The 121,896-nt window shown below is 41.5% G+C and overlaps 1 protein-coding gene and 1 long non-coding RNA gene across 2 annotated transcripts; one reads left to right on the plus strand and one right to left on the minus strand.

Annotated features, from left to right (window-relative positions):
* Positions 1-11,396: 11,396 nt before the first annotated feature.
* LOC136992210 (uncharacterized) lies at positions 11,397-15,179 on the plus strand. The gene is made up of 3 exons (XR_010884298.1): positions 11,397-11,505; positions 14,239-14,356; positions 15,128-15,179. It is a non-coding gene; the product is annotated as an uncharacterized lncRNA (long non-coding RNA).
* Positions 15,180-41,803: 26,624 nt separating this feature from the next.
* Positions 41,804-120,638, minus strand: DNAAF9 (dynein axonemal assembly factor 9). The gene is made up of 37 exons (XM_067297262.1): positions 120,535-120,638; positions 108,821-108,900; positions 102,505-102,624; positions 101,523-101,647; positions 98,035-98,131; positions 96,920-97,026; positions 94,342-94,419; positions 91,708-91,806; positions 90,986-91,041; positions 89,771-89,906; positions 88,086-88,167; positions 86,598-86,634; positions 83,846-83,933; positions 83,364-83,440; positions 83,030-83,074; positions 82,493-82,538; positions 82,034-82,145; positions 80,811-80,881; positions 79,968-80,018; positions 79,056-79,143; positions 75,223-75,326; positions 71,618-71,764; positions 66,700-66,788; positions 66,369-66,467; positions 66,005-66,119; positions 64,129-64,217; positions 62,537-62,695; positions 59,732-59,857; positions 57,634-57,671; positions 53,380-53,515; positions 52,955-53,041; positions 51,758-51,864; positions 50,975-51,049; positions 50,611-50,813; positions 48,743-48,808; positions 47,992-48,085; positions 41,804-46,030 (listed from the first exon to the last, which is right to left on the minus strand). The coding sequence occupies exons 1-37, from the start codon at positions 120,636-120,638 to the stop codon at positions 45,918-45,920; spliced, it is 3,546 nt and encodes a 1,181-aa protein (XP_067153363.1). The 3' UTR covers positions 41,804-45,917.
* Between the last annotated feature and the right edge of the window lie 1,258 nt (positions 120,639-121,896).

Below are 121,896 nucleotides of genomic sequence, written 5' to 3' on the forward strand. Positions count from 1 at the left end.
GCTTATGTCCTGAGCTGCAGTTATGCCGTGCATGGCCTTCTGGTACGCTGGTCCAGACTCATGATCTCCAAACGGGAACAGGTACCACTCTTCCCTTGAGGAAACCCATATGAAGGTACAAACCTTAATGTCAGTCAATGGACCTTGGGAAGTAGGGACTCTCGTGGTTACACTCATGTGAAGGTTCGAATAGCAAGTCTCAAGCCGTTTTAATTGCACAAATCATCACAATTTCCATTCCCACTCTGTCACTGAGAAAGCCAAGGAGTGTTTCATTTAGCTTCACTGCAGATGGAGTTTTCCTGCTGGTTTCAGGTTTATCAAGACTACAGCTGCTCAGGAAAATTAAGTTTTCTCAAGATTGAAATTTTCTCTTGGGAATCAATCATTTTGCCAGAAAAAAAAAAAAAAAATCTAAAGGAAGACTCCAGCACCTAACAGTCCATCTGGGAAAAGGGTTGGGTGCTGACTTCAACTAGGACTACTCCTGCCTGCCTGGCAGTCTGGCTCCATATCCCTCTGCTTTTATTTTAGCCTGAGATCAGTTTTCCACAATATTGAAAGCAGCTGCTGCTCTAATGAAACCTCTTATCTGCTTCTCCGAGGTGTGTCTTGCTGCCGGAATGGAATTGTTTGACATGTTGAATTAGATGGTAAGAAAGGCTGGTTTTTTTATAACATTAAGAGTAAATTAAAAGAAAAGATGAGGCTGATTTCTTTTAGAGAAGCTTAATATCAATCACCCAGGCAGTCGTTCAAGTATTCTAGGATAATTTCTGAATTTTAATTTCAGGATTCCTGTTTTCCTAAGAGTTGGTAATTCTGAATCACTGTTTTCCAGATAATCAGACTTTCCAGCAAAAAGGAATTTCTGATTTTTGCCCAGTGCTAGTTTTAATGCAAAGGCACTGCTATCAATTTTCATGTACTCCAGGGATCCTACAGATTACAATGGTGTTTATGGGTCCATGGAGATCTATGAACAACAAGAGTTAAGATCACAGTGCTGCTTGTTACACTAGCAACAACAATTAGCCAAATGAAAATAGTCCTGGGATGTGTATATTGGATCCTCAGCTGGTGCCAGCTGGAATCAGTCTATTGCCTTCACACATGAAATACACACAGTCCTTCTGACAGAGCCAAAACCCCCTGGAAAAACTAAGCAGCATCCATGGGTTCTCACAAACCATACATAACCCAAGAGAAGAGCAAGGAGTTACAATAAACTGAACTTCATGCCTGTGTGAACAACAAGGAAAAAAGCCCTCTGCTCAGTTTGTTGGCCACTAATTCTCTGTCCCAAGTTTTCTGGACGCTGATGGGAACACCAAGTGAACATCATTTTGGACACATCTCAGTCCAACAATGCAAAGGAGTGTGTGTGCTATCCTTCATCATCAAACCAAGAGCAAGTCTCTGGATTCAAAGCAAACAGCTCTACAACTCTGAGCAGAACCACTCAACCATGGTCTTCACTCTTCTCTTGCATCCAAGTACAACAGCAGCAAACCACTCATTGCTAAGAAATTACTCTATTTCGTTGCTCCATTTTCCCATGAGGGCTCAACTGAGGTGGTATTTATGGCGAACTTCCCATACTAAATGGTGAACCCATTTTTTTTCTTCCCATACTTTATGGGGAACTTCCCATACTGTACCTTTGCCCTATAGTTATACAATAAAGACAAGGTCCTTGACTACCCACTTGCTCAAGATGAAAGTGAATTTTTGAGCCAAAACAGCCAGTATGTTTGCAGTGGTGTATCACCCAAGCAGACAAAGCCAGCTTTTCTCTCTTCCTACAGCTCTCCAACAGATGGCATCCAAGGTCCCTTCTCTGTTATTTCGGGATGACCAGGCCATGAAGGAAACCCAAAGTTGACATCACTGTCCAAGAACAGCAAAAGCCTACCACACTGATAGGTAAGCTGTTGAGAAAGGTAAATCCCTCTTCGTAACTCTTGGAGAAGGGCTGGATAGCTGTCTCAGAGCTCTTCCCCTGCACAGCAGTAGTATCAGGGATTAGAAGCTGTGCATTTTGCTCGCAAAGCCACCTCTGAGCTCATGCGTCAAATCAAGACCTAAAAGCCACGGTTGCTGATTTTCAACGAAGCGTTCACATTAAACTATTGTTTATTTTCTCCCTCCCTTTGAATCTGCAATAATAGATCATTTGTTCTTCCCACACATTCCATCCTTGCAAAGCAGGGACAAGTGAAAATAAACAACAGTAGAACATTTCTGGGAGTACACATCTTGCAACAGTCTGCCCTGTCCGTTCTTTTGGGGAGAGGTCTGCAACTCAGACATGAACCACAGTGGGCTAAGAAGGAGACAAGAACCAGTGTAAAACCAGAAGATACAACACAGCAAACATTGCTAACGCAGACTGGAGACATATTTACTGTTACGCACCTGGGAGTATCGTGTGGCCTCTTCGACTAACAGATCTGCCAGCAGTGATGCAAACCATTTCATTTTACAGACTTTCACAGCCCAACACAGTGTCTGGAAACCTGCTGTGGGAGGTCCACCATGATCCTATGGACTCCATGCCCTTCTGTGGGGAACAGACCTCAAGGACTCCAAGGTTTAGTCCATAATTTTCTCCACCCTGTCCCTGGGACTCACTTTTGGAAGCTTTTCCAATACTGAGAGCCTTACTAGATATCCAGTACACCCCACATCTGTAGGGATACCACACGGTCCCTTCGCAAAGTGCTTCATGGTGCACCAGCTCCTGCATGTTCCTATGCATTGGTTGACCCATGGTAACTTTTTATGTCACCAGGTAAATGATCACAGTCAAAACAACCTTACCGCTGTGTGTATTACCAGACCTTCAGGAAATCCCATAGGCCATGGTAAATTCTGTTTGCTAAGACATACAACAGGGTAACATTGCATGGAAACGCACCCAGGACTGTGCATGCTACAATCCTTGGCTGTGTTTCCCCGCTATTCCAGCCTTCTCTAAACAAAAAGGTCACATACATTGTTCCCTCACTTTGTCTGCAGCAGTTTGACAGCTTCAGCACAATGATACCGGGCCCAACTCAATGATGTCAATTAAATACTTGTCCGGGCTTCAAAGATTTTGGTGTCAGATTGGTGCCAGGAGGCGGGGTGCAAGAGGGGACGGCTCTTTTCAGCATTATTAAGAGCTCATCAAACACATTGTCACTGTTGCGAGATGCCAGTGCTGTGAGTTCATAAAGCAAAATGTGCCCAGTCTCTGTGGGATTTTTGTCTTTTTGATCAAAAAAAGGAGTTGACTCATTTCTGGTTCAAGTATTCACCTGAAAGAAATAACAAAAAAAAAAAGAAAAGGAAACTGTGACGGAAAGGAACTGTCAAAAGCCCTGTGTTCTTCCTCAGTCTGCAAGAAATAACTATTCATTAAAAGAAAGCACTTGAAAAAGGTCGTCAAAGACAGTGATGCATAAGATGTGGCGACTTAGTGACAGACATGTCTGATGTATTATTTCCTTTATTGTTCCTTAAAATGTACCTTTGCACCATAGCAACTCCAGCTCTGTGCTGCAGATAGGTGAACTCTACTGAAGAGAAGCATATTCTCATCGAGAAATCTTTCCATGACATTGTAGATATGTTCTGGGTGCTGCGGTAACACATAAAGGTCTCTCCTGAGATCCGGGCTCCCATGTACCAAGCGGTCAAATGCACTACCAGAGATGGAGCCTGCAAGCCCAAGCCCCAGCAAGCCTGCAGCGAGAGCAGCTGAGAGACCAGGGGCATTATCACCTGTCCTCACAATTTGATTAGGACACACCAGGTCTTCAGGGTTTATCTCATAGCTCTAGTCATAAGGCAGGAATCTCAGTTTTCAATTTTTTTTTTCTCTGTATATCATGCTATCATGGCTGCTGAAAAAAAAGCTTTAAAATACAATGTTAGAAAGACATCCCAATCAGAAAACATACTGAAACATCATCAAAATATACTGTTTGTCTCTCTGTTTGAATCTCATGATCTTAAAGGCAATCTCAGAGCACAAATCCTTCCCTAGCTGGGATTGCTGTGAACTACTTGGATCTCAGAAGCATCACTCTTGAGCACTAACTCCAATATTAGGTGTTGTGCAAATATAGGACAAAAAGATAGCCCTGGTCCCCAAAGAATACAAATTTAGGTCTATGGCTTTTGAACCAAGCAGCTAGTTAAGTAACCAGTGTCCAGTGGTGGTACATCGTAGACTGGAAAATTGCAGATTTCAAGTAAAGCACAAATTTTTAGCAGCAAGAACAACTCAGTGTTAGTTTTGGAGTGGCTGGGGTGAATTCAGCCCCACCTGCATGCTCTGATTTGAGGTGGGGTGCCCTCCTGAAAGACATGCTGTTATTTGAACACAGAGCACTGTGCTGGTTGCAAAAAACACTGTGAATTTCCCTGCCTACTCTATGCTTAAGATCTGCCAGGCTATGAAGGCTGCTAGCTTGAAAAGCCAGCCCAAACCTAGGCTAGGTAAAGGTGCTTGTCTGGATGATTTTAAAACACTGCCTTAGCTCTATTTCCATGTATTCATCCCCTCTTTCCAGGGAAATAAACTGGAAAAACGGCTCGCAGCCAGTATCTGGAGAGTGAGCAATTCTCTCTTGTCTCTTAAATTCTGGTTTCCTGCTGAGTGCTTTATAAAAAAAAAATACAAAAAATAACCCCAAACCCAGCTCCCAGCTTTCGAGCCAAGAGACTCCCTGAGTCTGGAAGGCTTCACAAGTAAAATAAAACATTACAATGAAAATTACTTTCTCAACCAGTCTCTGCAACCAGGACTGCTGCCACGATCCTTACGTCTTGGTCAGGGCCCTGCAGCTGGTCCCTTTTGGAGGCAACACACCGGACTCCAGTCTTGCAAATCCCGTGTTCCTCATGGATCTGCAGAAGTGAAGTGAATGGCATGAGACCAGCCTTATTTGAGAGATATATACTTGTAAGCCGGCCTGAATTTTCTCCTCACTCTGCAATATTAGCAATGCCGTGGCCCGGGGATGGATATTACAGCAGCCTGAGGGCTGCACCCCACCCAAGGGGCAGTTTTATCTGCCCAAGCAACTGAGCTGGGAACAGCCTGGCATATAGTTGGAAGGAAAGTGCAGTCTCAGACATGTTGTGGTAGGGCACAGCACAGCATAAATATGTCCATCTTGGCCCAATCTGTGAATATTGACCAGCAACTACAACTTAATATAGAAATTGGCCTTTCCTGCCATGCGTGGGAAATTAAGATCAAATCTGTAGCAGCTTCAGTTGGTGTGGGCAGTTTTTCTTAAATAGCTGGAGCCTGCACTCTTCCCACATGGCATTTCAAACCAATGCCCTCCCCTGTCCACCCACACAGCCCACGGGCTCATCAAAGCCCTTGTTGTTTCCGCACAGGGTTATTGCCACAGCCTCTCTTCTTGGCTTCGCTGATGCAAATTTGCCTTCATTGCACATGCAAAATACCTCTCTGGAGGAGTATTTTTAGCTCCTTGCATGGGCCTGGTCAACTCTCTCTGCATCCTGATTTCTCTTTGCACTGATTCTCCCTTTGGAAGGAAGGGATAAGTGATCTTCTGTTGCTATCGAAGGCCTTCGTGCCTGCTTGCTTCTCGTCTCCTAACCCGATCCCATCTCCAGGTTTACCTGGCTCCTCCTCTACTTGCTGCTGAATTTCCAAGCAAGCAATCTTGTGCTACTTTCCCTGGCTGTCTTCGTGCTGAGAGGAGCCCCCAAATACAATCACAGCACAAACTTGTCCCTCTCCTTTAAACCTTCTCTGAAAGCTCTCCTTTTCCTGCGACACCTGAAAAAAACCTTTGCCTCTGTTGGATGGTCAAGACGGCTGCCTGGTCACAGTGACTCATATTGGCTTATTGCTTCTTCGTGACTCCCTTGCTCTGTCTGTTGTGGGTTTTTTTTCTGCTATTTCAATTGCAAACACTTTTGTTCTACTTTTGGACAGCACTTAGCAAAAGAGTCCCACAGCCAGGACACTGTGACATCTTACCATGTATCAGAGACCAAAGTTCAGCCCGACTGTAGTTGCCTCACTTGGCGAGCACGACTGAGCTGAACCTGTTTCTGTAGCAAATGTCACTCCTGGAAGGGACATGGCCAGCACCCAGGTGAGATGTCACTGATTTCCCAGCCAAAAGAAGCAGGGTCCCGTTTACAGTGGTCTCCACCATGGCCAGACTGCTGTCCATGGCTCTGGAGAGAGTCTTGAACTCATGTCTTGGCTCCAAAGAGACAACTGCATTTGCCAGAGGAGTTTAATGGCTGCTAATGTATAAATAATAAACCAGCAAGATGAAAGGAGTAGAACACAGCGTGGGATTAATCAGGTATTGCCAGAGGGATGGTGCCAGACAGGCACTTCTTGTGATCCCTTGCCTTACAGAGCCTTCTTGAAGCATTTCAGCAGGTCTCTGGATTGGGTAGAGACCAGTGGAGGGTCACTAATTGCAAAACAGAGCCAATAATGGTCACAGACAACTGGAAACATCTTTAAGCTATGGCATTTCATGCTCTCTCCCCAAAGACCCACAACCTTCCTTTGCCAGCCTCCCGGTGCCAAAACCCAATCGCTTTGAAATTTTCATTTTGAAACCATTTTCCACAAACTAGAAAGGTCTCGTTGCTCTGACCCAAATGACACGTTGTGCTCTCCAGCAGCTGGTGTGGTATCTGCTGTGTCTGAAGCAAAGAGCCGACCCTGGACCCAGAAGGGAGCACTGGAGAACCTGCAGTATCAGTAGGCTGCGATTTCCCTACCTGGGGAAAAGAAAGCAAACTTGAGGGACTAGCATCTGGGCAGCGTTTATACGCCATGTTTTGCTCCTCTTTTCCAAAGTAATGTCTTTCTCTTTTTTCTCCCCACTTTCAGCCAAAGACTAGGAAATTTTCTTCCAAAAACATTTTCCCAATCAGTTGGCAACTATTTCCCTCCCTTATCCTTTCCTTTCTGTTTGATCAAGAAAATTCTCAATATTTGGAGATGGAGTTAAGATGAGTGAACAGAAACAAGGGATATGATGCCCCTTAGTGGAATACAGTTAGATAATAATAAAGCACAATATTCCAGCACCCATGTTTCACATTTTTGGTCATCTCTATGAGATGTCGTTCTTATTCCTGGTGTGCACCAGGGACCTCACAAGGTGCCGAGCTAGAGACAACGGCTGCAAATGTGGCCTGTGCTGCACAAAGCTGGAATAAAAAGTTCACTTTCTTTTCCTGCAGTTGCAGCCCTATGGCGCAGGGGATTTTGCAGAAGAACGGGAAAACCAGGGATGCAAAAAGTTCAGGGCAGATGCAGAGGATTACAAAGGGGTTGTGAAATGCGAAATGAGCATCTTGCAAGACAGCAAGCCCTGGTGCTCTGCCAAGCAGCGCTGACGAGCAGAGGGGGAATGAGGACAACCCTTGCTGTGCCCCTGATAAATCTGCTCTTGACTTTCCCCACCAGCTCCCGACTAGAGCGCAGCCAGGATGGCGAAATTCGAAGGCCGGTGACGATTCAGGACGGTGAAATTCATTCGCGGTGAGACGGCGAGAACAAGCAGGCGCGGGAGCATCATTTTTTGAAAGCAACACGGGAGCAATGCCCAAACCCTTTGGATGCACTACGTCCCCCAGGCAGCTCCCGTCCCCGGGCAGGGGCTGACACGAGCCAGCTGGACAGATCCAGCCAGTGCTGCCCTGCCGAAGGCTGGCCGCTGATAACAGAAAGTCTCTTATCTCTCCCCTCTCCCTCCTGTAAATACACCCATACGCTCTGCAGACGTGCCAGGCCCGCGGAGGCTTTGGTCGGCGGCAGCGACGTTACCATGCTCGCTGGAGCTTTATGGTATTTTTAGCCCTCCTGACATTAGCAAGGTGCAAAAAAAAAAGACAGCGCTGATTTGGCACGTGTATAAAAGGGGTCTGCGGACCGCTGGCATTCGCCTGCCCTTTGCAAACGGTGGGGAGCCGTGGCGGCACGGTGAGCAGGGTGAGTAGAAACGATTCCCTTTTTCAAATGTTTTGCTTGCTCTGCCATCATCTCACGTGCACGGTGGTTCCCCAGGGAAACCAGGCACTGCACAGACCCACCTGAGAGCATTTCCCAGGGTTTGCTCGCTCTTCTGCTTATATCCCCTTGGCTCTGTTCATTTCCATGCCAGAACGATACCAGAATGAATTTCCACGTCCGCATGCTGGGGTGGCCAGTGTCCACCATGGCTCTGCTCTGGTGGCCTCTTGTGGTCCTCACCCATCCACTGATGACCTCCACCTTCTCGCCTCAAACCCTCTGCACCCCAGCAGCCTTTTTGCCACCTCTGGGCTCCTCACTGCATTTCCCTTTCCCTTTCCACCCTCTGCCAGGCCGATTACCCTGTGAGAGATGCCACAGAGATGCCAGATGGTCTCTCTGCTCCTGCTGTGAAGGTTTTGCATTCGACCCACTCTATTTCTGAGCTGCCGCCGTTACAGCGTCTAAAGGCGAGCCGCTTTCTGCTCTCCCGATATTGAAACTGCATGTAGCTGCCCGTGATAACGTTGCCTGGGGTACTTCAAAGTTGCATGGGGCTGTCCTAAGCTAACGGTCTGGAGCCTCCTGTTTAAGGCAAGGGGATAGTCCATGCAGTTTCAAGGTGACTGAAATTATTCCTAAATCCGGGCTGGATTCAGAGATTAAAAATGGGAATATTTTTAACAAAGAGACAAAGTGCTTCATGTGAAAATTTCATAAAAGAACCCAAAACTGTTTAGGCTTATGTCAAAGTGGAGCTTTTGCTTAAAAAGGAGCTATTTTTTTAAAAGGCTCAAATATGGAAGCGACACAGAATTGAAATAAAACGTTTGGTTTGAACCAAAGGAAAAGCATTCAGATTGAAAATACAACGGGACTAGCGAGGACTGTAGTGTTGTCAGTCATCTGAAGCAACCTGAGTTGCTCCAATATCTCTGACACTGCGGCCGAGTGCCGAGTGTGCAGCTTCCACTGCTTCCCTGAATATTCCCCTCCCAGTCGAGAAGTGGCAAGGAAACACAGAGATGTGCTCAGGGCAGCAAAGCAAAATGGGGCTTACACCCCCAAAGCCCCTACGCCGTAGGGTGCACTTCGCAGGGAAAAGACCAGGCAGAGCAAGCAGAGAGAGGCTGTGATTCCCAGGGTCCGCTGGGATTTATTTTTCAAGCCACCAAGCCCGGTTCACGTCAGGTAACAACCGCGGAGGATGCAGAAGTGGCCTCTCGTTGCTCACTCAGCAAGCGGCAAGCAAAATCCCTCTCCGCCCACGGCAGCGGGTGTCTGTGCCAGGGGATGGGAGAGCAGCCCAGCAGCGACCGCAGCTCGCACGCACGCACGAGGACAACTCGAACGTGTCAACAGCTGGGCACGAACAATTCGTCTCTTCGTGCTCAGATGTGGTCGGCGAGTAAATATAGAACGTAGGGCCTCCGCGGGCTGCGCCAAGAGCCAGCGACGGCAGCGCGGCTCGGGCTCCGGCGCGGGCTGCCCTGCGAAGAGCAGCATCCCTCACACGCCTGGGGAAGGACCTACCTGGGAGAGGTTCTTGCATCGGGGCGCTCTCTGGTTATTGAACCATCCAGCACAAGATTAACTCATTGGTGCTGGTTGCAAACGCTTGGTGTTCGTGCACGCACGTATGTGCTAATGGAAAAGCGTTTTGGTGAGCTTGGGGTAGTCACAACCTGCCTTATCCCCTCCTGGACAAGGCTGTCCTACGCTTGCAAGGCTCCTCCCCAGCAAGGAGGCAGGGAAGCAAGGAGGCAAAACAGGGAAGCACGGAGAGAGCTGAGTGACATCCCGCTTTCCAGGAAGAGCGAGGCAAGCGCCCCAGTGCAGCTGCTGAAAGCCCAGCCTGCCTCTGCATGGGAGAGGCTGGATGAATACAGAGAGTGACATTTCTGGGCTATGCTAAGTGACTCACAGCAGGCTCTGCTATTTGCATTGCACAAATAGTCATTTTATGATTAAAAACAACAACAGCAAATAGGAGCTAAACCGAGATAAAACTAGCAAGCGCTGTGCAGATGTTCAGGGCATTCAAGAGTTGTCTCTACCCATGGCTTTAACTCAACAACCTCATCAGTCCTGGATTGTACCTTTCATTCCCCCTTTTCACCCCTTTCCTCCTGCAGCCTTTTCAATCAACTCAGCTACATTTCAAGTGTAAAGCAACAAAACAAAGAATGACATTTTTCCACAGAACCTGGACAGCAGAGCGAATCTGAGCACAAAAAATGAGATATCGAGTGTAGGGGGTGGGGGCTCCTCCTAAAGAAAATATTTGCCTACAGAAGTATCTCTCTGAAGCAAGAAAATGCTAATTATAGTAGCTCTCTGTTCTCCCTCATTCCTGGCTCTGAAGGTGAAGAGAAATACTACGCAATTAGTCCTAGCCGTATGTAGGGAAGCAGAGGCACTCATGCATTCCCTGCACCCACTTGCAGACCTTTCCAGTACACAAAAACGTCTCTCTTTGCCCTGATTTCTTCCATTCCCTTCCATTGCAGAGACACAATTGCTGATTGTCCACCAGTAAATCTGTAACTGTTCAAAAAACATATTTGCACCTGGAAATAGCACAGCTGAGGGCTTCTCTGTGGCATTGTCATCCCACCTTTCTTCTGGAATTGGGAAAAAACAGTACTTTTGGCTAAACTCAGTTAACCAAATCCTGATTTGCTGTAATTAACCATAGGGACTTTGCTGTAATTAACCATAGGGACAGGCAGACAGGCAGGCTCCGAAGGAATCTGTACAGAATATTTTTTTTTTTAAAAAAAGCATCTATCTTTCCATCCACAGACTGCCATGGTTTCTTTGCCCCCTTACCAACTGCATGGATGAAGACCAGCCATGACGGAGGCAAGTCATCCAAACCTCAGACTATCAAGCAAATGAACCAATTTTCCCCCGTTACTTCAGGAATGCCAACCACTATGGAAAAACAACCCACCCAAAGCACGTGGAGACGGGCCCATCACAAGGACCACAGAGAAAACGTGATGCCAACCCATGCAGATAGCATCTTGCCTGGCCGGAGGGGAGCTCAGCCGTCAGACGTCTGTAACGGCAGCTTTCCCCTGGAACGCGCTTCTGAACAGATCGGCCGCCAGACCCCAGAGGAACTCCTCCACCGAGTCACCAACGCAAATGGGAAACACAAGGAAAGCGCGCTGAAAAAAGTCTCAACAATGCAAAGAGTAAGAGATGAGCCCAAGGATTCACCCTCCAAGGATGTTTTCCTGTTTTGGGCAAACAAAATTAACAACAGCAGCAAAAAGGCTACTTTCCAAAAGCTACTGCAGAACTCATCCGTGACTGTGGAAAGCCGTTCTCCAGTCCTTTTTTCCAAGGAAGGGCTTAGCAGCTTGAAAGAAAGGAAGCAGGCCAAAAATGCTCAGAGAAAAACCAGAAGAGATCTCTTTCCCGACTCAGAGGTTTTCAGTCACATAGACACCCATGTCCTACGTGTGAGCCAGCAGGTAGGTACTGGTGTCCTTCAGTACGTACACAGATGGTGCCACTGGTAGATCCACATCCTAACATTTAACTTTTTGCCTTATGCTCTGATGACAACAGAGGCAATGTGGTGCCTTAAAGCAAAACTAGAGGACCTCAAGGCCGTGGGATGTGAATGTGTCCTCACCACGGCCAAAGATCCCTGCACTACGCTTCTGCAACACTCCGGCACTGCTGCAACAGGCAGCGCTGGCTGGCAGGGGACAGGGACTCACCGGGCGAGACTAGGCAGAGGGGCTGGTTTCCGGGGCTCATCATGGGACAGGGTTTTTCAGAGGCCCAGACGGCATTGCAGCGGGTAGAGGGATCCTGGAGACGCCTCTGCAAAAAGTACCGGGGGACTGGAAAGGAATCAGACCACAGGATGCCCCGAGGTATCATTGCGTGTGTTTACTTAGCCGGGGAGACGGAGAGCCAGCATGCTTCCTGCCCGGGAAAGCACGCAGAGCCAGCAATAACCGCACAGTCTGGCCATGTCCTGCAGCCTCAGTAAAGAACCCCCTTCGTATCCATTACAGCCCTGAGTCCTCCTTCTTCTCAAGCGGGAGGCCTCTGCGGTGTCCTCTTTTCAAGCAAAGCCATCTCAAACCAGGGGCAGCTAGCCGGGTTCGGACACGGGCCAGCCCCTTGCTCCTTTCGCAGCGCGGAGCCGGCAAGCGGGGCCGTGCGGAGCGGGAGGTCTGTCTGCCGTTACGCAACGCTCCGGCTTTCTGGCTGCTCGGGAGCCCGGGAGGCGAGCGCCCAACTTCATAATTCCTTCCTGTTACCTGAAACACATGCCGCCTGTGTAATTTTTCCCCAAGGCCAGCACAACTTGTCTAAGCGCCAAACGCTGAACCAGTGCAGCATTCGCTGCTTACACGTCAACTCGTTAGAGGGAGCGAAGAGGCACAGGAATAACCGAGCTCTCCGTTAAGTTGAAACCTTTGATTTGTACCTAGCCTGAGGCTAATCTCCCTTGGGAATTAGGATGCTCCAAAATTTCAGGGCCTACCTAGGCTATTAAAAAGGGGAAGAGAGGGGGAGGGGGTTCGAAGACGTTAAGAAAGAGGGTAATAAACAACTAAAAATACCTCCAAGGCAATGGGGAGTCATGGGAACAACTTGTTTCTGTGTTTATTCAAAGTGCTAAGCTGTACTAAAATCTAGCGCACTTAGTTTCTTCCCCTTAGCCATGAATTATTAGTGCCAAGAGCAGCAGCAGAGCAGTCTCCTGACTGCCAACAAGTCGGGTATTGCTTTTCTGGTGGCGGTTGCTGCTTAGCTGATGGAGCCATGGGGATACAGGATTTCCCCCTCTCCCAGGCACCAAGCCCTGCTGTCAGTCCCCAGGGAGCCCCTGGGAGAGCCCCACGTAGGGTAGGCTCAAAGCTGAGCATGTTTTCCAGGCTTTTAGGAGTAGTCTGGGGAATGCACGCGTGCATCCGTCTTGAACGTGTGAAATAGACTTGGTAGGATCATTGCCTGGGTGATTTTGGAGAGAACAGCCTCATCTGCCAGCTCTAAATACTCCAGTGGAGCAAGCAGCTACTCGTGACCCAAGGTGCTCCAACCCGTTTCTTCAGGTTCCCCAGACACAGTGAGGACCTGGATTACGTGGGAATGTTGCGGATCCCTGACTTGCTTTTTACCATCTCTGACTGAAATAGAGAATAGAGTAGAACTGGGCTGCAGATCAGCTGGAAAAGAGCTGGCAGAAGCCTGACCACTTTTCACCGCTGGGAGAGTCCTCCGTACTGAACTTGCACCAAGATGTGCCAACAGGGAAGCAGGGAGCTAGATATTTAATGGCTGAGTATTTTTTTGCCTTGAGAATAATTGACATTATTTGTTTGCCTAGCAGCTGCACACTCATAACAACCTCATGACAGAAATGCAAGGGACCAGCAGGAGCACCATAATCTTGACATAAGTGCTCTCCTGGCTGCACTGTATTTTTAAATGCAGCATCCCAAGAAAAGTCTTTGGCCATTACAAATGCAACATTTCCCACAAGAAAAAAGAAAGAAATTTCCATCTATGTGAAACTATCTGACAGGCGGTTTAGGGCGGGAAAATCATTAGGGAATGAAATAGCAGGGGCAGGAGATTGGAGAAACAAGCCAGACTAAATTTAACCCACTGAAAGAAAAGCCTGCTGCCAAAAATGCTTGTGCTAGCACAAAAGAGGGAAGAGCCCAGAAATGGACATGACTGAATGGGAGGAAAGGGGCAGGAAGGCTTTTTTGGGGTCAGGGATGGACTAAAAAGTTGGAAACATTTTAGACGTAGGGGCAAAAAAATCTTCTTTCCGCCCATCTTGGGTCACAGGTTTGACTAAGGTTCCACAGCCTCAAGAAGAATATCTGAGGCACCAGGCTAATTTTCTCCCTTGTAAATACACGGGGACGTTAATCAGTGCGTGGCTGGAAACCCACTGACCCCAGCTGAAGCGTCACGGAGCGGCTCCATCAGAGACTTACCTCTGGGCAGAAGATCTTCTGGACGAGGGGACACGTTGATCCAGACGGAGGGACCTGGGGTGGTGTCCGCTGTACGTCCCAGCCAGCCCCGTGTGGGAAATGCCTTCTTCAGTCCCTCAAGCTTACGACTCCAGGCCTCTAGCTTTTTATAAAACACAGCTGGAAAAAAAACAGGATAACAGGCAGCGGTGATGCCCACGGTCCATTTAACCTCACCCGTCCCCTCCATTCCAGATGAAATCTGGGCAGGACAGGCTGTCCATCCCGGCCATCGTACGCCTGGTCACTGCCAAATCCCAGAGCAAGCTGGAGACGACGCGGGCGATATGGTTCTGGCTCTGCCACAACATCGGTAAGTCCGGCCCCGCGGCTCTGCGGAGATGGGGCAGAGCTGAGACACCTTTCCTCGCGCCTGGCCTATGCCACCTCCCGGATTTAGTTTCCCTCCGGCTTCACTTCCTACAGAGTAGAGACTCCCCAGGCAACCTGCTGTAAACCCCATATTCCTCCTTTTCTGCAGCCAGTGCTGCAATAGCGCTGAATTCCCCATCGGGAAAGAGCCGAGGGCAGGAATTGGTCCCTAGAGTGAAACCCTCCATCCTGTACAATACACCTGCTTCAGGCCAAATCTACAAACGTATTTGGGTGCCAGACCCCCCACGGACACCAGTAAAGGTCACGCACCTCTGTTGCACTCTGCTTTAACACATCGGAGGCTATTTCCCTGATAATGCATGCACGGTGCAAATTTGACCAAGCTAGACTACACCTGGCAGGAGTCATCTGGGGACACAGGGATCTCAGCACAATGCAGCCGCTTCGTGCTGCTTTACCCTGCTACGTCCATGCGTGCAACACAATACGAATGCCCCCGTACCTCGCTGAATGGCACCACGGCTGTTTACATGCTCTGAGAACCCAATTCCCCCAAGGCTTTCGTAATTCTTTGCTCGTATGGGGAATTGGCAGACTCCTGAATAACGATGGATGGAAGAGCTGTCATGGCTTCCAGGGTGGGTTAGCAGAGAAACAGGGCTGGGCAGGAGAAGGCATGAGATTGTTTTGGAAATAATAAGGCCTTATTACACTGGCCTGGAATTGCGCGTTTTTCTCCCTTTCCTAGAATATGACGTGGACGGCTTCCTAGGGCTGTCTCAGAAGATCCACACGCCAGAGCAGGTCCTGCAAACTGGACGAGCCGTGTGCTCTGGTTATGCCCATTTATGCCGGGAAATGTGCAGGTAAACCTCACCTTGCCCTTGCAGCTCCTGCCCCCTTGAAGATTTTTTTTTGGGGGGGGGGGGTAGATATATAGCTGGTCCAGGGCTTGCCACACAGCCGGCATCATTTATCCACCACAGCAACTGCCCTTCCCTCCCTCTCTGCTCAGATGGGGGGAGTAGATCTGGGCTCAACAGACTGCCCCACCGCGTTTTCCTAATTCACACGTTAGTCAGAATCAGAAATATGAGGTCTGAGGCTTGGCAGTGGCTCTGCTTGGTCCCCTGGGGAAAAAGCAGTAAGCTGGATGAAAGCTGAATTTGGCCAACAGCTGTCACAAGCAGAGGGGGCAAAGGACCATAAGAAGGAGTGAGCAATGCTGGTAGTGGGGTCGTGGCTTTAAGGATAGGGAGGTTGATCTTATTATGCTGTTTGGGGTGGTCAGCAAAAAGCAGGCACAAAGCAGTGTCCAGTCCGTGGTTACCCTTCCTGCTGGCTGTCCCCGGACAGAGAGGCGGGTTTAAGCTGCGTGGAGGTCCCGGGATACGGCCGGAGCCCAGGCACTCGCGGAGGCCGGCAGTGCCAGCAGCAGAAGTCCAGCCACATGTGGAATGCGGTGGAGCTGGAAGGACAGTGGTGCCTCCTGGATGCCTGCTGGGGGGCAGGGACCGTGGATGCAGAGAGCCGGTTGTTCATGCCCAGGTGAGACATCCCGCTCCCCACCATCTCGGGAGACATGGTCCTCAACACAAACGGACAAGGCTCAGCCTGCCCTTGGTGACCCTTGGGGTCACCTGGCTTTGGACCTCCATTTCAGATACACCCTCATGGGCCATTTACCAATGGTCTAGAGAGCTACTCCGCTCACCTTCAACTAGAGCGGGCGCTCACTGATCTCACGTGAACGCAGACCCTCTGCACGTAAACACCTACATTCAGCATCTTAATCCATGAGCTGCGGTGATAACTTCTCAGGTGACAACTCTCCCTCCCCCCAACTTGTTTTAGTTTGCAAGGACCGTCACTTTTTAAGTAATGAATCCTCATTTCCACAGCAACTTTGCTCTAATGTGGCTCTATATGTAATTACTTGAGATGTCTCAACCCATGCTAATAAGACTCTCGTGAAAGTTATTTGTACAATTTAATAATTTCCATTAGCTGTATTATGGCATTGTCTTTTTAATTTTTTTTCTCTCTAATAATGCATAATGAAATAGTCATGGAATTTCTAATGAGTAATTATTTTACTGAGAATAATTTAAAACACCAGCGAGTCTGCATTTTTTTAGCTGTGCATGGGAAAAGAGTAGAAGCAGACTGAAAGATCACCAAAAGCAAAAGGTAGAGGTAACAGCTTGTTGTGGGTCCAAGCCAGTGTCCACTGGGTACTTGATCCCTGTTGGACAGGCCCAACAAGCTTTATCCTGCAAGATGCTCAAATCTTTCAGGTGAAACAAATCTTTCAGAAGCAACAGGGCTTCACAGGATCATCCCAACACAAGGCCGATCCTACATCTGCAGATTGACCCAGTCAGCAAACGTCTAAGCAGGGGCAATGTTTAGAAAGTCAGGTTAGATACATTCCAACTAGAACCAAGATACCTTTTTTTTTAAATCATAAGTAAATTCTCCAAAGAGCTTTAAACCAAGAGCAGAAGTCATATTAAAATATGTAACAGGTTTTTGATAGAGGAATCACTCAGTAAAATCATCTGCTATGCAGTGTATGTGGCCACCTTAACTAGTCATAAGAGGTCTGTTAAAGGGCTGTGAATAGCGGTTTCAGTTCTGGGCATCTCAAGACTGGAAAAGCAGAAAGTAAGAGGAAGCTGAAAAGGCATGAGCATGAAAAACTGAGCAACCAGATGTACTCATTTGCAAGGGAAGGATGAAATGCAAAGAACGGGAGCTCTGAGGAGTTGTCCTCGATCCCAAGAAGATGAGGAACTAGTTTTAGGCTAGTTGCAGGACTGGGAGTGAGGAGACCTGACTTTAACATAGGGAAAAATTGCTTGCAAATGCATCTGGGCTAGACAGAAATGCTGGAGGATCCTCCTCAAGGCCAGATGAGAGCCCCTTCCTCCCTCCCTGAAGTCGGTGCAGCTCTGATGGGATCAGCGAAGCATTACTGCTAGTCATGCTAAGGGTTTTCCACCACTCTCACTCCTCTTGTCTTGCAGGTATGATGATTTCTTCTTCCTTACTGACCCCGAGCACTTCATTGAGACCCACTGGCCGGAGGACCCCGAATGGCAGCTTCTGCAGCCCTCTATCTCACGGGAAGACTTCGAACAGAGAGTTTTTAAAACTTCAGAGTTTTTCAGACTGCAGCTCTCCCTCCTTTCTCCAAACACTTCCCTCCTCAAAACAGGTAAATGCAAAGCGAGGGCTAAATCCTAATAATATTTTTCTTGCTTGTTTGCTTGCTTTAAAGAAATAAGCCTGGGGCTGAGGAAAACATCTCTCATTCAAAAATGGCCCGTCTGTCTATTTTTAAGCACGTTTAACATCCAGTAGAGCAGAGGCACATATTTAAGCAGTTTCTGGAATCACTGCCTTTGGGTGATACTGTGATTAATAAACTGGGAATTAGGATTCATGAACTGTAGTTAATTGAACCAAATCACTTAAGCCCTTTTGTGCCTTGGTTTTGCCATCTAAATTCACCAACAGTAGCAAAATAGTTTCAACGTCCTTGAGACACATTCATCTTCATTGTGTTCACAACTTGGGGAAGGAAATCACCAGCTAAAGCATGGTCTGAAATGTTCATCTCCCGTTTCTAGAGAAAGAAGGAGAAGTGAGGGTGGAATTGTTTTCCTTGGTTGTAGTTTTATGAAGATTCTCCAGGTTGGATACGCCATGATCTTTATTTACCTGGACACCCTTAGTACATCCATCCCCATGAATGGTCTCCCAAGAACATATGGATTTTTTCTGCAGTTTATCGAGAGGACAAGCGAGGAGATAAAGCTGAGGGGAGCTGTCAGGGTTATTGCATATGAACGGATAACAGACAAGGCACACCGCAAAGCTTTTGACTGAGAGGGGTTATTACTTACCCAGAAATCAGAATCCTCCAGTATTTCCAAGACGCTGGAGCTTTGCCGAAACTGGCTGTAGTGCACTTTTTGAGAAACGAATGACTGGCAAAAAGCAAAAGGCATCTGGGAATGGCTTAAAAGTCCCTGCTGCCTTGTCTGCAGGGAGTTCATGGTGCTTTGCCAGCGCAGAGCAGCAGAGCACCCCGGGGAGGGGACTTCGTGCACCTCCGCCCCGAGGTCACGCAGCACCTACGTGGCAAACGTAGGAACAGGGACTTTGAGAACCACTTTCGGGCCCAAGCCACCAGTGAGGCTCCAAGGCATAGAACCAAGCAACACAACGTCTGCAGACTCAAAGGAAAACAGGAGATCTATAGTCCAACCCGCCCCTTTAAACACGTGCCAAAGTGATAAATTGCAAAATATAGACTCCCACCACACAGCATTAGCATGGTACAACAGCCTAAAGCAAAGAATGAGGAAAAATAAGTATTTCATTATTCCCCCTGCCTCTCAGTTTTTTGATAGCCAAAAGATACAGGGATGGAGCCCAGAAGCAGCTCACTTCAGAGCTTTGGGTCCTTGCTGGACCCCAGCCCCTAGCCAGAGGCTGCCACGAGCCATCACGTACCTGGGGAGAGGCGCTGGGGAAGCAAAGCAGCTTGGCACGTACGAGCCACATCCCTTCTTTGCACCCGCTTGGCCAGAGGAACTCGTGTACCCCCAACCGCAAAACTTGCTGGGTGACCTGGACTGCAGGCACAGTTTCCTTTTTCCTCCAAAACTGAGATGAAAGGAGAGTTTCCCGTTAGAAGAGAAGAAAAAATTGCCAACTTTTTTTTTCTTTTCTCTCTGTGAATTTCTCATCTTGAGGAGGGAAAGAACTGTATTTCTGGACCTGACCTGAATGATTTAACTACTGCAACTAGCCTCAACAGTCAGCTCCATATCAGAAGTGTGCTTAAAACACCAAATTGCAAACCCAGATTATGAACTGAACCAGATGTCTATTTTTGTTGATGCAAAGTTATGGTTATATTGATCTAGCTCAATGGAAGGAAGCCAGCATCTAACAGGGTGTGTTTAAGCAACCAGGATAGTCTCAGTGCAAAAGCACTTGGGACCTTTGATACAAAATCAGCCCATTTTCCCTCTTCAGCTACTGCGGATCAATTCCTGCTCTATTACATTTGAGCAGCTCCCATCTGCTTAAAATGCTTAAAAGCTTTCAGCCAACATTCCTCCCACAAATCACTATCTGATGGGAGCTGAACATGGGACACCTTGCAAAAGGACCTGATTTTCAGGAAACGCCTGGCACCCGTCCTCTGAAAATCCAGCCCTTTTAATTGGTAGCGTTGCCCGGGCCGTTAGGGTTGGTAAGAGCAGTGACTGTGTGCATTCAGTCCTGTGGAATTGGGACTTTGTAAGATTTTTTTTTTCTATAGAAAGCCAGTCATTGGGGGCATGCTGTAGATACAATAGCAAGGGTGGGAGAGGGGAAGGGAAGACGTTTAAACAACTGAGAAATTGGAAACATGCTTGTATTTTAATGGTGTTTTTTTCCCCCAAACAATTAATGCAGCATGCACTGACCTCCTGCAGCATTCAGCGTGCTGACATGGGAACACGTCCCCACCTTCACCTGGCATCCCTGTAAAAGACAGGAATCTTTACCTCATGGCTTGAACTAACTCAATAAAACAAACAAATGTTTGTTTTAAACGTAGCCATTAAACATCTCCTCGGGTCTCCTTCCCAAGGCGAAATGCATTGCTGGCTTCCCTATCTCATCATCGCTGGCTCCGCTGCATACAATGTTCTGTTCTTTTCTTTCTTCCTAAAGATCCTAATACGATGCAGCCGGCCAGGCCAGCAGCTTCGGAAACTAGCATAGAGCGAATTTAATAACAAGCAAACCTGCAGTTAATAAAGTCTGTCATCAGTAATGTCTCCACTGAACACTTGCCAGGAGAGAATTGTTTGCACTTACTGTGTGAGCCAAGTCACAGCTTTAACAGGCAAGGCATAAATAAAACCCAGCCTTCCCATTCTTTTCACATTGCTGTTTCGACCTACCAAAAAAGAACTGTGGGGGCAAACAATGAAAAAATCCAGATTCAAACAGGGGGGGAAAAAATAAAAAATCCCCCCCCCCCCCATTATTCATTAGATTATGAAACACGTTTCATAATCTAATAATTAGCAAGGGACAATTTTTTCAGCATGAATCTGGACGCTTTTGTCATTTCGTGTTAGCACCCAAAACAAATGAACATTGTGCACAGCGCGGGTGCCGATACCAGTCGCGGGCTCCCGCAGTGCCGTCGCTCGGTGCCGCGCTCTCTCTCTCTCCAGCGAAAACATCGCTGCGAGGCCAGGACGCTGCAGAGCAGCCGCGCTCTGAACGTGAGACGAGCGAACCTCGGGCGCATACCGCAGAACCTGGGTAATGAGGAGCAGGCTTGACTTCAACAGCTCTCGGGGCGGGTGGGTTCAAGCACACATTGCAGCACGTCTGCGTGCCGAAGTCGGGGCCCGAGATCCTTCAGGGGTAAAAGGACTCCAAGCCTTGCTCTCCACGGCCATTTTTTTTCCCATGCTTTCACCTATATCTGGAGAAAAAGGGTACAAAATACCACCAAATCAGGGCTTTATAGCGAGGTTGCCCCAATACCTGTAACTCCGTATGAGTTGATGTAATTCACCATGTGCCGAAACGAGCTTGCTATCTGCTTGTTAGACAATCCCGTCTTCATTAGTGCCAGGGTTTGAAGGTTTGTGAAACCTTGTCCATCACACGCTCAGTCAACAGTCCCTTCTGCCCAGGAGCAGATGGAAATCCCTTGGGAGGTTTCGCTTCGCTGAGAAATGCTCTGTCTTGCTGCAGTATGAACTGGGAAAAAGCAAGATGTGGCATGAAGGGGGGTGGCGAAACCAGGGCTGCACTGACTCTTCTCCTCTGCGGTGACCTCTCTGAGGGGGCTTCGTTTCTCAGTGTGAAGATGGGTTCTCCTCGGCTTTAAAGCCACCCGCTGCGGCCAGCCTGGGGGAGCAAGGTTTGCTGCCAGGAAGGCGTCGTGTGGGGCAACGCCTGAAGCCGAGGACCAAAAGAATCATTAGAAAGGAACCCTGGACTTTATCTACCAGCCATGGTACCACCACCAGGTACCAGTAACAATGCACGTCCTCTGCTCTGGCCCTCCCACTCTTCCCTCCTCCCTGGTTAGGACACACTCCAGGCCACAGCATGTGGATATTTTAAAGTTATGGTAAGGCCAAAATTTAGAAAAATATTATAATAATGGAAAAAAATTAAGCTCATTTCTAAAGTCTGGCAGTGTTGTGGGGTCTCCTACCAGTCAGGGCTGGAACATTCTGATCCTCCCAGCTGCGCTGCTGGGTTGATACCACAGTAGCAGACCTGCAGCTTGGAGGAATGACTCCAGCTCACGAAGCAATGCAAGAATTACCACTGTATGGGAGATTAGCTTTGTTCTGGGTGTCTCAGTACACAGAGGACAACTATAGGTACCCATCCCCATCATCTCTGGATCTAAAGACATCTGCAGAGAGGTAGTGGTATCATCACTCCACTTTCAGCAAGGAGAGAAAATGGTATAAGGTGAGGAAGAATCTTGCCAAGGTACTTCAGCAGGTAGGGGCAAAACTAGAGGTGGAATCAGAGCTCCATCTCCTGCACAGACAGTTTAGGTCCGCACTGCAAAAGGTCTTGAGCTGAGAAGTAAATGTATTACACCACTGATGAAAGAGTAGTAAAAGGTGTTTTCACCCTTCTACAGCCTGTGGAGAAGCGTCAGTGACACTGGGGAGCACTCATCCAACAGAGTTCACCTACCAACTCTCCAAACTCCAAGGCACAACAACTGGAGAGGATGTAGGTGCAGTTCATGGGATGATGACAGTGTCCGAGAACAGTGTGACTATCAAGGTGACTCCCCCAACCGAGGGTTTGTTCGATCTCATGATCTTTGCACGCGATGCTGATTCTCAGGCCCCCTACAACTGGGTGTGCTCCTATCAGATTCAATGTCTGGAGCCACGCAATCGAGAGAAACTGCCTGAAAACCCTTTCCACTTCTGGGGCCTTCACCAAAAGGCGAGAGATTTTGGCATCACAGATAGCAGCCACAAAGGAGAGCTGCTTGTTGCTTCACAAGGAACTTTGCTGTTGACTCTCCAGACATCCCGACCCTTGCTTGCCACATATGAGCTGGTTAATAAAGATTTAGATGCTGCTCTGAGCAAGAAATGCCTGGCCTCTCAAGCCGAGGAGGAGAAGCTGAGTTGCCACGTGCTCTGTCCCTTCCAGGGTTACTACAGACTCTCCGTGTTCGTGAAAGATTTGGGAGCCAGCACCTTCAGGAACGCAGCCAACTTCCTCATTCGCTGCTTGGGGCCCATCAACCAGAACAAACTCTTCCCCTCGGGTCTGAGCATGCACTGTGGGACCGGGATCAGCTCCACCAGCAGTGGCCTCTTCAACCCTAGCCACTCTGACCCCATCATCACCACCAAGCTGGGGAAGTGCAACATCACTTTCCACACGTGCGCCGACATCGAAGTGACCGCCAGCTTGAGTAAGGACAAAGTCACCAGCGCCAAGTACCCCCTGGAGAGATATGTTCTGGTCACCCACCTGAAGACTAAAGTCAGCGTGTGCGTTGTGCTCCCCGAGTCAGGCATCTACAAGGTAGGGCTTTTTGGGAGAAGCAAGGATGGCAAGGACTTTGTCCATATTTGTGACTACATTATACGCTGCTTCTCTGACCCCAGCTGGCCTCCTTTCCCCAAGGTGTACAGCCTGTGGGGGAGAGGGTGCATATTGCTAGAGCCACGAACGGGAGTGCTTCAAGAGCAAAGCTGGGTCCGGTTCAGGATCAAGGTTCCCAAAGCCTACAGCGCTGTTGTCATCGGGCAAGAGAAGGTGGTGCTTCAGTTGACCCCAACCATGATATGGGAAGGGGATGTGTTCACCGGGTCTGCGGGGACACAGGTCAAACTGGCAGCCAAATTCAGCCAGCATTGCCCTTCCCTGGAGGTCATCCTGGCATTTGAGGTTGGAAGTGGCTCACCTGCATCCCTGGGGTGTTCAGGGTAAAACACAGAGGAGTGCGGATGCTCTGGGAAGAGCTAAAAGAACCAGGGAAGGAAGCAAAAGCTCTTAAAACTGAAGGATGTTGAGGAGACATGGACAAAACTCCCAGAACTTTATGACATGTCAAGAGGAGTCTGGGTGTTACACACAGAGCTTTTCTTCCCGCAGGATATCCAGATATTTGCTGGGGCCTCCTATCCCACTTGGAGAAGATGCCGCCGTTTAAATCAGTACCAACATATGGAAGGCTCCTAATATTTTGCTTCTGTCAGAGGAAACCATTGTTCAGCTTCTCTACAGGAAGGATGTCTCATTGCTTATTACCAGTTTGAATAATTGTTTGGAATGTTTTATTTGACATCTATTCAAGAACTTGGAAACCCACATAGTTTCTTTCTTTTGAGAGGATAACAAAAAAAAAAAGGCCAGACTGGAGCCAGCAATATCAGATGGTAGCAAGACTTTAAAAATGTAAATATATAGGAAAGCAAGTAAGACCTACTTGCAGAGGAAGTCTGCGCTTAGGCAGTGGAGAGGGGAAAGGAAGGAAAGAGATGCCATATTTTATTAACTGTGTCTTTAAAATATCTTCCAGGTCTTCATTATCAAGGATGACATGTAGATAAATACTTAAGAGCATTGAGGGTTTGAAATGAAGAGAGGGAACAGGCAAGCAAGCAGTTCTTTAGCCAAAGCATCTAATCTACAGAGCAGAAATCACAGGCAACTAAGCTCTTAAACTCTGGCACATGCTGCAAGGCACCATAAACAGGAGATAGCAACACTGTGCAGGGCCCTCACAGCATCTAGGAGAACAGATTATACTCGCTGTTTGAAAAAACATACTCCAAGAATCTAAAGTAAAAGGCAGGAAAAGTAATTACAACATCCGAGGCACAAAAACAGTGCCACTGTTGGGATAGATTTAGACAATTTAATAGACATATTACACCCTGCTTGAGAACAGTGAGATGGCTGTCTCAGGAGAGGAATTACAGCACTGTCTCTACCTTTCTCGGAAGCTCTCTTCCAAGAGACGCTGTGTTTGTACACAGGGTTTTCAGGCTCTTTTGATTAATGGGCTTTGTTTTCTGTGGAATCCTTTACAGCACTGGTTCAAGACCCCCATAGAGTGAACAATGACTTACTGAAAACAAACTCAATTTTCATGGCTAGGTGGGACTGTGGGCTAAAAAGATATATAGTGGAAATAATTCTCCATGCCTGCACTGGACTGATGCTGAAAATGGGGATTCTGGCTGCAATAACAAAGAGCACGAATTGTGGGTTATTTTTGGATGCTGCACAAGAGACAGTGGGGTACACAGTCTGCTTTCTTCAGGTTTGGCAATTTAAATTTCATTTGTAGCAGAAATTCTAATAGATTTGAACCTTTCCTGGAAATCTGTCAATGGAGCTAATGTATCAGGATTCACATTTCACACCAAGCTTGCTGGAACTGCACTGACGTATTGGAACAAATGCACCGACATGTCGGAGGAGTCCACTGAAGAACAAAGTACAAAGACTATTCTTGACCTAAGGGAAGTGCTTGCAATGATAGACAGATACCTAAGCTCTTCAGTAATAACGCTAAATAACAGTTTAGGGAGTGTAGATCCCTCAATTTCTCTTACGGCCCATGTTCAGACTATTCCATATTGGGCTATCCACTTAGATAAATCAGGGGAAAGACGCAGAATGTGACTCATTTCCCTCTTGTGTGTCATTCAGAATAACCACAGACAAAAAATTCTGCTGTCTGTGAGACTGAGCAGAGAATCCAGAGAAACCAACCCAAAAAGTCAAAGCCCTGAAAGCTGCCAGCACGCGGCGTTGTCCTCTGGACTCCCTCCTGCCAGCTGAGTACTTTCACATCTCCCCTTCACATAAAACAACTGTCTTGACCTCCTCAGTGCTTCCCAGTCTGTGCCTCGTCCACAGATATCACCAGTAGCGAAAACACATCTGCAGAACCAGCAGGTTCCCTAAGATTGTATTTTTGTTTGCTTTTGTGGAAACATTTTAGCTTGACAAAGAAAATGACTGCTAAATGAAACATCTCTCAGTTGCCATACCCATCTTCCTGTCCAGGGGTTTTTCCTCTTTCAGTCAGTTTCGCTATTAATTTTTCTCAGCTGTGCCGCTCTGCCCCTTTTCAACCGCTGTACGTGTCTGTGCGTACACGCACATTGCTAGCTGGAACTGTCCCATTTTTGCCCAACTTTAAGTTGGCAGGTCATGATCACATGCCTCCAGAGAAAAGCCAGCTTCCAGCTCGGTGATTAATTCCTCTTTATGCATCATAATGAGGTCCAGATTAGAGTTACCTTGAATCAGGGTCCAGACAACTTACTTATGTCGAAATATAATTGCCTGGAGGTGCTGAGAACTTTAATGATACTCCCACGGGGGACTTTTTACTTCAAGGATCTGAAACCAATCTACCCATATTTCCTCTCTGAGCAGGCTTGGGTAGAGCATGCAACCTATTTCAAATGCCATTCTTATTTAGATTTACATACCTCAAAGCATGCGCCCCCAGCTCTAAGCGCCTTTGCAATAAACACAAGCACCACCTCTCCAAAAACAACAGCCCCGAAGCAAGTGTCGCTCATGAAAAAACAATGATAAGCGAAAGAACAAACCCGTATGCCTCTCCCTCTCTCACCCCCTCTGCCCAGCAGGATTAAATTAGGTAAAGATGCATTACAACACATACCTGCAGCTATAAAACACACCTAGATCTGGGCAAGCTTAGTTCAAAAAGTCATTAGGAGGTCCCCAGGCAAGCACTGAGCTGTGGACAGCCAAAAACCAAAAAGGAGGCTGCGCCCAGCTCTAGGTGCCACCTTGACTGAAAAGCTCTTTTAAAACGAATGACAAAACACCTAAGACCAGGAAGGGCTGAACCAGCATCTTCCACACTAAAAATATGGGCTGTGCCTAAGCAAGGGAAAGCCGGTCACCACCTGGAGTGAGCTTTTATCTTCCTCCATGGAGCTGTATGTGATATTCACTGAACACAAGAGTCCAGGCTCCTTGGTTTTACACATTTCCCTGTGTTATGCCTGCGCATATCTTGCCATTAGGGTGAATTATGTTAATACTTGTTTAGGCTGAATTTTTCCAGTGAGGCTGCATCATTGAGATATCTATGCAAATTGTGTTTTCTTTGTCTTGTTGTTGTGCTTTTTCACTTAAGTGCTATTAAAACCTGAGATGACCATCCTTTTCCACCTGTGTTTGGACTTCGTTGAGTTTGTACGTGTCTGTGGGTTTCCCATGTTAGAAGATCACTCTGAGACTGCAGTACAGAAAGTCGGTATGGTGATACGACAAAGCTGCTCTGCTGGTGGTTCTTCCACCCTTGGAGAAGGTCATGGCTGCATGTGCAGTCCTACATGTGCACTGCATGTTCACGCACGTCATGGACCAGCCTGGCTCAGCTCCAGCGAGGATGTCCCTGCACCCTGTGCCCATAGAGATCTTACAGCTTAGGTGCCTGAGGTATCCACCTGTGTGGATACCTGCACTGGGTTAGAATTCACTGACTATGGAAGACCATAGAGTGACCAGACCAGATGATATGTCTGCATATGATTAAAGAAGTCTCACAACCGGTGTCATCGTCCCTAAAACTGATGGATTTTGGTCAATCAGGTCAGAGAACATGCCTGGAAAAACAGGTCTTGCATTGCCAAAGTGTCTTAAAAATACCACTGAAACTGCTGGGTTTTGATCAGTCCAGTCGGAGAACATGCCTGGAAAAATAGGCCTTGCATTGTCAAAGTGTCTTCAAAATACAGAAAGATGAAATATCTTCTACTTTCAAGGGTTATTTCAAGCTTTTCCTCTTTGGTCTGAAAACTGGGATCTCATGGCAAAGATGTTAAGAAAAAGCTGGGTACAGAAAGAAGAATACGTGAAGAAAGGTATTTCTCAAAGCGGAGCTAAGCTCTGCCATACAGTCACAAGAGACGTTTCAGTGAGAATGATCTTGTTCAGCATGCCCCCAGATATCTGGCTGGGAAGAAGAGGGGGAGGGAAGAAGGTTTAAAAATATTCTTCAGAGGAAACTCGGCTGCAGCTGCGTCTCCGCAGGCTGGTGTACAGGAGGGACCGGAGTTAACCGGATCTCTGCCAGAGGTACCGTCTACCTCTCCAAAACCGCAATGCAGCATCGATAATGCAAGGCTAAGAGAAAAAGATGAATCACGAAAATCTCTGAAGAGGAGCACAAGCCTAAAGCATAAGAGACTCAAGCTGTGGAAGTCGTCCCCCCACCTCCACCCCCCAAGCCCCTTTCCACAGAAAAGGGAAGGAAATGATGAGCGGGCATTTTTGCACACAGCGGGAGAGAGAACTTCCAAAGCTGAACGCTGGTGGGAAAGCCGCAAAGGGCATTTCTATAACAACAGAACTGAGAGATTAGCTCCTGGGTAGGCTAAGCACCAGGCAAACATATCTCCCAAATCCCGCATTATTAAGGATTTAAGCTACAAACCCATTTTACAAAGCTATCCAACCATGGACACCTCGTTAGCATTTTCATGACTGCGGCCAAAGATGTTTCACGTCTAGGGCTGCAAAAAAAAGTCACCATGGGACGTAAGTTTGAGAAGAACAAAAGAGAGAAGGAACAACTTCCCATTGTACCAAAGTAACAGTCAGACTCCTTAGGACAGTCAGCCAAGAGCACTGGAGTGATAAAAACATGACATCACATTTAGAGCAACACATTTACTTGCTGTACCAAAGTCTTCATCGCCTTGGCTCTGCTGTTTTCCATCCTTGGGTACATTGCGTACTCAGTACATACATAAGAAAGGGACCTCTGCTATCAGCAATTCTGTTTACCACGAATAAAAGTCTGGTAACCAAGGTTACTTGGGTTTTGCTCCTGTGATTTTGTTTCCAGAGAAAGCAGTGCTTCCCCTCCCCTTTTTGGTGGTGCAGTGACAGCAGCTCCTCGGAGAAGACAGGGCTCCATTGTACTAACCCCCGAGCACAGAGAGATGATTCCCACTCAGCAGACCTTGCAGCCTCTGCATAGAGACCTACAAGAAGCTATTAAAAACATGGTACAGCAGGTACCTTGGGGAGACACGCTTTGCGGGCTGGCAGCCTTCACCTTCACCTAGGCCAGGTGGCAGCCAGAACCAGTGCTAGGGGAAAGACCACAACCATACAATGATGGTGACCTTGTCTTACCCTTCTAGGTTCCAGCAATCGGCAGTCTAGGGCCTGCCAAAGGCAGAGTTTACCTTCCCATTATTCTGCTTCATGGCTCTTGATCGAATGTTTCTTCGATGATCTGGGCTTTCTGGACGCGTTTATACTTTTGGCATTCCCCTCAAGAAAACATAGCATAGCGAGGGGTTCCCGAGTTTTACTGTGGATTGCACAAAGAAGATACTACTGTTTCCCTGGTAGCTAAACCCAGTCCTGCTTGGAAACGCCGCATCGCTTCTGCAGACCAACCGCAACAGGGTCTTCATATCTCTAGGTATTTTGTGGTGCCAGGAACAATGTGATCTAGTTCATAAGGACCAGGCACCCGTGAACCAGATGGGAAGAGGCTGGCAGATCTCAAGCAGCAACAAGGGAGCCGGTAGGGAACACACCTTCTCATTAGGCTAAAACAGACCCATCCTAACCTTAAACTCCAAGGAACGGGAGCATATCTCTATTTCCCCCTTTCCCAGGGCTGAGACAGAATGTAAGGGAGCATCTGACTTCTGCGCACAGACCTTTTGTTTATCTACACTTGATAAAGAGAGCAGAAAGGATCTTTTTGAATTGGCATTGTTGGTTTTTTTCTTGCCCAGCGTTGCTCCTTTTCTAGGGGAACTCAGTCCCCTGTGGTCCAGGTCGGTCCAGGTCCTATCTCAATTTGGAACATGCAGGCTTGGGGTCCATTTTCAGATCATGTTAGTGTCACAATTTAAGTTCCTGAGTAAAGGATTAGTTCAGGCTTTTTTTGTCTCTTAGCTAGAAACGTGCTTGATCAGTTCATTTTTTTCTCCTAAGTCCTCCCCAAAGACAGTCTGAATTGAATTTTTCAGGTATCTCAAAAGGAGAATAAACAGAGCTCAGATTCCCAAAATAGCTGCCGTCAAAGCGGCAACACAGAAGCCAGGAAACAGCTGTGCTTTTGCACATTGTTTTTGTTCTCCTACCTTGTTTTGTCTTCCCTTGGGAGGAGAACGGAGAGTCACCTTCGCTCCTGTCCTTGCAAAACTCTGCTAGTTTGGGGGAAGGGCTCCGCGCGGGGATCTACAGCCCCACACGGCTCCAGGCAGATGTTGTGTCTCTCCAGTGCTTTGATCTGGATTTATCGTGCCGAACTGAGCCTGTCCCCTCGTTACAGCCTCTGCAGGGTCAGCTAGAGAGCGGGGTCTGGTTCAGGGTGTTTGGTGTGTGGAAAGCCTGGTGCGTCCTCAGGAGGTGCCGCACATTCGTTGGACGGCCAGGAGGGCATCCCTACCGACTCAGCCCCTCGGTGAAAGTGCCCACAGCTCGGAGGAAAGAACGAAGGCCCCAGTTTTCCTGGAGGAACACACCACAAGGGGGGGTCCCATCCTGCCACGAGGGCTGCTGCGTTGAGTTTGGGGAATGGTTGCACCCTGCTGCACTCATTCCACGAGCCGAGGGAGATCATCCAGAGGGGAGACCTTGGGGTGAGCATGGATCACACTCCTGCTCTCCACAGAAAGGGATCACAGTTCCCACTAACACCCGGTGAAACGCGGAGCACTGAAGTGGTCCAGGTGAAATGCAGCCATTGCTCTGAGCCCCATCGCCGCACCACAGACACCCCCCGTCCCACTTACCGACTGGCCGTGGGGTTGCAAAGCCACGCACAGCCTCGATTCCCACGCTCCTTCCAGGGACACGACCGCAGGCACCAACAGCAGCGGGTCTCCTGTCCATCCCAGGAGCTCTTTGCCGTGACAGCTACTGAAATGGCTTGAACACAACCGGTGGCCTGAAATAAGGGGCAGCCTGGTCTCCCTGCTCCGGGCAGAGACCACGCTCGGAGCAGACCTTCAGACCTGACTGAGCCGCTAAGCACTAAGATGATGGGACTAACATCAAAAGTGCCTGTAAAACGTCCTCCCAGGCACGCCTCATGTAAACCCATTCTGTGTCCCGCACCACACGTACAGCAAAGCTGGGGTCTCCGTTAGCAGAAATTCCCTTCCAAGGCAGAGCGAAGATTTGCTCAACCTCTTTTCCCCACAATTTTGCTTTCTTTCCTTCCTTTCTCCTAAGGGAGGCAACTTTACAACAGCATTTGGGCTAAGAGTGTATTTCTAGTACAGAACAAGTGATCAAAGCCATGTCTTTGAATTGCACAGCTGTCCAAACACATCTGTGCATGAGTCTTCACATGCACCACAGATGGGAGAAAGCTGCCAAAAGCAAAGCCTTGGAGACTTCATCCACTTTCTGCTGCAGAATGCAGATACATCCTGAGCAACCTTACCACAAGCTTTCTCCTGAAATATTTCTGGAAGGTGACATGGAGATGGTTCCAGGAGCGAGAAGGCTTTCTGCTCCCATCCTGCTCCCAAGTTAAGGGTCCCCGCTCAGAGATGCTGATGCAGCTTTCTAATGCGACTGGCTAGAAAGTTCAGCCCTCAAATGCCTTCAGGGAAGCATCACACCCCAGAAGAAGCAGGGGAGAGTACCAATGCCAGCTAAGCAATGCCACGGCCTGGCCTTGGCAGTAATCCTGCTTTGAGTGGGTCGCGTCTCTGGAGGTCCCTCGCCAGTGGCACTCCCCAGCTCAGTGCACCTCGCCAAACGTACCATGAGATGTGTCGTCCAAAATGACGCCAGGGCATCAGCTACTCACTGTTTTGCAGCATTTCCATGTGGCTGGTGCTGCTCTGGCAGAGAAGGATGGACCTAGAAGGTGGTAAAGCCATGTGAGCTAAAAGCAGCCTTCGGCAACCCCAACGATGAACCGTGCAAGCCTCTTTTCAACGTACCTTGCAAACCAGGCTCATTACAGCAGCACTTGCCCAAGCGAGGCGAGCTCCAAGAGACCAGTGTTGAAATGAAGGTACCAGCAACAGAGGGCCAGGGTTGCACCTAGCATCGGTGATCAGCATTTCCTCCTAATCCCTGTGACTTTTCTTTCCAAACAAGGTTCAACATCTCCCTTTTCTTCCATTAGAAATGAGAGAGGAAATCTGGCTGTGCATGATACATAATTAATTAAAAGACTCTGACTTACAGGGACAAAAGCAAAAAAAAAAGAAAAAACCAAACCCTATTCAATTAAGTTAAAACCCCCCCCCAAAAAACTGTGGCATGATGGCCTGGCTGAATGGTTGAAAGCAGCTTTCTGCAAGATAAAATCTTTCACAGGTATTAGTTAACTCCTCAAGGGCTGACCGACAACCTCAAGGCTTGCTGCAAAGCATTAAGGAATGCCTTCCTCAGCTAACCCCCCACAACCTGAATTATTCAAGGAGGAGAAAGGCAGAGGTAAGAGCATCCTCCACATTTGCTGAGCTTTCCTTCTGCCTTTAAATGCAGCAACTTCTAGCAACCTGTGTGCTTCAAGGCAGGGGACTCAGAGGAAGAGGAGTAGGAAGGAGAAGTGAAGAAGTTGCACAAACATCTGGATCCTGGACCTGCCCCCTATTTTTAAAAATCTGTAATTAAAAATGTAGATGAAATGCAGGTTTTAAAAAAGTGCTCTCAAGGGGAACAAAGCAGGCAGGTGTTGCATGGAAAACTTTGTCATCAGAGCAGAAAAATCAGGGAATTAACTAATTAAAAAAAAAAACCCTCAAATCTTCAAATCACAAAGAAAATATTGATTTCCTCCTTACCATCTTGCAAGTAGGCTGCCGCTGTCGATTACTAGTCCAAACAGCAACGGGGAACCTACTGGGACAGCCTAGGCGGAAGATTGCGAGCCCACAGTTAGCGGATACCTGACTCGGGCTTAGGGCAGGCTTTGAGGGCTGCACACAACAGCACGTGAACAGCGCTGGAAACGTTAGATCAGAGCTCACCCAGGGCTACCAACCGAAGAAAACGGATGAGAGCATCTCCGCGGCAAACAAGAGGGACTCGGCCACGGCAGATTAGCTGGAGATTACTCAGAAATGTTCTCTCACAACGAAGAAGTGACCCGTGGCAGGGGGAAAGCGGCTTTCTGGTGCGCTCCAGCGGGCCGCCTTCCCCTGCTGCACGCTTTGCCAAAGGAATCCTCTGGGCTGCTTTTTGCATGCGTTAAAACTTTGATTGAAAACGATCGTTATTTTCCTGTCCTCGCCGGCTGCCAAGAAAGCGGCAGATGGGTGAACTCAGCACTGCTGTCCGCGAGCCAGCTGAATCAGAAGCTCTCCGAGATGCGAACTCCTCCGCTCGTCCCAGAGGGACTGGCGAGTTCAGGGCAGAGTTTAATGTCTCCTGGACGGTGCTGATGTCTCCCTCCTTTGCCACCAGTCCCACGGCGCTGGGTAGTGGGCTGCCATCTAGATCGGTGAGGAAGGAAACCTGCAGTTTGAGTCCATCTGAAGAGGGGAGGAAGAAAACCCATAGCTATACGAAAAAAATGTTCCAATGTCATAAGCCTTCCCTAGATATCAACACCCCCTGGCTTGCAACGTCTCTGGTTTCTCTTCCTCCTGTTGGGAGACATTTTGGGAAATGAGCTCTGCCCTTCAGCGCTGCTTTGGGACATCACGTCCACCCCAGCAAAGCATCGCCGAGGGATGCTTGCACCAGCCCTATATCACATGCTGCAACACTGCTGGGAGCGAATCCCGCTGCCTTTCCACTCCGTGCCCAGCAAAGAAGGGCCCAGCAAACCAAACAGCGCCGTTTCCTGCAAGAGAAACAGAGCCCAGGAGGAAATGAAGGTGGAAAATTTCCTCATCTTCCACCACAGCCAGGATATACTGATCTGGGCTTGCCCTTGTGCTAGCATCATTGCAAGGCACTGGGTAGGCACAGTATGCAGACAGTCATGTCCAGCCCAGAGCACTGACAGCACGAGCTCATGTTTGCCCAGAGAAGAACATGAAAACACTGGTCCCCCATATCAGCACATTACTGCAACGAATCCTAGCAATTACCCTTACCCGATCCACTGTGGCCCATCTGTCCCCATTCACTCCAGGGACGCTGCTCTCATCCTTCGTCCGCTTTGGCAGATCTGTGCCAACCACGCTGTCACATCTGGAGCATGTTTCCACTTTGTTCCTGAATCAAACCATGGTTTGCTTGTTTGTTGCCACAGTTGGACTGGAGCGGGAGGACGGTGCTCCCCAAAGCCTCCAGCAAGTGGATCCGAACTTGACATACAGACCCACCACCGAGGGCTCAGAGAGATCACACCACTCTTCTCCAACCTGTGCGAGTGATATCGCTGCAGGGCTGACCTATGGATGTCTTTCAAGGTTTGGCGCTGTTTAATAAGTTACTGGTTAGCAGGAGCTGTGCTGCTGTATTTGGTGGGGACTTCCTCCTCCATGGCTTCGAGTCAAACTGCTTGGATTTATCAAACAGCATTCCTCCTAGGGTCCCCATTCAGTTTTATTATTCAAGAGGGATTTAACTTAGACACCAAGAACAACTTTTTGCTGGGAGGAATAAGGCAATATGGGAGCTGCTCTGTTGGGGAGGAGAAATCTCCACTGCTGGATGCCCCAAGGAGCACGTTGAAAGATGCCTCAGGAAAGACTGCCCTCTTGGGGCAACGGGAATAAACAAAATGACTTTTCATGGGTCTTCCCCTTCTCTGAATTCCCTACCCCCTTCTCCTCTCCCTCTTCACTGCCTTAAGTCCTTTAGTAGTCAGGACCGCTTAACTTGGGAGAAGATGCTCACAGGGCTCAAGAACCAAAGCAATGCCCACAGCTGCTAGCAAGGAGGGGTGCAAGACAACGTCAACAGCATGTTGTAGCTGCAACTAAACCCAAGCAATCCCCCCTCACATATGTCCTTCCCTTCAGTTGAATCCCTTTGAGGTAAAAGCTATTTCTCCCTCCAGACCTTTGCAAGTCTGGTGAGCCTCATACGACGGAGAGGAGCAAGAGACGTGCCAAGAGCACATGGAGATGGCTAAGACGGAAGCGAACGCGCAAGGACAAAGGGAAAGAGCGCACCACGCTCCTTTCTGCGCCCACTCCGTTCTCCTACGCCTCCCCACAGCGTCCTGCCCTTTAACTGGTGCTGGCTTGTTGCTTGACCTGCCAGCCAGCAAATTCACAGGAAAGTTTATTATTAGATTTCGCACCCACCTAACTTAACCAGAAAAAGAACCACTAGCGGAAGGGACACCCTGCTTAAGAAAAGGTTGTGTTTTATTTGCTTTTCAGCAGAGATGTCAATCCGCAGAACAGAACAAGTGAGCACAGCCTGGCGATGAGGGCTGGGAAACAGGAGCAGTAGTGGGAACACTGACAGACCCTGTTAGACAGCAACCGGTGAGGTTAGCAAGTACGGTTCACGCGCGTTAAAATAAAAACCCCACACTTGCTCCACTTGTCCCCTCTCAGTTCTGGTTATTTACTTTAGCAGCAGTTCCTTCCCTGCTCCCCTTGCCTATTTTAGAGAAAATGAATGATGTAACTCAAGGAGCTTTTTAACCCCATCTCCTGAAGAAACCAGGCTGGAACGACAGCGAGGGGTGGTCTGTATTTTTGTTGCTTTCTGTTAACACCTTTTGAGCTCTTGGACAACCTTACCTGGGGCTGAAGGAAGGGGTCAAGTCTCACGTAGCTGAGCCATTTCTGCAGAGGGAAGAGAGCTGCTGAGCTGTGCCCACCCTCAGGGATGCCCAGGGGTGCAACAGCCCTTGCGTCCCTGCCCCAGGCCAGGCTGGCAGCCCGGAGATGGGGGAGGATGCAAAGAGACTTCCCTTGAAGCAGGACGACCGCTGGCTCCTCTGTCTGCCTTCTTACTGAGGACCAGCAGAGTCCAGGAACAGCAATCGATTTCTTCTTTTTCTTCCTAAAACATAAAGCAGAAGTCTTTCAACCCCTCCAAACTGGTTCTGGGAGTACAGCACTGAGCTGGACCTCAGGGCATCTCTGGAGATCCAGCTCGCACCCCTTGACACCAGACTCGCAGGCAAACTCCTGTGATTTAGTCGCTCTGTAACTACAGTGACCTACAGCATGCCCAGGCCTGCCAGCTTGGGCAGCCTCAGGGTTCACCCAGTGCCTGGATCAACCTGTCTCCACTGCTTAGAGAAGAGTAGGGAGGCTACGTGCCTAACTTCATCCAGTCTGGGTGGATCAGGGCCTCCCAAGCCATACCTCTGTGCTAGGACTGGCGCAAGGAAGCCCTGGCTTAACAACTTCTCCTAACAGCATCTTCAAGCGCTAATGCACATGAAGATGAATCTTATGCAGATGCATTTCATCCTGCTGGTACATTCTGGATTGACTATGCTGAATATGAGCAGGTCATCTCTGACAGCGCAAGGCATAATACAGAATATAAGAGGCACGATAATTTGTAATTATCTGTTCACGTTCTTCTTCGTGCCAACAAAGGCAGAAGCGACGTGTCTGATGGTAGGGGATGAACTTCAGCCCTTATCTCTAGAGGTTCCATGGGGAAATAAAGCAAAATTCTCTATTGTTGCACAGGAAACACATCTTTCAATAGTCTTAGGCATCAAACCTGCCTCTGGGACCTCCTCTGTCTGCCAGTGACATCCCTCCTGACCTTAAGCAAAACACTTCCCCTCGGTTTCCCTGTGACATGGTGAAAGCATGCGAATAACCTCCCAGCTTAAGGAGGGCAGCTGCCCCAAAACTAGTGCTAAGGCAGGGAGAGAACACGAAGGCTCCGCTTCCTAGGCCGTGTCTTCAGAAAGAGGACGCTGATGTAGACAGCATCTCTCTGTCTGCCTTCGGAGGGGGACACAGACAACGAGAACCCCCTCTTCTGATCTAATGCATAGTCAGAGTATCCACACAAGCCACCTCAGATACTCTGAAACTCTCCCCAAAAGATATCTTATCCTCTGTGGCCCGTCTACCATACGTTCCCTATAGCTTCCCCTCTTTGCCACCTCCAGAGAGGAGGGGAGGCAGACCAGCTCCCGAATTATTCTTTCTCCGTGGCTTCACAAAGCAAGCAGAGGTAGAAGAAAAGACTGCTGACAGAACGAGCTCTTAAGTGGACAAGATAAAGAGTTAAAGCAGGCAAAGCAAAAGCTTCAGAAGGAAAATGGTTATGTAATAAATCAGATATTAGAAGGCAGGAAGGTGTACTATATAGAGGAATCAAAGTCCGGAACAGGATGTATATAAAGCAAATATTGAACTAACTTTGATAACACAGAAAAATAGAAGATTTTTGGTGGGGTTAACTGAAGGCTCAATTTTAACTATTATAAATTTCCTGTTTTACTCGTGTCGGGCGGTTTTACAGTGATCTATACAATACATTGTGTGCCTAATGATTTCCTAGCCATGAATGGGTCACTCAGATTTTACTTTCCATGCTTTTTTTTTTTTTTTTTGTCTGTCCTGGAGCAATAAAGCTATTGAAATCCTCCAGGCCTTGCCCATTGGGTGTTTTCTTTCCTACCAAGACATCAAACTAGCATGAAGGTTTATTTTAAGCAAATTCAATAGGACATATCATACAAGCACCTTGTTGGAAGCGTACAATGGGAGCCAAACCCAGGGCTATTCAATTAACAAGTGTTCCATTTTCATGCAATTCCTGTTGTGAATTCATTACTTTAATGAGGCTAGCAATTTGGGAGGCTAACAAGGCACCATTTGTCTGCAGACACGTAGGCTAAGAAATTCCAAATCAATACACATTGGAAGGCAGACTTGTTCATGAAAAGCTAAGCAGAACTGGAAACCTCTGCAGATACTACCAGGCTTGCCAAAATGAAAGAGATGTACAAATGAGAGTAAGGAACATGACTAAAAACTCTGTCTCAAGGGATATGCTCAGATCTATCAAGAGGAACCTAACTATTCTCTCCGAGGAAATGAAACCTGTATTGAAGGCTTACACTTAGCTATTACCTTTCAAAGCTTTTTAAGCTTAACATTAGCTGAGGTTTTTACTCTTCACCTACTCCTATTGGTACGGGAGCACGATGCTCCTGCCGGCCGTTAGAGGCCTTCATCCTAGCTTTTGCTCTGTATTCATCTGTGGCCACTGCATGCCCGTTCTGTTGTCAGGCCAAAGAAAGACTCATATTTAGAGCCTCAGCATGAGACAGGATCCACCCTGATCAGTCACGCTTGTACCTTTCTGAGTATTTCTTTCTTGAGCACGGGTGGCCAGAAAAGTGCAGGCGATGCCACAATGGTCTACCAATATCTAGTTTCTCTCCTACCACACTGGAAATATCCTACCATTCACATCCCAGAGTCCAACTGTGTTTTTCAAAGATGCTTTGCATTCAGGTTTTCTTCCTCAGTTCTTTCCGAGTATGTGAGCTCATATCCCTCAGTCAATATCCTCATTAATTGGGTTTTAGTGCTTCTTCCCCCTTTCTGCTACCTCAAGGTCCTCCATTTCATTCTCTATTTCTTGACTCGCCTGTGTATAACACTCCTCTCTAAATTCACCAAGGATGTAAAATTATGTATAAACTAATATCATTCATATAAGTATTTACTACACTCATTCCTCGTGAACTCCACTAAGTAACCTCCTCTCAGCCCAATTAGTCTCCTTGCAACACTCTCACCCGATCTTCAGTTAATTCCTTACTGACACTGTGACTCTTTCACCAACCCCCATAGTCTCCAATTTAATGGCTTCCCATCCTGCAAACTTACCAAATGTATTGCCAAGTCCAGGCCGACAAGAACTGCCATATTTTCTTTGTCCAGTAAAGGAATTCTCTTACTGAAGGAGAATATCAAGTTGAGGGGGCACGGTCTGTCTGAACAATAAGGGGGATGAAGAAGCCAACCTGCTGAGGTCCTTCCAAACCCATCTTTTGTGGTTTCTGGGATAATCCGTGCTCTTTCAGGCACTCATGCGTGCACCCCTTCTGTCCCTGACTGCTGGCAGTTAGAAGTGTTATTTTGCACCAGGGCGGCAGGGAACACAAATCAAAACAGAACAGTTTGAGTTTTTTTAAGGCAGAGGAGATCTTGAGAGTCTCGGCTTGATATTGCCTAACCTCCCACAACAGATTCCACCTGTACGCTCCCAGTATCATCACTGAAATGGGGATACCAGAGACACTACATACACAAACGTGTTTCAGTTTGCCAGGTCTGGAGGTAGCTGAATGAAGCCCAGGAGTCTGGGGCTCCACCACTGGCATTCATGCTTTGGGGTAGGCAACCTCAGCTCCACCGAAGCTCCATCTGCCCACAGATCCCACCAGATGAGGTAGCCCATCTGAAAGGGAAAAGGAAGGGACAGAGGTTAAAGCAGAGAGATGCACAGCTATGCCCACAGGTCGTCCTTTCACAGGAGGATATCACGAAGACTCAGCACTGCCAGTTTCCTGAGATGATGCCCAAGGATTTTAAAAACTGGAGTAGTTAGAAAAAAAACAGAGCCTTGTACACTGTCCTTCTCAAGGCTATTACTCCACTTTATTTTTGCTAAGGCACAAACATAAGGATGTGTCATCTGTTGCTATGACACAGGAACAGCAGAAAAGATGATTCCCAAGTCAAATTATCATGAAATTCCCCCAAACACTGCTTTTTTAGAAGATTTGCTGATATAACTTAATATCTTCACAGACACCTTAAAACCCTCTGGGTTGCAGGAACTACATACTCAAACTTGAATCTGCACGCGGAAAGCTTTGCTGGCCCATGGAAAGACTCAAAGCGCAGAAATTATAGCCACACATTTTGTTCACTGCAGAAACGCAGTAGCTACGCAGCACCGACACCAAGACCACCCCCTAAATGGGCAGAATAGGAAATGTTGGGGTGGAATGGAGTTTCCTGCACTATCTCTGAAAGTTTTGGGCTAAGTACTCCTGCGGAAGAGGTAGGGAAAAGAAAAGGAGGGGTTTCCTGATTTTTGCCATGGAAAAAATAACTAAAGAGGATGGAGTACCCTGGGGATTACAATATGGGGCAGAGCAGCAGGTAGAAAGGCACACCTGTGTCAGGTGGATTAGTCACGGGAAGCACCGAAAGGGGAATTAGGAGCTGGCAGAGTATATGTAAAGAAGCAATACAGTGTTACCTTTAAGAGCCTTCCCATAGCAAACCTTATGGTACATCATATATAAAAAATTATATATATGTATATATACATTAAAAAAAAATAAGAAAACTGTATTGTGAAGTCACAAATTGACATAAAAAAATCAACTTGCTCTGTATTTTAAGGATATGGTACCTCCTTTCAAATGCTCCGGACAAAACTGTCACAACACACCCTTCCTAAGCCCAAGGCTGATGTCTGCAACATAATATAAGCAGAGTGAGAGCAACAGATTTGAGCTCTTGACTTTGTTAAACATCCTTAGCAGCACACAGCTACTTCTAGGGAGCAGTGCAACTAAAAGAGGGCCTAATGGCAGCTTCCTTTTGCGTCCACTTGTTATTCAAGACTTTTGTTGAGGAGAGCATCTTGAATTCAGGCCAAAATGACCACTTGATACTGCGCAGTGTTTATGGAGGGGACAACAGTTAATCCAGAGGTCTCAGCCACCAGAGGCTCCAGTTAGTCTGAGGACCAAAAAGCATCCCAATACCAAATGTGACAGCAGTCTTTTCTCGAAATCCCCAATTCACAAAGGGCGCATCGCTTGTCAGAGCTTTCCTCTTTACGCTCCAGCTAAAGGGCTCTTGTGAACAGAGCTGTACAGATTACCTCCCCCAGGCCAGGCTCTGAAGAACTATATGTATTAAAACACCACACACTAATTTCTCTAGTCTTTCTCTAAAAGCATTTCTTTGCATAGAAAAATCTCTTAAAATCCTAGTAAGATGATGATTTTTTTACATTTTAATGATCAAACACAAACTGACAACAGATTAAACCTTGAGAATCCGAACTGAATGGAAGCAGAAAACGGAGCACAAAGGCAGCAAGCAGAGTTACACAGCGGAGAAACAGCAACCAAAGCACTATTTAAAAATCACACTTGAAGGATAACTCAGAGAGGCTTAAAGTAATAAAGGAGGCAGTTTTCATTTCTTTGACCTTCACAGTGACTTAGCTGCATTTGAAGAGTATTTTGAGAATAACCGCTTGGCAAGATATGAAGAAAGGCAAAAGCTGAGACTGTAGATTTCCCTGTGCAAGCACCTGGGGCCATGGTGGAAAACCTTCCTAGTTACTTGGCTTGCACCAAGACCTAGCCCAAAGGCTCGAGTTCAGAAGATATACCCACATGTTACTAATAACAGGGCCTGAGCGCTCTCAGCAAAGCTAACGAGAGCCATTTCTGGGTTCCACAGTCTAAGATTAAAGTGATAGCCAGCTGCTTCTCTCAGATGAAAAATATACAGCGATACGAAAACCGCTCTGTTTTCTTGACGGAGCATACCACAGAGTCAAGGGAAACTGCCTAAACTCAACAGTTCAGAAGAAATGGATGCAGCCCAAGTGCATTTACAAATGAAAGTGTTCACGCTTTCAAAAACTAGCTGCTTAGCAAGTGAAAATCCCTGGATTTCAGGCAGAAGTATATACAACAGAAGCTGCTATTTCTTGTGTGGATATACCTGGAGTATGCAGAACAGTCTGAATTTAAACACGTTTTTACGTAAACAGTTCATAAAATAAACCATCAACTGCAAAGCTATACTATAAGAATTGCAAGAGTGTTAGCCAATCTGAGACCTAATTCATTTATAGCTTCAGCTTAATCAGCGAACCGATCTGACTCACGCAGAGCCTCCCACGCAGAGACCAAGGCAAAACAAGGAGGGTAAGGTGGGATCACCCTTGGCAGTCTGATTTTAGATCGACAGAGGCTGATCTTGAAACTGCATCCTCATTTATATGATTAAAAGGAGTAGGATTGAGCTCTTGCATTTGCATATATGCAACTATCAACCCTTTGTCTACAATAAATCCATATAAACTTTCTATGATGAATATTAGTTAGTAAGCAAATACTGGGTGGGGAAGAGGAAAATCAACCTCATGGTTAAATACAGTTGCTGAAAGATGTGGCAGGTGTGAAACTAAGATACCTCACACTCTGCAACTGGTTTTAAATTTTACCCAATTAGAAGCCCATGCAAGAAGGTCTAAAACTAAAATAACAGCTTAAAAAAAGAATCAAATTTCCTTAAATCTTTATGTTTTAGTGTGAATATAAGAACAGTCACCTTTCTTATCTTCCGTATTTCTCTTTACTTTGCCATTTCAGAAAACCAACTGATTTTATAACAAAACTGCTAAATGCTTAAAAATTCAAGCTTAGGAAATGATAAGCCAATCAAAGAAATCAAAGGAATGACAGTAGATGGATACTGTTTATTGGTTCTTTCCATCACATCTGAGTTACAGGTGTAAAAGTCACACAAACTACAGGTATAAACATGTAAAACAATACAAAAATAAATGGAAAGGTAATTTTATATTTACTGAATCAAGTTGTGTAATAAATACAATAAGCAAAAAGCTTCAATCACACAATTCAGTTTAACTGAAGTTACAGTAGTGTTTGTAAATACAAGTTTTAACTTAAGTTGCAAATATTAAAGCATTGACAACTAGTATAAAAGTGAATTTTGGCACATCGTAAAGTGAGAAGTGTTATATTAATATCTGACAATTGTGTAAAAATGAAGCAATTTCTCACTAGCTTTCTGAGGTACATTTTAAACAATCTAAAATTAGATTAACGATGCAGTTCTAACAACTCACAGTTTACAATTCACTATACTAGTTACAATTCTTCCCTTTTAAGAATACCAGCAAAGTATTCTAGAGCTTAAATCTGTGCAAATTCAGAAAAGTCTCAATTAAAAAACAAAACAAAAAAAAAATCTTATTAGGTAACTTTTACCAGCAACTTAAATCCTCCCTGCAATCAGTTTGCTAAATGCAAAGTGTAAAATCGGACAAATACCAAATTGCACAGCTTAATATAAAATACTCCTAGATCGCAGCGCAGTTCAAGTTGCAAGCATTCCTTTCCTAGATGTATCACATTTTTCTCCCTATAACTTCAGTAACTTCTGATCACACTCATTCTCTGTGAGGAAAAGAAACAACACAAGCTGCTAACATGAAGGTCAGCAAAGCACGTAAACCCCTTGAGGACTCTCAGCACTTCTTCACAATATCAGAAATGCCCAGACACAAATTTACTGTTACCAATTTTCAAAATACAGTAAAAGATAAAGGAACAGTGTAATGGCACTTTTAATGTATCCAAACATTTGCAGTTTAGAAATGGTAGTTTTTTTTTTTTTCTTTCTTTAGTTTTACAGTAGCTAAAAAACTAGATCATTAGAAGTAACTTAATCCTCACCTCAACTTCAAAAGAGTGAGAACACCGGATTACTCTACAGATGGGTTTCGATACGGTATAAACATCTCTGACCAGAGTACAAAAGTTACGCTCTTCTTAAAAAAAAAAAGTGCTGCTGACTGTAAGAAGCAACTCCAAAATAATCAGCAACTGCTATTAAACTATCAGCAGCATCAGGTATTTACACATTTTAGTCCTCAAAGAGTTTTTTTTTTTTAAACAGTGTAACCGTTTGTGCTAATATTCTTCACTAGGTTAATTTTAAGTCCTTTCACCAAAACCGTTTTTCCTTTAAAAAAGAGGGTGCAAGCAATACAACCCATGACGTCCATTTATTTTATGCTTAGTGCATTGATGGCGTCATTTGCAAGGCACTACTACGTTTAAAGGATACCATTGTCACAGTTTCGCTATTTCGGTAATTTTTTTTGTTTTTAAAGTCACAGTTAAAAATTAAAAAAAAAAAAAAATGAGGTAATCAAATTATTTCAATACCAAAATATATTAATTGAAACAGTACCAGTATGGTGAAAGGTCTTCATATTACACAGTTATTATCATACAGCATGCAGTACAGTATGTCAGTATACTAGGCTATAGTATACAACTTTGTTCTGAGCTCTTCCGATTCGGTTTTTAAAAAGCTGCTCAATTTGCACAGTAGCGCATCAGTTTTATAGACGTATTTCCTTTTTAATCACAGGGCATCGCAGCTGTAATTACAACTCGCTGTGCCGGCCCCAGACGAATTAGCCCCATCGACATTTGTTTTCGAGCGCTGCGCAAATTGGAGTTCTTAAAAAGAGTTCAGCAGAGCTAAATAAGCTACAGTATCTTCACCTATCATTTAATCAATTGCACTTAAACCTACACTGTTATTGACTTACGAGTCGAGGCAAAGCATCAAAGTGCCACTTGTCCCAACCACTGGTGTTTCTTGTGACGTTACATAGTCATACCACTAGTCTAGAAATATGGCTTTGCAGATTAGATAACTTGTACTGGAAAGGAGCACACCGGGCTTACACTAAGTTTATTGGCAAAGAACTAGAACTTTTTCGAAATTTCCTAATGCCCCTTTTATTGCAGCGTTACCTCCAGAATTCTGTACTTTAATAATCCTGGTTTGACATATAGTTTCATGCAGCCAACTGTACTTAGTATATAAACACCTGCTAGTCCCCCAGGATCCACCGCTAGCTACATTTACTCTACCAGGCACTACAGTATATTAAGACTAAAGTATAGCCATGCATAGATAACTCACGAGCCTTATCATGATGCTCTACACCTGTAACATGGGTTACCCCAGAAAGCCGAAAAACACAAAACTAATCGCTGGCTTTTACTGTACTTTAACAGGATACAAGTAGTTTCATAAAGTCTCGTGGTGTGCAAAAAAACCTCTTAAATTCAGACAATTTAAGTCTAGTAGGAAAGCTATTAACGAAACCTTATCACATTTATATCCCAATCTGCAGCACCTGGAATTCCAAGTCCATACTGTATAACCACCACAGTACAGGCACCAAGTCAGCTAGTAGCAACACATACTAAAGTCTACCCAAACGGTGTTTCAGTTTTTGATAGGTTTATTGAAACTTCAGCCATTTAAGTTTCCAAAGGTAAAAAATACATTTCCTACAGCATAATATTGTACATATCCTTAGGCTTGACAGTAGGAGTTAAATCTCATTCTTCTTCCACAAAGAGACTGCACAGATTTCAGTTATGTGTAAATATTTCAGAAACTGCAAGAAATTATTTCTTCAGTAATTTCTTACTGCATTACATACATCTGGCCAAAAAGAAAGACTACAGCTGCATTAAGAAATCAAGCTGTTCCTAAGGCAAAGGAATCTGAAAATCAAAAATCCCTCCTGGACTGTTTTCACTTCTCTAAATACTGTAGCATGCTATGTGTTCAGAAATCTGATAATTCAAATAAACTTCAATAATCATGTTTAAGTAGCTGCTAAGGTACCGTATAATGCTTCAGCCAATGATCTATACAGCGTCACTTAAAATTGTATTAAATTAAGTTAAAGGATATGTTGCCATAACTCCTACTGCAGTATCATTCCATAGCTGTAAAGGTTTTGTTGCAGGTACTTAAAACCTAGTGTATCAGCTTTCTAAAATGTTAGCGTGCAAATTCTTCTGAAAGCTTCACAGACAAGGTGTTTCATATTTGAAACATTTATTTTGATATTTTTCACCTTTGGAAATAAGTCATTTTCACGAAGAGGAATTATTCAGCTGAAGAATCCTGGCTTTTCATGCTCCCTCTTCTCTTGCTTTACTTAGTTTTTACTACTGAAATAAGAATCTTTCAAGATAATCTTTAAGCAACATCAAGTCATGGATTACACCAACTTGTGTAACGTGTTTTATAGAACTGGGAAGAAAGTAAGATATCTCCCCTCATCTTGTTTCACCCTGAAATGTATAAACATCTTTTCTGAAAGAAAAAAATGAAAATTTCGACTGCAGATTCAAACAGTGCAGAGGTTTTTGAGACATGCTGTCCCCTTGGAAAAAGGCAGAGGTGCTAAGTGTTCCCCCATTTCTCGCTTTAGGAACACCCTAACAGCAGTAGGATTAGGTACTCTCTTTGGAGTTTTTAAAATGTTCCCCCATTTCTCGCTTTAGGAACATCCCCCAATCCCACACGCCGCAGTACACCACTGCCTACTAATGCTTCAGTGCAACAAGTTTCAAGGGACATCTAGAGAGTAAACTGGTTTGATTATCTGCACGACAGACCAATTCCATGATTACATTCTGATCTACCAGAAAATACAGTTTTGCTTCTTTTCTTCTTCTTCAGGATACATTTCCACTACTAGCCAGAGATTCCAGGTGATGCTTTTTACAATCTGGAATGAAGGTGAAGTGGAAGCAGACCTCACAGTACAAACAGCTAAGCAGTTACCAGATTAAAATGCCAACCTTACAGGAGTGACCTCTTGTTTTAAAAGGAGTGCTGAAAACTGCTATTTCGCTTCTAATTTTTTAGTTAACCAGCAAGGACAACAGCATTTTTGGTTACTGACAGTAGACGGTTCAGAAATCCACAGTATGCACATGCTTATGTCTTCTGCTCAAAGAGATCATGATATTCTTGTTCTTCTAGTTCTCTGTTGTACTTCTCTATTTCTCTGTTGGCCTCTTCCAAGTAATCATTCATGAATTGGTCCATTACTGATTTTGAAAAACTGAGGAAAAAAACATTTGTCCAAACAGTGTTTATTAGAAAAGAAAGAACGGGTTTGAAGGATTAGTCAGTTCAGGGCCACTTACTGAGAGCAGAAGTATGATACATCACCTTCTGGGAGACCTAACCACAACTACTCTCGGTAGTTTGAAGAAGTGTTCCCTAACTGATCTCCTGTTCCTCCTATGGAAAAAACACCCTGCTGTTAGAGAAATCCTCAGCCTTGTGCCTGTACGGAATTAGGCTTCATTCCGCAGAGCCAGGCAAAATTCAAGGTAAGTGGCAGTAAGGATTGTCCCCAGGACCAGTCTACTTCAGTTCAATGCTTCTCGATCATTAGTATGAGCCCACTTACAGCATCTCGCATAGGTTGGGAAAGACAAAACTTTAGAAACAGTAGAAACAGGGTAGGAGAGCTCAGGGCGTCACTGCCTGTTGCTGGTTCAGGCTGCCTTTGGAATTTGTTCTAAAATCGAGACTGCGTTCATCACACTGCAATATCGCCATCCTTTAAAGATAACCTTTTACTTTTCTTTAAGGAATGGCACAATTTCATTTCAGAGCATAGGCACAGATAAGGAATGCACTTTTGAGTGTGTCACTAGTACTAAAAATCTAAGTGGCTGTTAATGGAGAAATTGTGGTACGTTATTTAGAATTTAGCTCAGCGTCAATATTTTTGGTCTTCTGTAAGAGTTAGACATTTAAATAGATTTTCTGAAGGAAAAAAGTCACCTAAGGATCTGTCAATTCTCATACCAAAAACTAATACTGGAATGATGGCCTACTGAACAGGGAAGTTGGAGTCCACCGTTACCATGTTTTCTACCAGTATACCACAACTAGGAATTTATCCAGAGGACAAAAATCTGTTCATGTAAAATTAAGTTGTCTTATAAGTCAAGAAAAATATCTGTTTGTTCTTATTCCAAAACAGAATCACAGAACCCAGCTGAATTTTTATGAAGTTTGTCAAAGTTACGGAGTGAAAAGTAAATTGAGAATATAAAACCAATATTGAAATTTAAGTAATAAAGATAAAAATGATAGAAAATTAGGAAACAAGAAAGAAGAAAAGGAATATACTGGAACATCAGTATTGCTCTGGTGTTTCTTGACAAAGACAGAAATACAATCAGGTTTAAATAAATAAAAAAATGCAGTGCAGGAAAGCAAGCTAGAGTCCTACTTTGGTCATAGTTTACATTCTGTAATTTATACCAGGCAAGACCTTGCAGAGCAGCAAAGTAAGGACAGCACATTTAGGAAGGTGTCTATGTCACAATTTGATGAGTAAATCATACTGGTTGCTAAGCTGAAGTAGTTTTAAAACAAGGTTTCACTTGCTTAAACGAATTCAAAAAGTTATTACAAAAATGCACCTCCACACCTAAATCTATACACACTATTAGTATTACTACTTTGCATACAGTAAGGTTTTCTTTTTTCATACTAAGTTTCAAATTACTGTACAGATATTCAACAGAAAGTAAGAGATTGTAGTAAAACACAAAACATCCCTGACTGTTTTCATTTCAGTGTGTGCACGCACATGCGTGCACACAAAATTATATTCATTTGGAAGTTTTATCAGTCATGACCAGGAATTAAGCAACATTACAGGGCTGTTTTATTTGAAAAGTATTTCTTTCACAAGCTGTGCCCCATAAATTATTCTCTGCATGACCTCATGTACAGCAGTTTGGGATTGTTTTTTGGTTCTATTCTGCTTCTTAGATCACACATCTGAAAAAGCATTTTAATAACAGTTTTAAATGGCAAGTGGCCATGAACAGATTTAAGCAACGCAGCTTTTCACTTCATATTACTACCTGCCTATCAGCTGGCTCTTAAACATAATATCTGTTTTGACAGTCCACGTTTCAGATTTGTACAGCCTGTAGTCTGCTTAAGATATTCACCAAACAAAATGTACTTTAAAGGATACATGGATGGTAATCCATTTTGTCACCAAAAAAATTCACAAATTGAGTCCCATTGTAAAAATAACCAGCTGGAAGTGGATCCAAGTGGCGTTTCACCTAAATTAAGAAGCGATATACTGTATATTAAACATTCAAAACTAAAAACTGCTACAGACAGTCCTAACAAGCTTAAATAGGTATAAGAAAAATTCCATCTGCTGAACTTCAGCAGCCAGGGAAGAAGGTATGGCTCCTGGCTAAAATGGAGCATTTTGCAAAGACAGTATGATAAATGAGATCCATTTAGACTTAGGTACAGCAACACTAATCATAGCCATGCCAAACCTTTAGGAACCTAACTCCAGAGATGGCATTTACAACCCTGAATTAGTTGATGGGCGCAGGATTAGGCATTTAGGGTTGTAATTTGCAAGTAACAGGCTGCAGAGTGCAGGACGGGGAGAAGATGGGGAACAGCAGATCACTACATAAATGAAAAGTATTTGCATATTCAGCGTCCTACACTTCCACCTGCTTTCCAGGGCTGACTTACAGTCCTGAGATAAATGCCAACACAAGACCAAGATTTACATCTCACGAGTCCTCCCGGACAGCCTTGGTTGTGTTTCTGAGTATATAAAAGAGAGTAAGTGCTATAATAATTTAGTGCTCAGCACACTTGTTATGGCAGATATGGGAGGTGCTCCATCATACAAATGGGTATTTATGGAAATCAGCCAAAAGGAGGACTGGCTATTAATTACTTCTACTTACATGAATGTTTTTTATTTCCTGAAGGGTTAGCATTCCTCTGGTTTTCAGGGCTTTCCTCTGAGGTTTCTGTATAAAGAATTATAGCCTAGTTATACATTTACTGTGTGACAGTCTGATATTACAATGTAGTTATGTTAAAAAACAACCAACCAAACTAAACAAACAAGAAGTCAGACAAATCGGTAAGACTACAAGTTCTTTCTCGAAAACATGGAAAACAGCAGTGAAATCTATGATCACATGCTATCATGCTCAAGTCCAACACAGAATAATGCCTTTTCAAAGCACCCATTTTTAAAATTAATTTCTAGATAGCATTATTCAGTTATGTGAAGATATTCACAACTATATTCTGAAAACAAATGTAAAAAGTAAATAATCACATAAGTCACTGTTAGAGATGACAAATTATAGAAGTATTTCAAATGACAATTTAAGTACAGCTCTATGGAAAAAAGCTTGCTACATGAACAAAGAAATAACCTCAGTTCAGTTTGAAAAGATTTAAAATCCATGTCTTTAATGCAGCACGTAGTAACTCTCAAAACTATATGAAACCCTAAATTAGCCATCAACAGTGAGACTGAAGAAAGAATAATCAATCTCTGAGAATGGTCTTGTTCAATCTTAGTTAAATCTAGTTCAGACAGTCCTGAATTAGTCCAACAGGAAACACTTAACACTTGAGAGGTGTATTTACTTTCGAGTTGCAAGTTTTCATAAAATTAAAATTTTACAGAATGCTTTCTTAAGTGTCAAAGGCATTTGTCTCCGTATATTACCCATATATACGATGAATGAGATCTCATCATAGAAGTACACCATCCTGAAGTAATACAATCTGCTAGGAGAACAGAGCTGAGAACCTGAAACTCCTTAGGAACCGCTCTAAATGGTCTGCAGGAAACTTATTTGATGCCCTACACAACCTTCTAGAGATACTATGCAAATCTGAAGCTGTAAAGAAGTAACCATGAGTGTTTTTAGGTAACTAAGGTTCCAAAATGTGTATCACAAGAGCGCAGAGTTAGAACTATAGGTTCGGGCTCCAACTACAGCGCTAAGAACATGTAACTTGCATGGTTCAGCAGTTTTTCCATCCAGGTGTTATTTCTGAATTCAGACCTCCCAGATTCACTTTCCTTAATCTGCAGCCTGACAAAACTGCTGGTATTATTTGGTTGTGCAGCAGTAAACCATCTTTTCTTGCCCTCCTGGACAGACTGTACCCGTTTCTGTGTGGAGTTGGCCTAGCAAGACACCACAACTGCAAAAAGTGCCTTCTAGACCATTCACTCTTGGTCTTACAAAGTGCATATTCCCTGCCCCCTGCTCCAGCTTCTCTGGCATAGGCATGTTAGCTATGCAGGAATATGAAGTCTTACATAGCTGCACACTCAACAATTTCAGCAAGAAAAAAAATGAAGGGAAAAATAACCCCTATATCCTCCATTTCACCAGATTATTTTTAAGGAGGCTTAATTTAGTGAATCAAAACAAGTTTAACTTTGCAGTGTTAAGGCACTTCTCAAGAAGAATTATTCCATACTACATGCTAGCTTTTGGCAATCACGTCTCAGCTAAATCATTGAGTGTTTATTCTGGACATACTCCATTTGCTCAAGTGTTCAAGACAAGCAGATCAATCCATGAGTATGCTTTAGCAGATATTAAAATAATACACAAATTACAATACACATTTCCAGACTGTTAGTCCTCTGCTTGAAATACATTTATCACGAAACATTAATGCCTTGGTGGAAGAGAAAGTAGTTTAAAAAAAAATGTTGAGACACTCAAATTTCTTCTCTTGTTGTTAAGAAATGCTAAACAGATCACACAGAACAAAAGTAAACATGCCCACAAACCTGTTTCGCAGTTTCTCTGAGCCAGTCTTTTATATCCTCTTCCTTAAGAGAGCAGCCAACGAACACAAGGAAGTACTCCTGTTGACTGCTGCAATCTCTGTTATCGTTTCTTGAATCAGGAGGAGTTGGCCCCTCCTGAACAGGCACAAGGCTTAGCAAATTAGATGATGTATTGTGACAGACTTCAATCACTTTATCAGAATCTAACCAGGAGAACACAGAGGAAAAAAAAAAAAGTTCTAGTAATTGCTAATTTAATTTAACATAACACACTTGCGTAGACAGAATAGAGTACGAAAAATGTTTTCAAATACAAACACACGAAAGACAGTCACAAGACACCGCATACATTTTTTGCCTTTACCTGAAAACTTAACTTTGCCCATGATGTGATATATGTTTCCAGAAAAAGGACTTGGTTTGAGCAATGACTTAATCGCTGTTTGAAACAGAAGACAGACAGGTTATCTCATTTTTCTTCTTGGTGTAGCTTCTGTTCAGACCTACGCTACAAGTGGGTTCTACTTCACATCCTAGCGCTTCAGGGGAAAATGTTTCAGTGTCCCCTGCAGTTCACACTACATAACATTTCTATACGTTCTCATTTCTTCTCTATAGGGAAGGTGGGAATTATAACGTGTTTGGCATAACGAACGCTTACAGTGGGTGTGGAAAGTAAAATGGTGCTCCTTAAGACACTGCTTTGCTAAGGAATGAAGTAAGGAAAGGCATGATTAAATATCTACTATAGTAGCCTAACACAGAAGTGAGCCTATTTTCTAGTAACTACGAAGAATTATTCTCCATAAAAAGTAGGAGCTGACACTCACTTATAAATGGCATTCAAACACTACTAAATAAATAAAACAAATTAAAAAGATAAAAAGCAAAACGAGATAGCTGTCTTAACCCCCCAAAAACCAAAAGAGAAATTAGATTTTCATTTGAATGAAAACATGGGTCAGTTTTCCAGAGCAGACATTAAAGATCATTTACTATATATTAAGGAAGGGAAGCCGAATTTCCAATTAAAAGTTTACTTCAGCAGGAATTAAAGAGCTGTACTATCTCAGTGTCTTCCTTCCCCTTCTATTCCTCGGTATTTTCAACTTGGATTTAAGTCAAGTCTGTCAAAGTTCATTTGTACCTTTACATTTGGTCACAAATCGTGTTTTTTCTAGAGGACGACTAAACCACACACAGATCTGAACCATTGGTGGAAAGACAGACCCAGCTCCAAATTTGCCTTCATACCTTAAGACAAAAAACAAACACACACCTTCAACATGCAGAAAACGCACACACTTTTTCTTTTCAACCAACAGACTTATTAAAAAATATATTTTACAATAGATAAGCTTTCTCATCGAAAGAAAAATACTAAGTTTATTCTCTAAGAAGAAATCTGTAAAAGTGTGATATCAACTATACTGTGTTGTTCAAAGAGCTCAGGACTCACTTGAATGTTCTTCCTGCTGCTAGGTTTTTTTTTCTTACTTGCATACCATCATTAAGTCAGGTAACAGTTGTCAAAAAAATTTAAAGTAATTTCTTTCCCTGCTTTACCCCTCTTCCTTTGGCTATATGCAACCTGCAAGCAGCTCTGACATTCCACACTTCACGTCAATTCACTTTAGGAGCCTTATTCATATCCAGTTTAGAGGTAAGTATTAATTATGAATAAAAAGATATACACACATACAGTACTGGCAAGCTATGGTGAATAAATCGTGCTTTCAACAGCATAAATGTAACTAGAAAACTGTCAGCCAGGACTTAGAATAGCTGACAGGTTTATATTCTCTGCCAAATCAGTGCAGCACAGATAACTGCAACAAGATGTGTAAAGCAGCCTGATGCCTGAGAAACATCACCTGATATTAGACGGAAAGCTTGGTACCGTGTATTATTTTGCCCTTAGCCTCTGCCAAGACTGTCAGTAAGGTTGCTGGGTTTTTATGAATAATTGTTCTGCTAATAGCTAGACTGACATAGCGAGTTCATTCCAGTAAGGCTGAATAGCTGTCAGAATGAAATTACACTCGTCATTATTGACCTCACCCATCCCAATCCTTCCCAGCTCATTCCCAGAGGGTTCTTTTCTATTCTTCCGAAAAACAACAGTAATCTTGCCGTTGATTTAAATGGTGGCCAGAAAGGATCCTTTTCCCCATAAAAGGGCAGCAATAGTGTATCTACTAAGAATACTCATCAGCTCTCTTTTAAAAATGATTTACAAAGCTTGTCTGTTCCAAATGAGTAGCCTTGAAAAAAGTATAAATTGAGTTAGTGAGACTTTTTAATCTTCAAGTTAATTAGAATATTTCTCAGTCTAGATACTTGCCAGCCAGGATACATTAAATATCGAGCTCTCATCATCTGAGGATTTGAAAAACTGCTTTCTGAGAGAATTAATTCAATATCCTCATTCCTATAAAGAGATAAAGATGAAGATTTTTAACTTATAGGCTCAATAAAATGGCTTTTAAATAAAATAGGTTAGTCACAGTAAAATTAGAGCATTTTTTCCCTTAGAATAACAGCAACAGTAACATAAGCCTACTCTGCAAATAAAAGCATACATTTCGTAATCCCCATATCTATATAACCAGAACTGTAAAGGAACATGCCTGTTACATGAGAATCAATCAAGAACAACAGTCAACTCCTTAGCCTGAAATACCAGAGAAACACAAGAGAATACATGTTTCTAAATGCATGTGTCCCATCTGCTATAAGTGACAAATATTAGAAAATGACTAATATTACCTAGTTACAACTCCATTTTCTGCCAAGATGAATGAAACAGCAGGATTTGCTGCTCGGATAAGGCTTTGCAGTTGCACAAGCAGCGGATGCTTCTGCTCAGTAGCGTGACTTGTGAAAATGATGTTACTCACTAGTCCTGTGTAAAAAAATTAAAGAGTTTACAGAAGTCAGGTATGCAGCCATGGCTAACAAATGATTAAGTGATAAAACCATCATTCTTCTCTTATTTTCACTCCATCTACACTGCATTAAAGTTATTAAAAACAAGCAAGGAGCTTTGTCCCTCTTGCCTGCCCAACAGAAACCCAGAAGCCCATCTAACTTCGTATCTAACTGTGTGGAATACCCAAGCACAAAATTATCATCATCTATTTTGCAACAGCATCTAGAGGGCAGCCAGCTCAGAAGCTCATTGTGTCACAACCCATAAACACACAGGAATGATAGCTCCTGAAGGAGACAACCCCTTTTCAGCCACCGGGAAGACTAAAGGGGAAATAGGCAGAATATTGCAATTTGTGAGTTCTTCTGACTCAATGAAAACAACCTAATCCCTCACCCCAGCATGAACCTACCGATACAGCACAAATCACTGAAGGTTTTACTAATGAGGGAGGTCTGCTTTGCCAAAACACAGCTACACCAGGTCAAAACATTTCTTTCTTTCCTTTTTTAATTGGATGGAATCATTGTAACAGAAGCAATTTTGATCATTTAATGCAAGAACCAATGTGGGAAGAGCTAGTTTAATAAATAATAATAATAATAAAAAAAGACAACAAACATTTCAAGCCACCTGGCAAATTCAGTGTGCAGAAAGATAGGTTTAACAGCTAAAAAAAAAAAAAAAAAAAATCACTTTGGACTCTGACAGCTGTCACTTCCCAAGCAACAAGAGAAAAATGGGGTTTTGGTGTTTTTTGGGAAGGGTTTTTTGTTTTGCTTTAAGACAGACCTTGAAATTTTTTTCAGACAGCAAGTCTAAATTCATGAGACACTGAAGAATATAACAGATGGAAACAACAGGGTAACTAATTTGTCCTGGGTCCCTTCAGCTGCGTCACCAGAAAAGTGATTCCCTTTTCAGACCTAAAAGTCTCCTCCAGTCTGTTACCAATTTGACTGAAGAAACAGTTACTCTTCTCAAAAACTTTCTAATATTTGAAGACGACAACACAGTCTTCAAGTTATACCTGCTGTCCTTCCAGGAGGTGCAGTGTGTTCACACTCATCACTCGTCAAAGCAGAGTATGTAATGAAACTCACACCATGATCTGCTGCCTGAAATTATTCCTGATCTTTAGAGAAGTCTTTAAAGTATTCTAATCCTTGCACAGGCTTCTTTACACAGAAATTCAACGTTTCTGGGTTACCTACATTATAGCATGTGTTACCATTCACTGTTATTTGCATCACCGACCCTTTCAAGCTAGAATATTAATTATAACCTTTGCAAATTCCCATCTTTAATTTTTTTTTTTAATCCCTCATAGAAGTTTCCACTCCTAAATTCAGAAACAGCTAAGCTTTCTGAAATAGAGTTGCTCCTGAGACAGACTAGGGGAAGAGAACAGCAAGCACGCAGAAATCGAGTCACATGAATGCTTGAAATTATAATGTAGATGATGCAATTAAAATGAAAATTATGAATAAGCTAATCAACCACCACCACATTGTAAGCGTGATGCACGCAGTGTTTAATTTTTAATATCCCCAAACGATACTCATTTAAAAGCCTAGTTTAATTAAAAAAATAAAGCTATACTTTCTGTGAAGTCAACAGGGAATGATAAAAAAATTGTATAAAATAAATGCCACGAAGCATACATTACAGTTAGAATCACTATACATTAAAGAGAATAGGTAGCTGTCAAGGACTGAGCTGGCAAAGACTGAAGATAAGAAGAAAAGAAAAAGATTCAAGGGTTAAAATACCTAGCAAATCAGAAACCAGTGCATCTTATCTCATACTCTTCACCCATACTTTTCTCCATCACTCCTCCCTTCTTTTGCACTCGTCTAAGCGGAACACCTTTTAAGCCCTGGCTGTCTGTCTTGCTTGTAAACTCTCACACAGTCTTCGAAGTAACAGAAGACTGTTCAAAGCCTGGGGAACCTACAAGCTTCAGCTCTGCACACATCTATGCTTAAATCTTATAGGTGCCAGTATCCCACAAGAACTGGCCCTAGGTTTAGAAGGCAACACAGCCTATTGAATTGACAGACTTGTGGTGGTAATCCAGAGGAGAAATAGTTGTCTAAGAAATAGAAGACACCTACGCAGCTTTAGTAACTAATAATTTTGACCTCTTCTATTTCAATTGCCACCGATTTCTCTTTATACTGCATTTGTAAGATGATCTGGTTTTGTTTAATTCTTTATTTGCACACCCCATCTAAAGGGGAATCTTTGCAGCCTGGGGAACAGCACGTTAGACAGAAGCGGTGAAGAAACAGGGATAAATTAAAAAAATACACACGTTTAACAATAGTAAGGGTCCCTTTTGCCCCTAAGTGTAGGGGACAGACATACTAAACAACACTCATGTCTTGATCAGTATGACTCCATATGCAACAAAAGAGATGCTGATGTGCACTTAGACTAGCAAGGTGTCAACCTACAGCTTCCGCACAAGGAAAAAAAAAAAAACAACAAAAAAACAAACACAGGCACATTAGAAAGGAGTGAGAGAAAAGGAAGTTACAGCACACAGATGATGGCAAGATTTGGAAAAAGTTTAAACAAATATGCAAGGAAGAGACAAAACAAAACTGCTGAAGTTACGGTCACAAATGATTGATGTGTGCGAGGCTTTATTAGTTTTCTTTGATCCTGAGCCATTTCCACTAGCCTTGTGGCTTTCCAAGCCAAAACTGTCAATCATGTAAAATGATGTTATATTGAAAGCATGCATAGGTACCGATTAATTAAAGAGATCTCCACACAATGGAACAGAACTGGAAACCAGCAGCAAAAGACTCTACGTTTGAAATACAACTGATGTGGACAAGTGGCCATTCAAAACTCTAGTCAATCCCTATTTGCCTATATCTGTATTTGTCTTGTTACTTGCATTTTAAGTTCATTTTTGTATTTGTAAAATGCAAACATGAATGTGTCACTAAATACTGTTACTTTTGATTAATTAATTAATCAAAAATTAATTCTCAATTATGCAGAAGCAGATTCTCCAGGCTGTGTGTAAAACTGAATCTCTCCTTCCCTCTTGATCTTCCAACTTCAGCACAGTGACAAACACATATGACTCTTGGCCCTAATTTGCCCAATAGTGTTTGGATTCCTACACCTTATAAAACTCAATATATTTTTCTTAAGGGAAAAAACATTTTTTATACTATCAGCCCATTTATATTTGTTCTCTACTGTACACGCGATACAATTCTGCATTTGCCTGGAAAGTTTAAGAGTTTACTGCACCTCAATTCAAGTCACAGTTTTCCTCCTAAAACCTATTACACGAAAATGGCCCCCGTTCATATTTTGCAATTTGCTTTAAAGGAATAGACCTCTAGGGCATCTAATGTCACATTTCGTATCTGCAAACTTACTAGATGTCAGAACCTTGCAACATGCAGAAATAATTCGCTGCCAGAGAAACATTCTCCAGTATTTTTCCTTCTTTTAGGAAAAGTTCCTCCTTGAATGATGACAAATTCTGAACCAATTAGGTCTATTTCCAAATGCACACCTTCTTTTTCTAAACAAAAGCTTTTTTTTAAAAAAAAAATCTGTCATAAAGGAAAAAGGCTTAAACTCTTAAAATATCAATAATTATTGAGAAGTTAATTACATCTTTAACATTCTCCCTCTCTCTTCAGACAAGAATTTCGCCCATGGCTATAATCACGCTAGTTATCTTTTGGTCAGTTTCCCAAGCTTGTAGCATCAACATTTCCTTTCCCAAATGAGAATCTAATATTGATTTATATAATAGCACATACATCCTCTTATTCGCTATTTCCTTCTTTTGGGTTTTCTCCCTTCACGCACAATCAAAAGATGGCATAATTCTGACATCGTTACAAAGCACTACAGAGTGCTTAAATCCTCTCCATGTACCTATGGCGTTTGGCAGTACAGGTAGGAAGAGATTGTCTGTCCTGTGTAGATGGTTCTTACCTCCAAGAATTTATCGTGATCCTTTGACTATAAGCATATGCAGTGTATGTATTCGGCAGTCTAGCTCAGCTATTTGTTCTACATAGTTTACAGTCAAGAGAGACAATACATACCTTGTGAACACTGGTCCAAGAACTTGGGAAAAAGAAGTCTAAAAATATAAGAACAAAATTTATATATTAAGAATAGATGGTATTTATATATATGTCCCTTTAAATACAAAGTGTTTCCATCCATTTGAACATTGACAGCGAGAGTCTCACTATCCAACTGACTTTATGTTTTTCTTCCTCATAATCCGTATAACTGAAACATCCCTAACAGGCAATGCATTTCAAGAGTTCTTTCCCAAAAGTTAGCCCTCCAGATGATTTTAATTTTTTTAAATGAATTTGAGAGATAATTCCCACCACTTAATCAATTCTATATTCTAGTAAGTTAGAAAAGCCTCAATAGTCCTTTAAATCTTGTTGAAACAATAGGAATTTTCAGCTCGCCCTACCTAAAGAATTGAGCCTTCAGAACAAAATAGGAACTCATCATGGAAAAATTGAATGTACTTAATGCTTTCTGCCCATTGTTAGGTATCATACGAACTTCTGGTATTGTGTCAGACATGTGACAATTATTTTTATGAGCTTTATCACACATACAAAAGCTTCAGAGGAAAGACAGCATCATATCTCCTTCCTTTCAACCACCTCTCCCTTGCTCTGGCTTGTTAGTCAACACTGTAAAGAACTTTACCCTAGATCACGAATGAGCTGGACATCTACTGTATCGAACTTTCAGGGACAGGAAAGTATTTTGCGCTTCTTAATTGCAGAAGTTTCAAATCAAACATTGGATCACTCTTCTGGAGTCTCACAGTGAAATCACCAAAGCCTCCCAACTGAAAGACTTGTCACTGGCAGTATACGGCTACTTCATAAGCTCTTATCACAAGAAACTTCAAAGCGAGACACAAATAGTCTATACTGTAGGCTAAGCCTCTTCCTTCAATTGCTGTTGTAATTCAGGAGGCAAACAATGTTAGTCAAAGGATTGTAGGCTATTGCCGCTATAAATACTACTCAGTAGCATGACCAGCAACACAGTAAGTGAGTTTAAAAAAAAACTAGGCAAGCAACTTGCATTCACTACATTTTTGGAAAAAAAAACAAGTTAAAACAGGACTCTATCAGTCAATTCACCAACATTTTAAGTAGTCTGTATTCTTTATTTACAGTCTTTGTCATGGAGTCCAGAAAAAGCAGTAAGGTAATCTTTATTTATTGCTTAGTGCAAAGCACAAGAAGGTTATTGTGGTGGGTTTTTTTAAATACAATTAGGAAGTTTTAGGAATGCACATTTATGAAATGATTGGGCAGTTCAGCTCTGAGTTTTGATGTGGAGTTATATGACAAAAATAGCAGCACTTCTAAGAACTGTGAAAATTTTAACTGCTTTACCTTCTATCAAATTAGCTGCAAAGCATAATTACAAAACTTGAGTATTACAGTTTTACAGATAGATCTATGAAAACAAACCAGTTCTGTTCCATGTTTGTTGAAGTTTGGAACACACATACTATGAAACAGCAACCATATCATACTACTGAAAAATGTCAGCAACTTGGCTTTGCTGCTGTTTCCTCCCCACCCTGCCTCTGCAGTAACCCAGGACACCAGATTTTAAAACTTGCAGTGTTTTTGCTTCCGTGCTTTGTTGTTCTCTTCTACAAAATTTGGGAATGCTTCCTGCAAGTTCCCTATTTAAAATCTGGAAATTCTTCATTTGATATTCAAAGCAGCAATAATTAATAATCCAAACTGAGATGCACATCTCATTCTTTAACCACATTTGCAGTAAGACTCACTGGAAAACTAAGAATAAAAAGACCCAACACACAACAGGACAGTTGACTGTCAAGATTTTACAAGGCCCTTACATAGAATATACATATTTATTTTAGCAGTGTGCTAATGCCAATGTTTTTTCTTCCACCACCTAAACATTTAGAGCAAAATTATACACCTAGTGAAAACCAAGTTTCATCATTATAAGTCAAAGCATATTAATTTTGCCCAGCAGGGATTACCTAGCAGTTTCATGAGATTTAAAATAGATCAACAGCATTTAACCATCATGTAGCTCCAGTTATTACAGGAGTGATCTTTCAGCTTGCACACAATGTATTTTCACACTACTAAAAAACATTTTTAAGTGTACCTGTGTTCCATATAGCAACTCAATGGCTCTACACAAGTATTAATTGCTCCAATGCTGAAAGAAGACTTCACGTCTGGGTCAGGATGAGTTTGCAGAGCCTGTACAACATCAATTATATCAGTATATCTGTAAAAGAACAAAGTGAAAATTTGTTTTCAGAGAAAGTGAAACGTTTCAACATCTAATAATAATAATAAAAAAGAAGCTTGCAACAGAGTTAGATTTCTAGAAAAGCCCAAAGATAGTTATAGAGCAGTTCAAAACTTTGCAAAACCAGGCAATTAAGCAGTCTGCAAGTACCATGAGAAATAAAGTATTTACAGGTACAGAGAAAAGTAGTATAAGCTTAGTAGTGAGCAACCTTAAGTCTGGCTTCCTGGAAGCCCAAAAAACCGTAACAGAAGTACAAGCATGTTATGCCTTCTGCAAAACATATAAATTAAGACCACTAAGTTTCATTCAACTAAAAAAGAAATTAATAGGTAACATCTAACTCTCAATTTTATCAGCATTCAAATTTAAGTGAGCTATTATAATTAATATACCCACTTTCTATCACTTCTCCAGACACTGCTTTATTATAGTTCTGTATGACCAAGTAAAAATGAACCTGAGTTTTTATTCCAGATGTCTATTTTTCAGCAAGCTATAATCTTTTCTCAAAACTGTATCAATAGTTATAAAGTTAATGGATTGTATAGAAAACTCCGGCTACCTTAAAGCTCTCTATACCCACCCACACTTGACTACCTAGAAAACACGGAAAAACCTACAACTTATTAACCATTCCTGAAGCCAGTGTCAACTGCAGAATAGCAATTATTGTGCACATCTGTGGACTTTATACCATTCCTACTACAATTAAGAAAAAACAATTCTCATCCGCTCTAACATGGAAAAAAAATAATGATTTTTAGCATTATCAGAACAGACCATAATGAAGAAAATGCTCTAAGTTTCATATATGTCCTCAGTGAAATGGATTAACAATCTGGGAACCAGAAACGTTACAGCCATGTTATGGTAGTATTTTGCTCGTGCTACTTTAACTTGTCAAAAAAAAGTGTGTCATCTGCTAATGTCTCATACAGAAACAGAGTGGGGAAATACGCTGTAGAAGATACTAATCTGCAAGTGCTATGTGTGAGATGGAAATGGTGCTGGCTCAGGGTCTTCACCTTTATTCCAGAAGAGGACTGGCATTTATGCTAATTATTTTAATCAGTCTTACTTAAATATTCCTTGTTGTATCAAGTGAACAGCGTATTTGACAGCTTTATATTAGTAGTTTCAGAGGTCATAAGCTTTATGGAGCTGTTCGTTCTGTAGTACAGAGACTCAGAATATACCATATTAGAAGTGCTGTACAAACACTGCACAAATAACAATATTACCTCTCCTTCCTCCCATCCTGTATAAACTGAAATTTTGAAGATTCAAAAAAAAAAGAAATTCAAGTCACATTTTCTGTAGCTAATACTTTTAAGGAAGCAAAGCACTGACTACCACAGATGCAAAGGAAAAGCAAGCATCTATACACACAAAGATGCTAAATATCTGAAAAAGGAAAGATTAGTTCTTATGCTTACTGTAGCATATCCATTCTTTGTTCAAAAATTTCAACAACAGTCACATTAGCCTAGGATTTTAAGTTTCTATTTGGAGGGAAAAAAAATTGCAAACTGAATGAGCCATTTAATTCTGAAAACTATGAATTTATTCATTAATGATTCTCTAGCACTCACTGATCTTTCAAAAGTTCAAAGTACTGCAAGCACTCAAAGAGATATAATTACAGTCTTTATGTCATACCAATTCATACTTCCTGAAATTAAATTCTACTTCCAAGTTACTTAAATTAAGTTACCAAAATATCCTCAACCTAATGCCTTAAATACAATAGATTTTCCTGTGAAAGAAAAAGGGAGGTGCTCCGCCCTTATTTTTAAATCAAAACATTTTCAATATTTTAGCAGCCTTTCAAAGAAAATCATACATGAAAAGTAGGGTGCAAACTCAGTTAACATGCCTTTCCGCATTGCGCAACAAGTTGTTGTGTATTTAGTCCATGTTTCATTGTTTTGTTATCCGCAAAATATGTGTCCACTGGGAAAAAGTAGCAAGAATTTGTTTGCGTACTAATGAGGACTAAAATATGCAACACTCTTTCCATATACATTAAAACAATGCTATAGCAGGTACAGTAATATTCACCTACAGCTCTAGAGTGCAGTTTACAATATCCCATGCTGCCTCCCTTCTATTGCCCCCTTCCAAATCTACGGCTTTAAAGACTGAGACCAGTCTTTGCCGCTTCAAGTGCGAGTCTGCAGCAGATATGAGAACACGAGCATGAAGCAGTCTCACCAATCTTTGAAGGACAAATATGTCTCTATCAAGGACTTCGGGAGGTGGAAAAGAAACACAGCTGCACTAATAAAGTGTCATTTAACAACAGTCTAAGATGCAGCTGGAGAAGGGCAAGAAAACATCTTTTGAGAAGCCAAAAGCACAGCCAACCTCCCAAATGTGGAGGGCAAACCAAACTCAGCCCTTTGCAGTGTATGATGGAAGGAAGATTTCACAGACACCTGATTTTCTATGGCGTCATAAGGAATAAAATTAGCAGGTTGCAGAAAAGCTGAGTTTAGTACATACGTCAAGCAGAATTAACAGAGCCTCACTCCTTAGCACATAAATTTGACTGCCTCAGTGTGACGGAAAACTTAAAATGCCTGGAAAATAGAATGGGAACAGAAAATCCCTTATTTTATGCAACAGTTCAAACATGTTTCAAACATTTACCCTTGCAAGACCACTAAGAGTCGCTTGTTCTTTCTAGTGTAAGTGGACTGACGGACACCGTGGTTTTGCTGAGCCTCCAGGACACTAGACAGGTAACGCTGGAAGTGGGCTGCACTGAAACATTCAGGACTGTCCATAGTTTGTCGATAAACAAGCCACCTAAAAAAATCAGAAAATAAGACAAGTAGTTAGTGCTTTAAGACATAGTATTTCTGTTTACTTTTTATTTTGAAGCAGTGACCAAGAATAGATTTGACAAGCTCTAAGATTCCATCTCTCTCATAGCACATAGGAAAGAGAAATGTACTTGGCCTTATATTGTTTCAGTGTAATTACATTCTTTAAATTACTGACAGAAAGATTTGTGGGTTTTAGGACTTTTTTATTTATTAATAAAACACTGTTCAACAGCTTCTTCAATGCAGCACGTCAAATGAGTAATTCTGATCTACATTAGTGATACAGTAGTTTTGTTTACAGTAAATGTAAACAAAACTTCTGTGAATCTAATTTACAAGACTTCAGGCATGAAAATACTTCACTGCAAAAATAAAAAGTAATGATGACATTTGCAGCAACACATGATGAAATGTAGTATTACAGAACATTCAAAAGTCACCTTACATGTTTGCACTAAAAACTAACCCCAAAAAGTATTCTGAATCAATTTGCTAATAGAAAAGATTCTGAGCCAGAAGTAATACAACAAAAGAGTCTAGAACACTACTAAGATTAAACTCTAGGGTTTCAGGCTGTAAGATTTAAAAGAAAAAGAATTTCTTCTAGGATTTTCTAGAACAGAGAGTTGTATCAACACACAAAATAAGGCAAATTTCTACAGTGAATTTGTCTTATTGCCATACGATAGTAGGAGATATATTCAGGACATCTACTGCAGAATAGAAACCAGGTTAGAGTGAAAACAATGCTGTAGCCGGATTATTAGTACAGTCTTTTCTCTGAGAAGAAAAATGCACTTTAGACTCACTACCACACAGATCAATACCCGTTTCCTTAAAGTTGTGACAACTACCACTTTCATATTAGCTTAAGACAGGATTCATTTTGGCCCTTCTAGGATTATTCTTAACTGTCTGTAGAATCAGGAATAGTTCCGGATGCAGACATCACAGACCTAAAATGATACCTGTGATATTCTAATTCTTAATATGGAATATCCACAAAGAATTTCTTGTGGTATTTTTCTTGTCTAAATGTCTAGCACCTCAGGGCAAATCTACTTGGCATAACACAGTTAATGGAGATACCTGACGTAACAGGACCGCATTCATGTAGTACTTCATCAAGGCTAAAATACCCTACAGTTTGCTATGCAGGGCTACTTCAGGTGCCTCATAATATTTACTGTATTTATTCTCATAACATATCTGAGAGGCAAACTGGTATCAGCATCCTCATCTTAAGGATCAGAAACTGGGATATATATATATATATATATATATATATATATATATATATATATAAAAAAAAAAAAAGTGAAGAATTCATACTTTCATTTCCTTCATGCTGAATAGTGCTTTGACAATTAATATGACCACTGCTTCAGAACACAAAAAAAGAACTACACTAACCTTCCACGTTCCTTGTTAAATGTTACGAGAAAAGTGCACAGATCACTGCAGCGACATCCTGGAAGGCCTGTAATAACTGTGATCACCACCTAGAATATAGGGAACAGGTAGAAAGAAATGAGCTAGTGACAACTGCACGCACATAAGGTTATCTCCATAAAATCTGAAGTCTAAATACAAAATTAAGAACCATCAATCTGCAGAAGCAGCAGGACAGAGACGAATACAATGACTACAAATGTTTATGCAATTATTCAGATGTGCATCATTTCAGAAAGATGTGTTTTATCATCTTGTTTTTCAGAACTTTTTCCATACCTTGAATACAATGAAAATATAATCAACAAACAGGATGTTATCAAAGCCATTACATGAAGACCTAGTTTGCAGTGTAAGTACTAATGCAAATACAAAACAAAACATTGCAAGAGATACCAGATAGGTTAGGTTTCCTATATAAAATGGAAAGGGTGCATTCAAGTACATAGACCAGTATTCGGGCAAAACGATTCAAGGAAATAAATACGAAGTGACTGCATATATCAAACAGTCTTATTGTCAAACATAAAAAGCAACTCTAGATTCCTGGTACTGACCCGAGTGCGCTATACACAATTTATTCCAGCTTTAAGTAAAGCTGCATGAAGCTTTGAGTAGGTTTGGGAAGAGGCTGTACAGTAACAGCTCCAACATACCAACAGCTTTTCTGCATAAAGCTCCCTTCTTTTCCTGGTGCCCACTTCGGTGGTATTTAGAGAGGGGTCATAGCCCCTTCTGGTCTAGCAAAAAAACACTGAAAAACAGTCAAAGTGCATTGCCAAAGCATATGGTGTTCTACCCTATATACTGGAGTGTAGTACAGCGGTAACCAAGCTAGCTCTGGGAACAGGATGGAAACATCTCTCTACACAGCGCAAATTCTCTCTTCCAATTTCTAACTACACTACATTTGAAGATACCGATGTGAAAACTTTTGTATGTTATCTTCAAAAACATTTGGATGCTCACACAACTGAATATTAGTGATAATAGGTTTAGAGAAGTAACTCAAAAATTAGAGGTACTATGTTGGCATGTTTTATAGAATTTGGTATGACCATTATAGGAGGACTGTTTTTTTCTTTTTTGAAACTCCCACATACATACCTAAACCAACCTTAAAATCAGATTTAAAAATACTATTAATACAGCTTAATTTAAGTTTCAATATGGCCTCTGAACTAAATCCCAGGAAATAAAGCTGCCACAAAATTGCAATATTCAAAGAAAAAGATAGACTATGTTTCTGCTTCTTTTTCTTTCTTTCTTAAAGGAGATTTAAAATGTTGGAAAGTTACTAGGAAATATTTTCTCTGAAAATGTTATTTAAAGCACTCCTGAAGTTTGACAATTGTTACTGCCCCTATAGAGAACTGAGTGTTCTACAGATAATATCAGCAAATGTTAAATATCATGTGCTGCCTCTATGCTATTTAAAGGACTTTTATGTTCCAGAGAACAATTCAGTTAAATTATTCAGCAACTCATAAAAAACAAACTACTGCTTTAGGGCTAACCAGCTCTGGGCATTAAAGAACACTGCTCACTTGAAGCTCTACTCCTCATTTTCTGCCTGTTTTATCAGAGCTGAAGGGCCATTAGCACTTCCAAAAGACTGTTTAAATGGAAAAAAAAATAAGTAATGTAAACATGAAAAGAGGGCAGAGCAATTTATTCCAAGAAATACAGTTGAAGCAAATTCAGTGTGAACTGATGGTATGAGGAAGGAAGCAGAGAGTATGGTTAAACATTTATCAGTACTTTACTGCATTACACATAACTAAGAATATTTAGTAAATATCCTATGAGGGGAAGTATTACTGGGTTGCTGCCTTACCTTATCACTTTCTGCTTTTTCAGGAATGATTTCTGACTGTTGCAATAAAATAGGGAGATGTGCTCTCATTATTGGCTCATGACTGACGCTGCCGACCGTAAAATGTTGCAGAAACCTTTTAGAAATAAAGTTTTATTTTCTTACAATCCAGACCAAAAGACTCTGTTCACACAAATAGCTGCCAAATAATTTTACTAAAATAAGATTGTTAGTAAAGGACAAAGATAGGCTTCCTAGAGAGGAAATAATTCATCTCAACATAAAAATATCTAGCGTGAAGACAGACTTATTAAATAAGTAATTTTTAGAAAAGTATTATACATACCAAAATATTTTGTACTATTTCTGAGAAAGCTGAACTCACCTTTCTAACTCTGGGAGGGCAGCCGATAGTTTCAGCTGGCTGCATCTTTCCCCAGAAGGGAAAGACAAGGCATTAAACAGCTTCTGAACACTGGAGTGTCTGAAACAAGCAAATTAACTGGTTGGTTAAAGAAAAGCCTAGACATTTATCGTCTTTAAATCAGATGGCTACATAATAACTAGTAAAGAAATCAAAGTAAAACATTACTCTGAAAATGCAAAGATTCATTTTTGAATCGTTATTAAAGTTTTCATAGAGTGTCAGCATTTTTCTGATTGTAGCGTACAGACTCAAGGGTAAATTATACATCAACTAAGTGGCATGAACTTACAGTCTCTTTTGCTCCACAGAGAGGAATTCCTCCTGGACAACCTTTAAACATAATCCTGAGCTGGTCTGGTTTTGCCATGAGGAAAAAACCTGGAACAAACCAGACCAACTCATAAGTATCATCAATTTGTAAGTTCAGTTTTGAAGAGTTATTTACGTACAACCCATGGCCTCTTAGGATTTGTTTTTGTCTAAAAATATACGCATTTTAACTAGCCCCTTTAAAACAGCATTTCACAGAATCACAGAATCACAGAATGGCTGAGGTTGGAAGGGACCTCTGGAGATCATCTAGTCCAACCCCCCTGCTCAAGCAGGGTCACCTAGAGCACATTGCACAGGATTGCATCCAGGCGTGTTTTGAATATCTCCAGAGAAGGAGACTCCACCACCTCTCGGGGCAACCTGTTCCAGTGCTCTGTCACCCTCACAGTGAAAAAGTTTTTCCTCATGTTAAGATGGAAGTGTCTGTGTTTCAGTTTGCGCCCATTGCCTCACGTCCTGTCGCTGGGCACCACTGAAAAGAGTCTGGTCCCATCCTCTCGACACCCTCCCTTCAGATACTTGTACACGTATTTCACAATACTGTTTCTGCTAATAGTATTCGAAATATGGAAAAATCTCCACAGACCAGATTTTGAAAGCTTCTCTTTGACTAGATTGAAACTGCTTTAAGAAATAGCTACTGAAACAACCTAGTTTTCCGCGTCTTCATAACTGGGAGAATATTCCTAGGGAAGAAGATACCCACAAAAGCAACTGCACCATTCACGTGCATCCTTTAGTCATAACATGCTTCACTCCTAAGAACGCTAAGTATCTGTAATAAAACTGCAGTACAGCGAGAACGGTATTAATACACATCTCCTTCAAGCAGTCCTGTAGCTCGCATGAGGTAAGAACGTAGCAATCCTATTTCTAGAAATGTAAGAAAAACTCTGTTCCTTCCAAAAGAAATGGAGCCCTTTGTTTCTCTAGGGAACAGTGTTTTGGCTCGCATCCGATTCCCCTAGCCAAGTCACATTAATATGAATGGCACTATGAACCTAGAAATCAGATTCAGATGAATCATGCAGTTATTTAAATGTTCAGTATTTCCCTTCTTTTAATAAGGCAACAGCCATTGTCATTTTTCACAATAATTTGCTGCAAGACAAAACAATCGGGGGGAGCAGGGGGAAGACTGCTTTCCATTAACGAATCGGCATCGTAAGCACAAGGGTACTGAGATAAAAAGCATCAAAACAAAATAAACTTTTGATATTAACAAAGACAATATTGCTTGCGTTGAAGGATCCATGCAGCTAAACAAATAAGCACTTCAGAATACATTCAAGGACTGAGCAAAATGGAAAGAGGGACTGGTCAACAACAACAACAACAAGGTATTCTTTAGAAGTCAAAGGGTGAGGGATAAAGTGAAAACACAGGTCAGACTGAACAAGAACTTATAAAGGAAATCAGGAAAACTAAAGGGACTCTGAGAACTAAAAGAACATGGAAGGAAAAAAAAACATGCTATGACATTAGAAAAGGTAGAAGAAAAATGGAGAAATCAGGACATCCCAAAGTCTAAGCAAGTTCTTCTCCACTGTCAGTGAGGATGTAAAAGATGCCATTCTGTCTTTGCAGTAGCGTCAAACCAGATTCCACTTCTGCGTTTTCAAAGTCTTGCAACCAACATCTCAATCACAAGGAATTTATTGCACTCAGATCTGGAGGAATAGGTAATTGCCATTCCTATTTCAGCAAGGCTTGGAACATTAAATAATAGGTGCAGTAGCAAGTCTTTTAAGCTAGGTATTATGCCATATGATTGAAGAAGAGTAGAAATGGTACCTATGCATTAGCGAGTCTTTGTAACTGTATGTTCTGTAACTGAGACTTCAATGCCATGCTACGTTTTAGAACAGGTTTTGGAGAAAAACAGCAAGTAGCTGAAGGCAAGTAGTAATAAAATACTTGTAATATCTGTTTCCCACAGCTTATGCTGTGAGGAATACTTGATTTTATGAATGGCTTTCTTTGACGAGATAATATTTTCTAGACAAAGGACATGTTTTATCTACTTGAACTTGAGCAAACCATACGGTAAGAAACTGTTAAGCTGCAGAAACTGAAGCTCAGTATAGAACTGCTAGGCAGAAAGCTAACTCAAAGGAGGACAGGTCTAAACAGGGCAGAAAGAAGAAATATCAGGCTGGGGAAATTCACTAGCGGAGTTGTGTAGGGAATACGCTGAGAAACCCTTTTAAATGAGTCTGGCCCAAACTGAAGTGAATTCACAGCATTTTGGGGGTGGGGGGCCAAAGCTGGGAAATAGTCTACACAGCACTGACATGATTTACAGAGCAAAAAAGATCTAATTACAGAATGGAAGAAACAGTAATAAAAACAGGAAGAAGGTAAGTATGAGAAGCAAGAGTGAGCACACAAAAAACTTGTTATCAGCTGGAATATCAGTGGGGAGCCAAAGAGATGGACCTGGAGGAGTTTCTCGTAAAATGGCCATGATCTATTAATTGAAGACAGCAGTGAACATGCAAAGGCAAACCAAGGATACCTCAGGACACTTTCGGAAGAGACAGAACTGTTACTGCCTCTGTACAAGAAACACGTACCCTCATCTAGAATATTGCATGCACTTTGGACATCTATGGCCAAAACCCAATAAATTCAAACCAGATCAAACAGAGAGAACAATTATGATGATCAGAAGAAAAGAGAACATTTTACAAGCACAGACGAAAACAGGATATTCTTTCAGGCTAAATGAGCCAGGAATAGAATAGGTCTGAAGTCTCAGAACACCTCAAGGATGTTTACAGGGAGAACAGAAGAAAAAACAGGTATAAAAGTAGACCTAATAAAATAGGCTGGAAATCTGGAAAAAAAAAAAAATCCAAGAACTAGCATAGTGGAACAGCAGGAGTAATCTAAACACTTTCAAGGCAGAAGAAGGAGGACTGATTTTATGGTGTCACTGATGCTACCAGTGGAGACTATACTCATTGAGCTAGGTGGTCTTTTCCAGTCTAGTGTTAGGATCACATACCAAAATCGTGATGAAGTCCTAAAATCTCCAGGCTCATTTCCTCAAAAGTGCTATTGTTATAAAGTTTTGTTTATTAAAAGCCTCTGCACTACGATGCATGAGGCCAATCTACTTGAGAAAATAATACAATGCCATATGGGCTACTTAAAGACTTTAGCAAAACTTCCCTCAGGATGACGATCCAAATGTGTCTAACCACAAAAAACACACAATAGAACCTCTGCCACTACATACAATTGCTGCAGCCAATTATACACCAGTGCTACATTTAAAATGCAACTACTAGAAAGCAAGCTTTTAGAGCGCTCGCTGACTTCAGAAGACAAAATGAAAGCACATGGTGAGCGCTAAACTTAACAAGCAACGCGATCACTAGAAATATCTACATAAGCTTAACTTTCTCACACATGCAAGGTCTTAAGATCAGGAGCAACCATTTCTTTCATAACGGTGAAGAAAAAAAGGTTTCCTGATTAACAGACTATGACATATATAAAGCATGTTACAGAACATGTATTGGAAAGGACTACATGTCAAGGCAGTCTCTTGGAGACTCTCTCAATGTTAAGTTCTACAGAGTAGAAGACGCCATAGGTCACATACAGAATCAGTGTTTCTGGCTGGAAGAAAGCCTCTGGAGATCTCTAGACCAACCTCCTGCTCAAAGCAGGACTACTGGCAATATATATTAGATCAGCCACGGCTTTGTCTAGCCAAGTTCTCAAAACATCCAAAGATGGAGATTCACCAGTTCCTAGCCTGCACTGATACATGGAGTTATTCTGCCTCAGGTACAGATGTTCAGTTTTCTTGAGCTCCCTGAGGTTTCTGTTGATGCAATCCTCAAATTTCTTAAGGTCTCTCTAGAAGCTCTGACAGTCAGTGTCAGCCAGTTCCCCCAACTGAGTATCATCCCAGGGTTGTAGGTGAAGATATTAAACGATGCTGGACTCAGGAAACAATCCCTTGGTGCTCTGTTCATTATCAACTGCTAACTGAATGTCAAGCCACTGATTACTACCTGTTTAACTCTGAAATACAGTAAGTTTTCAACCCACCTAAGCAGTTCATTTCTCTAATCCATATTTCCTCAGCTTCCAAATGAGAATACTACACTGTCAAAAGCATGGCTAAAGTTAAGGTATAGATAACATCCACAGTGCTCTTCTCATCCATGTGGCCAGTCACTTCATCATAGAAGTTACTGAGGTTCATCACAAACATGGTCTGCCTTGGTAAATCCATCCTAAATATTCCCAATTACCTTCTTGTCTTTATAAGTTTGGAAAAGGATTCTAAGAAGATGTGCTCTATTATCTTTCCAGGGACTGAGGGGGGTAACCAGTACAGACTGATCTAGTTCCCTATGTCCTCCTTTCCTACCTTTATCAAAGATGGGTGTAATATTAGCCCTTTTTCAGTTGTCAGGGATGTCCCCATGATTCTACATAAATTATATAAGCAGTCTCAAAATCGTATCAACCAACTCTTTCAATACACTTAGTGAATCCCTCCACAAAAGGAATTCTCAATGTTACTTCCTAACCTGTTGCTCCTCCAGTGTTGGCTGCCCCTTCTCCTTTCCAAACTGTGCTGGTTCACAGAGATATGGCAATAGGTTTTGCTTGTGAAGACTGCAACTAGAAAGACCTAGTACTCTAATCTGTTCTGTATTATATATAGATGACAAGCTTTCGTGGTTCAGCCAACATGAGAAACACAAATCCGATGTTCTGTTCAAACTTAATCAGTTAACACAGACATATTAACAAATTCACCCTTGTCACTCCTCTGAAACACATCTGAAACATCTGAAATTGTTTTGGGTGAAAAAACAAAAAACCTCAAAGTTTATTTGCCTTACCTGTGAATAAAAGGCTTTATAAATCTTTGTTTTGGGGAAAAGTGCAATCATCAAAAAGTTTCCTTGGCTATGGAATTCAACTGGTAGATGCGCAAGCAAGGAACTTTTGAAGTCTATAAAGACAGCGGCAACAATACTGGTTGAATCCTAGAAGGGAAGAAAGAGGATAATTTATAATTAACAATTATTAATAAAAAAAGTGAGAAAAAGGCTTAATACATTAGAGTCCATAGATCAGGAAAGAACTATTACAGTCCTAGTTGGGCATGCATAAGTATCTGAAGATTCATTAACTTGTATCATGCAGGTAAGCAGCAGAAGGATCAACTGCAGTCACTTACAGTACACTGCAGTTTCTACTCCCTGCCATTAGAGTTACCACAAGCTTTAAAAAAAGCACATTAAGATTGTTAATCTGAAGTTTGTCTCTTCTTGAGAACAACACACATTTTAATATCTATTCCCTTCCCCCTCTTTTCCCTCCCCCAAAAACTAGAACTTTAGACCTTTCCTCTGCATCTAACTCCTAAGCTTCACAACAGAACTACCTTGTTAATCTACACCTATAATTCTCCCTGACACACATACCTTAGAAGAGCGAATTACGTCTGTCACCTAAAAAGACTAGAAGGATGGTATGGTGCTATTACAGACTCTTTATATACCACACTCTTCAGGTCCTGACATGAAAGGAACGATGCCGCAATGATGTACAATGAACAGGCCTGCAATTTAAAGTATCTGCCACTTGCACGTTGGCAGTGTCATGTTTCTCAGATTCTTCAGTGATCACAAGTTTTGCTAAGTCTATTGCTCCTGCAGCTGAACTGCATGCCTTCGCCAACAGAAAGTCGAAGCCCTCAAGATTGGTCTCCCTCAGAAGCATGGGGCTCACCAGTTTCAGTCTCATTTTTGGTTTAATAAATCAACACTAACCCTCAGTTTTCCCAATTCCAGGAGAGTAGTTTATGTAAAACTTCACAGGATGCTAAAATGTTCTGCTCTCCATCTTTGACTTACAACTCTTCTCTTTTCCCACTGAAGTATTAGACATACAGTACAATTCAGTGGTGTGAAAGCACATCCCTGGAGAATAGGGCTTCCGTTACTCAGTGTACAAATCAGAAATCTAGTAATGCTCATCTCTCTTTCAACAGGTTAAGTGGACTAAGAACTCTACTTAGTAATTTTTAGAGAAGTAGGCTCAAGTTGGGGAAGACTTGAATAGGAATCAGTGTCAACTCAGAGACTTTTACAAACAAAATCTCTACCCCCTTTGCTGACTCAAGGATTAGTTATAAAAGCAAGCCTCTATAAATCATTGAGGTTACTGAAGAACATTCAAAAATGTGAGAGACAATTACTATCTTAAGAAAAAACGGCTTTTAGACTGTGGTGAACAGACCCTGGATTCCGCAGGATAACTTGCGGATTTCATGAAAACTGACTAAACGGCAAACTCATACACGCTGCAATTACATATGAAATGCCTAACAGAACGTGCACCTCCCTTTAAAAAATATTTAGTGTTCCATACATTGAAAAAAAGCTGAACAAATGCAGCGATAATCCCCACAGACATTGGGTTAAAACAGTCTATTTCAGAATTTTACAAGACATGAATACTATTGTGAAATTAGTATTAATACTTAATATGAAGTATTACTTAATAATGTTTCTTCACTTGATTCACGGCCAAAATGAATATTGGATACAGGTGCTTACAAGTTTCAAGACCTGGTCTTAAATAAGACTCTAAAACCCAGCACATAGCAGCTAGGCTCCGTACAGTCAAGACACCTTGACACAATATATTGATACATTGAACAGCTACAGAAGAAAAAAATAAGTCTGAGCGTTTGGAGATTAGCTGTCAACTCAGTCCACCGTGTTTTCTTCTTTTCCCCAAAAGGGTCAGTACAAAGCTAGAATGCTGCTGCCTTACATCATGGGATATTGGGGATGTCGAGTTCTGCTAAGATTGGTACAATCTCTTTAGATATTTGTGGAACAGTCTTCTGAGGGATCTGACACTATCCTCCACGCTCTGGATGTCTACAAGGCTCAAGTACTTCAGGAGTTTAGGTGGGAGCTGGGTGCCTAGTTCCTCAGAATAAGGACGCTTTTGGTATATGTTGGAGGCAGAACTGCAGACATTTTCAGGTCAAAAAGAGAAGCAGCTAGCAGGCACGCGGTGAGACAGCTGCAGAGCAACTGCATTTTGCATCACCTAAAGTCTTTTATCTTTTATTTTAAATCTACCATTAAATTATCCTTTCCTTTGCATCTGCATTGTTGTTATACTAGCTTTGAAAAAAGCACACTAACAATTACCCTTCTCCTCTTGTCACTTCTTAATATTTTAAGCTCTCCACCCTTGCATTATGCCAAGTCAGTTAGACAATAAAATTCTGTATGTCAAGGTTTAGCTTTACACAAAAATCTGGCATCAGTTCAAGAATGATAGCCAGGTCCCATAAATAGCTAAAGTTTTATGAAAGTGAGTGTCTTGAATTAAACAATAGAAGGAAGGTCAGTGTTAAAATAGCTTCTTAAACTACGAAGGGGCAATCAATACGATATACAAGAAAAGGCAGCTAAGGTAAGATTCTCTTCACTGTTGTGTTTTCATCACAATTAAATCACACACTTTTATCGTATTTTACTGGTTTCCTCCACTATGTGATGAAATCACAGCCACACAATGCTCTCTGGAAGTCACTAAACAAATGTGTAATAGTGTACCTGAAGAAAATAGAAACTAAAGGAAACAAAGATGTCTTTTCAGTGCTTAGGAAATGATAACCACCCGAAATAATCTCTACTTTCGATTCCAAAAAGATATAGTTAACCCAGTGCGTCTGCCTTAAAGAGAGAAAAAAAGAGTTGCTGTCATTAACTTAATTCTCTATTCCCACAAAGAACCTTGCCAGTAAAAGAAAACAATCAGCTTGGCAAGTTAGCCAAGTTAAGTGTTAAGTGAACTGAAAACTTGATCACAGGAATGGCCAAACTCTATGCCTAGCATTGTCTTTTACTGTAATTACTTAGAGTATGTGTAATTACACGCAACATGCCTTTCCTTCTCATTTCTCTCAACTTGGAAAAGGCAGACCGGTCATTCCCTTCATGCTGTCAGTTAGACAACACTCCGCGACAGCAGACAGACACTCCTCCCGACCCCTCCAGAGATAAGCAGTACATTGCCACGAACGTTTGACTGAAGGTTAAACGTATTTTGAACAGAAGGCAGCATTTCACCCATCAGTACACCCTACGGCTTCACAAAGCCTTGAACTTTTCTCCATCCATCGCTTAAGATGGCTGGATGTTTTACGAATGCTACGTTCTGCAACTTTTCTGCTAATACAAAGTAATTTTCCATACCATACCATTAAGAATGCATTAATAATTCAGTTCTCTCCTACCTACAGTTTAGCTAATCTAAAACCAATACAAAAAGTGCAGAGATCTGCATCGATGCCATTAGTTTTATATGCTCTTAAACTAAAACTTTATCTGAAAACAAGCACCTATCTTAGAAAAGTATTTTTAAAATTGATAAACAGTTTATGACAACAGGAACAGACAAGCAAAATACTCACCCCATCGTAGAAAGAAATGGAATTCATATGGTTCTTTGAAATGGAAATGCTGCCATGGTGAGGATGAGAAAAGAGGATGCCATCTGAAAAGAAGTACAATTTGCCTAGAATTTAAAAGAAAAAGGTTGATGTTATGAGGTGTATATCAATATATCAGCATCGTATGACTAATGCCTCTTCTTTCTGAAGAAGAAATCTATATTCTTGCAAAACTGTCATATTCAACATGGAGTACAACATTTGAGTAAAGAACTGGGGTAATATCTGTACAGCATCCAGCGCACAACCATCAGATCTCTGCTGAATCTGTCAAGGGATAAAGTCATGAATATGGTTGCATTTGACTTAATCTCATCCCAGAGAGCCCACGTCTCACAAATTATTTTTGACTTTTTTAAAAATAGCCTCATAATAATTTTCATCATGATTAATTGTAAACTTACAGATATATCAAACTTTGACAAAATAAGCAGAAGTTGCATCCAAAACAACAGAAAATTTAAACGTGGTAACACTATTAACAAAGGTCAGATTTTCACCAAAATGTCAACATATTAACACATACCATGCAGCCAAGAAGAAAGAAGTCAGAGAAGACAATTTTCCTTCATTCTCTCACCAAGATAAAGTTTGAAACAGGAAAAACCCTTTATCTGCAGGCTTGAATTTTATTTTGCATACACAGACTGTTAATGGCCTAGCAATTTCCCTGGAAGCTATTAGCCTAGTGACAGCTAAGAGACACAAATATTCATTCTATCTCCTTCTTTTGTGCCATTTTATGGACATTTAGGCTCTTAGCAAACCTGCACGACCAGGAAAGCAGCTTGAAAATGGAAAAACAGCAAGGCTAGATGATAAAACAGATAAATAAGAAAATTTTACCTTTAAAGCTCCATAAACTGACATCAGCAAGAATACTAATTTCTGACAGCCATAAGAAAGCCAAGAAGGAAAGAGTAAGTAGGGGCTGCTACGTGGACCTCTATACCAGTACTAGACCATGCATTAAAAGCAGGATCACATACCATACAGGGAAGCATGCAGAGACAGCCAAAAAGAAAGGTAATTACTTTCTTTTTTTTAAAAAAGCAGTATGACTCAGAGTTATGCTTTAAAAAAAAAGCAAAGTGGAGCAGAAGAACAGCTAAAAAATACAGCTAAACATATCTGCACATTCAACTCAATCTATCAAACAATGCTCAGAAGAAACAATAAAAAACAAAGACATTTTCCTCTTGAAATGGCAAGTTAAAATAAGACCTTCAACATTATGCAGTATTAGGGCTTTGCTTTAATAAACAAGAGAGCTTGATACAAATTAAACCATTATACCTAGGTAGGTGATTTTAAGTTACATAAAAAACATATTGCCCCTGTTAGACAAGCATGCAACTATATTGGATTGTAGCTTCCAGTTAACACTAAAGCTGCACCAAAAAGATGACCACTATTAAACAGGGAAAGATTAAAACCACAAATTCAAGATCTCACTTCAGAGCAACCGAAACAGAGACAAAACCTAACTATTAACAAATCCACTACACTGTTCAATTAATTGAAAAGCTATACATGGATGGACAGACTACATGGATGTGGAGGTTCAGCTGTTTAACCTGCATATAGAAGAGAGGTTCTTGCTTATACTTCCAGTGCTTGCAAAATTCAAAACATAGCACAGGTAACATGCCTTCTGTTGGGCAGCCGAAGAAGAAAAATGGCAAGATGCAACATCTGAAGTACATTTTTGTCAAATCTCACAGAGTATTACATTTCATGGAGAAAGCGTCCCTGGGGAGGGGAAATCACAGAGGTTGATTCAAAAATGGGAGCTGAGAAGAGCAGTAATTTGCCCAAACCCAGATGGCCTCCTTCACATTACAATTAGCCAATTACATCAAGAACAACTTTATACGCTACTTGCATAGTTACCCACAAGTTATTAATGCTGGAAGAGAGCATTTAATTGATAAGAGCGATTGACTCACTTAAGCACATCCTACAAAATTCTGGAATGCTGCAGATGTATTAGCACAATAAGGAAAACATTTCCTAGTCTGAATTTTTTTTGCTGTATTTTGGACATGAATGGAACTCCTCAATTACAGCAAGTAACAAATGACGGAGAGAGGAGATGAGTGCGTGTTAGTGTATGACAGCACCTCTTCCATCCAACCGTGCCAGACTACACAGCTGCAAGCTCACTAGAGCACAAATCACGCAGGACAGCAAGTTCGCAAGATAGCGAACTATCTTCCAGCACATGTGAAAGGGAACAAGACCAAGTTCATTTTCACTTGACACCTAAGAAAATACCTCTTTGCTGAAGTGTTGCATAACAGTCCTTATGTCACCTACTTATAACTCTCCATCCCAAGAGCCATGAAAACATTTAAGTTAAATCTCACCAAAAAAGGGAAAAGTATATTCCTCCATTGGGACAGACAGTTTTCACAAAGCCAAAATCATTATTCTTCTCCCTAATTATTTACTGAGTGAAACTGCATCCACAGCAGCGCATTGCAAAATAGCTAAATACTTTATTCTGCAATATCCTTCCTACTTTAAAATCTGTTAAGTTAGAGCCAAAAGCAAATTCTGCTATGTGCAGATAGCTGTTGAACAGCCCTGCACATCATTACTTATTCTCAGTACTACTTTTGTAGAGCTACAAAAATAACAAAGCTAAAGATCTTCTCCTCAAAGCTGTCGAATTATAATAAGCACTTAGATGACTGATGTAAGTTAAGTTCTGCCGTGTTATCAATCCTGTGACAACAGTACCTTCACCGGACAGGAGGAGTGAAAATATCAGGCCTTAAGGAGTATGTTTTGATTCAGAAACTCCTATTTATTCTTCTGTGAGTTTTCTCAAAACAAAGTGAGGTGCATTAATGCAATGCTGTGGAATGAGGGAATTCACTCTGCCACCGCACCCCAACAGTCCTCCTGAATTTTCTTAGTCGTATGGTTGGGGGCATGGATGTCACTTAATTTCTTGAAGGAAAAGGCACTAAAAGAGCAGCAATGGTCTATGTGAGACCAATATCAGCGGTCTCGTGTCAGAAAGCGGTAACTTCATTGAATCTGAAAACGACCACGAACAAGCATTTTTCTTTGATATAGCGAGCATCTGTGGTAATAAACACTGAAGTTTGAGTGAAAATGACAATGGAAAAAACTGGAACATCAGCAGCTCCAGGAAAAAGGCTTCAGTGGAAGCAAAGAACAGAAGGCTGTAAATAAATTTAGAACCAAATCATTCCAGTGTCCTCCTGCATCACAGGCAGTGTACCACATTGCCCCAAAACTGCTTACATATTTGCCTCCACTTCTTAAGCTGGAAGCACACTACATACTCTCACTACTTCATTCCCGAGTCTTTCCAACCTAACCTTCATACAGGTATAGGGAAGCCACAAGACACTCCATATAATCAGTTACGGAGAGAAGGAGCCAGTTTGCTCCCTGGCATAGTTAAAGTTCCAAAATATGCACAATCTCTCAGGACTGCAAAGACTTATTCTCAATCAAGTGATGGGAGTCCCATGTGTCTCAAAAAATCAAACCTATGGCACTGATAGGAATCCTTCTCTTGGGGGGGGGGGGGGAAGAGAGAGGACTGGGAATTTCAAGCAGAGGTTGAGGTCAAAGAAGAAAAACATGGCATTTAACAAGACGGAGTTACAAAGGCATATGGAAAGAAAGCAGCTTAAAAAGGCAGTATAGGTAGTCTCACCAGATGTGTGAATCCCAGAAACTGCCTTTGTATTTCTCTCTCATGTTTAAAAGAGGTGGAATGACTCTTTAAGCAACTGAGGAAGACAGCTCACCTTCTGCAGGCATGGCCTGTGGATTGCTAGAATAAATATATGCTCCATCGCCTCCAGTGAGTAAAGTGCCCAGGAAAGATTTATCTTCCTAAACGGGAAAAAAAAAACAGTATTACGATGGTGTGCATCATGTATTGTAATCCAGGCCAGAATGTTTTTTCATGGTTTTACTTTCAAGAATAAAAAATTTTTAAACAGCATCTGTCAGAACTTTAAAAGAGTTTTAAACGACATTGATAGAGAATAACTAGTGAAAGACACAGCATGTCAAGAGTGTAATTTTTAAAAGCACTTCCTCCCTATTCGGTCTTGCCAGCAGCTATTAAGTTCCAAGTTAGTGTCACAACCACAAGGCATAGCTTTTTGTTTTTAGAATGTCAATCTACTGAACTAAAAGTATATTACAGGAAAATAAATCTATTTGTAATGAAGATTTCTGGTAACCGCAAATTAAACCACAAATGTGAAACTCATGTGGGTTAAGATGTTCCCAGATCCCAAATTCTTTTCTTTTTCATAGTGCTTAAAGTGTTTTCCTTCAGACATTCAGCAGGCTAATTAAGTTAAAAGAAAGTTGCGTGTAGAGTGGCATTGGTCTTTATTTTTCTTTAAAACATATGAGCTCCATGGGTAGTATTTAGTGAGACTTTCATGGAATCCTAGTTTTATTATAACTCTTTTTGCTGATGGGTTTTGTCATTCATTGAAATAGAGAAAATTCCAAACTTTTATAAAAAATGTATGGTTTTTTTGTAGGCCACAGTTTGAAAAACATAGAATAGAATAGGCAAATTTTTCTAACAAGTAAGAGGAAGAATAAACAAGATACAAGCCAATCTTACCAGCAGTTAACATTTCTGGAATACTGGTTCTTGAAAATATAATCTCTATAACTGAAATGTTTAATTTTACCTTCAGTATATGTTGTGCCTTTTCAGACAGTTTCACATCACTGTCTTCAACCTGTAGCCAGGAAGAGTTTGCATTCATGTTATCAGTAGATAAAGCAAGACTAATGTTAAACTACTTTATTAAAAAGCTTTAATGAAGATACAAGGCAAAGGACAACTTTAGGTTGGTTAAAAGTCTGGAGACCAGACTCTGTTTCGAAGACAGTTTTGTACTTCTCAATACTGTGCTACTATAGGACTGAGGCAGTTCCTTGACACATACTCAAGGAGATACTCCCCCATAAATAGTTTTTATCTGATAAAATGGTATTGTACAGACACAAAGGAGTGCCTGCCATTTGGTCTTTTTATTATTATTATTATTATTAAAGCATTTCAGAAGTATGGATTGCCGACCAGTATAAAGTTGCACAGCTTAAAAACATGTATTGAAACTATACCTTTAATATAGTGTACTACATTTCTGTTGGGGCAGACTTTTAAGTGATCTTAACTGCCCCACAATAAACAGAATTTTCAAAAGTGATACTGTGTACTTGAAAAATCATGCCTGTAGCACAGCTAAAAATTGAAGTGGCGAAAATGGAATAATTTAAAACTTGTGTTATGAATGGACCATCAGCCTGTTTCCACTTATTAGTTACACACTCAGTGTCCACAGTTAAAAATCATACTATTTCAAAATTTTATTTCATTGTCCAAGTCTTAGATACATTGATATAGATATGTTTATAAATATATAGATATGTGAAAATAAATCAATGTCTATATATTTATAAAAAAGTTTTCTTTTGTCAATTTGCATATAAAGAAAAAAGCTTCAGACAAGTTCTTGTGTACTAACCAGCCAAGACGCGTATCTTGGAATAGCTGCAGTCAATATTATGTGGCTGGTTTCTGAATTAATACTGCCATCTGCAGGGAAATAAATGAAAAACGAAGAAGTATAATATGATCTATATACTTCAGACTGTTTAGCAAGTTAGATTAGTAGGTTTTTTTGTTTGTTTTTTTAAGAAATATGAAAATTTCCTTATTATTTTAGGGATTCATTATTGTATAAGTGAAGCTTTCCCAATAGAGTAGCTCCCAGTCTTCCTCATACTGCAACATATCCAGAACTGCTGTAAAATATTAAAAGAAACCCAGTTTTTATTCTGGTCTTGGTACATGCTTCTTATACTTCCTTATCACATCTAGCTTCTTAGCTATTCGTTGTCTCTTTCTGGCTCCCTTTCTTGTCTAAAGTACAGATTTCCCTTTCCCTCCCAACTTTTGTCTTTGGTCTACCCTGCAACCTACCCCAAACCGGCAGTCCAAGACTTAGTTTTTGAGGTTGGACTGCAAAATTTAAACTAATATATATAATGTTAGTGTTTGAAGGTATGATAGGGGTCTTCCTTTGTTCTCTTGCCAACCAAAAACATTCCAACTCCCATGGTTAAAAACCCACAGCAACAGCCTATCTGGATACAAGAATTCATAAATACTGGATACAAGAATTCATAAATATTGTCCACACAACCTTAATAATGAAATTTCTTTGTCACATTTAAACAATCTGGAAAATATGCACTTGTTTAAAGTTCTGGAAATTATTCAGTACCCTGTATGTTAAATACAAGATTGTTCCAAAAGCAAGTATTTTAAAAGCCCTTTAAAAAAAACCTAGCTTTTGTTTCATTTCTTCTAGATAAAAATGCAACTGAAATTAAAATATAACACATGAAATGAGTGTCACAAAAGTGATGAACAAGTGTTGCTTCAGTTTCCTCATACAGTATAAAATATTCACTGAGACGGAAGGAAATTTGGGAAGGTTATTGAAATCTTACACTTCATCCTTTTGTGCATCAGCATTAGCCCAAAAATTCAAGTCCTTTAAGTGAGATTAGAGAAGCTCTCTTTATCTTGATTACTAGCAAGCTAAAACATTTAGGCCTTTTCATTAACCAAAAAGCTTAAAAACATAATGGTGATAGTAATAAAACATCCATTGGAAGCCCTTTCACTATTCCACCATGACAAATCTAACAGTAAGTCAGTGTTTGAAATCAAAATAGTTACCTTTTTCTTTTACGTGTATCTGTGACGTTAGAAAGGATTCCGAAAAGACTACGGATCCCAAGCATCCTCTTCCTGTGAGCAAGTCTGGAATGTCGAATACTGTCATAGATGCCTAAAGCCATCACACAGGAAAGGAAGAGAAAGGAGAACTTGAAGTATTTCAAGTAAAGTTAAGATAGTAAGTATCAAACTTCCCAAAACAGTGCTTCTATGTTATTGCAGTAGAAAGTTTGAGACAATAACTGTATGTTAAGGTTTTCTTCCAAATTCTGCTACCCAATTTCACTTGTAAAACTCAGACTTATCTCAGTTTCAGCATCTTCTCCCAGAACCCCTCTCATCTATCCCCTCACATTTGTATTAATATACGTACGGTGCTCAGCGTGCCCCATAAAAAAAGGTATGCAAGCTCTATTTTCTTATAAAATGAATAAGCAGAATACTGAACAGCTTACTTACCGTTTTAACCAAATTCAGGCTATCCTCATTATCTAATGGAGTAATTCTAGAACAATAATGATAATTAAATATTTAAAGACCAGGTCATTTTGAGTGACTTCATAACAGTCAAAAAAAGCTATTTCATTTTAAAATAAATTGTCATCAGTGTAGGCCATTTCAGTCAATTAGGCAGCATGTGGATTTAAAAAAAGCACAAGTTTGTGATGTCAACTAAGTTAAAAGCACTTTTTTTTAAATGGAAACTCTTAATGGGCTCATGCTGCTTCTACTCATTAACAGAGTTAATAAAAATGCTCTGTGCAGATGTTTTACTATTATTTTTAAACGTTACTAAGATTCTACAGATTCATAAAGATACAAATCCATTAAACTGTCTCATACACAAAAGCATGTAGTGCTTGCTCTTATACAAAATAATCAAATGCAATGGTTTTCCAGAAGCTCTGAGACAGCAAAATATAAACTCTTATTAAATTAGCACTTTTTATACAGTCAATAATGAGGGGAAAAAAAACGCAAGATGGTGATACAAACCTTCCATGATTATTCACAGCCTGAATGTGAAAAGAGATTTTGGAGCTGTAGAACAGAAATTGTACTGGTGAAAAAAGTGTTTTATACTTCTTTACATACAAAAACATGCAGTAATAGGTTTACAGCAAAGCAACAGCTTAAGTGTTTAAAACCAGGAAAAGAAAAATGAAATAATTATCCTGATTTTAAAATGTTTTAATGCATTATGAAAAGTCTTGGAATTCAACTGTCATGCAAGTTAAATTTAAAAATTAAGATTTTGCGTATTTTCTTTGCCAAAGAAGCCAATACATTGATACAATACATCAACTAAAAGTTATCTGAAAGTACATACCGTAATGCAGTTTTGAGTTGTGTTAAATGAAGGGTATCCAACACAGACATAAGCATCTGCTCTGCTACCTCCTTTGCCTGAAAAATGAAAAATCAAGAATAGAGTATCTTTTTCCATACTTAGAATTCCCAGCAACTAAAGGAGCACCCATCAGATAAGCAGAGACCATACACCAAACGATAACACACTGATGCACCAGGCTAAAGTTTGTTCTTTGGCTTCCCTCTAATTTTCCTTACTACAAGGTTTGGAAAATTCATGAGAGATGAGAAACAACTGTAAAGAGATAAGGCTAGGTATACTCTGAAATTTCACCCATTTAGCAGAATTCAGAGAGACTGGTTGGAGGCCACGGTATTAATTTCATCAATGTTATACAGTTATCCCAAATGTTTTACTTTTCATTTTGGTTTGCACGTAATCTTGTATTGCAAGCAGTCCAAATCAACAGTTACAGTGTACAGAATCAGCACTTCATTTACCTTGGATTCAGTGGAAGTTTTAGCATAGCACTCAATGCCAGCAAGCACAGCCTCTACAACAGCAGTATATATTTGCGACAACAGCATACTGAAGAGAAATACAAACACAACATTTACTAGACAGACAGAGTTTGGCCTCCTCCTCTTTTTAAAGGAGCAGTTTTATCTCTCATAACACAGAACTCCTTTATATGGAAGGGGTCCTTGTTCAAAAAAAGTGTATAAATAGTTTCATACCTCTATTATACCAGTTTAAAAATTAATTAGAGCAAGTAAATTGCTCAGATTAAACTATACCTTGAAAAAATAAACTCATGGCACAAGTGTAACCCTGTTCTCATCGCAATCAGGAAAAAAATGTTTTATTGTTGACTTTCACTGGAACTGTATTGAGGATCATAACCTAAATATTGAAACAGAAATGGAGTGCTAGCCGTATACTCTGTAAAAGCAAGACTAGAAAACAGACTGAACCAACTTCAGAGAATGTCTTGTTCTGAAGGATGTCAAGCAGAAAAAATAACAAAACAAACTAGTCACTGCAACTTTTTGAGCACATCTGCATCTTAGCTTAATCCAATTCTCCTTTTAAAAGAGAACTGAAAGGATAGTACTGAAAGAGGTGAAGATTAGGCAAAGTCAGAAGTGAGTTACAACTCCTGACGTATTTATAGCTCCAAAATTGTTCAAAAACCACCTCAGCCCGACTAAGCAGCCATAGTCTCTATCTTCCAGCTACATTGGAACAGGAAGATAAATAGATTGGCAGAATATTTCTACTTTCCCAAACTTTAACTCCTCTTGCTACTCCTCTGCAACTGCCAGATTTTGAGGGAGGGAAGGAGGAAAGGAGGGAAGGAGGGAAAAGGATATAGCGTTTAAGCCATATGCAAAGCATTTCTGAAGGATGCAAAAAAGCATCTGAAGCTCCCAAAGATGGCCCAACCTGGAGGAACCTCCAAATGCACCGATGCCTTTCTGGACAGACAACACCACAAACAATTCAAACAAGCCCTATGCAGACCCTATTCTTCTAACTACATCTCTGATAACAGCAAGAGATTTTAAAAAAAATCACCAAGCCTTCCTACTATTCTTTGGTTTTTGTTTTTGATCTATGTGATTTCATGAACACACACATTTCATTTATGCTTTCAATACACTCATTAAGAAACATGCAATTCACCCTAACTCCATAAAAGCTCCTATATTCACTCAAATTCCCATACATATTTGCAAGAGATCTCTCAATGGGCTGTGCTTTGCGTTAATGTTATAGCTTTCTAACTTCTTTCTGTTTTAAAATTGTAACAACTCAAAACATAGAACAGTATTTGTTAAAAAAAATAAAAAATAAAACGTTTAACCCAAGGATCCTCAAAGTCGCCCAGTCAATTTGCAGTCAATTCTAGGCTGCAGTTCTACTTCCTAAATACAGCCAGATTTGGACTGAGTTATGTTTATGAAGTATCTTTCCACTTTTCACTTTCATTGAGAAACACTGGCAAATACTAACATAAAAAGAAGTTAAACAATCCCACTGCATACTAATTCCTAAATCTTGAGGCCAGGTTTGCCAGGCAAGGTAATCTTTTTTCTAGTCCAACTAGATCAGCTGTTCCAATAGAGGGACACTTTTGGGAAAAGGATATTCTGGTAAAAAATAGTCTCTCATTATCAACAGACCCTTGCTTTGCTTACAGCCTTTCTAGTCATCTTGGTTAGAACTCTATTTAGTACAAAGTCTTTTAAAATTAGGACAAAGAGATACTCTAGATGTTTGTGCAGAATGTATACCTAAGCAAAATTACCCTCTGTCCAAGTTGTCTTTGTTATATAAAATGAAAATTCTGCTGCTCAGTCTAGTAACTTCACATTTATGCTTTGGAGTACCACAATTATCATAAGTCAACAGTACTTAGCATAAAAAGTCACCGCTACCAGTTCCTCTGACATATCTTTAACATTTCTCTAACCTGCCATGCAGGTTTGCAGGTAGCTTCTCAGCAGAAGCAACAAGAGGCTCCTGAAATTTTCCTAACTGAGCAAGGAGGACAAAATCTCTAAGAAAAGGTCTAGAGTTGTCATTGACTGAGACAGAGCAGCACCAAAGCAGATTACCTACCACATTCTTAAATGTGGACAAGTATCTAGGACACGCATAAAAGTGGACATCAACATGAGTAAACAAAGTGTTATTTTGTGAAGGTCAAAATGTGAAGAAGCTGCATAGGTTACTAACAAGAAACTTCAGAAGTTGGTTTTTACCTCATCTTTAAAATAGTAAACTTTCTATGCCAGTTGGAGTGCTCCCTGCTGGCATTTTCACTAAAAATGGTAATTCTTATACATCGTTTAACTTAATGAAACTAGCATAAAAACTACTTTTACTTCTATCCATGGAACACACTCCCATTCAGTTACAGATACGTTCACCCTCAGTTTAGGGGCATTAAACATTTAAAAATGATTAACATGAGTGTTAAGATAAAAAAAAAGTTTCCCAAATTTTTTGGGCAAAGTCTACTAACACTTCCTTTCAAATGTCATTTTAAAGCTGAAGGGATGTCACTTTAAGTAACAATTCCCAGTTTGTTCATTAACATCCTTTGAAACCGTCTCACATTCACACTACTCCAAAGAAAAACGTTGCACTGCAAATGCTAACGGCTGCTGCTTGCTAAAAGGGCTTTTGGAGCTATTGCTACGAAGTTGAAAGGGTGAAGGGGTAAGGAAAAAGTTGGCAGCTTACACTTGCTCAGCTTTCTTGTGCACCTCATTGTCATTTCCTGCAAAAAAAAACCACAAACAAAAATGAAATCTGTTCGCTTTAGGCACTTCTGGAAGAGAGAAGAACAGAACTCTTCAGGCATAAAGTTTCTACTGTGCATCTTTGTGCTACTTACCAAAGATGCTGTTTATATTAACTTCAGCTTGTCTGTACATTTTTTATATATACATATATATACACACACACACACACATAAACAAAACAAAAACCCCACCTCTCAGACTGTAACTTGTATCAGTACAGCCAGTACATACTATGGCAAAGGTTTTAAGACCTGCATGCCATAAGAACAGCTGCTGTAGGTCAGATCCAAGATCTCCGTCATGCTGTATCCTGTCTCCTGCAATGGCCTTTATTGGATGCCCAGGAAAATCATGACCAGCTAACACACGCTTCTAAGCTTCTGACCATATTCTCTTCAGATAGGTTCTGAACTGGACATAGTTTCAAAATACATAGTAACCTTAAGGAGACTGATTTCCAAAGACTTATGCAGCCATTTAAAATGGGTAATAAAACTGTTTTTAAAATCTTCACATGGTTTGTTTTTAGTAGGAAAGAGTGGAATTATAACACTCAATTTTCAACAGGAACAAGATGATAAAGGATAAAAATCACAAGTTTTCTCTACCCTAAACTGTTTTAAAAAAATGCAGTCTTTTGTTTTCTTTCTTTTTCTTTTTTTGACAACTATCACTTTGAATTACTAGGTTTCAGGGGTGTTCTTCCATGGACCTGTATGAACACAAACTCAAACGTGTATATGTTATTTGTAAAAGCCCTGTACTCCCAAGGTGCTCTTTACCTTCCTATTGCATTCTGATGTATATACACATCCACTTCTTGAAACTTCCTCTACGTTGTGTTTAGAGTGACCTCTGAAGGTCACCTGGTCCAACTGCACACTCAGAGCTAGCTTAATACTGTCACACTAAGAACTTCACAGGAAAAAGATTAATATTGTCATATAATCATAGAATAATTTAGGTTGGAAGGGACCTCTGGAGGTCACCTAGTCCAGCATCCTGCTCAAAGCAGGCCCAGCTAGATCAGGCTGCTCATGGGCTTGTCCAATACACTCTTGAATACCTCCAAAGACGAAAGCTCCACACCCCCCTGAGCAACCTTTTTCAGTATCTGACCACCTGCATAGTACTTTTTTTCCCCTAAAATATTGGGACAAATAAAAAAAAAATACAGGAATACTTTTGAATCATTCTTTGAGAATATCTGGCAGATTTTCACACAAGAAGGTAGGACGTGCCACAGAACAGTGTTCTGCCAAGATTTTATGTACTGCCTATGGAATTATGCAGTATCTAGCACTGAATAAACACTGCATGGCATAACACTCAAAGGAATCAAAACCACATTTTAATCAACACAATCTTAAATAAACAACAAGAAGAATTGCCTTAAATGACTGCTTGATATTCTTAATACACTTACCCAGGAAAGGAATGTGAGTGGTTCCAAAGAAATAGGTCCTTGAACAAGCCAGAGGTCCCTTTGGAGATACACACTGCACTACCTAGTTGTCAGTATTAATGAGAAACAAAAACATCTCAGTAAAAAAGAAAAAAAAGAAAAAGTGCAATAATTAACAATAAACTAAGTTTCCCCCTAAGTTTTCTAAAAACTGACATACTACAGGGAGTGCACAACACGGGACCAACTGGATTTTTAAAAAGTGACTTACGTTTTCAAAGGTATATTTCACTTTTGACTTGACCTGAATGGTTCAAAAGCTTTGGAAAGAAGATGAGCTCTGAACTGCGTAAGTGTTAAGAACATGTTTTCAATTTCGCATGTCAACTGCTCTTCTCAAGAAAAGGAAAGAGTGTCAGGTTCCCACAAGAATGCTCACACTTGATCTTATTTACTGTTTTCGAGACACTCCATTAAAACAATGGCACCTGTATCTCTAAAAAAAACATCTTTTTAAGAACAGTGTCAGAATCTGAGAACAACTGATGGGACAGGTACTGCACCAGAAAAAAATTTCACTTGAATTATGAAAGGTATCAAATGGACTTAACTGGAATTTTAAAAAGGGGAAAAAATTGGAAGTGTCTGCACAGAAATAGTGTTAGAGCAGAAAATGGAGGATGAGATTTCACTGGAATGCTAATATGATCCTTTTTTGGGCCTCTGACCCATGTAATGTGTCCATCCTCAAGGCAGCCGTGTATGAAATGTCATGACAAGATCACCAAAATCATTCCTTCAATCATACGTTCATTCCATGATGACCTGTATTCAACAAGCCACATCCATCTACTCAACAGAACAGACTTCTGACTCGCACAACTGACGGACACTCCTGCAGCCCATGGCGATCGGCTGGCAGGGAGAACTGCACAACGCAATCTGCACGCTACCTCTCCTCCTTCGCTGTGAGTTACCTTCTCGATGCACCCAGCCCAGCCAGCCAGAGGATCTGAATTCCCTGGGGTCGCTTCCCCAGTTACGTCCCCTGCGCAGTAGGGCAACAAGCCATCGACCTCATGATATGTTTTAAAACCAAACTTTTACTTGAAAATGGAAACAAGTTAATCTCACAACTTTATCTTAACATTCTTTTGAGCACTAGAAGAATTTTCAGAGTTTCGTGAACTGTTTGGTTGCTGAAACACAGACACACGTGTATCCAAATTCCAAAATGCGTTGTATATTTACAAAGTCATTGTCAAAAAAGCATCTTTTCTTTTTAAGAAACAACTCTCATTCAACTAAATTACATGTGTCATAGTTAATATATCATATACTACCATTAGGAAAATTCTCATGTTAGGGCTAGGTCAAGGGTCATCAGAAACATTTCCCCACACATTTAGAGCAGCAGAGTTGTTTAAAAAAAGCCTTTTCAAAATAGAATTAAAAAAAGTCATTCAGCAGCCCATGAATAAATATCCACTGTACGTTGAGAGAGAGAGAGAGAGAGAAAGAGAGAGAGAGAAAGGAAAATTTTCCTTAAATTGACTGATTAGATGTTAAGATAACTATGGTTTTGTATGTTAAACATTGGGTATTTAACTCATGAAAAATAAGTGCTTTCTAGACACAAAAAAAAAATATGAAGGAAATAACAATAAACTGCTTAAAAATATCAGATAATTATTTTAAAATCTCACCATATGCTTAGCAGTGCTTCCACCAAGGCCAGTGTTTCGAACCAGATGTCCTTCCGATGGAAAATTAAAGTTACCAGAGTTCAAGTTTTCTTTAGTTGAGTGGCTACCAAACAGAACAAAAGGCTGCCGGCTAGGGCTAAGGAAAAAAGAAACCATCAGCACCACGATACTAGAAGAAAACTTACAAATAACATAGGAAATTGAGGCTTTCAAGTCTGATGGAATACCTACTGAATTTTTCACTAAAAGAATACATCAAAAACAAAAAAACCCAAATCCCCAAAACAGATGCAAAGACTGAAGCCACAGAAAACTTCATTGCATAGATCAAGTTCCACACTAAAAAAAATTTTTGAATTCACAAGATTCTAATTTCTTTTGTATACAACAACATATCTCAAAGCTATTTCTCAAATGATAAGCAGCAGACTGGATTGTAAGACCTTGCTATTAGAAGTGGGGTTTTGGGTTGTTTTGTTTTGTTTTCTTTTTCTTTTTTTCTTTTTTTTTTAAAGCAAATTGCCTTGAAGACTTGAGTAGCTTAAAATTTCTCATTGTGGAAAACCCTGAAATAAGTAACTGGAATTAAGCAAAACTGTTTTGGTTTTTATTCTGGCTTTGGGCCCAAGATTCAACTGGCAAGGTCAAGGTTTTTCTTTTAATTAAGTGCAAGAAAGATAGGATGCTGAAAACAATAAAGGACACTGAACTCCACTGTATTTCCAAATAAATACTAATCTACAGAGACATTTAAGTAGCTAAGCAACCTTTATTTAGCTCAAAACAGCAGAATGCTTGCTTTTGCAACATATGACAACCAGCCTTCCCCTCTCACTTATGACTGTGCTGAAATAAAATAAAGGTGACTTGTATTCAGCAACTTAAGATCTTTTTTTAAACTGGTCTGCTTTTAAGCATTGATCTTGTGGGTACTGTGGCACACAAAAGTATATTGATTTCTTCAACTTTCATATTGGAATTGTTTTTGAGTAACATGAAAACATACAGCCAAGTTTTCAAACAGGGCTATCCTGTTTAATACATCCACGAGTTTATTTAAACATCTGAGCATGAATGCACAATATTGACAATTTCAAGCATATCAACATTATGTATGTAACGAAACCGCAGCATTCTTATGACATCAGAGATATGGAAATAACATATTGAGATACAAGCGAGATCACAATTTCACAGTGAGATGATGAGTAATACCTGTTATCTGTTATATGGCTCGAAATCATCCCATGACTGAAATAACTTCTGAAAGGCTGTGAAGAAGAAAAACGCATTCTGATTAACAAGTACATGAAAGGACAGTGCGAGATATCACTGTCATTAAGAACAAGCCTGAAAACTCCTCAGCGCTCAAAACTATTCCCAACCTCCAGAAAAAACCTCAAACACCATTAGTCTCACATTTGCTTGAAAACAGACAGCAGCTACCCCCCCAAAAACCTATAAGCAGATGCACTGTACTATTTTTACCCTATTCTATATATTATCACTGATAATGTTTGAAACTTGACATGGGCAACCTCAGCTTGTCAGGAAATGCACACGCAGAAGCTCCCACCAAAATGAGATTAGATCCACCTACAAATAGGGATTTCTTGTGCGCACATGAAACAACTAAATTTCATTATCAGTGAACAAACAGTCAACCTTGAGTTACAAAGTTGTCACACCACACAGTAAGTAAGGTGAGTTGTCAACTTTTAAAAAAACAAGCTTAAAATTAGGATTCTACTCCTCAAACGTGAAAGGAGAGATGGGATACGGAGGGGGACAAAAATGCTGAATACTTATTACTATTATTAGTATTTTACTATTATAAGTATAATTGATACTTATATCCTACTATTACTTATGCTGGATATTTATTACTACTTCTGCAAGGACACTGGCATTTCAAAGACCTTCTCAAGTAAACATACCTCCCCCGCCTGAGATTCTGATAGCTCCAGAATGAAAGGAATTTCAGTATCAAAATTAGCAAAAAAGCTGGTCCACTGGTGTTCAAAAGTCATTAAATCCTGGAAGAAAAATATTCAATGTGTATTCATTACAGCACGCATGATACCAGAGAGAGGAAGTCACAGCCGTGTTATTGAATGAACTCAAGTTATATTAGAACAACATAGCTTATATTCCACTACGCAGTGTAAAGCACAACCTGACCACTGAGACAGTAAGAAAGTGAACAAAGGTAAATATCTTCTAAAAGTTAAGGTCTTCCAGGGGGAAGGGGCTGAGGGTATTTTGTTTGGGGTCTTTTAGTTTGTTTGTTTGTTTTTCCAGGAGAGGAGGTAGGAAAAGGGACAGAGCCTTCCATCCACTAACTGCTTTTAATCTAAGAGTACACTGTTTTGAGATCATTCATAACTTGGACCTCACATTTCCAATAAGACTTTCAAAATGAGCACATGGATAGATTTAATTTTTGTTTTTAAATCTGTACATGGTTCTGAAGTAGATTTAATAAATGAGCTTAGGGATGGAAGATGAGGAACAGGGTGGGGAGTTTGGGAAGCTCATGATGTTCAACTGGCAAACAGGCATTTCTTCACCTGCATTTGTTAAAAAAAAAAAGATACATGTATTTTACACACACACACTCCCCTCCCCCCCCCCCCGAAAAGAAAATACCAGTTACACCTCACTAAAGCAGAGGATGGAAATTAAGATGACCCACATGTAAGAATCATATTCAACTTAAAAAAAAAAAAAAAAAAAAAAAAAAAACCAGAGAAGCAAAAACAAAAGAGTGTGTCATGCTGATAAAGCAGGAACCTTACAGAACTACAAAATTTTAAAATGCTCGCCAGATTAATTTCACTGCTTGTCACATATTAATTTCGAAGGAGAGAGACATCCTGATTTTAGGAAGTGTTTTTCAAACACATAACAAGCAAACCGGAATTATAATTCTAGCAGTTGCATGAATATTATACAGTATTTCTTTTCAACCACTTCATTAATGTAGTAATGAATGAAATGTAGACGGTGAATCCTGATGAAATCTCGCAAGCCTTCTAAAATAATAATAAAGGCTATATTAGTGGTTTAAAATTAAGGTTTACATTTAGGGGGAGAAGCTATCATTGCAGAACATTCCAGCCTCAAATATGTTTTTCATAGAAACTAAGAGCTAAAGCATTTTTGTCAGCTTATTTGGAACATGCCCATATTGTACAGAACATTAATTCTTTCAAATCCCAAGTAGAGTTAGAATCAGAATTTCCTGACAGCAAAGCTGCATTAACCAAAAAAGAAAAAAAATATATGAACGCATATCTGAACTTCAAATGCTCTTAAAGTACACCCAACTATATCCTTACTGGGAAAATGAATCATTTTTAAAATTACCAATTTCTGTGAAGTGAGTAGTATGAAAACCCCATCCATTATTGTTAACCTTTTTCAGAAAATCTGAAGTCAATTTAACAACTTTCACCCTCAAGAAAACCTTTAAAATAGTAGAAATAAGTCTGCTACAGAGTAGATGTATCAGGTACAAAAAAATAATCCCGAACATCTATCTGTACTCCAAACTGAATCCTTAACGTAACATTTCCCCCACTTCCACGGGAAAGGAGTAAAAGAAGTATCTTGCAGCGTGACTATTAGACTGACAGCCGTATAAAGTTTGATGTTTTTTAAATCATCTGTATTAAACAACATGATTTTTAAATTTTCATTAAGCAGTAGTTACAACAACCCAATAGGTTGGAAACCCACCCATATTTTATTAATAAAGGATACTTCCTGATGACCTTGCTACATTTTAGAAGCCTATTTTGCTGCTAAGCTAGAAAACTGAAGAAAAAGCTACAACCATTACTCCTGAATACCTGAACTACATTTAGACAAGGGATAGCCACCAATGCAAAAATTTGTCCGAAACCAGTTCAGGTTGAAACAACTTCTTGTTTTGAAGAACTGAAGAAATACAAGGAATTAGAAGGAGCAGGCAGAAATTACATGAGTTCTCAAAACTGAATTTAGAGACAAATAACCTCTACTAATATACACATATTCCTTTCGTTTCTAGCATCGAGATCAAACCCCTCATTACAACAAGGGAATACTCAACAGTGCATGTTTGCATTTCACGAAGCATCAGTGCTGCCACTGTGTGTCACTGTTATCCACTTAAACTAGCTCATGGAAGCGTTTTCTCCTGGAATAATGGTTGTATGTTAAAGTGGATTTTTTTCCCCTTACCACAAGGGAGGACTGAAACACAAACATTCCCAACGTTTTATACTCTGTACACAGTCCTATGGCCTAAAGAATATCCACACCATCTTTTAGGAGAATTTTAGCCATTTTAAGGAATTATAAGAATTTTACAGAATCCAAGACAAGCTATTTTGTTGTTCTACAGAAGTTGTGCAGACTTTGTGGATGGGGTCAGGAAAGGAAAGAGACCCTGCAAGATCCTGCAGTCCACAGTGTACAGATTAAGTCTGCAAACACTCTTTAAAAAAAAAAAAAAAACCAACAATTTTGCTCAGCAGACATGCAAACGGACCAGTAGTTGGCCCAGCAGATTTCACCCACATTACCTCAAAGAGCAAGTCCTCCAGGGAAACAGGATCCATTTTGCTGTATGTTTTCCACAGATCAACGCTGACATCCATTAACTGAAAAATATTTTAAACGTATTTCCGTGAAAAATGCCACAAAGAATGCCACAGATACAGGTTTGCGTTGCACTGAAACGGACTAGCAGCATACCTGAGAGTCCTCCTTAGCTCTGGGAAGCCTGAAGTATTTTTACAGTACCGGTTACAAAAGAATCGACCAAATCTGATGCAAATGTTATGGACACTGGAGAGACTCATCAGCTCAAGTGACAGTTTAAAGTACATGTAAAGTTTTGTTTGCATCTTTCAAACAAATCATTTCCCCAAAAGCTTCTCAAAATTGAATATAATTAATAAAAGCCAAGAAAGACATCAGCTGGTGCAGCCAGAAGGGAAAGATTAAGTTTCCCAAGAAAGGGATTCCAAGGTTACTAGTCCTTACATGCTAGTCAATTCTTACAGTAAGCGTAATGTAAATTTCAGCAATACTAGACTAACTTAGCAAGCAGCATTGCTTTTTTTCAAGATGCCTATGAAGACTATTCAGGAATGTATTCTTAAGGGACACTCGTATCCAAGTAACTTCTGCATTTACAGGGTTGCCCCAACCAATTAATTCAAATTGCATCACTGACTGGAATTTGCTTAAACCACTTTTTTTACACAGTTATTCCAACTACTTGTATGATGAGATGAGGCAATAAAGATTTCCAGGACATGGCTTCTCTTCAACTATTGATACAGCAAATTCTCTGGATTATAGCATCTTGACCAACTGTGACTTCATATAATGTTTGCTCTACCGCAAAACACAGGAAACAGTTCTTAGCTGCTACATTTTTGTAGAAGACAGGAAGTACCCTTAGAACAGCAAAAATAAAATTTGTAATTTATCATCAGATTATTTTGAACTCTAGGAACATGGAATGCATAGCAGAGGGAAGGTAAGTCTGAAGAGCTAAAAACACATTAGGAACACTCCCTTTTACTAATCATAACAGTATTAATTTTTAGATCCTTTACAGCAATCCCAACCATACTTAAAAAAGAAGAGATCAGTTTTTCCCCCCCATCTGTGATATACAGCAGCTGCTTAACAGATAATCATGCATAAGCAGTTACATAAAAAGTTAAGAATGCCACTTCCCACTTGAAATCCCCTTATGATTTTAAGGGGGAAGAAAGCAAGAGCTCAAGCTGGAACTTGGCTGAAATGTGAGAGTTAACACACATACTCTGAAAAAACAGATTCCTAAGAACCTGCATCGCTCCTTTTTAAGGCTGCAAGAGTGCCATGAGGGCAGTACTGCCCTTCGCAATGAAACGGAAGGGGCTCTGCCTTTACTAAGGTATCACTACACATAGCAGCTGCGGATTTTCCCAAAGCTTCCACAGAATCATGAAGCAAATCGTGCTAGGGTTACACTTAAGTCCCAAACAGCTCCCACTAAATTCATGCAAATTTTCATTGACTAATTTCAGACCACTGGGAAGAGCTACTTATACCTAGTCAGACCTCCACAAGAATATTTACCTATTTAGGCTTTGTATCTAATGATTTTGACACGTTCAGACAACAATACTACTACAGTACTGGTAATGAAATGAAGAAATAAAGCACAGAGAAAGATTTCAGGGGGAAGAGTACAGAGCTCAGGAAGAGACAGGAACACTAACTCACAGAGGAGTTCTGAGCAAGTGTGCAAGTATTGCATGTGATGAAACTCTTTAAAAAATGGCAATATTAATTTCTTGCTTTTGTTTGAATTCTGACAATCAAAAAAGAACATTCCAGCTGTAAAAATGGAGGAGTGACAAAAAGAACAGGACATCTGCATTTCTGTGGCAGAGGTCCCAGAAAATGAAATGAAAGAAACTTCAAATACTTAAACATGCAGCTTTCCTCTGAAGATGCTGTTACAGTATACTTAATAAATAGGAAAACCAAATGGTGCAAGTTGCCCACAGTGGAACAGCAAATCCTTGTTAGAACTAGAAGCATCATCCAAAATCTTGACTATTACCCTATTTAGCAGGCCATAATGACCCAAGAATATATAATGCGTGAGAGAAAACCAGATATATTTGTTGTGGCAGAACCAATGACACAAAAATAGTCACTTAGCTTATTTTAAAGCATCGGTGACTAAACAGCTTCTCTTACACTGCTCTTGAAGTTCTATCACCATCTAGCAGACCTAGCATTTTTCTGTTATTGGCAGAGGAGGTTCTAAGTCTAGAAGATGAGAAAAAATGTTCTAAATCATGGCGGGGAGGGGCTGGGGGGGGGGAGAAGAATTGTCGATCCAGGACAGAATGTTGCATAGCCCATTCCAGTCTCTCAGTGAGTGTGTGGTATCTATCTCCATCCTTGGACATTTAAAACTCAGCTTGACAAGGTCCTGAGCAACTTGATGTAACTTAGAAGTTGGCCCTCCTTCAAGCAGTGGGTTGGGACTAGATGATCTCAACAGGTACTTTCCAATCTAAATTATTCCATGACACTATTTCTGCTTAAGAATGGAAAGGAAAGAAAATGGAAAACATAACTACTTACTTCATATTTCATTGTAAAGAAGCCATCACCCCCAATTCCTTCAAGTGCAAAAGCCTGCACTATTGGCCACTTTTCAACAATGAACATATCAAATATCTGTAGATGACCTGCAAAAGACAGATTCCACAGATCTCAAACACTGACAGTTTATTAACTTTCTATGAGATGTTACAGTTGCTCTGAGATTCTAATAAAGGACCTCAATTATTCTCTTTGTTCATACAATTTAAGATCTTTAACTGAAGAATAGATTTTGGTGAAGAAGGTAGTATTTGAAGAATCGTTTCTTTCTCCACCTCAAACTTTGTCCCTTTTTTTCCGCTATCAGCCTAGAAAAAGATACTCCTTCTCCTTGCAAATTAATGATTTTCCAGGCAATTAGGGCATACCACTTCTTCCCTCAAGAGAAGCAATTAAAAAAGTTTCCAGATTCTAAGCTCATAGCTAAGCTATGAGAGTACATGTGGAGCTGGTGAGAAACCAAAGCTAACTGAATTAGCTTGGTTTGAACTTGCGTAGTTCAAAACAAACAAAACAAAACAAAAAAAAAAAATCACTTTTTTTTAAATTTGTATTTCACCTGCTATGGCTCAAAAACCCAAGCATGTTAGACAGCAAAGCACTGCATGCACTGCTTTTGCATTATTCACTGCTTGGATACCACAAAGTACACTTTACTAAACAATATAAGATTACATTGTTCAGACTGCAAGGCTGGCTACAGATCATAACAGGAAGTCATGCAGTCCAGTCTTTTCAGCGCTAAAAAAGGAAACTTGCATAACAAAATGTTTATTCTTTCCCTACATAAAGAAGTACTTATCCGAAGCTCCCATCTGAACAGAGAACTTCTGTACGTAGTAGAACACACTTCTCGGAATGCAAATTATTTCTTTGCCTCATGCTATGAGCGTTCACTCTTTAGATGAAGTCTAACAGCTTACATTTTTCAAAAAGAAACACAACTCTTAAGTTAAAAACAAAACAAAACAAAAAAACACCAATGGCATATTAATCGTGATTGCTTACCAAAGACAAGGAAGTCTTCATTCACTGAACTACATGAATCGCATGCTGCAAAATGCTTACGCTAAGCATAAAACAAGCTAACCCACCTTGGCAGCTGTATGGAATACCAATTCGACTACAGTCTCGAACCATGTCTACAAAGCTGGAAATTTTGAATTCCTCAGCAGCTTCTTCATCTTCATACTGGAAAGAGTCATTTAAAATAAAATTTCACTAAGCATACCTAATTTGATTGTTAGTTTTATCCTAAAGAGCACTTTTATAGTATAGTTTTAACTCAATGGCACATGCCACTTTTTATAATCCACTAACTTATTACCTACAGCTCCCAGAAGTCAAAGAGCCTCTTTAGCCTCTGTATTTTGGAAATTCTGGCATGGCAGGAATGTATTCAAGCCAACTGAGACAGTTTTTTAAACCAAAGTTCATAAGAAGTGTTATATAAAAGCATAAATACATACTTTATTTTCAGTTTTCCGTGAAGTCTTTAAACATCACCTACCAGATTCTGGGCAGTCTTTAGACGACTAAAAATGTTTTGAGAATACCAACTGATGTGTCACAGAAAACTGCCACTGAGGAAAATCCTATTTCAAGTCACTTGCTTTTTGGAGCAAGATCAGAGGGCAGCAGTGTTTTATTTCCTTTTTTTTGATGTACACTGCTCTGAACTGAACAATATTGAGATAAATTAAATGACTATGAACTTTATTTGTATAAAGATCATCCAAGCTTCGGGGTACACCCAACAAATTTATGCTGGAACAAGTTACTTTAAGAGAAGCCTGAATTCAACATGCAGCCCAAGTTGCTACCATGATGTTTTCTTTCTCCAGGCCTGGCAAGCCAGATCAAAGTTTCAGTTCAAAGCCAATCTCCAACAACTGCCAGTTCCTCAAGAGGTAAAATACCATCAGAATAAAAACTTATTTTTCAGCAAGATGGTAGAAGCTTGCTCACTAAATATCTGCTATTACAGGTATAAATAGGGCCCATTCCGTAAAAGCTACAGAGCTATGACGGCCAGAAATATTACACAGTACGCAACAAAATCTTTTATTTTATATTATTTGGCCATTGTGAAAATAGACATTCTTCAATAACAGCTTCAGTATCAGTAATAGCCCTCCACTAATTAGGATTTTTACTTAAACTCCCATGGCCCAGTTAAAGCTAAATAGGAAGGAAGGAAAGAAGGGCAGGCGATAGTATTTTTCCAAGATTCATAAAGAGATACACAGAGACAGATATGGCATTGCTTTGTTCATTTCTAAACCTCTGAGCTTTTTTTGTTTCAATTGTATAAATGCAAATATAACTTAGTTCTATCCCTAAAAAGATCCTCTGCTAAAAAATACTACAAACAATCTTCCTTTAAGCAGGATGCATCTAAAGGCTGACACAGCAATGTTTTATTGATTCTGTGTCATAAGTAATCTAGGAAATTGGCAATTTCTATACATTAGAAATGTGACACAAAGTGCATCACTCAGCTGACATTCACATGAAGCAGTAATTAAGCAAACATTTTATTTGCAGCACCAGAAATCTCAAGATTTTCTATTTATTTCCCTCTGCAGTTTCCAGACATAGCAATACATTTGGTTTACCTTTCTAGTTGCACCATTAGTTCAAGCCAGCACTGTGTGATTAAGTTATTACTTACCCCAATAGACTACACAAAAGCCCATAAGCAGATGCAGTTTAAAATTCAAAAGCTTAAACAGACTTATAACTACTTATTGCAGTAGTGCTAGCAAGGGCAGTTTAAAAACGACTCCATTCTTGATTCCAAAACGTGTGGGTTTAACCACCTCCAGGATGTGCTGCAAGATCTGCTCTTTACAGTAAGTTTTTAGTGACAGAAAAGCCTTATGAGGGTAGTCTTTAGATTTTGCTGTAGGATTTACATCCTTTGGGCAAACAAAGATTATGAAAAAAATATAGGCTGGGGACAGACTGGCTGGGGAGCAGCTCTACAGAAAAGGACCAGGAGAATCTTAGTGGACAGCAAGTTGAATGTGAGCCAGCAGCACCCTAGCAGCAAAGAAGGCTAGTAGCATCCTGGGTAGCCACTCTCCAACACCTACAAAAAGGTCATCAAGAGGACAAAACCACGCTCTTCAGCGTTGCGTGGTGGCAGGGTGGAAGACAGTGAGCATGATTCAAAACAAGAGAGGTTCAGATTGGATAAAAGGAAACACTTTCACCATGACTTCAGTCAAGCAAAGGAACTGTTGCCCAAAGAGGTTGTCTAGTCACCATCCTTGGAGGTTTTCAAGACCCAACTGGATAAAGCCTCGTGTAACCTGGTCTGATCTCATAGCTGACCCTGCCTTACTTAGGAGGTTGGACAAGATGATCTCTAGAGGTCCCTTCTAGCCTGAATTATTCTATAATTTGGTGATATAAACACACTACCAAACAGCCACACAGAAACATCACCAATCTGTCATAATTCCCATCATAATTCAAGCTGGAAAGAGGGTACAGCCAACTCGAGGGGAAAAGGCCACTCTCCCTGCCCTGCCCATTCACTCTTTCACCAGTTTCACCCATTCACAACATAGCTTTCTAACTCACTCCCTTCCGATTTCAGTATCATTCTAATTTAGGAAAGGAACTACACAGAACTTAACAGGGGGAAAAAAGCTTGCCTTAAGGGGATTAAGGAAGAACCATCTCCAGTCTCAGCTGGATTAAAAAGGTTCTTAATCTGCACCTAGATGGGCACAAGCACTACTTGTGGAGTAGCATGTGGTTGGCCATAGCATGCTGCCCCATAACACTGCAAACATACAGAGAAACAGAGGTCTCGGCAGCTGAACAACTAGTTGCCGACCAGCTTCTTCATCTATGTTATCCAGAGCACAAAGAATCAGGACCAGAGTGTAGAAAACAGTCATTTTCATTCCAACTCCTCTAGCGTTATCCTACTATGCTAAATTTAGTTCTTCAGAAATACCCTCACTTTTAAATGCAAGACAAATTCATATCTAGTAATTATAGTCCAATGAAAATAAATGATAGAACTCAGCTTTTTTCCCTTACTGAGATTAACAGCTTTCGAAAGGAAGAGTTGAAAGTTAAAAAGAAAATACATGACAAAGTTTATTGTTTTTAAATGATTTACTAAGCCCATCTTTTCTAAACTTCTAAAACTATAGGCATACAACACATTAACACACTACTTTGGTAACAAATAAGACTATCATTGGAAAATTCAGTGTTAACTATGGTACTTGATTCAAATTGTACTTTTCTCACATCCCATATGTTTTTTCCTCATTAAAAGATCATTGACTCAAGTGAAAACAAAAGCAATTAGTGGGGGGAAAAGCATTTGTCTTCATGCTCCATCAAATACAAACTATTAGAAATGTATTCTTTGTGCACACGTTAAGAAAATGATTAATACCCCTAAGGAGAAGCACATCACTCCCAACAGAATCTGAAGGGGGGGGGGGGGGGGGGCGAGACTTCTAGAAGTGTTAAAAAAAACCACTTCGAGGATCAGTTCATTAGCAAGATATTACAGACATGCAGTTCTCATGTGCATTCATTTTCCACATACCTCGTTTTCAGTTAGACAGTGAAAATGCAAGTTCCTCCAGTATGCCACATATGGCAAAAGATGATTGTAATTCACAGGGTTACAGTATAGATGAACACTGTCGGGTTTTATTAATATGATGATATCTGCAACAAGCAGAACAGATTTTATTCCTGCATCAAGAATGCACACACAGAAGACTTATACAAGCACAAAACCCACAGGAACAGGATAGAATACACTTTTCCTATAACATATACCACTTTTTTTGTTTCTTTTTTTTTTCTTTTTAATAAAAAAGTTGGCAGTCATATACAGTTCCAAGTACAACAGTACTTTTTACTGTTCAAAACAATTGTGGGTTTATTATAAAGTCTTACTCAGATCTTGCATCAGCCTGTGCTTTGAAAAGCCAAGACTGTCAGCAATGAGCACTTACAGAGCACTTACAAAAACGTTAACTGTATTTGCCCTTGCCTGACATTACATCAAGAGCTTGTTCCTATTAAAAACTACCATAACAGCACATCCCATGTAAAAATAGGATAGATAGTCAAAGTTTTATGCAAATAAGGGAATAATCTATGACCTTGATAACTGGCTGCCTTTCAAATATAAAAATGAGGTTGTTTTTTTTTTTTTTTTTTTTTTTACTTTGGCAAATTATCTCAAGTATTCTAGAACTCCACGTTTAATCATACAATAATTGATTACAGGTGTATATATATAATATGACTGAACTAGGATTTCTACTAATGGGATCTATTTTTCTATATTTTCTCTAAATATTTCTCTATATTTAGAACATTTAAGGGAATTTAGTGGGGGAAGTAAAAAAAAATAGTTTTCCTTTTTTTAATCATTTTATCAGCTGTATATTCCCAATTAGGAGATTTACTGACTTCTTGTTTTTTAATTCACTGATAACTGTGCCCCTTCTGCTGACTCACCCTCCCTCCAGAAAAGCTGAGAAATACATGAAAAAGCTCATCACGTTACTCACCATCAAGAACTTCTTCCGGAAACCCAGTTCGCTCAAAGTCATTGTTGCTCTGGTTATACAAGCCGAAAAGCAGATAGTTTGCCAGTTCCCTGCAACCTTCGTTGTATCGACTATCAATTCCTGCAAAAGCAAATGGTTTGTGAAATGTGTGTCCTAACACAGTACTCCTGAAAACCTTGTCTTCTTCCCTAATAAGAAGAAAACTGTTTAGATAGGAGTATTAACTGAATTTCTCATATAGTCAGTGAACGCTTACTCCAACATACTGGGAAGACAGGAGAGGGAAAAGAGAGTTTTTGCAATTCATTGCTACATGCTGACATTTCACTCTTGACCTAAATCCACAGGCACTGCTTAAAAATAAAATTTAGCTTTCTGCAGTGTTCTTAAGTAACAGAAGTTCAATTTTACCTAGCAATCCAAACCTAAACATGTCTGTATGCAGCATTCATTCTAATGAATATGTTCTTGATTGAGGCTTCCTAATAAACTAATCCTGTGACCTAAATCTCCTGCTTTAGAATACATGATTAAACATTATCTTATAAGTAGTATAGTGCAATCCCTGAGTCACCAGAAAGCCAGCGCAGACTTCTAACAAATCAACAAAAGATATTCTGACAAACATGGCATATGAAAGGCTTCCAAGGAAAGCTTTTTGTGTTCACTGGAAAAAATAAAAAAAACCCTGAAGATCCAGAGCAAGGGGAGATAAAAGAAAGATAAAATAAAGGGGAAAAAAGGGGGAAAAAAAGAAGCAGCCCACAGATTTAGGAAATGCTTTCATCTTTCTGCAAGACTGTCAATACACACAGACATAATTCCTAACACTTAATTCAAATGTAATAGATCAAGTTTTCTCCACAAGTAGAACTATGTAAGAAACTGCATCCCTCACGTGCACACGACAGCAGTCACCAGTCTTGACCGTGCTACAAAATTTCTCATAAGCATTAACATCAAGTTCTCCTACCAAGTTATATAAGGATACAATTGTGTGGCTGCCAAAAAAAAAAGATTTGTTAACGCTCTCCAAGTGAGAGATCAGTGCAACAGTATGTCATAGCACAGCCTGCACATCTGGGTTTCAGGAGTTGCATCAGAAACCAAACTGCTTAGGAGTCACTTCAACACATCCAAAACTGGAACAAATCATAAGCTCTTCCAACTATATCCCCTTTTTAAGCTACGCTTCAGCTTTAAAGCGCTAACGTTGTGTTTGCATCCAACTACTGAATCCCATATCTTACTAACCACCCTTGTTTGCATAATAATTGGTCTTCAGATAACACATGTTCCAAGGTATCAAGTGCTTGGCCTAAACCTGCAGAGGAGACAAACTGAATCCATTGCCTCGATCTACTAAGACTCGCAGCGCCTACCGCCTTGTCTTTAGATTGGGCTGAAGCTACAGTAGTTTTGTAATTCTGTTCCCCCTGCAGGGCTTTACGATTATAAGCACCGATAATGCACACTGCTAAGCTGCATTCCTTGAACTGTGTTGGGGCCAGGGGAAACTGCGTAATACCTACCCTATTTTTCTCACTCCCTCAAAAAAAAAATCTTTCCTGCCAAGATCCTGAAATCCCCATTCCGCTGCTACCTAGCTTCAGCTTCTAGCACTGTTCTCCTGTTTACGTACGCTTCGTCAGAGCACGCTTTTCTTAAATACAAGCCACAGTTCTCTTTCAGAAGGCATCTGTCACAGAACATACGCGAAATCTCATTCCCGGCCACTCATTTTCTGCCTTCTGCTACAGTGATCTGCCTTTGCTATACCTATTGCCTGCAGCCTCCCAAAAGCAGACGTGCCAGCACAGTCTGGAACGCAACAGGACTCCATACACTGATCTTGCTACCAAAGCTCCCTCCCTGTCTCAAGGCAGGACTTCAGTTACAGCCAAATGCAGAGACTTGATTTTTCCAGAAAGCAGCCATCCCATTTAAATATCATCAGCTGCGGCATTTTGAAAGGTAGCGCACACAATGTCCTTACCTGCCTTGTTTACTGCTCACTTGCCTAACTGAAGCAGCTTTTGAAGGTGATCAGATAAATACCCATTCTAGTGCAATGCAGGAGTCAGGACAGTCCCTTTTGGTGACAGCAAGCTGTTAGATCAGTTGTTCTTTAAGAGCTCATTCTTAGGCTTTACTAATGTTTCATGAGCAAACATCATCTATCAACTCAAATGTTAATCTAACAAGACACCCTCAACGATAGTCCAAACAGCGTGGACGAAAGTGGCTATCTCACTACATTTGCATTTTTTCCTATCAGGCTCATTGCTAGGGACTCCAAGGTCCAGAAAGCCAAGGCAGCACGCTCAGGGACAGGCTAACAGAATAACACGTAGTGAAGCAGGATAAAAAAAAAAAGGACAGAGGAACAAAAAGACCGGAAGATCAGAAGACAAATGAGAAACTATTCTTATAAAAAATTAAGATGTAGCCATCACTGGAAGAGTTTGAGAGCAAGTATCCAGGTGCATCAGCTCTTCTTCAGACTTGAAACAGAAAAGATCTTCAAAGACAAATACCAAACCTCTGCTTTTTCAGTTAAACTAACTGGAAAAAAAAAAGAAAAGAAAAGAAAGGTAGTTGATACTTTCAACATAAGGAGGGGGAAGAAAAGACAAAAGGAAGGTGTTAACAAAGGAGCAGCTGATAAGCTTAATTCGTATAAAAACAGGACATCGGTGAATTTATTGCCTGCAGAGCACACGCAGGCCAGCAGGGAAGGTACCAGTGTGCCGCAACACCAACAACTTCATAGAATACCTGATTTTTTACCATCCAATACAGACAGGATTTATCATACCCAGGCTTCAATACTACTCTACACAAGCATATGGAGTTAAATGAAGAGATACATTTAGCAGAAAACAAACAGGAAATGAAACAATGGCAAAGATAAGATACCTCCAGAAAGCATAGCACGAGTCCTCAACAGAACAATGGGGAAAGCTATTAATTAGGAAAACCTCACAGGCCTGGCTCCAGCGGAGCTGTGCAAGTTTAGTAACTCCCCATCTTTCCCAGCTCATCGCAAGGGTGTAGTAGACAATGACTCAAGTCTATCTAGCAGCCCACCGCTGCCCAAGGAGCCATTCCTGCTCCTTTTCCTGTATTCAGAGCTTATCTGTCCTCTCAGGGAGCTGATTCAGTTCGCTAAGCTGGCAGAAAACTAGTTCAGCCAAGTATGGAAAAATTCTGTCAGCTCAGTAAGATGAAGCCAGCGCACAAGATCAAACAAGCACCAGAACTGATGCAAAATGCATGTGGGGAGGGAAAGGAGGAAAGGGAAGAGGAGCAATCTAGGGACAGGTCAAGACAACCCCTTTTCTGAGACAAAAAGTATTTGAGAAGGCTCAGCTATCTCACGTGCTTGGGCACCAGTTGCTAAGCTGATACAAACATAATCTACATGTAAAAAGCAGCCTTGCTTTCTCTTTGTCCCAGCCATGCATATTTGACATTCCCCGTTTCTCAAAACGGAGAAGAGTTGTTTCATAACCCGTTTAACAGCCATGTGAGCTCTAGGGACACAAGGTGGGAGGCTAGCAGGAAGGTGAGGCTGGAGAGAACGGACAGATCACCTTCTGACAGCCGCCCCAAGCCATTAGGCAACTGTGAAACAGCCATCTAACAGCCAGGCACGTTAATCATTGAAACAGTCTCCATTTAGACAGGGAACGGGATGAACAAGCACTTCAAGGTACTAAATGTTGGTGAGATTTCTCCCACATCCTAAGAGCAGCAGCTCTACATAGGACAGACATTTCCTAAAAACTCATAAAGAAGGAACGCTGTATACTAAATATACATCCTCAAATACCAGATTAACTTAATGGTGAGCTAGAAACCTCTGTTAAAAGGTAAGAAGGGGGAAATGCCATTGCTTAAAAAAATTAGTTTACGGTATAATTTAGGGAGTTTCTTATACAGTTTTCTTAGCAACTTTTAACAGCGATAAACTCCAGTTTCTAGAAGAATCACACCTCACAACTTTAATTAAAAACATGTCTGACATGCAGACATGTCTCTTCTCTCCCCACCTCCAAATTTCTTTTTTGCGCCAGTTGTAATGTCATTTTTTCTGGCAAAGAACGGACGTATGCTACCATTCGATCATTTTAAAATAAGAAATATAGGATTATTTAAAAATCAGCTGCAACTACTTTTAAATAATTTTATCAAGCTTAAGTTCTCCCCTCTCTTTGGCACCTTACCAAGCTATTTTTAATTTCAGTATAAATATTAATCCAACTGAAGTAAAGCTATGAGAGTTTATATCGCTTTATCTTATAGTCCAATATATAAAATTAAGGGGGAAGGGGGGAGTTGTTAACTCTAGGTACTTAAAAGTAGCAAAGTGAAATACATCATGCGCTGACTGGAAGAAAAACGTGGGTATAGGACACTCTCTGGTTTTCATAAAAATCAAAAGGACTCAAGACATAAGAATACTTAAACTTTATCATCTGAAGCTTCTATTTGAAGACAGACTTAATCTCTTTATAACAGAGACATTGCTGCTAGACTAGAAGTTATGTGGGAAATGCTATAGCCTATATTAGGTCAGATTAGACAACAACAGTCCTATTGTGGGTACAGAAAGAGATTAGTAAAAAGCACAAGTCTAATGAGAAAAAACACACTTCATATATTTCCATAACAGAAATGCTTATTTATTAAGAAGCATGGTCATCTGCAAGGTTTTAAATACTCCACATTACACTGAGGCTTACAGAACAGGATTTCTTTTGCACGTAATGTTTTCTCTAATGCCATAGAAACAACATCTCTTATTTTGAGTGACTGCTTTTATGCTTGGGACTTACCGCAGCTTCAGAATTAACAAAAGCCAAAGAGTACTACATATATACGGTGAGAATTGAGAGTTGGCACAGTTTGTTATATTTTACAAAATTGGACTGGCATCAAAGGCAAAACCAAGTACTTTCTCTTGTAAAATTAAGTGTTGTTGCAAGGTTGCCACACTGTCACCACATACAACTTCCAGCTGGTAAAATTACTACTTAACCAAAAGGTTTTTTAAACTATTACAGAAGAGCATGTGGAATAGAGTGTTGTTATACAGTCAGCATCTATCAAAATAGAATAAGGTTCTGTGTTTTTACCAATTTTTCATGGTCCAGCAAATAAGCTTCTTCAAGTTTTCTTGCTACACCATTCAAAAAATAAAACAGGCTATGACAGCAAGTTATCCGTTGTATCATTTCTTAATGCAAAACCCATTAGTACTCATAGCTTTTATAGGACTACACTAAATTTTCCATCTTTAAATGTTATACATAATCTACATAATCACTCCCTAATCCTATTCTCTAGGTATTAGAATTGTCATTCCTGAAACTTCCTTTAATATCTTAAAAACAACTATATATTTAGAAACAAAAGTCAGTTACACACAACATGATACTAAAGCTGTACGAAAAGCCTGTTACTGTTACTACAGCATATCTGCATGTACAGCTTTGTTTTGCATCACCCTTTCCCCCTACCCTGAGAATAAATAAGCACTGAAATTGCATGTGCTTTATGTGCCACCCTTTAAGTTATAACTGCTGCCCAGGCTTCCCACATGACTTTTAAAAAGCATTTTGAATTATTTCTCCCCAGGGTCTTAAGTATCCCTTCTCCTAAGGTCAGGTTTTATTAATTCTGCTGCTAGCTTTTCTGCAAATTTTCATGCATCTCTTATAAACCAAGCCTGTTCCTGAACACCACCCTCGCCAGCCCTGCACATCATGATCCCTAACCTTGGCACTCTTAAGTTTTTCTCCAGTCCTTTAACTTCCCTACCAAGTCTCACAAACACCCACAGCACCTGCTAGTGCCTTCCACTTCCCCAGCAATGTGGCGAAACCAGCCGCAGTGCACGTGCCTTCGGCCTTCAGCTTTTATTTCAATTGCCAGCTAGAACACAAACACTGCCTGGACAACCAACTGTTTACTCCAAATAGATACAGGTTAAGTTCTCCCCATCTTTCCTTCACTGTGGACATTGACAAAGATTCTGTCTTCTATCCAGCCACTCAATTTTCATAAGGCTTGGAAGAATGTTGATATCATTATTACTATACTAGCAAGCTTGCCTGAAATTAGTAAATAGTCCAAATGAATTATTTAGGGAGAAAAGAGTAGCAATCAGATAGCTGTCCTCACTGAGAAACAGGCTGGGAGCGTGGGGGCAGAGGTGGAGTAAGAAATGACATTCATTTTTCACGGCATCTTTATCAGTACAGTGAGGACAAAAGGAAAAAAAAAAGAGAGAGAGAGAGAGAAAACTAACCCAAAATGCAAAGGATTCCATCAGGTTGAGATTTGCTGCTCTGCGTCAGGATGCTCTGAATGTGTCGAAGGCGGCTGCAGCTGCAAAAGAAAGAATTGGTCCTTAGGGACAGTGTTTCAAAGTGCTCAAATCTGGTAGGCTCAAGTGTTGATCTATGCTTTTTTCTTAATTATATGAATTAAATACACACAGTTTGACATGGTTAGCTTCTGTCTGAAATACATTTAAATCTCGTATCAAACCTTCTCCAGATTATTTTTTGTCTAAAGCACGTGAAAGTACGTAGTCCCGAGAGATAACTGGAACTCACAAGAATCCCTTCTAACCCAGTGTCCTGTTAGTCTCCAATCTCTAGCAAGAATTTTAGCCCAAATTTCCCTCTTCTCAGCGCAAAGCAAAACCAGAACATGGGGCAGGTGATGCCCAAGTAGGAAGTTGGTAAGGGAAAGGACTGCAATAGGTTCTACACCCCAGGAGCAGTATGAGAAAGATGAGAGGGAGTTCCAGGACCCTCAGCTCCATCCAGCAGCTTTCACCCTGCGTAACTGCACAGTACAGACATGTCCCAGACCTCCAATAAAATGAGCGGAAAGCCAGATGTTTGCAGAAGGGCAAGGAGGAGAACGGGAGGACACGGAGAAGTTTCTACACTCTCAAAATCTCTGTCCCCGCTCTCAAACCTGCAGAGTCCCAGCAAACTCCTTGCTCAAGACTAACAGCATCATGTTATCTGCCGGTGTCAGTGTGATGCTTTAAATTATCAGTATAATGAAGACTCAAATGGGACACTCCATCATTATTACAAACATATATATAAGCAGAAATGCAGAACTGAGGGAACATTCAGGCAGAAAAAAAGGAAGCAACTTTAGGGAACACTGAGATTAGACAGCTATTGAACAGTGGATTTTTCCATAACAACTTAGACTTCAGGCACTACAGTTCTTCCTTAGATCTGGCTTTATTCACTAGAAGTATATTTACTCCATAATGGGAAAATATACAGCCAATATTCCTATTCAACATAACAAAAGCTGAACTCAAGAAGAGTCTCCTTTTAAGAAAAATTTTCTCTACAAGAGATTAACAAGCTAAACTTGCACTATTGAGTTTCCAGTGAAAAAGAAAACCACAGGCCAGAACAACTCTGCAAGTGAAAAACACTATATGCAAATCGTAAAAGCAGGAAATTTTTCTTTCTATACCCAAAGAAATACCTAGAGCATTTTCATAAGTTATATCTTAAGTTACCTTTCTCAGTTACTTCTCTATTACAACCATGAAAAATTTCTCTACAATGAACAGTTAGAGAAAACTGTAAGCCTAAAGTATGATCATTTTATAATCTACATTAAAAAGGAAATGAAACAATACCAAGTTTTGTCAAAATTTTCATAATCAAAATAAATTAATCGTATTGTTATATTTGCCCAACATGCCACACAGAGTAACATAGTTCGTACTTCTAATCAACCTTTTGAGAGCTTTTTTTAATACAGATATAATGCAAGAATTTTCACTGCTGATAATAATGAATGTGTTTTCTTCTTTATAGAGCTGAGCTGTTCAGCTGTAGAAAACAAATGTCTCTTACGGAAAAGCTTAAACAGAGCTACATTTATGATCTGCCTGAATAAGCAAGAAAGCAACATCAAATATTGCTATTTCCAGTTATTTAAGCCAAGTAAAGAGCAAATAGACCTTTTCAGTGATATTGCAGTTATCATGCTCCACTTTCTCTGAAAGACAGAGCACATGTGAAGAGTTTAAACCATAGCTAATCTAAGTGCAATTCAAACATCCATGCTAACGAAAATGGATAAAGATAACATTTTAAGCTGAGTTTTGAACTCAATTATTCTTTTTGCCTGAAACGTCCCAATTTGTATTATCAGCTGCACAGTCCAATCTATGTATAAAACTTTCAACATAGTATGAGATACAGAACAAGAAATTAAATAAAATGCTGTTGACAGCAAAAAAGAAAATCACCCAAGCACCTAATTAACTACTACCAATGTCAGATGTTGTTGTCCATATGTGATGCTACAAATTCTGTGAAAGAAAGCCTGAACCTCATGCTGCACATTTTAGCAACTTCTAATTACTAGCTCTTTTAAAACCTAACCTAAAACAGAATCTCACAGCCATCCTATCTTAAGGTTTTGTACCTTATTCTAGAAGATCTCCCACTATTAAACAGTACCCTGGACTAGCTAGCTAAGAGATGATCCCTACAGCAAGCTACACGTTTTTATACTTCTTGTGTCACAAGATCAAAGGTAGAAAAATTCCCTGAACATTGCCATATCAGAGGATGCATCTTCCTGCTATTGCTCCACAACATGAGAAAAGAAACCGTCATCAGAAAAATACTACAAATGCTTACAAACTGAAGGCATGAGAGGCAAATTTCCAATAAATACCTCTCGGAAACAAGACTCAAAAATCTCTCTGCTATGAATGTTCAACTAACTCACACGGCAAATTTAACTAGTTTTCCAGCCAAAGAAAAATCAGTCTTGAGTTAAAAATATTTTACTATAAAACCTCGTATGCATTATAAACACAGCATAAATACATACCTTCATTTTGCAGTCCATTTTATTTTCAGATACTGATCACTTTGAAAGGAAAAGAACATTCAGAACTAAATTTGACAAAACAAGTAGCAATACTGCTTGTAAGCAACTCGCAGGGGAAGATAACGCTCATTTAGTGAAAAAATCTTTACTGTATAATACAAGGTAAATTATCCCCCCACTGAAATTATAACTTTAGTGCACCCTTTAAAATACATAACGTTCTCAGATCAAGCTGCTAAGAAACTCTTGCCATGCAAAGTTTAATGTCAATGCTACACTTCATTCATGAGACTCTCCTGACATAAGAGGAAGAAGTGTAGGTCAAATTATACATGAATTATTTCAGTGAGATGTATGACCATAAACACATTTATTCCAATCATAAAACCGAAGAGTTTTCAGAAGAATATTTTTCTTTGCCTCATTTAAAGAAGTGGCTTCTATAAAACAGGAGGTCTTTGAAAAAGCTTCTTCACAGAAATAGTTTCTACATCATTTCAAGCATATATAAATCATTATATTCAAAGGCTGACATTAAAAACAGAAGACTTCTGTGTTTGAATAAAGATGTTATTCAGAAATAGTAAAGAGAATAATTAGAACTCTAACTACATGCAGTTAAACAATACAAGCTAAACTGCATATAAAGTCAGGGGGGAAAAAATAGGCATTTTCTTGCATTTCACACTAAACAGTCCTCTGATAAAAACAAAGAAACAAGCCTGGGAACAAAAATCCATGACTTCCCCCGCCTCCAAAGCAAGTGCCCTAGCAAGAATACTGGATTTTATTCCTTCTCTCTTTACCACAGTAACATAATTTCAAAGAGAAGCAATGAAGAACGACCTACAGAGACCAGCGTAACCCTCTGGTCACTGGGACGCTTTCCTGGAAGATGCAGCTCTGAAACCCCTCAGGTTCAGGGGGAATAGGGTACTGTAGCGAAAAGTAACCTTTTTCTGTGCACCCTTTCTTCCCCCATAGGCAAATGCATAACCACAACTTCATTTTACAGTAGCCTGATCCTGACAACCAGCATTAGAGGTTTTCAAAAACACAAATAAATACATCCCTTTTAAGGAAATTCAAAATTCCTGGACTCCAATGAGACTTAGATAGGACATGAGTTCCAAGCAACTGAAACTAGTTAAACTGTGTATATACACAATGTACAATATACACAAAGAAATATCCACAGACAACCAAGCAACTTTAGAAGTGGATAAGGAGCTGAAGTTGGTTAACTGAGAGTTTTTCCAGCTTGTAGTCTTGGACGGACAATGTGATTTCTAGACTGGCGTAATTCAGTGTAAGATTCCACGTTATTGCAAGGGACGGGCTCACCCTGCTCGCTGCCTTTGTTGTGGCTGTAACAATCTTGAAGCCATGTGTCAAGTCAGATCAGCTTACCGATCCAAATGAACTCTAGTCCAGGAATTAAAAAAAAAAAAAAAAAAAAAAAAAAACTGTTTTCAAGCATCAGCAAGCTGATCTGACTGCTGACAAGGGAAGGTCAGAAGGCACAGCCATAGCTTTGGGCACCAGCTGGCAATAAAGTGTGCTTAGGCCAATTAAGAAACTATACATTGAGGTAGTTGATTGTCTGCTAATCTTGGACTAGATCCAAAAAAATAAAAAAGCAAGAGAATTTGCAATCATTAGCTTTTAAGAATTACTGCTCATCTGTTCACACGTCTTCTTACTAATTATGCAAAATACCTTGCTTTACAACAATCTAGACTGTCACAACACAGTAACAGACACTAGAAAAGTCACGTATGTTGGCCAATGCAGACAATATTGACAGCCGTGCCTTTTTCAATTATAAAGAAAAAACGCATTTTAAGAGAATGTCACGCAATATTTTAATTTTCATCTCATAAAGCCTATTTATTTTTCCACAACGTGTTACTTTTTTTTTTTTTTTTGCATCCCATATTGCTAATTCAATTTATTCTATGCACCGTACACAAGCTTCCTTCTCTTGTTGTTCTAAGCCAGGGGCACCAGTGTAGCAACAGTATTAACATTGATCCCCTATTGATTCCCAATTGATTCCTACTGGCTAGCCTACCATATGTCTGGGACAGCCACAGCTGTGATTTAGTGTGCAATTCATCTGACAAAGGATATAATTTCACTGCTGTACCGAGCGGCAAGTTGAGTATGTTTTGCTTCATATTGGCAGATGCTATACTCCTCCCCCACAAATGCTAGGCAGTCTTAAAAACCCACACGTGGTTAAGCTTTAATAGACAGCAGTGAACAAGGGGAAAAAAATCTGACACACCCCTGGCAAAACTGGGCAAATCCTCACATTAACAAGATTGATCTTCAGGGAATGAGTTGAATAAATTCATGCCCTCTATTCAATGTTAAAACCAGTGTCTTTCTTGAGTACTTGGTTTGAAGGGAAAAAGAAAAAAAGAGGAAAGATAAAGAAAAGATAAAGAAAACATCTAATACTTTTTTCTCCTTTCTCACTAACTTGCCCATTGCCACCATAGGTTCCAGATGATCTGTTTCCATTCTACCCTGAAAAATCAAGGATATTCTTCGTGGGCATTTTGTTGACCTCAGATTTTCTACCAGAAACAGTGTTACTGTCTGCTTACGTTCGAGTACTGAATTTTCCTGTTTCCCACAGTATGACATTATCACCATCTTAACCGATTTGTGAAAACAGAAACCAGAAGTCAAGCTAAGTTACAAATTCTCAGAAATTTCAAAGCAGTTATACATTTAAAATTTAGAATCTAGCTTTAAGACTGACAGTTAATCTTGCTCAATTTTTTCTTAGTTTAATTAAACAATTATTGTTTTACTGCTTGTCACTCACACAGGACAATGCAGTTTACTCACCTTAAAACATGATAATTTTTCAAATATTTTCAAAATTTCTCTACAATGAACGTAGGTAATTTGAATATAAGTAGGAGACCTAGCAACTTCAAAACCGCTTAGTATGTTTAATAATTTTAAGTAGGAAGTATTAAAATTAGATGTAGGGGAAGAAAATCCAATTCTTAATGTGCATTTTACAAGATCAAAATCTTTGCGTCTAGAGTTTAACTGGATAGTAATATTCAACTCTGCAATTCAAAGACTTCAGAACACACAGGAAGAGTTATAAATCTCTCTTTACTGAATGTGTGGAACTATCTAGCAAAGTTTCCAAAATATAAGCTTGTTTAGGATTTTTGGCACTTCAGCACATCTGAACAGCAGCACTATCTTATAGAATACACATAGATATTCATGTTGTATATTCCATAACCATGCTTATACCTTTCCCTTCTTTGTGGGAAAAATAGTCAGTAGGTTCTCTGTGGTATAACAAGTCTTTAGTTTGACATCAAAAAGACAGAGCAGTAGAACTCCTGGTAGCTACAGATATCAGACTCTCCCATCAAGAAACCAATGGTCAAAAACTGTATCATAGCTCCTACCACTAATAGCAATAAATCTGTGAACAAAAAAAAACAAACAAACAAACGTCTGATGAATACATAAGGTCCAAGAACCTCAATTTCCACAGCACTGGTCAGTATTTTCCAAAACTTTGATTCTACCCTCATGTCCTATCACCTTATGCCTTTCTCACAAAGAACCCCCCAAACCCATTCAACAACCAGTCAATTTTTGAAAGGAACTGTACTCCCCAAAATACCTGCATAAGTATATCACTTGGATACCCAACACACTGACAAGTGAAAAGATTTTTGTTATTCAAAGACAAAAAAAAAAAAAAAAAAAAAAGCAAAGGGAACAACCCCAAATTCTCTCACTAGGCCCCAAATGTCACAGAACTAAATTAACTATGAATTGCTAGGGATACTAAGCCACGCTAAAATGGAAGACACCAAACAGCTTTTCCCGTGCGAGTAAGCCACATATCCAGTACAGCTATTCAGCACCCTTGTTTACTATAAGCAACTCACCAATGGGACCTGTTTTAATGCAAGTGTCAAGTAGATACATGCCAGAACAGCCTTAGTACAACAGAAGGTCTCAGCACTAGCAAATGGACTGGAAGCCAAGTGAAGCTATTCCACGGGTGCAATCAAATGATAGATTGCCCATCACTTGCACACACGTATATTCCTGGTAGACAAGTGGCCACGAGGCACTCTGTTTAACAGGCTGATTTATGAACACCAAGGTTGCATTTTCACTGGGCAGCCACTTTCTTAAATTGCAGCACGTTGCTGAGGAAGTCAGTTATTCCCCTCCCCCCAAAAACGTATCACCTAAGAAAATGACAATATTTAAGAAAGTCTGAAAGGCTGACAGCTCAGGTATAATTATTCTGTGTCATCACTCTCTTATCAGAAAGACAAGGCAAGTGTCTGTCACTTCAGCACAAATCAGAAGTTAAGCCACAGTGCCGTAGAACTAAATTTACTTTCAAAGTACCTATTACTGGATCACAACTGCTGCAGCCACGTGGCCACAAAGCATCAAACCAGAACACTCTCCATCGGTTCAGGTTTAAGAATCACAAAGGGGTAATTTCAAGCAAAGCTCCACTGGCAGTTGAGATAAGCTCGCCTCCTCTCCTTGGCAATTTTTCCCTCCCAAGTACTATTTTACCTTTCCATTGCTATCAACTATATAGCCCCACCTTCCTCATGATTTTGGCCCTAGCCTAGCATTCAACAGTCCCTAAGCCATCGTACATCCCACTACAGGAGAAAGTTACCCTCATTCAGTCCTATATTTTGCTTTTTTTATTTTTACCCTGTACTTCAACAAGTTAAAATAGCTCGGAAGGGCCCGATAAGCTGTTAATTCAGCTCATCGGTGCTGTAATCTTCATCTTGCACATTATATGGACAGTATACTTCTGCTCACGCTAGGTTAGTGCTTAGACAACATGGGAGGGGATCACAGACCTTCAGGAAGAAGTTTGGGCTCTGTACTACATTCTATCAACAGGCACTGAAGCTTGAGGTAGCACTTGAGCAGACCAACCTACTGTAAGGACAAACTGTGAATGTGTTTTGGTTTTTTGTTTTTTTTGTTTTTTTTTTAACTTTATCTGCAGAAGTTAGAGAAAGTTTGCATACAACAAAAAAACCCTAGAAGCAGAAGTCTATGCATAAGAAAATCACAGATAGGAGGAATTTTTTTTCCTGCCCTAGCACAGTGAAAATACAGCGCTTTCCTTAATAAAAATTAGGTGTGAATGTGTTACTACGAGATACTGAACCTCAGCATAATTATGCAAGCAACACAAAGATACAAACTGTTAATCTTTCAACATAAAAATGTCCCAAATGATTGGGAAACCACAACAACTCTTTCTTCCCTGCATCATTACGCTCCCAAACACTTCAGTGATTGCTCTTCTGAAGCTGTAGAAAAAGAAGGCACATATTTAACCGCTACATGATTAAAAACAGAATGTTTTAGAGGATAATACAGGCAGAGACAAACATAAAAATGAACCCAGTTTTGCATTTCCCCACATAGACACACAATCAAAACTAATCTGTGTCATATTACAAACATGGGTAACTAATAATAATGATTTGCCAACTCTTTTTCAACAGGGTAATGTAAAGATGGGTCTAAATTCCTATCAGATGGAACAAATTTATATTTAGCTTAAATGTTGATATTTAACCATAGCATTTAATAGAAATTTTGTTCAGAAATAGGCACATTCTTAAGCAAAACATTACTTCCTCACTAAACACAGACACATGAAACATGACATCAGCTTCTAAAAAAGCACACCCTTTGGGGGGAAATACTCATCTATTAGCTAAGGGATCTTCTCTTTGTTTACAAAACTTTCATTCTTTACTCCCTTTTGTTGTTACAATGCCTAAGGTCCCAGCGGTAAATGCCAGCTCCCTACACACCATACAGCAGACCAAAATTCTGAAGCACGTGGAAGAACTCCAAGAGTTATCTTTGGCGGTTTCTCTATTCTTTATATAGTCTTAAGAATTTTTCCATTCCTGTTTGGGACTTGGGGGGTAGGGGGAAGGGATAATGGATTGTTTTGTTTTAAGTTATTTTTATGAACTGCCCTGGCATCTGCTGACTGCTTGGGAAATTTATTGCAAGCACTGGTCTCCTTGCCTCCATCTGGTCCGAAAAAAACTGCACAAGAAGGAACGCTGAAGAGGGGGGGGAAAAAATTTAACGGATGACATGCCTCCTACAAACATGCCAAATTACAGATGCTGTCTGGATCTCCCATGGGAGCTCAAAAGCTTACAGATGTTCAAAAAGAGTTTGAATGTTCTCATGACGACTCTAAAACAGAATCTCAGATTACAAAATCACTCATACCCTTAAACAGAGGGGCTTGAGTGGAAACCATTTTCTCTTTTAGCTTGTTTTTTCACTTTTTGGTATTTTGTTAAAGGTCATGAATTTTGAGGTACTTTCCAGCTATAAAAAAAATTCTAGGCTTTTTCCAAACATACATAGATTAATATATTCAGTGAAAAAAAGAATGATTTGAAAAAGGTCACTCTTTTTTCCTCCCTCTTAAGATTAATTCAGTTTCTAACTACAGGCAGAGAAGGAACATAACCATTACAGAACAGCCATGTTCATATATTTCAAACAAACAGAATGACCTCTATTTCTCTCTAACACAGTGCAGAATTTCTCTTTTCAAAGGCATATCCTCCGAAAAGCAAAAACCCTTTTATTTCTTTCTTGAACTGCATGTCTAAAACATTTTTTTTTTTAATTTGGAAGTTTACTGCAAACAATATACGATCACTTTAATACTCTGGTAGCTTGGCCAACTATTGTTTGGTGGCAATTTAGCAATTTATGTGCAATGTCCCAGTTGTTCTATTATCTGACTTAACGCAGTTGAACGCTTCCATGTATTGTACCTTAACTATTCAAAGCATCAAGCACCTCAGCCTGTGAGTTGATCTTTGTAATATTCAAACATTTTAGATAATAAACACACTGTAGTTAATACTCACACGTGCACGCACCTTAAGTCTTTGAAAGGAAACATGTACAGCTCTAGCAACCTGACAACAATTTCTGAGGTGATACCTCCTCCCAAAGAGCAAATACCATCATCTAACATGCATCCGTGCCCAATCTCTTCTCCAACTCTACCCTCTGTATTGCCATAATGCAGAGAATGTTATTGTCTTCATATCCTTAAGCAAGGTACGGAGGCAAGCCAACCAGGAGCACAAGCCAACCAGGAGGTGCCCACACAAATATTCGCATCGCTCTTTCCATAATTCCTTAACCCATCCCAAGCTTCTGCCCCTGCTACCCCTAGCCTAGTTAGGCTATCATATCTTTCTCAAGCCCTTTCTCCCAATTTCCCCCCACCAATTCCCCTTCCCAAACCAGAACCCAGCTTGGCTCAACCCTAGTAACACTACCCCCCCAAACCATCCCCTCTCCAAGGTTCCCAAATCTCTTTTTCTGTCCTTTCCCTCAAGCCAACCATAGGCTCTCACACACCCCCTCCTCCACGTTAATCAAGATTCACCAACCCCCACATCCACAAGCTCAAGTCAGGCCCCTGCTTTCCATCCAGTCAAGGCCATTGACGCTTCTCTCCCAGCAGCCTCCAACCATCTCCAGAATTAACTGCCTCCTACAACCTCTCAATACGCCACCTCTCCCCCACCATAAATCCCCAAATTCTACTCCTAACGCCTCAGCCCCTTGCTCAGCTAACCCCAAGCCCCTCCTCTAGCCCATCCTCCTTAATGTCCCAGCCCTCTCCCACCAATCCCCCTCCATACTTCCATCTCCTTCATGCCCTGTGCGCTCCAAACCCCCCCTCAACATCCTCAACCCCCTCAGCCTCCCAAACCCTTCATGCCCCAGACCCATCCCATCAGCCCACCTCAATGCCCTTAATACCTCAATCTCTTCACCATCAGCACCTTCAGTGTCCCCAGCTCTCTAAATACACCAGCCCCTCTCATGAGGTCCTCTCAATACCCCCAGCCCCTCCCCACCACCAGAGCCCTCAATGTCTCGATCTCACCCCAACCAACCCCTTCAATACCTCCAATCCCCTTAACACCCCCAGAATCGCCCCATCAGACCTCTCAATGCCCCCAACACCACTCAGTGTCCTCAGGCCCACCCCAGGCAGCCCCTTCAATGCCCTCAGGCCCTCCCCATCAAACCCATTTATGCCCCCACATCCCCTCAGTGCCCCCAGATCCTCCCCATCAGTCTCAATTCCCCTAGAACCCCTCAATGCTCATCAGTGCACCCAGCCCCCCCTCCCTATCAGCCCCTTCAATGCCCCCAGACCCCTCAGCACCCCCCAGACCCTCCCCATCAGTCCTCTCCATGCCCCCAGCCCCCCTTCAACACCCCCAGCCTCACCCCAAATTAGCTTCAACACCCCCAGTCCCCTGTCAGTGTCCCCAACGCCTCCAGCTCCCCTCAATACCCCCAAACCCCCCAGTCCCTCCCTGTCAGCCCCTTCAGTGTCCCCAGACCCTCAGCAGCAGCCCACCCAGTGTCCCCCAGCCCCTCCGCATCAGCCTCCTCCATGCCCCCAACCCCCCTTCATGCACCCCGCCGCCCCCAGCCCCCCTCAATGCCCCCCCAAGCCCTCAGATCCTCCCCGTCAGCCCCAACGCCCCCAGCCCCCCTCAGTGCTCCCCAACCCCTCCCTGTCAACCCCTTCAATGCTCTCAGACCCTCAGCACCAGCCCCCCCGACACCCCCAGCCCCCCTCAATACCCCCCAAACTCTCAGATCCTCCCCGTCAGCCCGCCCAACACCCCCAACCCCCCTCAGTGCTCCCCAACCCCTCCCTGCCAGCCCCTTCAACGCCCCCAGACCCTCAGCACCAGCCCCCCGATGCCCCCAGCCCCCCTCAATGCCCCCCAAACCCTGTCAGCTTCTTCAACGCCCCCAGACCCTCAGCACCAGCCCCCCACGACGCCTCCAGCCCCCCTCAATGCCCCCCAAACCCTGTCAGCTTCTTCAACGCCCCCAGACCCTCAACACCAGACCCCCGAAGCCCCCAGCCCCCCTCAATGCCCCCCAAGCCCTCAGATCCTCCCTGTCAGCCCCCCCAGCCCCCCTCAGAGCCCAGACCCTCCCCCCCCTTGGCGCCCCCCCCCCGCCAGGCCCAGCCCCGCTCCCCCCCGTTACCTGACGAAGGCCTCGGCGGCGCCGGCGCGGGGGGCGCGGCGGGGGCGGCGCGCGGCGGGGCGCGGGGCCGCCAGGAGGAGCGCGGAGCGGGCGCACAGCGCCATGGCGACGGCGATGCGGCGGCGGGGCGGGTGAAGGGGGGGAGGGAAGGAAGGGGAAAGACGGCGCCGCCAGCACCGCGGCCGCTCCGCTGCCGCTGCCGTTACCGCCGCTGCCGCCACCGCCCCGCGCCGGGCGGGGCCGCCCGCGCCGCACCACCTCACCGCTCGCCCGGGGGGGGGGGGACGGGGGCAGAGGTCCGCGCCGCCTCGCGGGCTCCTCGCCTCCGCAAAGGCGCAGGGCGAAGCCCGGCCTTGCTGCTCGTCCACACGCAGCGCGGCCAGAGCGGTTTGCTCCTGCCCGCAGCAGCTGGGCACAAACACAGCGGCGGCTACTGCTGGCGTCTCCCCCCCCGCTGCGGGAGACATGGACTCGCCCAACGCCTACTCCCCTCCGCCCCGCGCGCGCACACCCCCAGCGCAGCGCCCGGATCCCCCCCGTCACTCATGGGCGCGTCCGGCCTCCCCCCCCCTCCCCCCGCGGCGCGTGGGCTCGCCCGGGCCGCCGCGCCCCCAAAGTGTCCCTCCTTCCCTTCACACACACACCCCCGGGCACGGCGCCCCCAAATGTCCCTCGTTCCCCTTCAACCCCCCGGCACGACGCCCCCAAATGTCCCTCGTTCCCTTCACACACACACCCCCCGGGCACGGCGCCCCCAAATGTCCCTCGTTCCCCTTCATCCCCCCCCGGCACGACGCCCCCAAATGTCCCCGGTCCCTTCACACACACCCCACGACGCCCCCAAATGTCCCCGGTCCCTTCACCCCCCCCAGCACTGTGCCCCTAAATGTCCCCTGGTGCCTTTACCCCCGGCACTGCACCCCCAAATGTCCCGTGGCCCCTTTACTCCCTGGCACTGTGCCCCCAAATATTCCCTTGTCCCCCTTTACCCCTGGCTCTGCACCCCCAAATGTCCCCCTTCATCCCCCCGCCACTGCACCCCAAATGTCACCCTGTCCCCTTTGCACCCCTGGCTCTGCACCCCCAAATGTCCCCCTTCATCCCCCCGCCACTGCACCCCAAATGTTGCCCTGTCCCCTTTGCACCCCAGCACTGCTCCCCAAATATTCCTCGGCCCCCTTTACCCACTGGCATTACACCCCTAAATGCCCCTGTGCCCCTTTCCCCCCTATCATTGCACCCCCAAATGCCCCGGCCCCCCTTCCCTCCCCGCCCCTAGCATTATACCCCCAAATACCACAGCGCCCCGAGCCCACGTCCGCTCAAGTGAACCCCCTGCCGGCTTGCGTCCCCGTGCAAACG

Source organism: Apteryx mantelli, chromosome 5 (assembly GCF_036417845.1).
Source record: "Apteryx mantelli isolate bAptMan1 chromosome 5, bAptMan1.hap1, whole genome shotgun sequence".
Taxonomy (NCBI): Eukaryota; Metazoa; Chordata; class Aves; order Apterygiformes; family Apterygidae; genus Apteryx; species Apteryx mantelli.

Coding starts and splice junctions, on each gene's coding strand:
- DNAAF9 (XM_067297262.1), bottom strand. CDS start 120,638: ATGGCGCTGTGCGCCCGCTCCGCGCTCCTCCTGGCGGCCCCGCGCCCC. Junction 79,144..79,967: donor AGGCACAACATATACTGAAG/GTAAAATTAAAC, acceptor TTTCCCGTTTAG/GAAGATAAATCTTTCCTGGG. Junction 48,086..48,742: donor AGGAAATAAAAAACATTCAT/GTAAGTAGAAGT, acceptor TTCTTAATTTAG/GTGAAACGCCACTTGGATCC.